The sequence below is a fragment of the Thamnophis elegans genome, chromosome 2, assembly GCF_009769535.1.
Source record: "Thamnophis elegans isolate rThaEle1 chromosome 2, rThaEle1.pri, whole genome shotgun sequence".
Lineage (NCBI taxonomy): Eukaryota > Metazoa > Chordata > Lepidosauria > Squamata > Colubridae > Thamnophis > Thamnophis elegans.
In genome coordinates this window covers 105,297,135-105,441,313 of record NC_045542.1, presented here as the reverse complement: position 1 = coordinate 105,441,313, position 144,179 = coordinate 105,297,135, and the positions used below count along the sequence as shown (strand labels likewise).

The 144,179-nt window shown below is 41.8% G+C and overlaps 3 protein-coding genes across 3 annotated transcripts in view; 2 read left to right on the top strand and 1 right to left on the bottom strand.

Moving 5' to 3' along the window:
- Nucleotides 1-27,215: 27,215 nt before the first annotated feature.
- On the top strand, nucleotides 27,216-35,486 carry LOC116523990 (hyaluronidase-4-like). The gene is made up of 4 exons (XM_032239084.1): nucleotides 27,216-27,325; nucleotides 28,194-29,208; nucleotides 33,801-33,890; nucleotides 35,112-35,486. Exons 1-4 carry the CDS (start codon nucleotides 27,216-27,218, stop codon nucleotides 35,484-35,486), a joined length of 1,590 nt encoding a protein of 529 aa, XP_032094975.1.
- Nucleotides 35,487-41,425: 5,939 nt separating this feature from the next.
- On the bottom strand, nucleotides 41,426-118,947 carry TWF2 (twinfilin actin binding protein 2). The gene is made up of 9 exons (XM_032209864.1): nucleotides 118,817-118,947; nucleotides 95,220-95,297; nucleotides 75,710-75,888; nucleotides 73,798-73,893; nucleotides 71,456-71,560; nucleotides 49,439-49,564; nucleotides 49,132-49,282; nucleotides 47,966-48,087; nucleotides 41,426-45,859 (listed from the first exon to the last, which is right to left on the bottom strand). Exons 1-9 carry the CDS (start codon nucleotides 118,839-118,841, stop codon nucleotides 45,692-45,694), a joined length of 1,050 nt encoding a protein of 349 aa, XP_032065755.1. The 5' UTR covers nucleotides 118,842-118,947; the 3' UTR covers nucleotides 41,426-45,691.
- A 19,313-nt stretch (nucleotides 118,948-138,260) lies between these two features.
- The window catches only part of PPM1M (protein phosphatase, Mg2+/Mn2+ dependent 1M), a 23,470-nt gene continuing 17,551 nt past the window's right edge, over nucleotides 138,261-144,179 (top strand). The window contains exon 1 of the mRNA XM_032211914.1: nucleotides 138,261-138,615. Coding sequence (XP_032067805.1) covers nucleotides 138,341-138,615 — 275 coding nt within the window. The 5' untranslated portion in view covers nucleotides 138,261-138,340. The remainder of the gene's footprint in view (nucleotides 138,616-144,179) is intronic.

Sequence of the window (144,179 nt, the reverse complement as noted above, 5' to 3'; positions counted from 1 at the left end):
TCTCTACCCTAAAGGTGGAATATTCATATCTCTTTGCTACATATTCAAGAAGATTCAAGAGAAACATTTAACCCCTTGCATGCCCTGCTTATAAAAGGATCTAAGTGTGATCTGCTCATCCTAATAGGTAGCATACTTTAAAAAAAATCAGTACTCTGAAATTAACTTGTGTTAACCCTTCAGAGTAGGTCAGGATGGAAACATGACACCAGAAGGATTACTGATATTATATGATAAAATATAGAATCGCGAAATTGGAATATTCATCTCTCTTGGCTACATACTCTCTTCTCTCTCTTAAAAGAGAAGTGGGGGGAAACTCTTGAGTTTTATTCGTTCTCCCTTTCAAAGCTAGGTTAGGCTGTTAAATAGCTTTTTCAGGACCTTCTTTCTGATCCTCTATGAATGGGATTTTCCTAAACTGGTGTTTTCCATTAGTGATATGGGTGAAGGATTGGGTTAGGAAACTGAAATCCAACACTTTCAGATTGAAGAAGACTGCCATAATTCACAGTTCTGTGTTTGGCCCAGTATGTGACACCTTCTTATATAGGTGATGAAAGAGATTCATATCCCACAATAGACCCAAATCCAACCCCCTCTTGAATTCCACTGACTCTTATCTATGGAGTAATAAAATAATATAAAGTGTTTATATTTTACTGAAATAGTCCCCTAGGGGGAGCTATACCATGTGGTAATGGCGGAGGGAAGGAATATGTAAATGCTTGAGAGGAGAACAATGAACTGTAAGAGGAGTGGCTATGAATTGAGCGGGAAAAATGTGATTGCTTGATTGGCCAGAAGGATGCCAAGGGCTAATTGGTTAAAAATTGTATTCCCAAATAAGGTAAAAGATAGGGCAATTATTGTCTCTGATTGGTCTGTAACCACCCTCGTCAGGCTAGCTGACCAGGAGTAGGAGGAGTTAGGGAGGGTATAACTATTGTTTCACTTTCGAATTTGGTGTGGCTCTCCTTTGTGACTCAGGTGAAGTCAGGGTGAGACCCACCAACGCTTTGCAAACCGTTTTCAAATTAACTCTGATTTTTGGATAATAAAAAGGAATTTTATTCTTCTACCCCGAACCTCGTCTCTAGAATTCTTTTAAAATTCTACAAACAAATTGGGGGCTCGTGTCCGGGATCCAATCTGCGCTGGAACTCTGAGGGATTCTCCTCAGGTGCACCCCTTTCCTTTTTGAAAGGAGAAGAATCACCCAGAGGACTGCGCAGCTCTTGGAAGCCCGTAAAAATTGTGCGATAGACGAGCAGTAGGGGGGGTTGAATAAAGGGAAAGAGGTTGAATAAAGAGGAAAAGCCGGCTTGGAGATCGACCGGGAAACATCTGTGCACAGAACCCTGGTGAGTACCTGGTAAAGACACCAGAACACAAGACCCAGGGCGGTCAGGGAGTGTGTGGATGTGAGAACTAGCAAAGGGGCCGGGTGGAAGTCCTTTTGAGGAATCTCAGGGGAGATTCGCAGGACGGAATGAGTGATGGGGATATTGTGAATATCCGGAGACGGTGACGTGTGGAATTGAAAGGAATTGCTGGGAGGGACACAGGAGCACATACTCAAGGGAAGGCTACCTACCCATAAGAGAGATGGGGGGTAATACAAAGTCGACTGAGTCAGGGAAAAAGTGTGTTAAAAGGATCCAGAAAAACCCCAAACTGAAAATCAACCCGAATGGCCCTTTGGGCAGAATATTGGCTGGATGGGGATCCCCGCCCTATAACCGGGAGATTTTGAGTTTGAGGTTGAACAAAGAAGATATGGTTAATTTATGTTGTTTTATATAGTGGAAAAATGATAATGTTGAGTGGCCACGAGATGGCGCTGTAAAATTACTTTCAATGCCGTAATCTGTATGATTACGTGAAACAAAAGGGAGGTTTGTAGGGGAAATGAGCTAGCAAACGTGAGGAAAGATTTAACAAGGCAGATGGAGGAAGAGGAACTAATTAGACAGCCTCCTTTGGATTCCACACAAGAAGGAGAACAAATTAAGCAATTCCCCTTAAGGGAAACCCCGAACAGAAATGATCCCAATGGGATTCCGATCATAACATATGTACATGAACCCTTGCGATCGTCCGAAGTACGGGCATTTAAGAAAGAAATGAAAAGTTTTGTTGAAGATCCCCTGACCGTAAGCGATCAGTTGGATGCCCTATTAGGACCTAACGTTTATACCTGGGATGAAATGCAAAATATAATGAGAACTTTGTTTAGCCCAGAGGAAAGAAATTTAATTAGGACAGCTGCAATGGCAATTTGGGAAAGGGAGAATCCGGGAGTACAAGGAAATCAAATCAGAGGGGACATTAAATACCCATTAGTAAGGCCAAATTGGAATAATAATGATGCAGAGGGAAGACAGAATATGATGGATTTGAGATCAATAATCATAAAAGGAATGAAAGAAGCTATTCCACAAGCACAAAACATGACCAAAGCAGTAAATATAAATCAAGGGAAAGATGAGGACCCGGTGATAGATTTGCAGCGTCTTAAAGACGGAATGCGGAAATACGCTGGGGTAGATCCGGACAATGCTCTAAATATCCAATTGGTGAAAATCCAGTTTGTTACCAAAGCCTGGCCGGATATTGCTAAGAAGTTACAAAAGAGAGAAAATTGGACCACAGAAGCTATGAAGGTTCTGTTAAGAGAAGCACAAAAGGTTTATGTAAACAGGGAGGAGGAGGTAGTGTTCTGAGAACACCCCTCCAGTGTATGTTGAAGAATTTTAAGAAGGCATATAATGGGGATCATGGGGACCCCCCATCAACCCAGGCTAATTTAAAAATATTTTGTGAGTCAGAATGGCCCACTTTTGGTGTAGGATGGCCCCCAGAGGGAACTCTGGATCCTAGGGTTATAAGCTTAGTCCATCAAGTTGTAACAAACTCAGGAACTGGCCACCATCAGGTGAACTGAAGAGAAGTTCTACCTGAGTTTCTTCCCCAAAGCGATTAAGAAGTCCACAGGGACATGTTAGAAAGCTGTTAATAGTTGTCTTTTAAAAGAAAAGTAGAGCTCGAGCCCCACCCAGATGCAAATGATGTGTTAATAAAATATCTATATATATCTTGCTCTTTAAAACTATGCCAGCGTTCTGCTGGGAGAGCTAAGAGTTTGGACCTTTAAAACTATGCCAGCGCTCAGCTGGGAGGTCCAATCTAGAACCCTGGCCAAGCAATGTGTGGACAAACATCCCTATACATTGTCTCTATAAATCTTGACCTTTAAAATTATGCCAGCGTTGCTGGGAGATCAAGATAGAAATGGAACACCCCAGGGCAGAGACAGGTATTAACAATTTAGTGCTTAAAGAGATAGAACAATGGGTGTAACTTCGAGCAAAAGTAAGAAAGTTAGCAGATAATAAGGTAAAGCCTGACTGAATGGGAAGACCTAGGTAATTGGACTTGATTAATTTGATATAATGTCTGTTTAAAAAAAAAAATAAAAAAATTATTAGGCGTGCATCTATACTAATAACATGTAGAATTGAATGGCGTTGAATTGATTGTGATATGTTTAACCAAGCTAGCAGAATAAATAAGCTTATCAGCTTGGGCTTGAAGCTATGGGGGAGGGGAGAGTAGTTAGGATTTAAACTGCTCTCTCTGAGTTTCTCAGCTGCTTGGAGAATGAGCCATAAGTTCTCCAAGGAAAGAAATTTGAAGATTTAAAGTGACAGGACCTCCCCCAGGCCTGAAAGTGTTGTTTCATGGTATGTGTGCATGTGTGTGTGTAATCATTTTCAGACCTGGAGGGAAGTTGAGATTTCTTAATAATAGAAAAAGGAGCTCATTGGCTTATGTACAGCTCCCTGAAATAATTATAATAATTGCTTTGTATGAAAGAAGAATGAAATGGGATATTTGTATGTGAAATTAATCTAAACAAGCAGTCTGATTGCAGTGCAAATGTATGTCATGGTAAAAGTTGATATGAATGCACTATAAAGAAACAGTAAGCTGCAAGATTGTTTAATGGTATGTGCATGTATGCTTGTGTGTTATCATTTCCAAACCTGAAAGGAGGGTGAGATCCTCTAATAAATAAAATGAAGCTTGGTGGCTTGTGAAAAAGCTTCCTGAAATAATTATAATGATTGGTTGGCTTGAGCAAGCATGATTGCAGTATGAATGTATATGTCCCCGAAAGTGATAACTGAAGAGATCCAAAGACCTGTGATCGCCTGCGTGAACCCCCCCCTCTTTTCCCCCTGAGTCATTCTTTGGAGGAAAATAGGAGAGGTGGGGAGAGAGTGTATGTATGTGTTTGAGTGAACGAAAGCTCTCCGGTGAGGGAATTGTGCCTATTTAGGGAAGTAGGTGAGTTATTGCAAACATGATTAATCAAAGATAAGTATGGGGACAGGTTGGACAGTAGAGAGTAACGAGAAAGTGATAAAAGAGTGGGAGAGAGGGAGAAAGAAAAAGAGTGAAAGAGACAGAAAGAGACAGAGGACAGAATTGTTGCCTATAGCTTTCTGCCCACCCCCAGCTAATGGGCCATTAAGATGGCCCGGCTAGCTCACTTTACATAATAAAGACTTCTCCTCACTGCAACTGTAGGGGGAAGGGATATTACTCAACTGACCACAAGGCATCTGAGAACTCATCACAGCCTAGATGAGAGAGAAGAATGGAAAAGAAAGAAAAAGAGTGAGAAAATCACAATGGGAGGGGCGCTAATTGTAAGCAGCCCACACCAAGTGAGAACACAGTTGAGACAGAAAGCTGGGAGGTGGTTGACTGATTCAAGGTTGTTGAAATATGAGGGTATGTTGCTGGATCATGCTGACCTAGTTCTAACAACGGACTCGACATTGAATCCAGCATAGTTCCTCAATAAAACTAATTCATCAGGAGGTGAAGAAATTGAACATTGGTGTAGTGAAATAGTGGATTTAGAAACAAAAATTAGGCCGGATTTACAGGATATCCCTTTGGAAAAGGGAGAAAGATGGTACATTGATGGTTCTTCACGAGTGGTGGAGGGGAAAAGGCAAAATGGGTACGCTATAATTCAGGAGGGCACGTGGGCTCTTTTGGAAGGGAGGAGGTTGCCAAACCATTGGTCTGCACAGGCAGCTGAATTATATGCCTTGAAAAGAGCTCTCATATTGGGGGGAAAATCAAATTTAACGATTTACACCGACTCTAAGTACGCCTTTGGAGTGGTGCAAACCTTTGGGAAAATCTGGAAGGAAAGGGGGAAGGAATAGAGTTGCAGTGGTGCATTTAAGGGCACATCAAAGAGGGGATGAAATAGAGAAACAGGGAAATAGGCTGGCAGACCAGGAGGCTAAAGAAGCAGGCATGAATGAAGTCATTGAACAGATCAAAGTTATGATTCCCCATGTGTATGAAGTGAAAGAAGTACCAATTTTTAATGAGAAGGAGGAGAATAAAATTAAACAAATGGGGGGAAAGAAGGATGAAGAGGGGAAATGGTGGTTACCAGATGGGAGACAAATCCTCAATTACTCCCTAATGAGACAAATCTTTGAGAGATTACATGAGGGGAGCCATTGGGGAACTCAGGCTTTGATTGATGAAGTACTAAAGAAATATGCAGGAATAAAAGTTTATACTGCCGCGCAACAAGTGACCCAAAAATGTATAATTTGTCAGAGGGTAAATCAAAACCAATTAAGGGAAAAACAAAGAGGATGGAGGCCTTTAGCGCTTTATCCTTTTCAAAATATACAAATAGACTTTACTGAAATGCCACAGGTGGGAAGATATAAATATTTGTTGGTTATTATAGATCATTTAACGGGGTGGGTGGAAGCCTACCCATGTTTTGATGAAACTGCTAGAACTGTTGTCAGATTAATCTTAGAGCATATTATACCAAGATATGGAGTGGTTCAGAGAATCGATAGTGATCAGGGAAGACATTTCACGGGGAAGATTACTCAAGGAATTGCTAATGTATTGGGAATTAAGTGGGACCTGCATAGCCCGTGGCATCCGCCCTCTAGTGGAAAGGTGGAGAATGGAATGCCACTAAGGAATGCTGGGATACGAATGGGGAATTTACCTAGTAAAGACCAAGGGTTGATACAATACTTGCAAATACTGTCCCAGACTTTTGATTCTTTCAGAAAAGCAGGCTATTTAATACAGACTCCTCCATTGAGCTTCAAAGTACATTCCATTGAAGTGGGAGACCAGGTGTGGATAAAGACTTGGAAGGACGATTCCCTAAAGCCAAAGTGGGATGGACCATTCCTGGTGTTGCTGACCACAGACACTGCCATCCGGACGAAAGAAGTCTGGACCCACTACACCAGAGCGAAGAGAGCCAACTTGGAGGAGTCGGAAACATGGAAAGCCCTTCAAAAAGAACCCTTGAAACTGGTGTTAAAAAAAAAAAAAAACAGTGACTTATATCCTTTTGAATATAACCCTAGTGGCGGTTGGGGGAAAGTTATGGATTGAACCGCCTAGAATCTTTGAACCTGATGGAACTTGGACACAAATTCGGTGTTATAATGACAAGGAGAGTGAGTGTTTTCCCATGAATTGGATCTTTGAACCCAAAATTTGGTGGTATGAATCTAAGTTACAACCAAACTGGCAACAAGTAGGTCAGGAGGAAAGTTGGATAGTGGTAACACAAAAGAGAGGGGGTAAGTGTCAAACCACTCTATATTTGCAAATAAACCTAGAGACTATAGGAAGATATACTTGTACAATGTGGGAGGAGAAAGACTATTTAAACACAAGCTCTTTAGTGGTCTCCCCAAGTTCTTTCGAATTTCCTCCTATCCCCTCGTGGATGCTGACTGCTTCGGCTATTAGGAGACTGCAGAGAAAGAATAGAGCCGTTGGTATGGTGATCTGTTTGAAAAGTGGGGGACATCGAAAGGGAGAGTTCCAATACTGGAAAACTGCCCAATATGGATGTAATCTGACTCTGGAGGTAACACCAAGGCAAACTCAGAGAGATCCAGCTTGGACTTGTAAAAATCAAAGTAGAGAGTGGATGAGTGGAATCACCCAGATGTGTGAAAATGCAACCAGGGGAGACTCAAGGTGCTATTGGATAGGGAAGGCCTTGTGGTTCAGTGGTTGTGGCACGGAAGGGGAAGGCACTGAGAATCTCCACTTTCTATGTGATAATACTAGGAGTCAGTATTTACAACCAGGAAGGGGTTGTGTAAAGTATTGTGAGAACCTGCTCGGAGTCATCAACCAGCCTATCCCTTAAACCCCCATGGAAAAAGAAAGAACAGAGCATTACTTACCATAACCCAGGCCTACTCACAAGGTATAATGTGACCCTGTGGGTTGGACTGGGAATTATTAGTGGACAACCTGGGGCAGCATTACTAAAATATCTTAATCATATGGTGGTCACCAAAGAAGAAAAATGGGAGCTTTCATTAGATGTATGTAGAGCAATGGATGTGATAGCCTTCCGAAAATGTGGTTCACAAACCTGGACTGGCCTGTTAGATGAAGGAGGGTTCCTAGGGGACATTTTCAGAAACTGGAAGCAAGCCTTATTTATGGTTAGTGTAATTTTTATTGGATTAAAGTTGTTGCCATGTCTAATCCCGGTAATAAGAAACTTAGTAATCACAACTGTGAAAAGTATTATGCAGGCCCAACAAACAGAGAAAACAATGATGGTACTAAAAGAAATTGGTAACCAAATACACCTGTTGGAAAGTATGGACACTCTACACCCTATGAAAAATACTGAAACTGAGAAAGAAAGATTGAAAGAAATAAAAGAAAATATTAAACAAATCACCAAATAAGAAATGGGGGAATTGGAGTAATAAAATAATATAAAGTGTTTATATTTTACTGAAATAGTCCCCTAGGGGGAGCTATACCATGTGGTAATGGCGGAGGGAAGGAATATGTAAATGCTTGAGAGGAGAACAATGAACTGTAAGAGGAGTGGCTATGAATTGAGCGGGAAAAATGTGATTGCTTGATTGGCCAGAAGGATGCCAAGGGCTAATTGGTTAAAAATTGTATTCCCAAATAAGGTAAAAGATAGGGCAATTATTGTCTCTGATTGGTCTGTAACCACCCTCGTCAGGCTAGCTGACCAGGAGTAGGAGGAGTTAGGGAGGGTATAACTATTGTTTCACTTTCGAATTTGGTGTGGCTCTCCTTTGTGACTCAGGTGAAGTCAGGGTGAGACCCACCAACGCTTTGCAAACCGTTTTCAAATTAACTCTGATTTTTGGATAATAAAAAGGAATTTTATTCTTCTACCCCGAACCTCGTCTCTAGAATTCTTTTAAAATTCTACAAACATCTAGTACCAATTTGCTTTGATTCTTGGGATAAACTTGTAATACTTTTGAACTCTATCCAGCTTCCTGATTTCTTGTGTCTCAACTTTATGATTGCAAATGGGGCTGGAACTTCCATTGCTAAGCAATGCAATTGTTAAGCGAGTTGTACCCATTTTTTTTTACCTTTTTGTTGGGTTTGCAGTTGTTAAGCAAATCACACAGTCATTCCTCCATTGACATCCAAGAGTGTTGGATGCCAACTGAGCAGCAAATGGAAACCATGCTGGCTGCCAAGCACCCAAATTGGACAATGGTCTAAGTGTGAGGACAAGTCATAAGTCTCTTTGTTTAGCCATGTCATAACTTCAAACGATCATTAAACAAATGGTGATAAGTTGAAGGCTCCCTATACTGCAGATGTTTTTACTATGAATTTGGTAAGCATGAGCAAATTTTCAATGGGTTTTGCTAGGGTCAATCTCTAATTTTTTTAAAAAGAGCAGGGATGGGGCTATTCAGCTCTGGAGTGTAAGCCATACCACCATCTGAACATTTTTATACATTACAACATTTTCATTAGACAGTAGTAAGAACCTCAAGCTCATCTTCATTATTCAAACGTTAGTAACACTCTCCAAAATGTATTAAACAGAATGACAGAGTGGGAAGGAACCTTAGAGGTCTTCTAGTCCAACCCTCAAGCAGGAAACTCTATAGCATTTCAGACAAATGGTTGTCCAATCTCTTCTTAAAAACCTCCAGTGTTATAGCACCCACAACGTCTGGAGACAAGTCCTTCCACTGATTAATTGTTCTAGCTATCAGAAAGTTCTCCTTAGTTCCAGGTTGCTTCTCTCCCTTATTAGTTTCCATCCATCACTTCTTGTTCTGCCTTTAGATGCTTTGGAGAATAGCTTGACTCCCTCTTCTTTGTGGCAACCCTGAGATATTGTTTAGAATTAAAAAATAAAGTGATTTTGAACATATATTTGGCCTACAAATTTGCTGTCAGGAGGCGGCAAAATGAGCTCACAATATTTTTAATTACTGGCCTCTTTCTTTACCCCACCAAGTAATGCTGAAAAGTAGCAGAAAGAGGGAACCTGTTTTGTTGTTCTTATGGCTGAGTCATTGAGATGCTACAGGTAGTCCTTGGCCTAAACAACAATTGGCACCAGGAAATTCATTGTTCATCGTTGCAGTCGTTAAAGTGGCTGTGATGTGACTGCGCCCTGGTTTTACAGACTTGTTTGCCAGAGTCATTAATTGAATCACTGCAATAGTTAAGCAAAATACCATGTGAGTGCCAGCTTCCCCATTGACTTTGCTTATGGGAGGCTGGTAGGGAAGGTCACAAATGGTGATCTCACGAGTGCTGGTTGCCAAGCACCCAAACCATAATCACACGAACAGCAGGGATGTTGGTGACTTTTTCAGCACCATTGAAACTTCAAACGATTGCTAAATGAATGGTCTTCAGTGAAGGATTATATGTATTAACTATCGGCTGTCAGCATTCTTCACTGCAATTTTTAAGGCATGTCTGGACCAGGGCTATTTTGTTCCTGCTACCATGTTGGCCCTTCTCTCCACCTTTAGTAGCAATAACAATAGCACTTAGACGTATATACTGCTTCACAGCGCTTTATAGCCCTCTCTAAGAGGTTTACAGAGTCAGCACATTGCTCCCAACAATCCGGGTCCTCATTTTACCCACCTCAGAAAGATGGAAGGCTGAGTCAACCTTGAGCCCGGTGAGATTCAAACTGCTGAACTGCTGGCAGCCAGTAGCCTGCAATACTGCATTCTAACCACTGCGCCACCACCAGCAAGCTGGTCCTTTAAAGGTTTTCAAGCATTGATGAGCAAAGGACATGAATTTGGCCAAGCCAGCATCAACTTCAGTTTTCTCTATCAGCCATACAAGGGACACCAATGGATGACCAGAGACGAGTGTAAGAGAAAGCAAGCATGTAAAGGACGTGGAATAATCTCAAATAGTTTGAACCACAAGGACCATGTGTAAAAGCAAACCTTTGGAACAGTCCAACTTGCTAGGGAATCTGGATGCTGTCTTTGAACAGGCAAGGGAGTCACCAAGTTGGCCAAGTTTGCTCTGAAGGTTTAAATGGCAGGTCCAATTTTCTGCTGCTTTCTGGAAAGAAGTTGCAGCTGTTCTCTGCTCCCCCCCCAAGTCATTTGAAGAAACCCATCCTCAGCCCTTGAAGCCCCTCGGGCTGCTGAGGACTGCTGCAGTTGTGCTTGTGTCTGCATTCCTTCCCCCAGCCCCACAAGTCCTTCCCTGGGGCCCCTTTTCTGTTGCTGAGAAAGGAGAGCAGTTGGGTACCCAGGGACAAGGGGGTAAGGGAATAAATAGCTACTGTTCCAGCGCTGCTGCTTTGTGAAATGAGTCACAGCCGGTCGGACTGGGCTGCATAGGCTTCAGGAAACCGCAAATCCCAACAGCTCAGGGAGATTCTCCTTTCACGCAACAGAAGTCAAGAGATGCCTTTGGAGGCAAAGCCTTTGTAATCAGCCAAATATCAGCCCAGCTGAATTATCTTTCATGACTCTGAACAGCTGAGAACCAGGGAAAACTGTCTGGTGAAATGAAGGGCTTTCCGGCTGGCGGTGATATTTGCCAGCCTCCAGATGTCGGCCTGCCACTTGCTGGGGCTGTGACAGACAAGCCATCTGCACTGGGAACTGAAAGGATAATCGGACCGGAAAGCATATATGCATATAGCGCTAAGCAGATGTCATAGGATACAGGGCTTCCAAGCCATTTTCAGGATTGCACAGAAGGGAAATGTTACCGTTGGCACCAATTAAGAATTTACTATGTACACACACACACCTCTTAAAAATAAAGCAAGTGTATCCTTCAAAAAAAAACTGGCAGTTTTAAAAGGGTGCGTTTACATACATACACTGCAGTTAGTTTTCTAACACTTTCTAATGTTTTGGGAGCAATACTCCCAGCAGTGATTCTCCCCCCCCCCCCACTTTAATGTTTCAGGAGGAAAAATCCTGCTGAAGTTTAGGCAGGCATTCTTGAGTCTTCCTCCTTCTTAACATATTCCCTTTGATTTCTCCACTGTTTGAAATGTTTGTGATTTTTCTTTGTAGAGCATTACTTCCAATTGTTTGATTACTCAATGTTTGGATTGCAATCTGTTCCACTTGTTTTTGCTAGCCTCAGAATTCGAGCAGCGCCTATCGGGCAAGTGTGCTTGAGCCCATATGTGTCCTGCTGAACTTGTTTTATTGCTTCTTATTTTGATAACAACTTAAGTCTTCTGTGCACTTTGCCTCCTGAAATCATAATTTAAATTATGGCTAACTGCAGAGCAGATGCCCTTTGAACGTACAAACATTCAACTCCTCATATCTTCTGTGATCCTCACAATATGCCATCTAGCAGTGTTAGCCTCTAACCAGCTTAGGAGAATGGGAATTGTACTCTAATATACCTAGAAAGCATCAAGTTGGGGAAATCACTGCTCGGTGCAGAAGCGTTACTGGAACGAACAGGTTCAAAGATCCACCTGCACAAATTTGCTGTGAACGGAATATGGGCATAAATTTATTTTCTAAGAAACCATAAATGTAATAAAGACCAAGCAAGCTCTTGCTAACAATGGCAAACTACAGTTGTGGTAGAAACTTCCACCAGCAGCACTATTACAACACTCACTCTGCATTTAGATGTTTAGGACCTTCATGCTTATTGCCTTTCGGCTATTTTTCTCCTTGTCAAGCTTGGTGATGTTTGCCGCCAGTGAAGCAAAGTAAACAATGCTGTTATGATGAACCAGAAGCCCTTTGAACCATTTTATGAAGAATTGGAGTTACCTTTTTTTCTGAGATAAAGGTGGGAAGGATGCTTTTCCTCTTGTTGCAGGGATGATTAGGGCATGTCACTAATGGAATGAGGTCACAAATGTGCCAGGAAGTTCTAGCAGAGCTTCAGGGCTTTCTGGCCTTCCCTCTTTTTATGGAGGTGCATTACTATTCTTTTGTTTCCCCTGTCTGACCATATGGTATTTAATTCCTCCAGAGACCAGCAATGAGGTTTTTTTTAAGCATTGCATCCCAAAGAGTCTTCTCGGGTCCATACAATCAGTTGTGCAATATTCAGTGTATACTATCCTCAATAGGCTCAGTTTCAAGAAAGCAAAGTGATTTCCCAGAAGCAAAGAGGAAGAGGAATAGAATAACAGAGCTGGTTAAATGGGCTGATAGCAAATGTCCAAGAAATTGTGTGTGTGTGTGTGTGTGTGTGTGTGTGTGTGTGTGTGTGTATCAGTGGTGGGTTTCAAAAATTTTTAGAACCTCTTCTGCATGTGGGGCCAGCTTTGTGGGAGTGGCTTGCCAGCCACGTGACTGGGTGGGAGTGGCTTGTCAGCCATATGACTGGGCGTGGCCAACTTGTAAAATGTGGTGAAACTCACTTAACAACACTCTTGCTTAGCAACCAAAATGTTGGCTCAGAAACTCTGGCATTTGAAGCACACAAGTCTTAAAGCTGTCAAGTTACAAAACCCTTGTACCCCTAACCCTTTAGAAAGAAAAATTCCAGGGGTGTTCAAACTTGACAGCTTTAAGACTTGTGGACTTCAGCTCCCAGAATTCCTCCTCCAGTCATGTTGGCTCAGGAACTCTGGCTATGAACCATGCAAGTCTTAAAGCTGTCAAGTTACAAGACCCTTCCACCCCTCTTTAGAAAAAAAACCCAGGGGTGTTCAAACTTGACAGCTTTAAGACTTGTGGACTTCAACTCCCAGAATTCCTCCTCTCGCTCTTCATCTTGATGATGTGTGAACGGACAGGGTGAGAGGGAGCTGGAACCGGTTCTAAATGGCACTATAGATTTGTGGAACCTCTTCTATAGAAGAGGTTAGAACTGGCAGGAACCCACCCTGTGTATCTATCTATTAGGGCTTCTCCATATACCTGGCCATTTTCTTCCTTGTGTGCTGCCGTTCACTGGCACATTCCTCTCTCTGCTGCCACTTGACCAGTCTCATGTTCACACCTGCTCCATTCCTGGCTGGGCTAACTCCTGCATGGCCTGGCTCCTTTCCTGAATGCAGGAGGCCAAGCAGGGACCAGGAGGAGAGAAGAGAGCAAGGCAAGGGAGTGAGCAAGCAAGCCAGAGATGACAAGGATGGTGGCTGTGGCACAGATGGAGAGACAAGCCCATTGCTTTGCTCAGTGGCACTCCCCAAGGAATGAGGAAGAGGTGTATTGTGATCCTAAAAGTGGTGGTGGTGGGGAGAGAATGACAAGGAATCATTTATGTGCCGTACGGCAAGTGAAAAGAAAGAGCAAGCATAATCTGAGAGTGCCGCAAGGCAGGTGGAGAAAGAGGTGATCCATCTGACTTTGGATATTTGGGGTTGGAAATTTCAGGGGAGGGAAACGGCAAAGTCTCTCCTGGTGATTCTTGAGTAAATTTTACCATAACCAGATTAAGAGGATACTGTAAAAGACAGGAATTGGGCATTAATGGACAATGAGACATTATTTCTAGAAAACTCTTTAAGGGATGTTTGTTTGCTGTTCTGTTTTCTTTGTACCAGTAGCCCAAAATTTATGTTGTTAAGTGAGAAATTTGTTAAGTGAGTTTTGCCCCATTTAATGACTTTTCTTGCCACATTTGTTAAGAGGATCACTGCAGTTGTTCAATTAGTAACATGGTTGTTAAGTGAATCTGGCTTCCCCATTAATTTTGATTGTCAGAAGGTGGCAAAAGGCGATCATATGACACCGGGACACTGCAATTGTCATACATATGAGTCAGTTGCCAAGTGTCCAAATGTAAATCACATGACCCTGGGGATGCTGCAACCCTTGTTAGTGTGAAAAATGGTCATGTCCCTTTTTTTCAGTGCCATTGTAACTTTGAACAGTCACTAAATGAGCTGTTGTAAGATGAGAACTACCTGTATAGTTAATACTGAGCAGGTTGCTACAGCAAGTTTGTAGAAGACAGGGCCAGACAAATAGCATTTCAAAAATAAAAGTGGGTCCCTCTCTTTTCTCACTCAAAAGAAGAAAATTGTGCCACGTTATAACTACCCTGTGCAGACAAATGTTAGAAGTTGTAAGATTATGATTATGTGTATCTAAATAATATTAGTAGTAGTAGTACTGTGTTTAAAATATATTGACCCAGACAATACACTGTTCACCAAGCATTTATGGATGTTAAAGAAAAAACTATAAATAAAACGAGGCACTTCTGAAAAGCCAAGGATTTTTTTAAAAATGCAGATTAATTACATTTTAAATACATAATGTTAGCATCCTAATTTGCAAGAAGCCATTTGTGGTGAAAATCTGGGGCCAAGTATATGGTGTTGCACTGTGTCCTCCAATCCCTTAAACTAGAGCTAAAGGAAGGTAGAAGCTTCTACCAAAATGTACTTCATTTCCAAAGGTTCAGAAGAAGAAAAGATCTAGAAAGTGAGACACTGGAGGAAGCGGGCTCCATTGCTCACCCTCACCAAGATTAGCACTTTAAAACAAACCTGTTTCTTGCCATATTATTTCTCTGTTCCTCCTATGGCAGCGCTTGGCACAAATCACTTCGCTCTGCTGAATGATAGGACCAGCCACATTGGTTAGTGTTGTTTTTGCAAAGTTCTCATCTTCAGATCTTCAGAATGGGTACCTATAAGTAGTCATTCTTCTCACAATCTACCTTGATGTAATCCCTCCCCACCCCCTCTATTCTTTCCATCCATCAACCTCTATGACTTGATAAAGGAGGACGTCCAGGAAAATCAAGTGTCTTTTAAGGTCATTTTAAAAAAATGATTTATTTGTCTGGGATCAAGAGAACTAGTCTGCTTATTTTAAGTATTGAACCATTTTAAGCGCCAAAAGCTATTTACAACCAACCCATGCTGCAAAGAAATACGCTCCATTTCTCTGTATTTTATTGGCTTTCTTTGCACTGAAATGGGCTACTGTGCACGTGACAATTGGGGGAGAGCCTGTAGCTGTTGGAGTTGATGTAACCCTTTCATCACTGCATTTGAACACTGTTTTGATTTAAGCAGGCTGTGTTTAATGTCACAAAACAGGTAACCTATCGTTTTGCTAGGAAATCCAAATTGGCCAGATCCAGTACCAAACACTGTTATGATGTATCTTGAAGACCCTGTATGTGGGAGGCATCCTGCGTAAGTCATGGACTGTAGCAGAGATAGACCAACCAGTCTTGTCACAAATCTTCCCATGGCAATGCCTCTGCCATGTATTATTACTGCAGTTTTTATGACTGCAGGACTGTAACTTTGTTGCTTGGTATCCTTACGATTTATATCGATATTGCTTCCTGATTGCTTATTTGTACCCCATGACTATCATTAAGTGTTGTATCTTATGATTCTTGATGAATGTATCTTGTCTTTTTATGTACACTGAGAGGATATGCACCAAAGACAAATTCCTTGTGTGTCCAATCACACTTGGCCAATAAAGAATTCTATTCCATTCTATTCTTAATCTATTCCATTCCATTCTGTTCCATTCTGTTCCATTCTGTTCTAGTCTAGTCTAGTCTAGTCTAGTCTAGTCTATTCAGCAGAGGAGTTCTGCCAGATGTAGACTAGACTAGACTAGAATTCTTTATTGGCCAAGTGTGATTGGACACACAAAGAATTTGCCTTTGGTGCATATGTACATAAAAAGACGATGTATTCGCTGAGAGTACATCCCTTAATGATAGTCATAGGGTACAAATAAGCAATCAGGAAGCTATTCTGCTCAGAAATCCAGGATCAGATTTCCCTGTCAGAAAATACCTTATTATTTTTCTTATTCCTCTCTTATTCTTTCCTTCTGACTGCCCGTGCTTCTTTTCCGTGTGTGTGTGTCTGTGTGTGTGTGTGTGTCTGTGTGTGTGTGTGTGTCTGTGTGTGTAGAATTGTCCCTGGCTCTTTCAAGTTTGCAAGTGAGAACTCTCCAGCCCGTGGTGGCTGCTGAGCTGAGTTTCTTCCGTTTGAAGTTTTGATGAAGTGTACACCGAGACCTCTCGGTTGAAGCAGCCGCGGGGATCACATTCCAGCTGCCCGCTTGATAAAAAGGCATAAGAGCAAAGCAAACGAAGAAAGCCCTCTGTACACAGAGCCGGCTGCGTGTCTGATGGGAGAGTCAATAAAAGACGGGAGGCTTGTGGCTCCTGCCTGTCACCGCAAACGGCGAAGAGTCCCTGAATGGGCCGGGCGTAGTAGTAAGAGTTTTTCGGTCCGACTGAATGAACACAAGGCGTGCACCGCAACGGAGCACGAGGTTAGCTTGGAGGAGGTGCACATAAACACAGCTGTTCACAAGAGCACCAGACATGGATCGTACCACTCCGGAGGCAGGGGGAGAGCAGCCACAGGTAGTTTCCCTCCTCTTCGCTTCTCCCCAGTGAAAGAAGACCTCCTTGGTGGCTCCTGGTATAAAACTGATGGGCAAAGCGTAGCTGATGGGAATCTAGGTGCCAGGCAAGGAGGCTCTTGGAGCGGCCGGAGGAAAAAGGGGATTGGTCCAAGCCAGAGGGACCCACGGAGGAAGCCGGCTTAGCAGGTGCCCTGATACTCCAGGCTCCCAGCCTGAATTGAAAGAGAGGCAGAATAGCAAAGTGGGCAGAGTGTTTCAAGGAAACCCGGGAGGCAGACGCTCAGTCCCATGGCTGCAAAACTCTTCAGGTGGGTTTCCCTCTCCTCTCTCTCTCTCTCTCGTTTTGTCTTCCTCCCGCCTTGCGTGCTGCTGGAAACCCTTCCTTGCATTGTCCTCCACTGGGGAAGGAGGAGGAAGCAGTCCGGGTTGGGCTGCTGTGGGGAAGAGCCGGGATTCACCTGACTTCGATCTGCAGCTGAGAGGCTGGAAAGGGAACTGGAAAAGGCTGTCGTTGGGGTTCCGTGCGAAGTGGGCTCAGCCTGGCCTTTGAGCTGGTTGAATGCCCATCGGTTCAACTCACGGCACGCTTCCCTGACTCGCGGTCCTTGAGAGAGTGGCAAGCTGGCTCGGGGTGAAGAATGGCTGAGGAAATTCTTGCCGTGGCTCAGGGCTGGGAAAAGAGCCCTGGGAAATAGGATGCTGCAAATAACTCGAACCTCTGTCTCTGCTCCTGGAGGGGATCCCTGCCCTTTTCTTTTGCTCCACCCGTATTTTTTCCCCCGTTTGCCTCTTTCTACAGGAATCCCAGGCAGAATACATGTCAGTTTTCCCCTATTATGGTCGCTGTTATTTCTATTTGGCTTTTGTTCTATCTTTCTGCCCAAAGAAACAAGGTTTTTTTTTTTCTCCCCCACTGTTACTTGTACTACTCCTAGTGTTAGTACATAGTGGTGATCTGCCTTTGGATTCTTATGTGATTTCCTTCTGGAATTTCATAGTTAAAAATCACTGCCTTAAAGAAGCCTGTCTTGTTAAATTTTCTACAACTTGTTTTAACACACAGAGACACACACACGGCTTCTTATTTTCATGAATTTCTTTTCATATACTAGTTCTGGTGCAGGCTTTTTTTTTTTTTTAAAAAGAAAAGCATTCAAATATAAAAAAAGGGAAACTCACTTTCGGTATTCTGAATTCTCTAGCATTTATTTCAAAACGAAGTCAGGTGTAAAATTGGATCAAATCCAACCCAAATTGCACAGTGCCTGCCATGTGCAGAAAATAGCAAGGGTAGACATGAGTAAATGATGCATTGTTGTGGGGAAAGGAATAAATAGGAAAAGGCAAGGGAAATGCTTGTTAGGCAGCCGCTGGGTGCTAGTTAATTTGTTTCAATTTGTGTAATTCTACCAACCACAGAACAAAGTGTCTGATTTGGAGAAGGCTGTGCAGGTTTCATTGCTTCACTTTAGCTGCATCCCCCCTGTTCTTTCAGAAGCCAGAATGTAGTCTAGAGCAGTGTTTCTCGACCTTAGCGCCTTTTAAGTCCTATGGACTTCAACTCCCAGAATCCCCCAGCCAGCAAAGCTGGCTGGGGGATTCTGGGAATTGAGGTCCACAGGACTTAAAGTTGCCAAGGTTGAGAAACACTGATCTAGAGTGTCTCAGGGCAGGTTAGTCATTTTCTTAGTAAAGTTTTTAACTTAATTGATTCTTCAATTTAGTTTTTGTCTTAGGCTGACCTAGATATCCAGTGTCGCTTTCTTCCAGTATACTGCTGTTAGTTTTCAGACATTAATGAAGTCTTGGTTGGAAAGGAGAGATGCTCAGTCAAAGGTCCACTAAATCGAAAAGCTGCATGACAAACAGTAGCATTTAAGTGGAAATAGGTTAGATCTAGAAAGGCCTAACCTGAACTTTCACCTGGCGTTTCAGTTTGAAAAAAATCCATAGTTGCTCATAATGCTGAGGCCACGGTTCCCTCAAAAGAAGTAGACCATAAATCTCCCATATGTATCAGAAGGGCACTTTCAAGCCATCAGTGCTAATTGCACGAACCTTCAGCCCCATGGGATGACTCTTCTCTCCCAGAAAAAGGGGTGGACTATAGTAGTCATGAAGACAAATCAGTTTTAATCACCCTGTCTCTACTTTAGAACTACAAATCTGCTCAAGAGGCTGAGTGGCTGGCTAGATAGAATTCCTGATTTGTTTCTGGAAATATATTTTTTTGTCCAAAGATTATCAGAGGAGAGTTAAGTCCTATTGCGGGCTAATTGTACAATCTCTTTCTCGGCCTTTGCTAATTGGCCACAATCTTTTCTCTGTAGAATGGTTACTTGGTCATTGAATATCTTGAAATGTTTCTTTAAAGCCAAACTTTATGTGGCACCAAATGTGCAGCTTGCAGGTGCATTTGATTTTTTGTTTGTTGTTAAAAGTGTATGTAGCAAGGGTGGGAGTGGGGAGCTGTAGGGAAACGTGCAGCCAAAATCTGTAGCACAGCAAAGTTTCTATTTTCCATAAGTCCCAACAATTACCTGGCCCTCCCCGGCACCTGGCCCCTAGCTTCTAGAGGAAAGTTCCCATGTACTCTCTAGGCCTACATGCAGCTAGAACAGAAAGAGCCATTCTGGGTGCCCTTGAAAGGAGAAATTGTTAGATGGCTTGGCTTATACGTTATAAAATGCTGAGGTGCTTCCAAGTACACAAATATAGAATTTGTGCTGGCAATTTATGCTACCAATTTGATTTTGACTCTATTGAATAATGCTGTACTCAAAAAAACTGATTTTCCCAACCCCATTTGCCTCCTTTTATTAATAAAACACAAAGTTTATTTCAAATTAATGAACTGTGCAGATGATCTCCTGCTTCCCTCTAGCAATATTTGTTTTGGTGAGGGGGTGCGTGAACAAATGCATGTGTGCGAAAGAATGAGAGACAGACTGCTGCAATTCCTGTCGTTTTCTACTTAGATTTTTTTTAAGTTTACAACTACTTTTTAATATTTTAAAGCACTATCACTTTGCCTTTCCATGTTAGCCACTAATGGTGGTGTAAACCATTCTTATTTGCAAAATCACAATAGATTCAGGCTGATACAGATTTCAAAGAACTTTATGATTAACAAATAGAAACATATTTTGAAATCCATAATGGCACAGTGGCTTTAAAAAAAACAAAATGCTCTAACTTAGTGTTTTATTTAGATACTGGTGCTTTTACAAAAGAGTGAAACGGGAATAAAAGTTTGAATTAATCAGATAGAAATGTCATTGCATGACTGACATTTCATGACTTGCCAATTCAGCAAGACCAGAAGAAGAAGAAAACGTTTTCTTCATTGTACCTAACAGCTGCTCAGCTGCACACCTAGAATTCTACAGGTAGGATTTACAGGTGGTGCCCCACCTGGTTTCTAACAATGGGTTAAATGGGGAAAGCCTCTTCTCCAAGAGGCACATTCTCTTAATTCCAGATCAAACAAGTTTGGGGACTTCTGCCTTAAAGGATAATTTATTTTTTGAATGTCATGTCACAAATTCCATCCATGAAAAGAAGAGATATCTCTGCCCCTTCTTGTTTCTCATCTGGCTGGCTAATTTCTCTGCCAAAGGATTCTGGGCCTAATGCCAGATTCTTCCAGCAAACTTCTACAACTTAAGTGAGCTGGCACATGCAATATTAAGAGCACAAGTCCAGAGCAGGAAATCTCCTGAGGACTTTGCTAAGCTCTGTGTTCACTGAATGGCCTGATCTGATGCTAAGCTGTTCTTTCCGATTTAGCCTCCCATTTGGAGAATGAAAACAGTCATCAAGCCAGCTGCTTACAAAGGTGCAACATAAGAAAAACTGCAAACATTGGCTAATTATATTGTTAGGAAAAATACAGCAGAGTACGGCGTTTTTGACATGAAGTGCATACAATTGGGGGGGGGCAGAATCAACTAGGAACTAGGTAATTGCTAGATACGTTAAGTTCAAGATGCTGCTAATGAATGTCAGGTCTGCCTGTAACAAAACTAACTTGTCCAATCATGGATGAGAGGACAGACCTTGCATGTATTTCTGATCTCATCTTGGAGGAATAAAAGGTTGGCCCCTCTCATGGAGATCTTCCCAGTTGGGTTTCATGTTTTGCTCTCCATTGGGGGAGGGGGGGTTAGGGGAGATGGTGTGGCAATTGCATATCAAGAGACCTTAGCAGTTGCAAGGATCATTGATTCACAGATAGCCAGATGTGGAATCTTGGCTAGTTATGCGCAACTAAGTACTTGCTGTTATCCCATCCTCCCAGCTGCACAGCAGCATTCCTCACCGAGCTCTTGATCTTGTTATGAAGGTGCTTGTAGATTTCTCCAGGTTCTTAGTACTGGGTGTTCAACCACCTTTCCCTGGGATCAAGGAACCTAAGAGGTCCTGTCTACTATGACAATCATGCATTTGTCCCAAGTAATCACTGACCTGGCTCACATAGCTGGCCATATTTTAAATCTGGTATTCACTTGGAGCAAATGTGTGATGATTGGTTCTGGAGAGTTTTTCTTTTGATCCATTGTCACGGACCAATTACTTCCTTGAGACAATGGAGACACTAAACTCTGTAAAATGTCACCTGGATATTTAATGCATCCAGCAAGTTTCTCATTTGATTGAGTTTGGGAAATTTCTTTTTTTTTAAAATATTTTTTATTACACAGTTTTTTAAAACAAAAAAGAAACTAATAGTTTCCTTCTATACAACATTTCCATATTGGTATACATCTATTATATGTGCATCCCCCCTACTCTATATGCCATTATTATATATGTAATTCCAGTGTTTTTATACATGCAAATATATTAATTTATTGAGTTACAGTCATTCATTGTATGTCGTTTCCATTTATACATATTTATCACTAATTTCTAATTCCTGTATCTTCTTCATGTAATCTTTCCTTAAGTTTTACCCCTGTCCTCTAACCATTTATACCATTCATCCCATAACTTATAATAATCTCTTTCTCCTTTATCTTTGATCTCTTTTGCGAGGCTATCCATCTCTGCACACTTTAGGACCTTCCTTATCACTTCTTCCTCTGATGGAGCAAAATTATTCTTCCATTTTTGTGCATACATAATTCTGGCTGCCATTATGATATTTAAAATTAGATACTGTGGGTTTTTTAAATCATATTTCTCTGTCAATATTTGAGTTTGGGAAATTTCTACGTAGACTGGAGGATGAATCTGTACAGTCCCTTGTTGGCCACTGGAACGGAGAAACCCTTAATAGGATCACCCCAGAACAGTCTTTCCTTGACCTCCAAATCATGTGGAGGTCTTTTGCATACCAAGGAACCTGGGGAAATAAAAAGTGAAGAGTTTCTGGTGAAAATGTATAGAATGTAAATGCAACCAGAATGAGTAAAGGGCAAGGGGTGAACAATAAAGGCAATAAGGGTGGCAAAGCTCAATTACTTCCCCACCTTTTATTGTATCTAAAGAATACTGGCTACTGGCCTTTAGGAAGAGATGAGTCAGTAGATTATAATATAATTTAACAGATTTAACAGAGTTGGAAGGGACCTTGTAGGTCATCTAATCCAAACCCCCGCTCAAGCAGGAGACAAATGGCAGTCCAATCTCTTGTTTCCCTAGCTGAGTTGGACTTCTAAGTTTGAGTTGGAATTCAGATAAACACATCTACTGTACAGGTAATAGATAAAGTCTGATGGTGCTATCTTGGAAGCTTTTGAATCTGTAGTAACCAAGGGAATGGATAATAACCTCTTTGATCTTATGTCTGCCCCTTAGAAATTGGACCCTTGCCTTAGATTGATAATTAAAATGGGCAGGAGAGGATTGAGAGTTGGATCTGAGCTGTAGTCAACAACAGTTTGAGGCAGGACAGATGCCAGGCCTCCTTAAAAAGGCACAGGTGTAGCAATTTCTTGGGTGCAACAAAACTACACACTTATCAACCTATCTCTAAGGCAGCAGATCTGTGGGTCACGACCTCTTTGAGGGTCGAACGACTTTTTCACAGGGGGCGCTAAGACCATCGGCACTCTAAACTTTAAACTCCACCTCGTGTTCCTCGAAACCCCCTGCGGATGGGCTCTGGAGTCATCACCAACCGTGCAGAGTGTCACCGCGGTTCCATGCCATAGAAAACATAGGTGCATGCACACACACCATACAATTACAGTCTCGGAGAGTTCGTAATGGCGGGAAAGTGTTCTCACTCTGACAAAGGGCTGCCTTGTCTTTCATAACCGCCTCGTTTCCAATTGGGGCAGGGGGGGAAGAAATCCTCTGCATGGATCCCCCCAATTGGAAATGAGGCAGCTGTGAAAGATGTGTGGGGTCCGGACAGGCACTAGACGGGATGCCAGCGGTGCTGGGAGCCGGGCTGCGCGCGGAGGAGCCGGTGGCCGGGGCGCCCTGAAGCAGTGCCAGCCAGCATGTCCTGCAAGAGCCCCAAAGGCAAGGGTGGCAGCGCCATGCCCTCCTCTGCCCTGCCCATTGCCCAGCAACACACTGCTGCCGCCGCTTCATCGAACGGGCCTGACAGGGGCGGGCAACCCTCGTTTCCAATTTGGGGGGGGAGGAGAAATCCTTTGCATGGATCCCCACAATTGGAAACGAGACGGCTGTGAAAGATGTGTGGGGTCTGGAGCCCATATGCAGGAAGAGGGGTCCCCCTTGCATTCCTGGATGGGCTCCGGAGTCATCGCCAGCCACGCAGAGTCTCGCCGTGGCTCCATGGTGTTGAAAACATAGGTGCATGGCGTGCGCACACCCCATAAATTACAGCCTCGGAGACTTTCCCCCAAGGGAAAACACCGCTGCCAGGTACTTTTAACCTGTGATTAAAGGTGACCACAGTATGTGTGTCTGTGTGTGTGTGTGTGAGAGAGAGAGAGAGAGACAGACAGACACACACATAGTGATAGAGATGGGGGAGGGAGGAGAGAGACAGATAGACAGAGGCATAGAGAGAGACAGATAGACAGACAGACAGACACACACACACACACACACACACACACACAGAGTGACAGAGATGGGAGAGGGAGGAGAGGGACAGAGAGATACAGAGAGAGAGACAGAGGGGGAGGAAGGGGGAAAGAGACAAAGAGCCACACACAGAGAGACAGACAGACAGAGAGACAGAAAGAGAGAAAGAGAAAGATATATTCTCTTAATATATAGATATATTAAGAAATATTTCACAATATATAATTACATATTGTTTTTGTGATTAATCACTATGCTTTAATTATGTTCAATTTATAACAGTAAAAATACATCCTGCATATCAGATATTTACCTCACGATTCCTCAGGAAAGAACAGTTTCACAGTATGAGTCCCTCTGAAATGTATGGTTTCCAACTTGAAGAACAGAAGAGAGAATGTCCAGTAGAGCTTTTGCAGAGCATTGGTTGGTGTGATTGTCATATCCTGGCCTGGAATAGGATGTACTGAAGATGTTCACTCATATCCTTGATGTAGCTGAATTAGATTACTGTAATCAATGTTATAGGGGGCTGTTTTTGTAAACTGCCCCAAAATTTCATCTGATCTATTATGCAGTGGCATGTGTACTGAGTGCTTTTAATAGCATTGCCATGTTACACCTCTGTAGGCTTCCAAGTGCAATTCAAGGTGCAATTATTACCTATAAAGTCCTATATGTTCAGGGTTAAGGTTCTATGTACCTCTATTCCTGAACAGTTTATGCCCATCTTGTCAAGACAATGAGGGATCAGTGGCCTGATGGTGGCCATTCTCAGTAGCAACTCTATTGCTCTAGAATGGCTTGTTGTCCAAAATGTAGATGGCCTTAATCTTCACAGCCTCCAGAAAGCAGGTGACTTTTTCAGTAGGAAAAGTCCAGTAGCACCATTTCCCACAATGTAGCTTGTTAGTTCAATTGCCATTTCAAATAATTTTATTCCAATGTTGTACTCTATTCTATCATGTCAGTTCTATAGGCCACCTGAAGTCTGGCTGATTTTGGGTGGTACACAAATTTCATAAACAAATGATAAGAAAATCAGAAGGCAAATCTAAAGTTATTTTTTCATAGCATCTCTTGAATGCATTGCTGTGTCTATGCCTAGAAGCACTCTAGAACTTGAGCTGCATCATCAGAGCCTCATTAAGAAATTACTATAATTTTGAAGAAATTATAGTAATAATTTCTTGATGATAGAAACCAACATTTTTGAATTACCATTTTCTTTCTAAATAGTTGAATGGAGAGGAGAATAATGGATGTCTTTCAGCAGTACACTTTTGTCCCTCTGACTTTCTTTCGTACTTGCCCTCCACTCAGTATCATTCCCCTAAAGTTACCTTTGAGCTTCATTTAATGCCTGGACTTGTCTGTGTAGCTTCCTAAGGTATTGAATTTAAACAGAGAGCTGCTGAAAAGATATTGGGCATTTTTTTTTCCAGTTGAGTGACATAATATCACTTCTGTAATCACTCAGTCATTGTTTATATCATCACAGCTCAAAGTGTCTAAACCTATCAGATGTAATGAGGTTTCATTAAGAAATGATCTCATGCTAAATTGTCTAGGCTCGGAAAGAAATGACCTGAGTATTAAGTCTAAGTACTTTTTTCTGTCAACCACCTGGTGTGCATCTCCATTGTTACCTCATGTAAATGATGAATGTACAGCTCAAAAAATTCCGTAGTTTTAATGTCTCACTTTGTTTAACTTCTCAGTCTCCTTAAAGAGATTGATTAGTATTAGATCCAGTATTCATAGTTTAGAGTCTAGATATTATAAAAGCAAGGGGAACAGGTCTTCCTACTTGTCCTTTCTATTATAAAACATGAGAAATTGGTTCTTTATATTATGCCTTCGTTTCCTTTCCTGTTGCTTTTTCTGATCTTCCTGTTAAATCGCATACCCTTAGTCATCTTCCAATTTCCCTCTTTCCTACCTGTTCTTTTTCTTCTACTGCAACATTTTCTCCCTTTCTCCTTTCAGTGCTTCCCCCACTTAACCCAACAGCATTCAAAACCCTTGGAAGAGAATGCAATTGGTGCCTCTGTTTTTCACTGGTTGAGGGCTGCATGAACGAGCATATCCAACAGTGAGGACAATGTAGTAAAATTGTCCAGATGGGATGACAAAAAACCTCCAGAGCCCTGAGCTCTGTCTTGTCCCAACCTCAACCCAGCTGTTTAATTATAAGGTGGCTAAGGGAACATTTGGATTCATAGCTTCAAACTACTTCCCCTGGCATGTAAGCAAAAGGGTGAATCCAGTAAGTAGAAGGGCCTCTCTGGTGAAGACACAACTTATTCCCCCAGAATTTGCAACCCAAGAAGGAGGCTGGGATATTTTTCAAAGTTTCAATCTAAAGTTTTGCATTTCTTTTTGTCTTGCCATAACCAGGATCCAGCTTGTGAGTTGTGAGACTTAATCTTGCCTTCAAGGAATGCTACAATTTCCCAGCTCCCTAATGTACCTTTGAAGATCAGGTTCTGATAAAATCTACTATTTTCTTTTCTTTTGCTATTATCTTAGTGGATGTATGCAATTGTTCCCCTTTGGGCTGATTGGTTTAAATAGTGTTTTTAAACAAAATCAGCATATCAGCTATGCCCTACTACTGTTGCATATGGTTTGGGTTGTTTTTACTTGTACAGTATATCCAGGCTATAGCAATAGCAATAGCAGTTAGACTTATATACCGCTTCATAGGGCTTTCAGTCTTCTCTAAGCGGTTTACAGAGTCAGCATATTGCCCCCAACAACAATCCAGGTCCTCATTTTACCCACCTCAGAAGGATGGAAGGCTGAGTCAACCCTGAGCCGGTGAGATTTGAACAGCCGAACTGCAGAACTGCAGTCAGCTGAAGTAGCCTGCAGTGCTGCATTTAACCACTGTGCCACCTCGGCTCTTGCAAGGCTGACTAGATAGCTAATTTATAAAGGATATATATCAGGTTAATACAACAAACACATACAGGGGGGAAAAGTTCATGGACCAGCTTCTAAACCCATCCTGTTTGTTGTTCTTTGCAAGAACCCTAGCCCCAAGTAATCCAATGGAAATGTATTTATGTACACACGAATATAAACTCTTGAGGATGCTGGCATTTTATATAATAAAAAGCTAGAATATAGGAATATGTGTGTGGGGGAGGGAACTGAGCACGGATTGCTGAATAGATCCATGGATGGCTTTCTGTTGTATGATGATATCTTTCTGACATGGCTGATTGATGGGGGGGTCGCTCTGAAACCTTAAAGGACTGAACCGTCAAATGGACAGATCCTTTTTTTTTTTTTAAGCCAAGCTGCTGCTAAGTTTAGGGGAGAATGCAAACAAACAGGTGGTTAGCATCTCTTGTCTAATTTATTAGGGATCCGAGCTGTCACTAAAGTTTGTGTGGACTTAATAGTTGGTGGAAACTCAGCCAAAGACTTTGGTACTGTTAACAACTACAGCATGCATTATGACGACTTTAAAAAAAAAATAGAGAGAGGTCTAGACATTAATGGATAATGCATTTGGCTGAGAAATCTTTTATCTCCAGGGGAACAGTGCGTTCAACAGAAGTCACCAATGATCGAGGACGGCAATCTCTGAATGTCTGCTCCGTGACCTATGTAGAGTGAGGTTAATGTGATTGCTCCATTCCTGGTGGAATTGGTCCAAACAAATAAGGAAAGAGGCGCTCGTGTTGTCAGGGAAGGAACGGAAAGCAGCATCCAGATTTCTTCACAGTTTTCTACCAGGGACCGTAGCCTCTGGGGTTTTGGATTCAGAACTTCGCCTCCATACTCTTTTCAGAGGCACTGAATACTAAATATAAACATATGGACTTTCTTTTTTTAAAAAAAATCCAAATGGATTGGAATCTCAACAGAGAAAGAGCAATGAGAAAATGACACAACCACAGCAGCAAAGTGAAACACACACACACACACACACACACACACAGAGCTTTCATAAATAGCATAGGAAGCAGTTCTGAATATTTTCTAATTTAGCTTCCCCCCACCTCCTCTTTCTCCAGTCACTGATTAAATTAGCTTGGAGAGAATCTCCGCAATTAGCAAACAGGCAGACTCCTTCTTGTGCTGCTTTACATGGAAAGAAAAAGAAGGCTTTCAGTGCACTCTCATTTATTGTCATGCCCTTGTCTCCAAGCCCCAGGGGGTTCCTGACCCCCCCCCCCCCGCCCCTGACCCAGGGAGAGAGCTTTATGGTACTTTTTATAGCAAACTGCTGGAGGATTGAGGGGCTCTGGGCTGCTCTCAAATCCAATAAAAGGATGGCTTGCTGTAAAGGTCTATAGTCAAAAGGTTGAGTGCTTCTGATGACCCTGGAGTCTTCAGCGTCTGTCGGGGAAAACCAGTTTGTAATGGGCGAAGTGCCATTCAAGAGCAGGGCGGTTTATTTTAGAAGGAGGGAGTGGCTGATAATCGATCAGTGCAGTGCTGATGCCATGTTGACAGTGTGTTCTGTCCTTCTTGCAGGATTGCACACCATTCAAGAACGTCACGCTCAGCCGGGGTGCTAAAATGGGCTTCGGCACAATTGAGACTCTACCATTCTCTGGGTCAGCAAACCTTCTTGTTGCTGCTGCTACTCTTCCCAGATGCTGCCTTTCCCCTTGCTGCTCATAACTTGAAACCAGCCCTGCCTCCCATTGTAAAAGACAAACCTTTCCTAGTGACTTGGAATGCGCCAACGGCTCGCTGTGCAGCTGCCTACGACGTCCCTCTCCACTTGGACTCCTACGGCATCCTGGTGAATTCCCAGGAAGCCTTTGTGGGTGGGAACATCACCATCTTCTACTATGACCAACTAGGCTTATATCCGTATTATGTGAACACAACAGTGGCATCCAGTGCGGTTCACGGTGGCTGTCCTCAGAATGTCAGCTTGAAAGACCACCTGGAGAAGATGACAAAAGACATCGCTGTGGCCATGCCCTCACACTCTTTTGCAGGTCTCGCTGTGATTGACTGGGAGAACTGGAGGCCTCAGTGGATTCGGAACTGGGACAAAAAAAATATCTACCGGGACATGTCCCTCCTCTTGGTCAAGCAAAGAAACCACCATTTATCTGATTATGAAGCTGAGCTGGAGGCCAAATGGGAGTTTGAGACAGCTGCCCAGAATTTTATGACAGACACTCTCCGCTTAGCCCAATCTCTGCGCCCCAATGGCTGGTGGGGCTACTACCTCTTTCCCGACTGTTACAACTATGATTACTTGGATGACTTTGAGGGCTTCACGGGTCACTGTCCCCCGGTGGAAGTGCAACGCAATAATGACCTCTCTTGGCTTTGGGAGCACAGCAGGGCCCTCTACCCGTCCATCTACATGGAAGAGATGCTGAGAACTTCTCCTCAAGGGAAGAAGTTTGTGAGGGCCAAAGTGGGCGAGGCCTTGAGAGTGGCTGAGTTGCCCTCTGCCCAACATTCCCTACCTGTTTTTGTGTATGCCAGGCCATTCTACACCTACACTCTGAAGGAGCTGAGCCAGGTGAGATTCTTTCACTGTTTTACCTTTGCCTCCCCATGAACTTTAGCTCTGAGCTCAGCAGAGTTCTTTGGCATCAAGAACTCTGTGCCTGTTTTGGAACTGTGTGATAATTAAACCTGACCTGTGAATGGAATCTTGTAGGACTGAAAGAAATGAATTTGATCCCCAAGTTTCAGGCTTCATTTGGGAAGGTGAGAAGAGCTGTCCCACTAGGTTTCTCAGCTAGAGATGCCAAACGGCATCCAAACGAGAATCACTGAGAGATGAAAAGGATGACGTGAGTGAGCCATTTCCCTTGGATTGAAGCATACTCTGTACTTAAAAATGGATGTATTTAAAAAATTATTGTGTAACACCCTTCCTCTTGAATGGGCAGGATACACATAATTGCTTCCAGCCCTCCTTTAAAAAAATACTTTCCCCCTCCTTTAGTTGTAAGATCACTACTTAACCTAGGCTGCAAAACCTCAGCAACCCGGAGCTAATGCAGAGCCTATAATACCTGCACTCACTTTTTACATCATGGTGTCTGCCATGCTCATCATTTTAAAAACCCTCATCTGCTGATATGGAAAATTTCCAGTTATCTTGGGAACAGTTCTCTTGGGAACAGTTCTCTATTTGTTCGTTGTGCAGCATTATGTATCATGTTGCCTTTCGTGTGCAGTTCATTCAGCCCTTGGAAGGGGGTTGCATTTGTGTAGGGCTGAAGGACGACTGTTGGTAGTTCTAGTAAATGAGGCCTTTACTCCCAGGTGGTGGCGTTGCGGTCCCCTTCCCAAAGAGCAGCAAAACCCCTTCCTGGCTGGTGGAGCTTTTCCTTCCCTTCAAGCTGAACTGGGGCAAGGTGCTATTTCTAAGTGAAAGCAGCTTTGCTCTTCTCATCTGGCTTCTTTGATGCCTCTCCGTCTCTTTGGTAGTTTTTGAGTCAAGGCACCACATTGTATCAAATTGCTCCTTTGATCTAACTTAAGGGAGCTCTTGTGAAGCCAAGAAGGGCTTTGTTGCCTGGCTCTACTTTAAAAAAAAAAATTAACAGAAGAGGAACCTTTTAAAAAGTGGATGTATATTTTAACTCAAGTGGGATGGCAGTCCGATTATGGAGGCTATAACGCAGATGATAGGTAGATGGGCAGATAGATAGACCAAGAAGCACTTAAAGAATGTCACACATCTCCATGTGTGCCCAGGATTGAAGCAGGAAACTTGTGTAAACAGGGAGAGATCAGCACGCTGGAAATGATCCACAGGGGCCTTTTGTTGAAAGTAGACTAGGAAGAGCTGGCAGAGAAGGTGAACCTCCAGTTATTGGAAAGGAATGGAGCAAAATAAAGGGATCTTTGTGGTCCACCCCCACCCTCCCAAGAGGGATTGACAGAAGAGGAAATGCCTTGGTTAGGATTATTGTCATAGATTCATGTGGAAAAAAAACTAGAGGCTGATGATCTCACTGGGCTAGGAATAACACTTCCTCCCAACCCTTGCTTCAACATGGCAAACCCACAGTAGCTTTGTTTTCATCATTCTCTTCTTTGAGAGAATGGTGTAGAGCAGGGGTGTCAAACTCGCGTCATCACGGGGATCACAACATTTTTCCCCCTTGGCTAAACCAGGTGTGGGCATGGCCAGAGTGTGATGCATCCAGCCCATGGGCTGTGGGTTTGACAGTCCTGGTGTAAAGAATTATGCAATTAGGAGGGACTATTTAGGCCAAGTTCAATGCAGAAGTCAAAATTAAAGAATCTTTGACACATAAACACCCAGTCTCTGATTGAATATATCCCATGAAGTGATAACTGACTTTATTGCTTGTAGTGTTAGGAAGTTAGGCCCCCAAGCATCTATTGAAGCGGAACAAGCTTTCTGACAATTTGCATCCAACTTTTTTGTGTCCACACTGGAACAAGAATTTTAACTCAAGAGATTTTATTCCTCATGGAAGAGCTTACTATAAGTATCTTAAAAATTCAGAAATACAGTGTTTCCCGGAAAATACGACATGTCCTCATAATAAAGCCATGCCACATTTTTTGGGTGGGCAAAAATATAACCCCCCCCCCGCATATAAGCCCCCTGGACAACCCCCCACCTCCGGCCAGGCAGAGGACTGCTCACCAACCTAGCAGTATCCTGAAGGTGCCAAGCCACGGGAACCTGGGGGGAGGCAAAGGTGCTCGTGTTGCTTGGCGCCTTCGGGATGCCGGTAGGTTGGTGAGCAGCGCTGTGCCCAGCTGAAGAGGGGGGTTGCCGGGTAGCTGCTCTCTTGTGAGCGGGCTCCCAAAGAGCCGGGCACAACCTCGTGGGCACTGTCGCAGCAGCGCAACACAACAGCCATAAAGCGACCATGCTCACGAGCAGCCACCGGCAAACCCCCTTTGCAGCCGGGCACAGCGCCATTCACTGACCTAGGGGTGTTGCCAAGCCGCGTGAGTGCCTGTTCACTGCCACCTGGTTCCCACAGCTTGGCACCTTCCAAATGCCAGTGAATGGCGCTTTGCACAGCTGGAAATGGGGGTTGCGCGAGCAGCTGTTCCGCTCTCGCTCACCTACCTCCCAGCCTCACGATGCATGTCCTAACTCTCATTACAGAGCCAGGGCACCTCTGTCGCCGCCATCCCAGCCTGGCTTTTTCCGCGGCTTCCAACCCAAGTCTTGCATCAGTGGCCGCTCTGGGTGCATGCTCTAAGGTTGTACGCTCTGCAGGCAGCTGGCCCACAACCATAGAGCATGCGCCCAGAGTGGCCGTTGCCGAAAGACTCGGGTTGGAAGCTGCAGAAAAAGCCAGGCTGGTATGGTGGCGGCAGTGGAGGTGCCCTGGCTCCGTAAGGAGAGCTGGGCCATGCATTGTGAGGCTGGGAGGTGGGTGAATGAGAGCAGAACAACCACTGTGCAACCCCCCTGTCCAGCCATGCAGAGTGCCATTCACTGGCATTTGGAAGGTGCCAAGCCGCGGGAACCAGGTGGCGGTGAACAGGCGCTCACGCGGCTTGGCAATATCCCTAGGTCAGTGAATGGTGCGGTGCCCGGCTGCAAAGGGGGTTTGCCGGGTGGCTACTCATGAGCGTGGTCACTTCATGGCTGTTGTGTTGCGCTGCTGCAACAGCGCAACACAGCCATTTGCCCATGAGGCTGTGTCTGGCTCTTTGGGAGCCCGCTCGCAAAGAGCAGTTGTCCGGCAACCCCAAAACAATAAACCCTCCCCCCCCCCCCCCATTAAAGCCCAAGCCATATTTTGTAGGTAAAAAGAAAATAAGAGCCTGTTGTATTTTCAGGGAAACATGGTAAGATCAGTTTTTTTAAAATCACACAGAAAAATAGAAGTTTTTAAAACTTGCAGTATCATGAAATCATCAGCATTAGATATCGTGATTTGTAAATAGTTACATTCAGGGTTCAGCAGGTTCTGACAGTTTCTGGAGAACTGGTAGCAGAAATTTTGAGTAGTCCAAAGAACTGGAAAATACCACCTCTGGCTGGCCCCAGAGTGGGAAGGGAATGGGGATTTTGCAGTATCCTTCCCCTGCCACGCCCATCAAACCTCGCCCACAAAACCAGTAGTAAAAAAAAATTGAATTTCACAGCTGGCTACATTTTAAAAAAAGAATCTAATCACATGACCAGGGAACAATTCTAGAAGCAGGTTTTCACAAAGTAAATGGCAAGAGGTTGTAGGAAGCTCCCCCACACACACAAAGAATTAAATATTTTGGGAAATATTAAAGAGGCAGGATAAAATATTCCCCCTAAAGGAGAAATAAAAAAAAATATTGAAGCAGAAACCAGCCCCAGTTTCCTTGCCCCAAGCAGAAACTGAGGAATCCAACTTTTAGAAATGCAGATTTGGTAATCCATTCAGAAAGATGGAGTCCAGACAGAAACTCAGATAAGCAACAAACAAAAGGTTGACAGAATTAGCTCAGACAAACAAATAGGATTTGCGTTTCCTCTTTTGTCCAGAAGCTATAAAAACTCACTCACTCTCACCTCCATTTTGTCAGCTGTCCCTCAATTACAGAGCCGAGGTGGCGCAGTGGTTAGGGTGCAGTACTGCAGGCCACTTCAGCTGACTGTTATCTGTTATCTATCCGGTTCTAATCTCACCGGCTCAAGGTTGACTCAGCCTTCCATCCTTCCGAAGTGGGTGAAATGAGGACCCAGACTGTGGGGGCGATATGCTGACTCTGTAAACCGCTTAGAGAGGGCTGAAAGCCCTATGAAGCGGTTTATAAGTCTAACTGCTATTGCTATTGCTTTGTGGTTGGTGGTTCTGCTTCATCAATCAAGGGAACCTTTCTTTCCAATCAGCCTACAGCCTCCATTTTATTTCCAGTGCCTTTCTCCCAGCATGGACCTGGACCTGGATATTTCTTCCAACAAGGTTCACCGGAAATGTCTCGACCTCTTCCTTGTTTATTATTTATTATTTCACACTTTTGAACCGTCCCTCTTCCTTAGGGAGGGACTCTGGACAGTAGACAATAAACGTTAAAATATAGAAACAGCATATGAAAATCTAAAATTTAGAAGGGGGCAAGGAGGATGAAATCCTGTTGCTGCTAATTTCTTTGTGATGGTTTCTCTTGCTGTTCTAGACAGACCTGGTGTACACCATAGGGCAGGCTGCAGCCATGGGTGCTCATGGCCTTGTACTCTGGGGAGACGCAGAATATTCTCGGAACCGGGTAATGTAGTTCCATAACTCTCCATCCTCTTTTCTTAATTCTTTTTCCAATTCATTTTGCTCATTACTTGCCACAGAGTTGAGGATAGACCTCAGGCTGCCTGTATCTCTTATTTATCTAGTGGTTTTTAGATCAACTTGCATACAATGCAATTTATTTCTGCAATAAATAAAAGAGATTTAAAATCCAGTGTTAATGAGAAATTGGGAGAGGGGGGGAAATCAATATTTTTGACCTGATCTAGAGAGAGGCAAGGTGTCACATTTCAGATGTGGCTGAATTACATCTTCCAGCAGCCCCTATCAGGCTGGCTAATGGTGAAGGAATCTGATAATTGTGGTTCAGCAACATTTGGTTATGCACCTTTGGACTAATCCTTCTCTTTGAAGTGACATCCTGCATCTGGGTTATACTATTTCAAGTGTTTGTGGCAAGTCCTGCATCATTAGTAGCTGTTCTGTAACTAATTAAACATCCATCATAGATAGAAAGATACTGCGAGGAATAGTTATGTTCTGTTGTTCGGGTTTATTGACAAAGAAATATGGAAGATCTGTTTTACTTAGAGAGGTATTCCATTATATGAGTTCCGCCAACTGTTTCAAATGATACAGCCAAGACCCATTGTTCCCTTTGGTGAGAATGCCGCACGGGGCAGGCTTGCCTTGAATTTGGCCTTTAAAGGAAGATTGAAGGATTAGGCTGACCATCTCTTATTACAGGTTCCGTACAGTCTTAGTGCAGTTTAGTGCATTAATGCATGAATAAAACACACAAGAGAAACAATATCCTTTCTGAGATTTCTCATTGGTATAACAAGGGAAATGTTCTAAGGCTGGCAATTTCTCTAAACAGCTCAGAGTTATTTCTGGGCAGTGCAGAAATGTAATAAACAAAACAAAAATGTTTCCCAATAGTCAGTCCTGATCTCAATTTGGACTTTCTAGAACTGTTATCCTATGGATTTTCTCAAATCTGTAGCCCCCAAGACATTCCAGGGATCACATGATTTTTTTGGATTCCTTATCTCAAGATTAGAGAGAACTAGCTCTACCTCAGAGAGAAGAAAATCAGATACTGAAAACACTTTCTCCTCAGGCCCTTGGTAGAATGCTGTACTTCTACAATGGATTCAGCCTTAGCCAGGCAATTTTTCTCTGGATTTATATCAATTATGTTAATTGCTATGTTTCTTAATGTATATCTTCCCCTCTCTTACAGACCAATTGCTTAAAGGTCCAGAAATATCTGACAAGCACTTTAGGCCCATATATTGTCAACGTGACCAGGGCAACTGAGCTCTGCAGCCGTCATATCTGCAATAATCATGGCCGCTGCGTTCGCCGGAGAATGGACTCTGACGCTTATTTACACCTTGGTCTTAATCCTACGGAGGGCATATCCACCCTTGAGTTGGCCAACAGGACTTTAAGCCAACAACAGAAGGTCAAGATGGAGCAGGAGTTTGCTTGTCATTGCTACAAGGGATGGAGTGGCAAAAGGTGCCTTTTCAAGGGGCACAGCGTGCGATTGTGGGCAGACAGTTGGTGCATTTACGGCACAGTTTTGTCTGTACTTTGGATAAGGTATTTATGAGCCATTTGGACTAGTTGCTATAAATATGAATATTGTGACGCCAATGCTGTAAAGTGAATCCTGTATCTTTCCGTGTGACAGAGAAGAAAGGTACAGGCATGGTGTTGGGTGATAAAAGAGGCATTGTCGAGTTGCTGTAACTCTCCCTGATGTCCCAGGATGTCCTTCTCTTGTGGTGTTGCACTGGGGAAAGCTGGCACGTGTGGATTAGTCCTAGTACTGTTCACTATCTATGCAGGACTTCCCATACACCAGGGATGGGCTGTTTGGGCTCTCCGGAGGTTGCTCACGTATATCTCTCAGCCATCGATGAAGGATTGTTGGAGCTGAAGCTTAGCCCTTGGGGAAGAACACAGATTTTCTACCCCAGATGGTTTTTGGGGAGACTTCAAAAAAAGTCAAGAAGGTGGTTGCAACTGCATGATCACAACAACCATATGGATTTGTTTTTTTTTTTAAACTTCTCCAGCAGAACTTCATTCCTACCCCAGCAATACACAACAAATAACTTTCTTTTTAGTTTCTAAACTTCTCACCAGCATACAAGCATCCTTAATATTCGAGGTGCACGTTTTCCTAAACTGTGACAAAGACCGTAATTTCCTATTTCCTTTTGTTGAATCAAAACTGATCTAAGCACATTATTTATATACAGAGCAAACCTTTCCTACTTGAACCAACTAGGTGTCCTCCAAAATGTGATTGGTGCTGTTTTAATTGAAATATGTACGTAGGTGAAATATGTGTACTTGTCAGGCTACCTCTCTTATCAAGGAATGGGGGAGAGAAAACTTAATTTTTTTAAATTAAATATTTTTCATGTGACCCTCAGTGCCTCGGTGCCTCATTCTTTTATAATGCTATGTACTGGAAGCCAGAAATATCTTTCATCTTGATCAGCCATGAACATTTTATTTATTTATATGAATTGACTCTCATGGCTGTTTGTTTCCTGAAAACTCTCAAATCTTTATTGTCTTCCTCTTCTCTTTGTACTGTATACTGATGCCGTTGCTCTAAAAACATTGGAATACTTTAGACCAGGGATGTCAAACTTGTGGCCTGTGGGCCGGATGTGTCATGCACTGGCCACGCCCGGTTTAGCAAAAAGGGAAAAAGTCACGATACATCAAGTGACGCGGCTGTGATGACGCGAGTTTGACACCCCTGCTTTAGATTCTCATTCAGCTCAACCTACAGCACAGGCTAGTTTAAAATTTAAAATTGGAGGGAGTGGGTTGACTACTATACATCTAGAAGAAAAGTGGGCTAGAAAACTCTAGTTCCGTGATGGCAAACCTATGGCACGCATGCCAGAGGTGGCACGCAGAGCCTTCTCTGTGGGCTTGTGCGCCGTCACCAGCTGATCTCTCCCGGGTTATGGCATGCCAGATGGTCTTTGTGTGAAGACAAGCTGGCCAATTTGCATGCACAGTGGCCAGCTGCTTTCTTTCTTCCGAGTTCTAGCACTCCAGCATGCACACGGTCCAGTTTCAGAACTTGGTGCCGAAAAGGTTAACCATCACTACTCTAGGTTGACAAGCAGAAGTCCAGCAAGTGCAGCCTTCATCTTTAACAGCATCCCTGTTCAAGGGGAAAATGGGCCTTGTTTCCAATCAGCTTGACACATGTGTGGGTCCTCAAGGAAAAGGTTGCAGCTTTAAAAGCAACCCAGTGTTGCTCTAAGGAGCCACATTCAGACAATACAGACAAATGCAGATATGGTGGTTTTGCAGGGTGATGAGAAGTTCAATGCACATTCGGACTGCAGAGTTTGGATCATGCTGGAGCCCTGCAATGTGCAATGCATTATGCAGTTACCCTGTACCAATGGATGAGTCATAGGATGATTTCACCAATGTCCTAGCACCACTTACAAAGGAGAGGGCTGCTCACTCTCCACTGCCGCTCCATATGATCAGGGCAGTATTTGTTTGCAAGGCCCTTATGCAAAGGAGGCTTTTGCAGGTAGCCAAGTTCCTCCGCTGCATGCCAGCCAATTTCTGCACCCCGGTAGAACCCAACCATACACCGCATTGTCTCCTGTAAAGATGATGGGATTAATGCTCATGGTGTTGATTCAGATTTCATATATCCTATGTCAGGGGTGTCAAACTCATAGCATCACAGCAATGTCATGTGACATGTTGGGACTTTTCCCCTCTTTGCTAAACCGGGTGTGGCTAGTGCCTGACTAACTCCTGGGCTAGGAGTTTGACAGCCCATCCTATATCAACGACCCCTAATTTTTTAGGCACAAGGGGTCTGTTCCGTGGAGAGACATTTTTCCTCAGACCAGAGGGGGTGTGATTTTGTGTGCTGCCTTCATCCTGTATATGGTGCTTCGCTTGTTTGCGCGGCCCGGTTTCTGGCATGCGAGGGAACTGTGCTGCTCCATGGAGTGGGGGTTGGGGGACTGCTGTCATACATATCAGCATTTGCGATCTAAACATAATAAAGTGTATTGTTGGTGGTTTGTTCTGCAAGCTTGCTGCTTGGCTTCCGAACGTTTTGTCACCAGGCTAGATAACATTATCGGCGGAATTTCGGTTGAAGCGTCCTGATTTAACAGCAACAAACCACCAACCACATCTGCCTCCTGAGCTACAAATCTTTTCCATCATCTCTAAATGTATTGGATTTCTAGCCTACATATTATACCCATGGCTTGGGACAATTGTAACCCTCCTACTATACGGCCATTCTGTGCTGTAAGAGGCCTGGGGGCAGATGCCATGACAAATATTACTAAAGTATAAAATATAAGTTGAAATAACGAGGAAATGAAAAAGGGTGCATTTGTTTACGTATGGTGGAGAACAGTAACGCTGTTTTTATAAAAGAGACAGATTGGGGTGGGGTGGGGTATTGTTATGTATCCATAGAAGAAAACAAGCCACTGGCTGTAAATTCTTTTTTATCAGATGCGCACGTGCTCATGTGCTGGGATGACTATTACAGCCTGAACAGCCTTGTGTGCAATGCGGCAGAAATGGAGATTAGCTTGTTTTATTTATTTTATTTGTATTAACTTTCCAAATGAGCTTAATGCTAATCTGGAGTCCACAGAACATGAACTGAACTGCACTATTAGCAAAGAAGTAGAGTTGCAGTTGTGTCATGGGAGCACAAGGCTACTTATTGCACACTCCCCGGGGGCCGTAAAATTAATCCAGGTTCATTTAGGTTCATTTAGTGTCCGTTCAAAGTTACGTCACTGAAAAAAAGTGATTTATGACCATTTTTTCAGTTATCACCTTTGTAGCATCCCCATGATCACGTGATAAAAATTCAGATGCTTGGCAACTGGTTCGTACTTATGACCATTGCTGTGCCCCAAGGTCACGTGATCCCCGTTTGCAACCTTTTGACAAAGTCAACAGGGAAGCCCTATTCACTTAACAACCATGTCACTAACTTAACAACTGGAGTGAGTCATTTAACACCTAAACTGTGGCAAGAAAGGTTGTAAAATAGGGCAACACTCACTGAACAAATGTCTCATTTAACAGCGGACATTTTGGGCTCCATTGTGATCATACGTTGAGGACAACCTGTACCACCTTTCCCTATGAATTCGTATTGGATTTTTGGTGAAGACAGCTGTGGTCCACATAGATTTAGGCCTAAAATAAGAGAGCCCTACCTAATTAATTGGCTGTTTTTGCCCAGAGCAGGAATTTTGAAATGAACAGCTTGTACATGAATTAGAATTGATTCCAGCCTCTTCTTTTATTAGAGAATGACAGCTCTTGGCTTACTATTAAACCTGGATGTTAAATAAAGATGGATTGTTTATAGCAGATCATGTTAAATCTAGGCTCATCATCTGATGGCAGAGATGCCTACTGAGTAAGCTGCTTACTTGCACCTCTTTGTGTGAGGATCTATCCGATGTATTAAGTACTTAACTTCAATCCTGGGCAAGGGAATTATGCCACGTGGCTTACTAATTTGGAGGCATAATACTCAGTTTTAACTATGGCACAATAACATTCCTTTGTTTTTAAATTACAAATTGACCAGCTTATTATGAAATGCATGGTGCCTACCCACCACACAGCAGTTCTAGATTTAATATATCCCTGACAGAAAATTCAGGCTATGTCCACCAAGTACATTCTCTAGAATATTCTTCCTGTCCATTATTAAACTATTTTAATAACCTATTAAATCAAATCTAACTCTTCTCCCTCAAATGTCTCTCACCTAATAATGCCCCCAAATGCATTGAGCATCTGTGCCAAAAGCCAGCTAATGAATACAGGTCTCACAGGGGTATTTTTGTGATTCTTTTGGGGAGTTATAGCTTGAGGTTCATTTACCTTCTTGCACCCAAATGTATGAGAACCAGCTATGAACACTGAATTGAATCCATAATTGAGTTGTGATGACATTTGATACACAGAAAGAAGCAACAAATGGATCTCAATGCTTCTTTGGTATTTAGGATCAGGTAGTGCCATGCTTTAAAAGGGCAACATACAAAGCTTTGGAATTCAGCATAAATATACCTATGTATATTTATATATTGCTATGTTTCAGCTGCATATTAGGCATCTTTCTTGGCACACAAGACATTTTTAAACCTGTACTTGAAATATATTTGTCAGTAAGTCGTAAGCAAATGATGTTAACTGAACATGTTATTAACACCTCAAAGGGGAAGTTCATGAGAAGTGTTACTATCGCTTTGTACTGCTTTAGTAAGACATTTGGAATATTGTCTCCAGCTTTGGTCACGATACAAAAATATATTTGCGATCTAGAAAGAGTGCAGAGAAGAACGACGACAATAATTAGAGGAGTGGAGGCTAAAACATGATGAACAATTGCAGGAACTAGCAATACCGAAGAGAAGGACTAGGGTGTCAAGATAGCAGTCTTCCAATATTTGAGAGGCTGTCACCGAGAATTTGGCATCTATTCTCCAAGCTTCGGAGGGGAACCACAAGAAGCAAACTATCAAGGAGAGATCCAACAAAAAACTAAGAAGAAAATTCCTGATAATGACAACAATTAACTCAGTGAAACTGTTTCCCTCCAAAAGTTGTGGGTGCTCCTTCACTGGAAGTTTTCAAGAAGAAAAGCCATTTATCCAGAATGGTATAGGACAGGGGCTGCTCCTTGAGCAGGGGGTGGGACTAACAAACCTCACAAGGTCCCTTTCACATCTGTTATTCTGCATAAATTTTGCCTTTAAACTGTGTACACTAAGAATGCCAGCAATAAAGCTCCCCCTGCTGGATATTTACCCTGTTTCCCCAAAAATAAGACCTCCCCTGATAATAAGCCCAATTGGGCTTTTGAGCACATGCTCTAAAACAAGCCCTCCCCTGAAAATAAGCCCTCCCAGAAAATACTGCAACACAGCAGCAGTGGTGAGGTGACCACATTCACCACCACCTGCACCTCAAAAATAATAAGACCTCCCTGAAAATAAGGCCAAGTGATTATTTCGGGGGGGGGGGTGGTCAAAAGAAAATAAGACCCTGTCTTATTTTGGGGAAAACACGGTAAGAAACATTATGTTTACAGATTTGATTTCAGTATTTTGGCAAAAAAAAGGAACAATATTGGAGAGGCTCCTCTATCAACACCTGGAGAGTAAAACTGATCTTGTTATCCTTGATAACCCAGCCAAGATAGGGCCTTGAATAGATGTGGACACACCAATGCAGGCTATATATATGTAGTATACAAAATGGTGGTGGCATGGGGAGGATCCATGGTTTATTGCAGATCTGCAAACATGATCTCTTCTGCAGTTACATGATGAACATGCAAACCATCTGGCCTCACAAGGTAAATTCAACCACTTTGTTGCAATAGCTTCCACGAATTCCGGAGACATCTAATTTGCCATAGCTGTTTATGAAGGGAATGGCCAATTGTATCAACAGATATCTTGAGTCTACTAAAGAAATACTCAAAACAGGTTGCTTTAAAAATACTTTAATTTTTAGAAAATACAGCATTCAAAACAGTATGCCCTGCCTCCCCCATAATTTCCAAATTTACATCATCGTATAGCCCAGTCAGGAATGTGCATCTCCCAAACTCCAAACCTTGATTCTTATGGAAGATTTGATAAGTTACTAGCATGGATACAGAAGCAATCACTCCTAGCTTGCTTTTCATCTGCAGCGAGTTAACTGTAATGGCCAATGAAAACTACTTAAGTGTTAACCATGTAGTCAATTAGACATTCTTTTAGTGTGCTAGAGATGTCAGTGTAAAACTACTGTCATTTCAGTTGTGTGCACACAGGAAGGAATATAGTTGTTAGAGTATTAGCAAGGTCTTACTGTAAACATATAATTCTTGAAAAATTATTTTGGGACTCCTACAAAACTTTATTTCTATAACGAGATGTATGCTCTTGCAATCGCTCAACGTTTTGTAGTATTAGTCAGATCTAATAAATGTTTTGATTAAGTGTTCATCCTGGATATAAATAGCAAGATACATTCTGATCCAAGCTAACTGGTTCAGAGACTATTCCAGGATGGGGAGTCGTTTCTACTTTTTTTTTGTGGAACTTTTTTGCTACTTGCCAAGTGTGTTGATGGTAAAGTTTGTAAGATCACATAACTGCAAGGAAAACAAAGTTCTGGAGTCTAGCTGAGTATTGAGTCTCCCTATCCTGGAATTAGTCTCTATTTGTTAGCTTGGATCATAAAATAGGACAAGGGTGGGGGAAGAGTCGGTTTTGATAGAGTAGACCAGGGTTCCCAAACTTGGCAACTTTAAGGCGTATGGACTTCAACTCCCAGAATTCTCCAGTCAGCATAGCTGGCTGGAGAATTCTGGGAGTTGAAGTCCACAAGTCTTAAAGTTGCCAAGTTTGAAGACCTCTAGAGTAGACAGAGCACTATGATTCACACACTGCATAACTGATTTTATTGGTCTGCCAGTCAACAAATAAGAAAAGGGATTCACACACAATATGAATACGCATATGGCAGCAGCTACTAAGATCAGACAGACAGCTGAGAAGCAGCTCTTCACAAGGCTGAGTGACTCCCTTGTTTCATTGTGAAGGGAAAAAGGCAGGTTGTGGAGGGTCAGCTTGAGAAGCAGGCTGTTTGCTTTCTTTCCTTCACAGACGTTCTGACTGGTCCTCATTTACCACTGATCATGCCTTTGAGAGTACTGACTGATCCACCATCATTGCACAGTGATATTTGGCAATAATACCACAAAGGAATCGTTTCAGACTAATTTGATGGGAGTAAAAGATGTAAAACAAAGGCAGGGCTTGCGTGCTTACTTTTCTGCCTCATTTGTTGGAATCACATGGATTAATTAATGCAATTAGTGAAAAACGAGGAAAATGCCAACAGTAGTCATCCAAGTATGCTTAATATCTCATCAAGAACCCACGGAAATATGAGTTCCGGATCAGAGTAATAGCTGTTATCAGTATTGGAATGGCAAATATTTGTTCTTCTGCATCAAAATATAATAGGGAACAAAAATGATAATAATCTGCCTCTTATTGGTGAGGAGAATGGAACAAAACACGCAGGACAAATCTAACCTAAAATATAACATTTGCCTGGGAAAATAAATCATATTATTACAAGAGTGTAGCACTCTCAACAAAAACTTAAAATGAAAGTAGTAAAGCTATGTTTGCATATATGATGCAGAAACTGCAGAGGTCCAAATCCAAATATTACAGAATATCATATCTCTAGATTTAGCTGAACTGATTGAGATTTGGTCACAGTAAAAATAAAGAATTTAAAGATATTATTGTGCCAAAGATCAGCAATGTAGATAGAGCCTTCAAAATGTCCAAAGAACCACCCATCTTTTTTTTTTTTAAAAAAAAATTGAAATGTTGTGCACTGACCAGTGTTATGCTTAGATTTTGTATTTTAGTTGCTGATCACTGCATATGCCTGTTAAAAACAGAATCTTGCTGTTTGAACATGTTTTAGGACAAAATTTAAATTTAATTATTACCTTAGAATTATATACTGGATGCAAGATCTGTTTATTTCTAAGCACTACATTATTATAAAGACATCTGTCCCAAGGGATGCCAATAAACCTAAGATGCAAAAGATGAACAGTTAAAAAAAATCAGGAAAAATTAAGATTTAGACTTTCCCACATCCATGAAATGATGGTGCATACCACCACTTCCATCATAGACATTTTCATCTGGATTCCTGTAGTGAGTAGGGGATTGGAAATGAAGGCCTAAATTTTGTCCTATTTTTGAGAATCTATGATTTTTTCCAATTTTTTATTTTTTGAATCTGTGATTCTATTTCCCCCCCCATACAGAATATTTGGAATTTGGCAAAACCTACTCTTTCTTTCTTAAATTGCAGATCAGTCCCACTGGGGAAAGAATGACCCAGAGCACATCCAGGCTTGTTCTTACACAAATACTACTCCACTCAGGCCCACCATACTAATACCATACGATTGGCTATGTAAAAAATAAAAAAGCTTGTAATTTCAGAGTTTGTTTGCATGAGATATAAAAGCAAACCAATAAATTGCTCCTTGGGGTCATAGGAACTTTCATTATGTATATCGAATTCACCTGCCCTAATGGTTTTTCATAACCTCCCAGTCCACAATTGTGTTTTGAGTTTTTTGTGAGTAGATCACAGTCTGCTTCTCCTTTAGACGTTCAAAGCTGATCATCAAGACTCTTCCCAGACTCCTTGGCAGTTAAAATGCCCGTCCATCATGTACACGGCTAACAATTTCATGCTATGGGCTATCCTTTCCTTCCACCTGGTTTTCATGGATCTAAAACAATTAGTCTTGGCAGACAGTATCCAAAACATGGAATGAACATCCTCTGGGCAAAGTACATTCTGTGAAAGACAGAGCCCATCCGCATTCAGTGACCAATGAAAGGGCTAATGCTCCTTTGGCCTGGCAAAGCTCTATCACATAACTAAAGAGCTATGACAAGGGGATGCATTCGTTGCATGTCATGATCTAGGATGAGGACAAACAATTGAGTAAATATGAGAAGACCAAGGACCAAGCGACTTTACTTTAGATGCCAAGCATGGATGGGTGAAAAAGCCCCCCAACAAAACAGATCAGGAAGGAATCTACTTTCTCAGTTAAGTCAGAAGATGATCTCAGTTAAATCAATGCTGTGTTAGGCTGCAAGCTAGCACACGTGGAAAATGTGACCCGGGGAAGCATTCGAGAGTTACCCGTGAGGTGATTCTTGCCATCTTGATGTAGTTAAGTGAAAACGATGCCAATAAGGGCAGGATAACAATTATGCTCCCAGTTCCTAACCGTCCACATGTCTATCCTAGGCTGTGACATCACACAACGAGCCATCATGACATAAGGCAGGGAAGAAAGAAAGGCAGTATAATTAGCTTTCTGCAGATCAGAAAGGAAGCAGAGCATCTTTTAAGAGAAATCCAACCCATCACTGGATTTGTGATGGAGATTTCCCCTCACAAACAGTAAGGCCTAGATTGGGATTATCAGGACTCTTGAACAAAATGAGTGTTTTACTTCTTCAGTAGCTTGGGAAACAAAGAGTTTCTTAAAACCCAAACTACGCACCTCTATTTTGGAGGAGATCTTGTTTCTTTTAGCACTACCCCCATCCCCTCAACTCCACCCTACCTCAAAAACAATCCATGGAACATACTGCTATTTGCCTTAACCAATAGGCAACTGACCACTGCATCAAATATTAGGGAAACAGACTCCCTTGGTAAGGGAATGGCTTTGACAGGATAGAGTGCCACTAAGTTATTGTTACCATACAAATGGTGCCTCTCTTTGATGGGGGGTCACAGCACCCAAGGTAGAAGTTTATAACTCTCTTAGATGAGAGGAAAACAAAACTCTTTTGAGTGGTGCAGATTCCAAGTAAAACAGGCCACAAGATGAAACAATAACAGCATCTATTGTAAGAAATATTTAAAAAAAAACAAAGAACAAAAAGCCCTAGGGTACCCCTTCCCCCTAGATTTAAATCACCATAGAGCAAAAGGTAAGAAAAAAGAGCATGCCATCGTCTTCCTCTTCCTCTCTGTCCCCCGATTCCAACCCTCCCATCCTGTTAATGAAACCGATGGACATGACTTTGAGAAAAGAAGTAGGGAAAAGGCTCTGGAGTTCAGTGGACAGGCTCAAATGCAGAGAAGTGGATTTCCTTGGAGCTGCGATGCTGGAGGCTGACCCATCCTCTGGGTTTAACTGTCTTCTCCGTTCTCGCCTGGTCCTTTGATAAGTCGCTTCTGTCCCCTTTTGCCCACAGGACCTTTTGGCTTGGCAAAAGCCTGCTTGAAGGCATGCTGCTTGGGATGGACCTCATCATACAGGAACTCAGCAGTCAGCTCAGCTCCATCACCAATTTCAATCTGATACAAAAGAGAAAGGAAAAGTTTTAGATCTGACCACTGAGAACCTGAAACCCAACTGAGATTGGGAATTTCTTCCCAGGAATGGTATTCCATTATATTTCTCTTGCCCCATAGCTTTCCAGCTTCCACTCTGGTTCGCTCCACTCCTACTTCACAGGACCATTTCTAAATTTGTTTTGTTTTTATTTTCAGGACTTGAACGTTTCTTCTTCTCATTAGAGATGGGTTCACTAAAGTCTTATCTTACTTTTCATGTTGTCCATGGTATTAGGACACCTGTTTCTAGCATGTCCTTCCAACAACCTCTGGTTGCTTCAATCTTCAGATCCCCGCATCACCCTCTTTCATACTGGTTAAAACACTAGATGCCTAGTTAGAATGGAAGAGAAATCATTTTCCTTCAAGATGCTTATGAATCCAGAGGACAAAGACTTACCTGTCAGGCTTGGAAGTCATCGGGGGATAAGGCCTCAAGCCTGCCACATATTCAAACATACACTATATTGCCAAAAGTATTCTTTCACCCATCCAAATAATCAGAATCAGGTGTTCCAATCACTTCCATGGCCACAGGTGTATAAAATCAAGTACCTAGGCATGCAGACTGTTTTTACAAACATTTGTGAAAGAATGGGTCGCTCTCAGGAGCTCAGCGAATTCCAGCGTGGAACTGTGATAGGATGCCACCTGTGCAACAAATCCAGTCGTGAAATTTCTTCGCTCTTAAATATTCCACAGTCAACTGTCAGCTGTATTATAAGAACGTGGAAGTGTTTGGGAACGATAGCAACTCAGCCACAAAGTGGTAGGCCACCTAAACTGACGGAGCGGGGTCAGCGGATGCTGAGGCGCATAGAGCAAAGAGGTCGCCAACTTTCTACAGAGTCAATCGCTACAGACCTCCAAACTTCATGTGGCCTTCAGATTAGCTCAAGAACAGTGCGCAGAGAGCTTCATGGAATGGGTTTCCATGGCCGAGTACCGTAGTTGCATCCAAGACATACATCACGAAGTACAATGCAAAGCGTCAGATGCAGTGGTGTAAAGCACGCCACCACTGGACTCTAGAGCAGTGGAGACACGTTCTCTGGAGTGAAAAATCATGCTTCTCCATCTGGCAATCTGATGGACGAGCCTGGGTTTGGGGGGGTGCCAGGAGAACGGTACTTGTCTGACTGCCTTGTGCCAAGTGTAAAGTTTGGTGGAGGGGGGATTATGGTGTGGGGTTGTTTTTCAGGAGCTGGGCTTGGCCCCTTAGTTCCAGTGAAAGGAACTCTGAATGCTTCAGCATACCAAGAGATTTTGGTCAATTCCATGCTCCCAACTTTGTGGGAACAGTTTGGAGCTGGCCCCTTCCTCTTCCAACATGACTGTGCACCAGTGCACAAAGCAAGGTCCATAAAGACATGGATGACAGAGTCTGGTGTGGATGAACTTGATTGGTCTGCACAGAGTCCTGACCTCAACCCGATAGAACACCTTTGGGATGAATGAGAGCGGAGACTGAGAGCCAGGCCTCCTCGTCCAACATCAGTATGTGACCTCACAAATGCGCTTCTGGAAGAATGGGCACAAATTCCCATAAACACACTCCTAAACCTTGTGGACAGCCTTCCCAGAAGAGTTGAAGCTGTTATAGCTGCAAAGGGTGGACCAACGTCATATTGAACTCTATGGATTAGGAATGGGATGTCACGTACAGTAAGTTCATATGCGAGTAAAGGCAGGTGAGCAAATATTTTTGGCAATATAGTGTAGTTACTATGGGAAACTGGGAGGGAGGATGGTATGGAGCTTGGGAGATGTGTAGCCATAACAACATTACTTCACAGAAAGTCAAAGTCGCCTTATCCCTGCACCTGGATGGATGTAGATGGGACGAATCTTCATCCACGGCAGTAACTGATTGGACCATTTGATGGACTTGTGAGTGTTGGGGAAGGGTCTTGAACTTTCAACTGGGTGGGGAAAAACCTGGAAGCTGTCATATTTGGGTTTTTCCCAGCTGTGCCAAATGGCTCTTCTAATAAATGTGTGTTTTGAGGAACTTCTTGCCTCGAGCTATTATTTCATAGAGGATGCTATTTGGAACTCTGACATTACCTTCTTTGCAATTTCTAGGCAGAAATCTTGCTCTATGGAGTCAAGCAATCGGCTCTTGCAGCTAGAATACAACATGCGCTCTTTGATGCTACATTTATAACCAGGCATGGAGTAGATAAACACTAGGAGAAAGAAAAAAAAGCAGATCAGGCATTCTTAGCCCCCGGTAAAATTAATTCCACTAATCTATGTTGAAATAATGACCATTGCATGCCATAATAGCATATGACAAAACAAATAAATACAGTTGCATTTGTATACTGTTTATATATTGCACGGATGGAATGATACCAATTCCTATAGCTAAAATCTATTGCACATGAATTGGGTAACTGATTTTAGAAACAAATTAAAACTTTCCTCATGTGCTGGGCTGTGAACTCTTTTGTTTTAGGACTGGCATAAAATTATTTAAATGTCTATGGAGATTCTCAGTCATCCAGGTCATGGTTGACTCAAAGGTGCTTTCCCCCCACCCCCCAAAGGCAACTGGACTATGCTTTTTTCCTTGAGGAGGAAGACATTTCGAAACCTCTTCTTCCTCAAGGGGAAAAAAAAACCCTGTCTTTTGAAAAGAGTACCTTTGAGATGAAGCTGTTTAGTTTTGCACTGCATTTCTGGACTGTGTGTAGGAAATATTTTTACTCCTGCTTTTGAGTTTTTCCAGAGCAGGGCAGAAGAGATCAGTCTTAGGTAGAGAAGTGAAAGAACTTCCCAGCCGGCTAGACTGGGGATAGCAATAGCACTTAGACTTATATACCGCTTCATAGTGCTTTTTTTACAGCCCTCTCTAAGTGGTTTACAGAGTCAGCATATTGTCCCCAGCAATCTGGGTCCTCATTTTATCCACCTCAGAAGGATGGAAGGCTGAGTCAACCTTGAGCCTGGTGGGATTTCAACTGAGTGAGATTTGAACTGCCGAATTGCAGTTAACAATCAGCTGAAGTAGCCTGCAGTGCTGCACTCTAACCACTGTGCCACCTCAGATGCCAGGAGATTCACCTATTGTAATTACAGAGGTGCTTGGATAAGGAATCCACCAGAGAAGTTTTAAACTCCCTCCCCAGATGGCAACACCATTCTAGGAGGTAAGGAAAATACCCCCACTCCGTGTCCAAAGGGAGGAGGTAAAGCTTTCCTCAGCTGTAGATTTGGTTACAGCTTACCTACTGACTCCAGATAATCTCCCTCATGAGAGTGTTTGAACAGAAAGAAGTGGTAGCGGGCAGAATCCTGAGGAATTCTTCTAGGCAGATCAGCAATTTCTGTAGCCTTTGTGTGGACCAATTCTATGGTCTCCTGCTCCAGGTTCAGCTTCTGTTGAAACAAAGGCAAGAGAAAAACAAAAATAACAATGAGGTGGAAACTCCAACAGTACAACTTGTGCAAGCAGAGCATGCACAGAAACTAGCAAAACCTGGGACAATTAAACTGAAAGCGCTCCCCCCCCAACCCTACCCAAGAATCCCTTACCAGCTGGATGTAATTGATTTTCCTCTGCTTTAGTAGCTGAATGGCTTGTTGTGCATCTGGCTGCAAAGGGAAGGCCAGGCCTTGGAGAGTCTGGTGTTTGCTTTCTACGCTGATTTCAGTTTTCACCTGGCAACAGAGGCGCAAAAAACAACAACACCAAGCCTGAAGTGAAACCCTGCATGCATTTCCTTTTATATCCTTGCATTTATTTTACACTTTTGCCCATCCAAAAAAGTTAATCCCCCCAAAAGTAGAGAGGTACAAGAAAGATGGAGAGGTAACAGACAAACCATGCTACTAGCATCCAGAAGTGTAAGGATCCTTTCAGGAAAGAGCCATTGTAATGTTCTTCCTTTCCTTTCCCTTCCCTCTAAGACTAGAGAGTTTAAAGGATGTCTCTCTTTCTCCCTCTTTCTCTCTCTGTGTTTATGTGCGGATTACAAAACTCTGTAAAAGAGAGAGGTGAGATGGACTGAGGTAGATATTGAGAACAAGGGGCCAGCAGATCCGACAGCAGTCAGACAATGAGGAGGTTGGAGAGGAACATGGGACAGTCCTGGAGTCTGGGGAAGGCTCTGATGAGGGCTCTGGGTTGGAGGCAGGGATGGGGCCAGGGCCGTCTGACCGTTGTCAGCTGCCTTTGGTGTTCCCAGTGTGCGCATGTGCAGAGCTGCTAGAAGAAGGGAAAGGCTAAGGAACAAGGGTTGACTCGGGAGTAAAGCCACAAGTGGACGGTCAATGGCCCTTCCCATAGGGAATAAAGAGGAGCAAAAGGGGAGGGGAGTTTGCAGGAGACAATTAGTTCAATTCATTAAAGTGAAGATCTTTTCCAGACTTCTTGCCAAGTATTGTCTGCTACAGAGTGGCATTTGGAAATCTCTTGGTTGGGACTTTGCTGGAGAGGAATTCACTTGAAACTAAATAAAAGGGGTTTTATCGAGATGAGGAGTCGGCTCCTCACGCTTTTGAGAAGCCTAGGTCAAAACAGAACTCTCCACTCAAGTCCAAATAGAACTAAGTTCATTGGTTTGAATGGGGCTGTTTCCCAGGGAAGTGCATTTATGATTCCAGTCTTAGGAAGAAGGGAGAATACCCGAAAGCAGGAAATGGCCAGAACAAATGAGTCTTGTGGCTGGATGAGAAGAGGAAGGTCTCTTATGCTTTATTAGTTGTGAAGAAAAAAGAAATCCATCAAGTGTAGTTTGCATGACGTGCTGAAATTCCATTCTCTACTCAACTGTTAAAGCCACCCTGCCCCTTTTTTGTCTTTGCCCAAGCAGGAATGAACAGAAAAGCTGGCTAGGAGATGCAGTACACATCAGCAGGCATTTACACGGATGTAAATCCCAGAGTGAAATGGGGTTACATCAACATTTACATGCCTTTGATTGGATTGTGTACAGAATTTCTTGGGCAAGCGACTTATCCTTTGACCATTCACGCCGTCCATGAAAGTTTCTCAGCTTTCTAAAAAACGCTGTCTAACTTATATGTTAGACAGCACTTTCTAGTGAATGCCTAATACAGAAAAAGAAGGCTTCGTATTTTGGAAGTGAGCAGAAGAGGAGATCTCAGATATGACTGGCTTTATAAATATTCTGGAGATGATACTGAGAAAAACAAAGTCTGATGGACACTAAAAAGGAAAAACAATATTTTCCTTTTGAGTGGCAGCTTTTCATCATAAGCTGCAGTAATGATTAACCAATCTTATAAAGCTAAAGAAATTAATACTAAATAAGATACATACTTTTAAAAAATCTACCTCTTTGGGTCGCTTCTGGCAAGAATCAATTTATTAGGTGAGGAAGAATGACATTTTAAAAGCAACTTCAGCATAATTTTTTCTTCTTAAAATAATTAACAGTACAAAAGCAGCTTTATAGGCTCCACACAGAATCAGCAGAGGGAAAATCATTAGAGTTCAGTTTCATGCTTCATAGAGGAGAAAAACTAGGTCACATGCTTCATTGAGTAACAAACAAAATATCATTTGTAAAATAGAACTGCTAGGTCTACTTTTCATCAAGTGCTGGAAGTGACATTTTCAGATATACAAAACATTTGCATTTTTTTACTTCTAGTCTCTAGAATAGTCTAGTCCAGCAATGGCTTTTTTGGCTCTTGTGCCATAAGGGGGGGAGCGCGGGGGGGGGGGTGTCGTGTGTGAGCGTGCTGCACCCATAATGCAACGCACGCCCCCTCCCAGTGCACATGCGCACATGAGAGGCGCTCCCCCCATTTTTTGCATGCTTTTTTTGCCCTCCCCAGGCTCCAGAGGCTTTATAGGAGCCTGGGGAGGGTAAAAACAGCCCCCCCCCAGAGGCTTCAGGGACCTTCAGGAGGCCCTGACAAATAGCTCCGTGTGCCATCTGTGGCATGCGTGCCATAGGTTCGCCATCCTGGGTCTAATCTCTTATTTCTAATCTCAGTTATTCCAAGTAATTTTTATTTTATTTACAGATTTTTACCCTCAAAAGTTCTGAAGCAGTTTTGGGTTTTTGGCCTCCTAAATAAAATTACAGATTTCCATCCAGATATAGTCTGGATTAATTTATATGGAAGAACATATGATTGGCACAACTATATCAAAATGATATATACATTAAATGGTATTATTTATTGTAGATGATGCTAAAGAAAAAGTGTAGATAAATTTGTACCCAATTATAAACTTCTTTATTTTTTAAAGATGAGGCCATATTCATATGGGAGAGCTTTGGTTGTGCAGTGGTTAGAATGCAGTACTGCAGGCTACTTCTGCTGACTGCCATCTGACTTCAATTTGGCAGTTCAAATCTCACCAGGCTCAAGATTGACTCATCCTTCCGAGGTGGGTAAAATGAGGACCCAGATTGTTGGGGGCAATAGGCTGACTCTGTAAACAGCTTAGAGAGGGCTGTAAAGCTCTGTGAAGCGGTATATATGTCTAAGACCTATTGCTATATATTACTGAGGAGCCCTTGATGCTCCCTGAGCTTGTTTGTTTTCTTGCAGATGTTTCATTAGGTAATTTCAACCCTAAATTACAAATATTCTCCTTTATTGGTATCATATATTATCAAATATATAATTTGCATCTCTATAGAGTAACAAGTATTGCTCCCATGACATAGGTTCTACAAGTGAAAGCCCTGGGCATCAAATTTTGGGTGTCTGTGCTTTCAACAACCATGATAGTGAGGTGACCTGGTAGATACCAATTATCCTGACTGAGTTTGTGAATCTTTGAAAAAAACAACAGCCGAAAACAAGAGGTAGGAGCTGTCACAATGAAAGAAATGAAATTAAAGCAACATATTACCAAAGTTTCTATGTTGATATAATGCTTTTTGACCATTTCAAGCACTATTTATAGTTCGGAAAGAACGGTGCGTGATTAAACTGAAAGTTGTCACTGAATAATTTCAGTTGTTACCTTTGACCAAAGGACAGGGAAGACTTTTATGGGCATGGTATGGTGAATTATTATCTCAGGTAGTAACGCTCAAATGAGTCACAATAGTTCTAGGATGTTTCTAACCAAAATGACTAAGTACCAGGGTGATGTAATTTAATGCAAATGAGTATACAGATTAGAACTCTCACCTTTTGATAGCCAGAACACAGTGCGAGTTGAACTTTTTGGAGGCATTATACATTTTATGTTTAAAGGTCAATGGGTGGTTTGCCTTCTTTCCTTCTAAATTCCCTGGGCTGAATTCCTGTCCATGCTGAGTCTTCCTTATAACAAATTGGGGGATGAGCTAGTTTAGCACTTGGAGCTCTGGAGCAGAGTTTGATTGACATGGCCTAATCAATGTAATTTTCTTTAGTGAACGTGGGTTGAAAATGCATTTTTCCAGGGTGTTTTTTTTAAAAAACTTCACAGCCTAACCTTCAGACAGGGTCTGCCCTGGATCTCTCCCATTTAAGTACTAGTTAGGCATGGCCTTGGTTAGCTTTGTTTGAAACTGTATTCCCACCTAAACCTTATGGTATAGAGCTATTTCTCTTGCCACTCTAAAAAAACTTGAAACCTTGGATTGATCATAAAAGAGTGCAATTAAATGTAGGAGAATTCTACAGACTATAATGCGGGAGGCATAGGAAGCGACCGAAATCTGATCTTCATTTTTGTGTTTGATGTACCTTTACTTTTCTTCATTTTCTTTAACAACAGTAACAGGATCACAATGATAGGGTTAAGGGTTGTATCTAAGGCTTTGCCCATGCTGCAATCATAATCAAAAATTCCTAGCACTCTGCTCTTCATGTCAGAGCAAAGACCCCTTTGTCTGCCAATCCAAACCTCTCTTATAAAAACAGTATCTTCCTTGGGAGGGAAGAATGTAACGTCAACCCTTTCTCTTTATATTTTGTGGTCTGAATCCTAATATTAAAGGAACAAATGAGATGTAATCTGCCATTCTAATCTAGTGATGGCTCTAATTTCTAATCAGTGCAAACCTTTGACAGGTTTTGTATCAAGCAGCCATAATCAGATGGGGGTTGTAATAATATAAGTGGAAGCTAAAAGAGATGCCAATCCAGACTCACCCACTTTAACCAAAATTTAGAGAACTAGAGTCCTTCCTAGCATCACGTACTGACATACCGTATATACTCGAGTATAGGCCGACCCGAATATAAGCCGAGGCACCTAATTTTACCACAAAAAACTGGAAAAGTTATTGACTCGAGTATAAGCCTAGGGTGGGAAATGCAGCAGCTACCGGTAAATTTCAAAAATAAAAATAGATACCAATAATGTTTTTGAATATTTATTTCAAAGAAAAACAGTAAACTAGCGGTGTATTCAATGAAATACTTCACTCACCTCATGATGCTGATGTCCCGCTATGATGATGATGTCCCGTGCAGCCGCGGGAGCGATGTCCCGCCTCCTATGACACACGGCACAGTGATTCCTATCATTGGATCACTGTACCAGAGGAGGTGGGACATCGCTATGTGGCTGCTTGCCATAACAAGGAGGAGGTGGGACATCGTTGCAGAGCGGCAGGAGGGGGAGGAAGGGGAATCGTAAGACAGCCCTGCATTACATTAGAACGTGAGGAGGGGGGATGGTGCGGTGCGCGCTGCGCGGCAAACTGACACAGAGGGAGGGGAAACTCACAGGGGCACTGGGCCATTCACGAGTGTCACCCAGCGGCATGGCCCCGCCCCTTTTTCTCCTCCATTTCGGGCAAATTTTTCACTGACTCGAGTATAAGCCGAGGCGGCTTTTTTCAGCCCAAAAAGTGGGCTGAAAAACTAGGCTTATACTCGAGTATATACAGTAGTTATTACACGGTGTAATTAACCAGGAGCTCCCAAGAGGCTTATTAAACTTATCAGTGTGAGATAGAAATTAATATATGTTTTGATTCTTTGAATTTTGACAAATTCTCTAAGATTCTTTAAATTTAAAAAAATGCTTTCTTGAGATAAACTGAATTTTTTAATTCATGTAACAATCAAAAAAATTTAAAAAATGATAGTAAATTAACTAGTAATATATGTTTGCCAAATTTATCAGCACAATAAAAACAATGGAATTGTTTGGAAGAAATTCAAGACAACCCCCCCCCCCCCCCAAATCTCAGTAATAGCACATTGCCAATCTTGCCTGAGTTTAAAAGCTAAGCTGGACCAGGCAAGAATAGCACTTAAATGAGAGATCACAAAGGAATTCCAGGTCTGTAGGCAACTCCAGAAAGTTAGAAAATATTAAATGAAGGTAAAGGCAAACCACTTGTATATTATTGCCAGGAAAATTTCATGGGTGTATCCACGAACTCACTTGACCACTTAAGACTTAACCTTCTCAAGGCTTTGTTTAGTTTTTACATAAACAAGCTATGAAAATGGGGAGGAAAAAAAAACCCTATCACTGAAGATTTTTAAAAACCAATATGTATGTGCAGTTTATTCTAAAAGAAATGCAGGCAATCCAATTTTTTCCCCATTAGAAATTCATAATGTCCTTTAAGTAATTTATCTTTTTACCACATTTCTCTTAAAGCAGTTTAGAGAAAAAAAAGTTTGCAGACATAAAACCAGTGGTGGGTTACGACCGGTATGCCCCGGTACGGGCATACTGGTGCCTGCCGGGAGCACCGGGTACCGTTCCGGTACTCCGGAGGGCCCACCCGCCCGTGCTCCTTATTGGTATTTGAGCTCTTTGGCGCTTCCACGCACAGAGCGTACGGCTCCTGCGCAACGCTCCGCCGAGCAGCTGGAGTATCGCGGAGGCATCCTGGAGCATCACAGGTGGTAAGTACGCATGTGTGCGCTGCGAGCGTTCATGTGGTGGACGCCCAGCCCCGTTGCACCATACCTGTTGCAATGGGATCCAGAACCCACCACTGCATAAAATCATACAATAAAGTAATGATGGATTAGGTTTAAGAATCCAGTGTAGTAGTTAGGCTAGAAACTGAGAGACTGCCAGTTCTGTTTCTGCACAGAAGCAGCTGTGTGACTTTGGACCAGGTACTTTCTCTCAGTCCTAGGGAGGAGGCAGTGGCAAAATACTTCTGAAATCTTGTCAAGAAAGTTGCAGGGATTTGTACAGGCAGATACCAGCAGTCCAGAAGGACTTGAGGGCACCCCGCCCTTCAAAATAATACTAATATTAATAATAATAGGCACATGGGGACATGAAGCCACATCAATTCTTTCAATAGCAGAATACTGAAGGAACAAGAGTAAAATAAAGTTTCTCAGTACTTTATGGCTCTTATATATTAGTATATTTTAAGGAGTGCTAGAACCACCTATAGCAGGAGTGTCAAACTCAATTTCACTGAGGGCCGAATCAGGATTTGTGTTTGACCTCAGGGGGGCTGGGGTGGGCGTGGCCATCTCAACAGCACTCATGTCAGGGCGTATGTGGTGGCCCAAGCTCTCTACTCATGCATGGCCCTTGCAAGTTCCATTTTCGCTGGCAGATGGTTGCAGGAGGCTGTCGCCGCTGAAAACGGAGCTCAGGAGGGCCGCATGCTGGCAGAGCACTCGAGCCACCAAAGGTGCTCCCGACATGAGTGAGGTCCAGATGGCCAACAACCACCCTAGTGCCAGAGGTCAAACAAAACTCTGAGCTACGTTTTCACTGGTAGAGGCACTGTGGGCCAGTCCTCTGTTTCCAAGTTGGCCCTGCCGGCCAGATCTAAGCACCCTGTGGGCCGGATGTAATGCGCAGGCCATGCCTGACTTATAGTAATTTCTTGGGATAAAGGATTCAAATCCATTCATAATATTTAATAGCCGTTAGATATACCATAACAGCTCAACAAATTCTAGACTTAATTTACTTATACTTTTATTTTGAATCCAGTCACCTGAGAAGCATGTCTAAGTAGGCTCCTCAGATAATCTTTAGATACACTGAGTCAGATGAGTCTAGATTTAAAATGGGAAAGTTTGTGAACTTGGTTAACAGAAAGCAGACCTGGAATACTGTGGAGGAAATATATAAAGGAGAATATGATGAAATGAGTAAGCGAAGGGAAAGAACTCTGCAAAACGTAACAGAAGACAGAATGCAGGCAACATGGCCTACCTCCTCAGGATGAGGGTATTCTACCACAGTTGGGCAGCAGCAGCAGCCCAAAACCATCTGCCAAGTAGGAAATAAGAAAATGATATCATATTATAAGAGGGGAAAAAAAACGCTGCCCAACTTCCATCTATCCTGGCATGTACTAATACTCAACAACAATCTATGGAGTCATCCAGGTCATGGTTGTCTCAAAGGTCCTTTTTGAGAGCTGAAGAAGCTTCTTGGATGAGAAGCTAAATGTCTTCAAAAAAAACAACAAGAAGAAAGTCCAGTTGCCTTTTGAAAAAGCACCTTTGGGACACTCAACAACAATCCTTAAGAGAAGACAACTGATCTGAAACCTTGGTTGTAGATTATTATCATTCAATAAACCACACAGCTTGTTTAGCAGGGCTTCCATCTCTCTGCGATGACTTCCAAACATGTAGCTTTACCTGGAGTTAAATATGATGGCTTTTAAAGTCTATGCTGCAACATGTACAACTACAATTGGAGTAAGCAACTGCTGAAAAAAATGTTTTTTTATCTTGAAGCAGTTTTTCTTTATATAGACCAGCCTACTAGCCCAATGCTAGAAAAACAGTGCCATAAACACTTTTTATTTGGAAAAGTACCTTGAGATAGTGTGGCATGCCACTTTGATTGCTGTAGATGACTATAGTACATAAATCTATATTTACAGGTTCTACAGAACCTGAAATCTTTTCTGCAAATCCACCTCCATATTCTTATAGTGCTTCTTCTCAGGGGAAGGCAGAAACAGATATTACAGGGCTGATATCTGGTTGATTGGCACTAAATCAGCAAAAACACATGATTCCTAATTGTCCAATAATGAGGGCACTGGAAGTCCTTTGTTATAGTTGCATTCCTCCATCATCACAGGATTCAACATCAACAGCTAAAATGCTTTCCTCCTTTAAATAATATTGTTTAAAGTGCAAGGAGGAAAACCAATAGATTTTTTACTGATTGACTGAAAATATTTCTAGGCTGTTTTTATGGCCAAAGAGCCACTCAAGAAAACGTACGATATTAAAGTTCCACATGATAAAGCAGAACAATAGAAGCAGAATAAAAGTACATAGATACAAGGAATTTCATTCCAGCATTTATAATATCCTACATAGTAATAAAACCAGATATAGCTAAATTAATAGCCCACGGCTGAGTAATAATATTGATTCAGGAGATACATGAGAAATAAATAAACCAGGTTTTAGAACTTTCATAAATATTAACAGTGATGGAATCTGAAGCAAGAAATTTCTTGCTTTAAATGATGTTCTGTTAGTGAGGTGGGTAGCCTCCAAGTCTGATAAATAAACTAACAAACTTTCACTGGTACAAGTCAAAATGGTCCTTTACACTGTTACATTTTTCTTTCTTTTTTAGATATATTTTTTATTTTATTCTCATGAAAGCAGCCTTTGCAAGATAGGTTGGGCTAAGAGGGAGTGGCTGACACAAACTCTCAGCTTCTAGGGCTAAAAGTGGAGTTGGACCACATTATCCCTAGTACAAGTCCATTACCTTCACCATTACACTATACTGGTATTAGGAAAGAGACTTGGAAATGAACTGGTAACCAGTATTGCTGTGAAAAAAAAGATGACTCAGGATAGGCTCAACACATCCAATTATCTATCAATATAGGTAGTCCTCGACAATTGAGCCAAACTTTCTCATTGCTAAGTAAGACAGATGTTAAGTGAATTTTGACCCATCTTATGACTTTTCTTGCCACATTTAAGTGAATCACTGCAGTTATTAAGTTAGTAACACGGTTGTCAAGAGACTCTGGCTTCCTCATTGACTATGCTTGTCAGAAGGTTGTAAAAGGTGATCACCCCCGGGGACACCATCAATCATCACAAATAAAGCCAGTTGTCAAGTGTCCAAATGTTTATCATGTGATCGTGGTCCCCCCCCCCCCAGTGCCATTGTAATTTCCAATGATCAGCCAATGAATGGTTGTAAGTTGAGGACTACCTGGGGTGAAATGCCCACTTTCTATACCAGCTGAAGTTTTTCAAAGCCTCAGACAGAATGTTTTATATTATGCCAGTCTAGATGTCTCTGAGGCATGAAAAATTGAGCAAACATCCAGCTAATATGTCCGTATAATAGTGATAAAAGCCACTCTTGACCTACGTATCACTTGAACGTCTCCAATTAGCCTTGAATCTAGTAGGATTCCCAAACTATGGTATATCCTTATAAGTTTTTTTAAAAAACAAGGCACTTACAGTTAAAACCATTTGTAATTTTTTATCAAGAATGCTTGGATTCCCCACATATTCTGCCTCAATCTTATTTTGCTTATGACTTAGTTTGTTCAATCTCACATACACCTTCCAAACATTGTTTCAGGAGCTCCCAAACGCTCTTCTAGATGAGATGAGCTAGACCAGCAGTATACAAATCAAGGGGTAATTAATCTCATTCTTTTAGATAAAACTCTTGCTCTATATATACTGCTTACAAACTCATTCATCATCTTTTCTTGCAGAGGCATCTATAAATTGTTAGGGTTACAGGTTCACTGGTAGAGAAAGGAAGGAACATTTTTTTTTAAAAAAGCAAATGCTTCAAGGCTGGAGGGTAGAAGGTTTAGGATTAAAACATGCAAGAGAAAAGAAGCTCCAAGGAAGAGCCGTAATTCTGAGAAGAAATGTTTAACATCAAGCCTACCATCTCAGTGTAGGACTCCTGGGAATCTGAATCCTGAGGGCAGGTGAAGAGAAGACACAAGAGTTCAAAACCCATGAAGAATTATTTAATAGAATAATTTGTCCTGAATCAAGTGGCAGGCAATAGATCAAGTTATGCATGAAAAAGCTGGCTACTGGGATTTAATACTTACTGTTTATTATATATAATATGCCACTTATTTTCCCCAAAATACATCCAAGTAACTTTGGAGGAAGCCCCCTTCATCACTGTTGGAGTGCTGCGACTGAAAATCCTTGGAGCACACGCAAAACAAATATAACCACAAATTTCCTCCAGAAGTATCCACAATATAGAGAAAGCCAAAATCCTCTGATATACAAAGGGGAGGGGGCGCAATCTGTGTGCTGTAGTTATATGCAGCTCTTGAATTTTGTTTTTGTATTCCCAGAACCTTTCAGTTCTTTTCATTGAAACAAAACAGCAAAACAGAGGGATAGTTTTCTACTACCGTGTTTCCCCGAAAATAAGACAGGGTCTTATTTTCTTTTCACCCCTGAAATAAACCCTTGGCCTTATTTTTGGGGAGGTGTTATTATTTTTGAGGTGCAAGAGGCCCCTTAAAACCTCGGCATGTGGCTCAGCTGATCCAAAGAGGGCCAGAAGTTCTGTCTCTGTTTCTGGCACACTCTTGCCAGCCCTAGCGTCTCTGGGCCTGCTGCTCTTTTTGTGGCTGCCACTAAGAGAAAGTGTGCAGTAGCTAGGATTTGCGGTAGCAGCCTCTGTGAGGCCCTTCCGCATGGATGGCAGATGCATGTAGAGCACATGGGACATGTTACCTCCCCCCCCTTTCCCCAGGAAATGGCGGGGACCGGCTGCGCATGCGGTTAAATATTTTAGGGGAGGGCTTATTTTAGCACATGCGCTCAAAAGCCCAATTGGGCTTATTATCCGGGGAAGTCCGGGAAACAGGGTACTTTTACATTAACAAACAGGTTAATGGAGTTATGTCAAGCCTATTATGACTTAGTGCATCTATTTCATTAAAAAAAAAAGCTCAAACAGAAACCAATGGCCAAATAGAAGCCCCCCCACCATTATGGAAAGCCTCTCACAATTCTTGACTACTTAAACAGACAAGCAATGTAATGGAGCCATACAAAGGTTAACCAATGCAGTGATAATAAAGACCTGGGATTTTGAGCTTATCTAAGTGGTTCAGAAAACTGTATTTCTGCCATAATTCTAACATAGTTTCTTGCTTTAATTATGGCCTTCTTTCATTTAATAACATGAAAATTAGGTGACATTTGCATAAGTATTCAAGTGATTGCAATACATTTATTTTCCTTTCAAAGACAACTAGCCAGCAAACAGGGTTCAAGATGGGATGTTCTAAACTCGGATTAGCAAACTTCCAGAGGAGTAAATTCCTCTTTATTCCTTCTTTCCCATGACTCAGAAATAAACTATGACATCTTCAACTTTCAAACACGGTACAACCCTATATGAATTTTTGACACTGGTTTAAGAGGCTGACTTTTCCTAAGACGACAACTATAGATTCCAGATCAGAGGAAATGAAAAACCATCGATCTAAGGCTTCTGTGCTATATCCAGGTGTGCTGGGGAAGGAGAAATAAGACATATAAAAGGAAATAACAGCTATGTTTCAATGTATAACGAAGGACTGATTGCCCACCAGGGTTACTATAGCTGATTAAAGAGCAAAGATGATATAGGGCCAAAGGCATAAAATATTATTTCAATCAACACTCTACTGCCAAGCTGCTTATAAAACTAATAGCACTTTACCAAACCACAAATCGAGATAGTAAGAAATGAAGATCCTTAGACATTTATATATCTAGTGCAGCAATTCATTTTAATGTAATTCATCATGCTCCTCTTCAGCAATGCTGTCAGAGCAGTTTTAAGAAAAAGATGCAATGCAACAATCAAGCAAGTTGTCAGGCCTGCAGCCATCTTTTCTGTTAGATCTTTGTCCTGCCGCACTTTCTATTATTCTATTATGCCTTTTCTATTGTGGGAAAATGGGAGGGGGGATTGTACGGAGTTAGATGCTATGTAGCCATAACAAAATTCTTTCTAGAAAGCCAAGGTCATCCTTTGTCTTTACACCTCTGCACCTGACCGGAGCTGGATGGGTGGAACTGCCAGCACAGCAGTGGAAGATAGGACCATGTGATGGACTTGTGGGTGTGTGGGCAAGATTTTGAACTTTCAACTGGGTGGGGAAAACTGGGAAGCTTTCAGATTTGCGTTTTCCTAGATGTGCCAACATGACTCTCTTAATAAATTGGAACTTTGAGCAATACTTTGCCTTGGACTCTGATTTACTTTTGGATGCTATTTGGAACCCTGACACAAATGTGCATACAAGCATGTGGACCTCCCCCTCCCCCACAGATACATAAATAACACAATTACAATATCGGATAATCTAAATGGAAAATGTCTCCTGCCCTTTTTGGAGTTGACTTAATGACGACTCTCAGTGAGCAGCTCTGCTTCTAGAGCAGGAGTGGGCAACTTCTCCAGGATCTGTGTATTGGAGCAGGGGCCACACTCCTAAAGCAGACAGGATCAGATCCCAATGATATTTCTTTTGTGGTCTGGAAATGCACTGCCAGATTTTAAAATTTTCAGATACAGCAGTAACTGATCATAGGCATATATGCTCAAATACGTTGTTATTTGAAAACATTTATTCTGAGATGCATTTTATCAAATACAAGGTGAATGTGAAGAGGAGGCCTATTGTGCACTTTTAATCCCTATTTCTACATGCTAGAAAGATCATTCATTTAAAAAAAAATAGTCTGAGGAAGTGACAAAAACTATTGAAGGGCCTTCAGGTATTTCATACAGGCTGCACACAATAACCACGTGCAACTCAATCTTACACCAACTGATAATTTTTGGCAGTGGAGCCAATGGTACTTAGGTTGCAATCCTATACATGTTTATCTGAGAATAAGGGCCACTGAACCAGGTAGGATCAGTTCTAAATGGACATATGTGAGTAGTTCTAAATGGACATATGTGAGTTTGCACTTGTGGTCGTCCTATGTTTTCACTACTTTTTGTAGTCCTCTTTATACATTGACCTACGCAACAAAAACACCGCAAAATTATGAACAGAGGTTTAGCTGCTCCACATTCAAAATATTCAATGAAAGCTACAGAAATATTGATTTTAAAGGCTACACTGTGCAGGAAGTTAGCACCTAGCCTTCTCCTAGAAAAATGAAATATCCTGGGAAATATTGAAAAGGCAGAATGTATTTCCCTGGATCAGAAATAGAGAAACATGTTTTTAGGCAGGAAATAGACTCACTCTCAATAGCCCCTACTTTTTTTAATGGGCCATTAAGATGCCCAAGGTAGTCTTTCTACATAATAAAGAGTTCTCCCCTTCAGCTCCAGAGTGATGTGATGATAGTATTAGCCTTTTACCCCACTCACCACATGGCATCTGGAAACTCAAACTTGAACTCAAAACAAAGCCTAGAGAGTTGCCCCTGCATGGTCCCATAGGAGTCTGACAACGAATCAGAATACATTTCTTACACAAGAACAGGAAACAGAGAGGTGGGGCCAAACAGAGAGTATAAAGCCAGAACTTCCAGCCTCCCCCCTTCTTCTCCACCCAACACTGAAACATGTGATCACTTTTTCTGTTCAGGACTCAAGCTATGTGGTCCTGTCCACCATTAAACCATTTTTCCAAGCAACCTCCATGTCTCCAATGTCTTTTCCCCCACTTGGAGCTGAACCCAGAAGGACATTTCTTCCAACAACTGCTTGGAAAGAAAAGTAGGGTTTTTCATTCTTAACTTTGTCCTGGAAAGTCTGCAGATGTGAACAAACAACATTGCAAAAAAACAAACATAAAAACCAACTCTCTCAGTTCTCTTTGGGTTGAAAGATGCCCTTTATAAAAGACATACTCAAACAATCCTCCAATGTAATGCAGTTATCCTGAATTCTGATTTCTCATTGACTTGCATGTATTTGAAACAAGCCCTCTTATTTTCTACAGAAATTCACAGCTTGATAAATAGATTTGGGGTTACGCTTGAGATTTTGTCCACAACGCCCCAATTCTTCCCAACAGGTCAGGCTTCCAGGAAAGGTATGGTTCGAGGCTAGGAGATTATCATTTGCATCTGCTAAAGTTCCTTATTTATTTAAGTTTAAAAGTCAGGACATTCTACTTGATCAATCCAGTTGGCATTCCTAACAAGCCAATGGAGTACATCAAGGGCCTGAACAATTTATGTAAAGAACCCTTTAGATCAGCTCCTTGAATTTTCGAGGCAATTGTAAACATTCAATGGCCTGGCAATTCAATTTCAAGGACTTCCTGGAATCCTCTGGGCACTTATTTTGCATACCCAGAAAAAAATAATCTCCATCAGGGCTTCTAGCAAAGCAAATTCTATTGCATAGATGCAATCTACAATTTAAGTAGAGGAAAGGAAGAGGAAAAAATACATTAAATTGTGAAGCAGTGATATCCATTCTCTGGTTACCAATGATAGTCCATAAGGGTATTGCAAGTGATCTGCGGGGAATGGGAAGAAATAATGTAGTCCTATCTGAATCATTTTTCACATTAGGTAAATGTTCTCTCTTTCCCAAGGGCAAGTTACTGCAGATAAATGAACTGTAATGAGTGCAATATGCTTACTGTTGAGAGTAATAAATCACTAGGATTTTATAAGGTTTATTCCCAATTTATGTGATTGTCTTCAAAAAGTTTTAAGTCGATGGAATAGTCTCTATTTTTTTTTTTAAAAAAAAGTTAGAAATGGCTCCTTACACTGTTCTGTGAGATCAGAAAACCTGGCAAATCTTTTAAATGCAATTGCTACTGTGTCTGGACTCAATCCGGCTCAACTAAGCCTGAGTTTAATACTAGTATTTGAGGCTATAATAAACATTTGACTAAAAGATAACTAGAGGGTCTCTAGTGATTGAGATGTAGAGGATAGATAGATAGATAGATAGATAGATAGATGGATGGATGGATGGATGGATGGATGGATGGATGGATGGATGGATGGATGGATGGATAGGAAGGAAGGAAGAAAATCTTTAAGGCCTGTAGGAAGTTAGCACCCACTCCTCTCCTAGAAGAATGAAATATCCTAGGAAATATTGAAAAGGCAGAATATTATATTTCTCAGGATAAGAAATGGAGAGACATGTTTTTAGGCAGGAAACAGACTCACTCTTAACATCCCCCACCTTTGTCAATGGGCCATTAAAATGCCTGAGAGTCTATTCTGCAGAACAAAGGTAGGATTAGCCTGCAACAGAAACTCACCACATGGCATCTGGGAACTCAACCAAGCTTGGGACTCAAAGGACACACAGCCTACAAAGTTAGCTAAGGCACCCCACCCCTGAGAGTGTGACAACCAATCAGAATACATTTCTTGCACAGGAACAGGAAACAGAGAGGTGGGGCCGAACAGAGAATTAAAAACTCAGGAACTCTCAGCAAGCCCTTCTTTTTTCTTTTTCTTCTTCACTCAACATCTGGAAGCATGTGATCACCTTTTTCCCCAGGACCTCAAACCATGTTGTCCTGTCCACCATTACAATCATCTTTTCAAGCAGTCTCCATGTTTCCAGTGTCTTTTTCCCCACTTGGACATTAGATGGACCCAGATGGACATTTCTTCCAACAGGCCCCTAGAGCAGTCTGGAAGTCTGATGAAGCTAGCACCTATTAAATCAGTGGCAAAGGTAACACATTCCACAAGCATAACATAATTTACTCACTGTATTTCCCTCAAGGAAATAAAAGAATAAGAAGTGTCAGAAAGCATACCATAGAAACACCAGCCTGTTTTATCCCACAAGGCAGAGGCAGAAAGCCATTTCAATCAAACCAAAATTAAAACAAATTTCAGATGGTGGTGAGTTTACCAGCAGAGTGGTCTCAAGTGAGTTTGGTCCTTGCTTTTTGTCATACTGGAGGAGCGGCAGAAAGTTTCAAGAGGACCTGCCAGTTGAGATGGACCCACCACTCCATCCTGCATACTCATTTTCCAGAAGAAGCAACATCTTCCTTGTCCTTTGGCTGGCTGACCGGCTGCTCTCTAAGCAACAGTCCAAGGGGATTCTCAGAGCAAAGCATTGTGGTTGGGAAAGCAAACAGCACAGCCATCTTACAGTTTTGCCCCTTGAAAAAAATGCACCTAGAGTAACCAGCACCACGTGGTTGTGGCTCTGGCTGTAATCCTAACTGGCCATCTGATCCGGAGTGAGTTCTGTGAGAAATGGCTGCTTTGACCTGGTTAACAGGAGGATTAGTCCAGAAAATGGATGGAGCAAGGGAAGACTTTCTAATGCAAACTCTAGAGCAGGGGTCTCCAACCTTGACGACTTTAAGCCTGGAGGACTTCAACTCCCAGAATTCCTCAGCCAGCTGACTGGGGAATTCTGGAAGTTGAAGTCCTCCAGGCTTAAAGTTGCCAAGGTTAGAGACCCCTGCTCTAGAAGACTGGGCCTAGCTCTCAGGTCAGCAAAAAAACTTTCCTGATGGCTTAAGAAAGTTGTGGGCAGCACTAAGCTAAACTGCCAGAGCCTGCCTTAGCCAACCCTTAATTACAGTACTTCAGAGTAGTACCCTAACAAGGAGAAATGGAAGTTGGCTATCCCAAACTGGCCTTAACTTTGACTTCTTCACATCCATAAGTATACAACGGAACTACACTAAAGTCCATGGTTTACACCCAACCATGCCTAGCTCCATAGGCAGAAAGCAGACAATCACTTTAATGTGGTGTGTGAATTCACACTGATCCAACTGAGGGCAATTCTTACACATCAAAAATCAGGGCGGAATGCAAAAATCTGGGCTGTCTAGTCAGGCTTCGTGTGAGATAATCAATTTTCTGAGCATCCTCTAAAATAAAACGGATACCTCATCTGCCGCCAGTGACACAGGGTCACAAGCAGGGTGACCCAGAAATGGAGCCATAAACTGAAAGGGATTCTCTTCGCAACCTGTCAGAATCGCTCAGCCACGCAGAAGTGGCGGTGGGAAGCTAAGCTCCAGGCCTGTCATATTTAAAGAAAGCTGTGGAATGGGAGGGAGGGGAGGAGGGGGCTGGAGTGCTGCACACTCGGTTGGGGGCCCAAATAGGCTATTTGGCTGCACCTGATGTGTGCAGGTCTGATGGAAGGCTGATCTCTCTATAAAGACGCTTTGTTCTCCCTCGCTAGTAATATTTAGGTTGACAGTTGGTACGGGCTAGTTCAACAGATTCAGATTACAGAAACACGTGAAAGAGATATTGCTTTTAGGCCCAGTGCCCAAAAAGGATTTGCACCCCCCTCCCCAAAGAGAAGCAGGCACACTGCTCTCTAAGCTAGTATCTTTCTGAATGAATAACTCCAGCTTTCCACCTGATCTCCAATGTGAACTTGTGCCAATATTCCAAGTTCAGGGTTTGGCAAGCAACCCACAAGGACGAGGCAGGAGTGAATTATTTGGAGAATTCGGAAATAAAGGTAAAGGTTCCCCTCGCACATATGTTCTAGTCATTCCCAACTCTAGGGGGCAGTGCTCAACTCCTTTTCAAAGCCTAAGAGCCAGCGCTGTCCGAACACGTCTCTGTGGTCATGTGGCTGGCATGACTAAATGCCAAAGGCGCATGGAACATATTACCTTCCCACCAAAGGTGGTTCCTATTTTTTTACTTGCATTTTTATGTGCTTTCAAACTGTTAGGTTGGCAGAAGCTGGGACAAGTAACAGGAGTTTACTCCATTACGTGGCACTAGGGATTCGAACCACTGAACTGCCAACCTTTCTGATCGAAAAGCTCAGCGTCTTAGCCACTGAGCTGCTGCATCCCTATAAGAATTCAGAAATAATAATTTCCTGGCCTATTCCAGCCCCAATCAAAATAGCAGCCCCAAAACTTTTAAGTCCTTTCCAGTCTTGTTACGGGTAAGACTATGTTACTTTCACTGCTATATGTCAATTTAAGAGATTTTGCTTTGGGAAATTTGGTCAAAATGCAGGTTTTTAACTTGAAAGAAAAGTATTTTTGTCCAACTGGACAGCTTTCCCTTATATTACTATTTTACCTCAGCCATTTCCAGTCTCTATATTTAAACAGGCAGATGCCTTTTGTACTTCAGTCTCAAAGCCCTTCTTCCATTTCCACACCCTTCACTTTCTCTCAAAGACAGCATAGCCAGTGTTGGTGGAAGGTAAAGGGAATAAACCTACTCAAGAATATATGTTATAAAGAGCCAAGGTGGCGCAGTGGTTAGGGTGCAGTATTGCAGCCACTTCAGCTGACTGCTAGTTCTGCAGCTCGGCGGTTCAAATCTCACCGGCTCAGGGTTGACTCAGTCTTCCATCCTTCCGAGGTAGGTAAAATGAGGACCCAGATTGTGGGGGCAATATGCCGACTCTGTAAACCGCTTAGAGAGGGCTGAAAGTCCTATGAAGCGGTATATAAGTCTAACTGCTATTGCTATTGCTATGTTGCTTTGGAGGGGATAAGGGCCCAATTCAAATATATTGTATATCTTTTAGCTATATGGAATATTAAGTCCCCCCCCCCCTTTTCTCTTTCTTTTTTTGTATTTAGATGTATATGTACTCTGTTAGTATTATTTGCATTTAAAAATAAATAAATAATTAAAAAAAAAAGACAGCTTAGCCATGGTGACTTTAAAATCTTATTCCTATGGTTTACATCTGTGGGGACTCTCATACATAACACCAACCAATTGTTACCAGAGTTATAAATTTACCACACAAACAACTGAGAGAAATTTCTTTCTGCTTGCTTTCAGAGTCCTTCATCATCCACTTCGGTAGGAGACGAAAACTGCACAGAGCGCTTGGGCCAATAAATGCAAATGGAAACCTACAAGCAGCAATCTCGCCCTGGCTGCTAAATCATCTTCTGACTTGATAATCATGTGCCAGAGGGAGATGAAAGTCCTACAGTCAAGACCCGGCAGGTTAAACATTATTCAACTCAATGTACACATCACATTAAGGAAGCAAATAAAACGCAATACTTCAAAAACTAATTCAGGAAATGACGGGAAAGAACACTATATGAGGCCTATGTTATTGTGCAATCTTGGGAAAGTGCTATCAGGTGTGCCTTGTATATACAGAATCTTGAAATCCGTACAAACTCTGGGTAGTCCCTGGTTATCAATGGTAATTGGACCTGGACTTCCATCACTAAGTATGTGGCGGTAAAGCACAACATCACGTAACTGCAACAGTAAGCAATGGTAATCCTGGCACTTGACGTTGTTGTCGCTAAGCGAGGATTGCAGGCAGCTTGCAAGCAAACTGGCAGGCCAGGTATAGAGTGAGTTGAGATACAAGTGCAGTGGGACTGGGGATGGCTGCTGCAGGAATAGCCCCTGCAGGAACATTGCATCGTCCATCATCCCACAGTCACATGATTCCCATTTGCAACCTTCCCTGCCAGCTTTCCAAAAGCAAAGTCAATGGGGAAGCCAGTAGGAAAGGTTGCAAGTTGCTCCAGTTAAGTTTCTCTCTCCCACAGGGCACAAATGCAGCGGATCAGGGGGATGGGTTGCAAATGGCAATCATGTAACAGCAGAACAATGCTAGAATTGTAAGTGTGAATCAGGTACCCAGATTATGATCGTGTGACCATAGGGATGCTGCAATGGCTGGATCTTTGAGGACTGGCCGTAGGTTCCACTCATTTGTTAACTCCAAACAGTCACTGAATGAGTGGTCATTAAATAAGGGTTACTTGTAATACTGTGCTATCCTTTTACCATGAATGTTTTGATTCGGATTTCTTACAGTTGCATTAGTTCAACACTCTACTCTTAATGTGGGATTACAACCTCCAAAACCAATGCGTAACTACACTGGACACAGTTTCGTCTGGGTGTTTCTTTACAGTGGTAGAATCTGGGTGTTGTTTTAAGTTTAACACTTGTCCATCCCAGCCATTACTCTCATAGCTATGCATGCTGGGATCAATAACCCAACATCAAATTGGGGCAAAAAGATGAGTTTATTGTCCAAACCAAATGATGTTTCATCACACTTATGGATGATGTCGTTATGCACCTTGTGCAATTTGAAAATTGTTTTCATTCTTTTTCCTTTGCTTTAGGGAGCAGCTGTCCTATACATGAGGAAGGATAGTAGTATGTCTATAAGAAAAAGACTATTGATGGTCATGGCATAATGGCACAGATATTGGACTAGGGCCAGATTAATGTTCCTCCTTAGCCATAGAAACTCTCTCTCTCTCTCAGCAAACTTTGTCTCATTGGGTTACTCTTCTGAGGGATAAAATGAAGGCAGACTCCCATAGAAGTTAACTTGTGTTCTTGGAAGAAAGAGGGGATGTACATCTAACAAATGAATAACCACGTAAACAGCTGAATATTCAATAGCATGCAACCTATGCTGCCAGAGTAAACACAGGAAATCAGTACCTGTGCATCCTTCATGGTAACCCGATCAAATGTTACTAAAGAATGGTAGCCAGACATTATTTCTGGAGGAAACCTGGGTTTCTTCAAGATTCAAGATAGTGCTACTTTGTAACTGGAAAGACAGGCTTTACCTATTCCTAACCACCAGTCATTTGAGTTGGGTGATGTACTCGAAATCAATCAATCACTGAAAACCTGACTATTAAGAACAATATGGCTGCTCAAGTATTGCATGTCACCTTCGGGATAGCAACTGCCTTGGGAATGATAGCTGCAAATTTTGGCATTTCCCCCCATACAACTGTGCTCGGAATTATCCTCTGAAGTCTGTGTCTGTCTTGTTGGGTTGGTTCTGCAACCCAACAAGACAGACGCAGACTTCAGAGGATAATCAGAACTGCAGAAAAAACAATTACTGCCAACCTGCCTTCCATTGAGGACCTGTATACTACACAAGTCAAAAAGAGGGCTGTGAAAATATTTACAGACCCCTCGCTTCCTGGACATAAATTGTTTCGACTCCTACCCTCAAAATGACACTATAGAGCACTACACACGACAACTAGACACAAGAACAGTTTTTCCCCAAACACCATCACTCTGCTAAACAAATAATTCCCTCACCACTGTCAAATCATTTACTAAGGCTGCATTACTATTAGTCTTCTCATCCTTCCTATCACCCATCTCCTCCCATTTATGACTGCAGGACTGTAACTTTGTTGCTTGTATCCTTATGATTTATATTGATATTGATTGTTTCCTGATTGCTTCTTTGTACCCTATGACTATCATTAAGTGTTGTACCTTATGATTCTTGACGAATGTATCTTGTCTTTTATGTACACATATGCACCAAAGACAAATTCCTTGTGTGTCCAATCACACTTGGCCAATAAAGAATTCTCTTTCTATTGATCAAGGGTGGAAAAGTGAAGAACCCCCCCCTCCAGGAATCAATGAAACACAAAAGGAAAAGAGGTGAGAAAAGAGATGGGGTGCATCAAACCAGCATATTCCTCTATGTTAGAAGCCTTTCTGTTCTTTTTAAGCACCTTGAACTTCCCATTTTCCTAGCTGGACTGCTCAGCTCTTCCTTCCAAATGGAAAATGCAGACACTATTATGACTATCAGCAGCCTCCAGAAGCAAACTTTTTATTCTTAATTGCACCTGAATGGATTTTTAAATGACATTGTGACACTTTTAAACACAAAATCCAAGGGAAAATTGTAAAATTGAAAAGAAAGAACTATAGCATAATCAACAGCTCAGTTAACTTCCTTCTTACCTCATTGATGCGGATCTGCTGAAGCTCTTGTTCGGCTGCAGTCAGAGGAGCTGGAGCAGAGGAAGAAGACACATGCTTCTGGTAGCCACTGAGCGAGATGTCTTCCTGTGGCCCAACAGAAAAGCAACCGCAGGAAAAGCATGAAACTGGTTCAAGGTAGAACACACCGTGCATTCATAAAGTGGCTGCCTTAATTGGTTGGGTTAGCCACAAAAGTGCCAACCAATGCAGACTGGCAAAGTTGTTCTTTACAACCTCCTCTAGCCTTGCAAAACGTTGTCTATTAAAGGGGCATCAAACTTGCATCGTCATGGTGGCACCACGTGACATATTGCGACTCCCCCCACCCTTTTGCTAAACCAGGCGTGGGTGCGGCTAGTCCGTGATGCATCCGGCCTGCAGGCTGCGAGTTTGACAACCCTGGTCTATTATCCCAGCTTTTTGTTTGTTTGTTTAAAAGGTGCAGGGAAGAGCTCCAAAAAAAAAAGGACTGACTAAAACTCTATAATTTTCACTTTGTAAGAAGGCATATGGGAGGTCTATGAGGGCCAAGAGACCTTATCTGAAGTACAAATTATGCTTGTGTTGGCGTTCTGTAACACACTAGTTTTCCTATTCATTTTTAAAAATCAAAATATTTTTTAAAAATCAGATGGAAGTAGGGAGGCTGGGGAACACTGAAGGAAAGTCGTTGTAAATCACGGGTACCACTTAGGCTTGCATTATATAACTATCAATGAGCCATGACATGTTTCTCAACGGATCTTCTTAAATGAATCTCCACTTCCTGAGGTCATCTGAGGTGATTTGCCTTCAGCTGCCTCAAGATTGCCTTTATCCATTCAGGGTTGGGCCTTGACTCTGCCCAGACTGGAAGCTTTGGCTGACCCAAAACTGAGAAGCCAAGTTGATTATGAGAGGAACGTGAAGAAATCATATGATAGTTGTGTTTATTGCACTACACTGGTGCTAACCCATTTCTGGATTAAATACCAATTGCTGGTCATTACTTTAAAATTCTCTATGGCAATAGAGATCTGTAAGAATATCACTATCAAGCTATTCCCCCATACGTCCTGAGACCACCTGAGAAAGTTCACCTTAAGGGTCCAGCGACTGGACTGGTGGTGACCCAAATATTATAAAGATGAATTTTAAGTCCCTTCTCTATTGCTGCTTTACATTGTTAAAATGCATTCCCTTTAGAGTTGAGCAGTCCAACACATTTATTAGCTTTTTAAAAAGTCCTCAAAAGACATCTTTATGTCTTTTCACTGTTGATTGAATGTTCACTTTATTAATTTTAAGTGTTTTAGTTCTTTTCATGGGTTTTAATGTTTTGATTTTACATTTGTTTTACAGTACTGTAAGCCACAGAGACTTCAGTGATCCAGAGGTCTATTAACTTCAGTAAATAAGCAATAACAAAAGAACTCTACCAGCTGGTGGATCTAGGATAGCTGCTCACAAATCATATTGAATGACAAAGCTTTGCAGAGAGTCATCTAGAAGATTTCACTTATAGTACTGTATAATCTAATGTACTATCATTTGATGTGCAACACTGCCCCCTTCTGGCACTTTTAAAAACGTTCCAGGTCTGTAAGCATTTTTGCTGGGTTTTCAGGACATGTAAAATGAGTTTAGCTAGTCAAATTTTATATTGGACAGAATACAAAGCATTTAGATAATCAATAACTACTAGTCAACAGCCGGACCTATGCCAATCCACAATATGAAACTCTCACTTTCTTTTTATCTTGTTATTTGCATTTGTAGGAAAGATAATAGAGCAGGGAGGGGCTTAATGCAATGCATGCATTCCAATTTCTATGTTTCCAATTTAGTGAATTAGTATAGTCAGCAAAGCAGTCTAAAGATTTTGGGACCAAGCTTCCTCTGGACTGAATGTTATAAACAAACAAAATAACAGAAAGGACAAAAGAAAAGCAGGCTAGAGACAAGCAATCTTCCAGAGGATATAAGTGCTCACCTCTGCTCTTATGGCACAAACAGATCACCTTGTGCATATCTTTATCTTATGTCAATGTCTCAAATCATGTACTCAAGTCCCTGCACTCATTTTATCAGCATATGCTCAAACTGAGCATAAGCTGCAAGGGTGAATCAGATAGGACTTCTTATGTACGTTCATATGGCAAAGCAGAAGACACAGCTCAAGTTCTTTTTTCTACGCAGCCAGAATCCTTGCAATCTTACAGCAAGCACTTCAAAATGAGTAGATGATAAATTCTAGTCTGGCTTTTAGAAGCAGGACTCCAAACCTCAACAGTTATGACTCTGATTGTTCTGATCTCAGTGGATACGACCAGCTGCCATACCTTTGCTGTCCCAAAGAGTTCATCTTTAATGTGTCCTCCTCCAAACTCTTTCTTTACTGTCGCTCGGGTTGCTGCATAGAGCATCTTGAGTCTAACCTACAGAGAGAAAGAGAAGAGAATATTAACTATAGGAAGACATTCATGGCTGCTAACGATCAAAAGTCCAATTCACAGTGGCTAAAAAGAAAAGAGTTGCAGGAATATTTATGGTTCTGAAACCCATCTGAAAGGATCTTTCCATATTTGGAAATACAGGGTCTTTTAAAGCCAACATTTATATCAAAATGAATCCATCTTTCCCAGAAGCACTTTCTGAATGTGTTGTTGCAATTCCCAGAATTCAGCCCGGCCATGCTGAAAATTCTGAGAGCTGAAATTCATACAACTGGAGTTCTTTCCTCCAAGACTGACAAAAGCTATGTTAGCTTTTGAATAATCACAGATTGCTTAATCCATTATAACAAAACTAAACATTAACGACTCTTCGTGACAAGGTTTGTAGTGCTCAATGTTGCCGTGTACATCTTTAGGACTGAATACTAATATAAATGGAAGGGAAGTATTTTTCTTTCCCTCGGGACTTCATTAAATAAATAGGCCTTTGAGTCAGCTCCTGATGACTCCATGGAAGGTCCATGTAGTTTTCTTGGCAGTTTAGCCGGCAACCTTGAGATTTCTCTGGTGCTCTTTCTCCAAGTACTAATGAGGCCTGATGTTTCCTTGATTCAGAGATTAGAGAAACCTGATTACATGCTGCAACATACTTGGGCAAACTTCATTACTTCTCATAAAGAAGTAATCCAGTATCTTGGATGGACGGCACCATATTGTAGGCTTGTGAAACATGAGGCTGCATGTAAACACCATTCCGAAGCTACTGCTTATGTAGCATGACAATAATGGGAAAAGAGGTCCCCTGCTATGCGTAAGCTGCACTGGTTACCAGCTGCCTTCAGATGCAATTGAAGCATAAAGCTTAGCTATTTGAGAAATTAACAGTGTCCTGCAAAATCTGCTTTCCGGTGCCCTCCAATGGACTTGGCTTGCTTCAGGTCCCATCAAGGTCACCTAGTGGGCATTTTCTGTCACTGCACTTTCCTTTTGGAAAAATCATCTCCCAAAGATTTGCATGGCCTTCCCACTTAACTCCTCCTCAACTCTTCTCTAAAAACTGGTTCTTCTCCCAAGCCTCCAGTTCAGATGACTGCAATTCCCCCTTTACCCCAGATCTAGAAGGGTTGTTTGAAAAGTTATTGTTTTATGGATATTGTTTTTGTGGAGTTGTTGCTCTTTTAATTTTGTGAAGCCATCCATAGTTATTAGAAGTTGGGTGGCCTTGAAATTTAATAAACAAATAATGTAGTTTTTACTAATTTAGTGACTTCTAATGTTGGACTTTTAATTTTCATAATCAACTAGTAAGATTGGTTAAAACAGCTCACATTTGAATTGTTTCGAATTCAGAATGCCCTATTTCAAAGTTGAAATCACACCAGAAACAATCTGCTTCAATTAATCTTCCCAATGATCTGTTGCGCTCCCATTTTGAAGGAGCCTGCATTGAATGAGAAATAACTTTCCCACATTTGTAACAACTGCTTCTAAACTAAGCAGCTTTCATACTTGGTTACCATGGTCAAACTCTATGCTGACTAGAGATTATGGGAATCATGAACACCTGGAAAATTCCTGGCTGGCAGTGAAGGAGCTAGAGATTAAACCGATATAAGGCACCTGTAACCACCAACCATTAGCGGTTTTGGACTGGAGAAAGGAAGTAGAGCAACCTCAATGATGCTTCTGAAGAACACTTTGCATACCTTTTATCGTTCAGCTTACCATCTAAACTAACTAGCAATAACCGGATGTTCTTGACCTGTATTCTGTCAATAGGAATAAATTGAAAGCTTACCGGAGAGTTGTCAGGTGACCAGGAGATGAAAAGCCACTCATAGCCCTGGGCGTTTTGGGTATCCAGGCGGTAAAGGATGTAGCATGGCTGCAGTTCATCTAGCAGAGGAAGCACAAAGGAATCGTAGTCCTTATCCCAGCGCCGAGATGGTTCTTTGGAGGCTCCAAGCACTAACTGCTCTGGAAGTCAAGGTAGGATGAGAGAAGAAAGAATTAATGAGTAAGCAAAGGAGACATTGCATTTGACACATCACTATACATCTGATCTTTATTTAGAATTAGGATGGAGAACCTGAAGCCATCCTCCCATCTGCCATAGACAATTTATTTAGTGGTGAAGGATGATGGGAGTCAACAATATTTATAGGGCAATAGATCTATCTTTATTCTGAGTAAAGGCTGGGGCACGACAGATCCCAAGACAATGGGGGAATAGTTTTCGTTTCTTGTTAGGACTGTGAAAATCTGGGGTTTCCTTCCTTGTGGTAGCCCCCCCAAATTTTGAAACACGTTTCCCGTGGAGAAATGTTAAACCCACTTTCCCTGCATTTCACAAGATAATCAGACCGAGGGTTTATCTTGTGTGCATACACATGGATCAAAACAATCACATCTTTATTACGATCATAGGCAGCATGGTGTGCGTGTCTGTATCTTATTTTTTTACTGTTAGTGTTCTGATTTAGTTTTGATTCTTGCTTTGATGTTATCGCTCAAAGGCTTGACTGGTTGGGAACAGAGCAGGGTTTGTTAGTCAAACTTACTGCCAGTTTTCTTGGCATAAAACTTTAATGTGCATGATAATGAGAAAAGAATGAGGTCGGCCAAGAGTACACCAGTTCAATGTACTTAACAAGATAGACGTTAAGGGAATGAATATAAAACAATCTGTCACTGCTCTGCCAACAGCTTCACAGTTCTGAGACTTCAATGTTCAGGTTGTGAGCTCATGAAAATATGGACTTTCCCCTAAAGTTGCTAAGTCAACATGATGACACCATGGTTGGCTTTTCCTTAGAACAGATATTGCCTCTGCTCGTGATAGAACCCAGCGGCTCTTCTCCTTAGTTGGTTCTTATATGTGTGAAGAAGAACAGTCTAAAGGACAAGAATGTGTATGGAGATTCTCAGTCCTCCAGGTCATGGTTGTCCCAAAGGTGCTTTTATTCCCCAAGAGGCAACTGGACTTTCTGGTTTTTCTTTGAAGACGTTTCGCTTCTCATCCAAGAAGCTTCTTCAGCTCAGAGCTGTTTATAGTATTACACAGTTTTCTAGGATGACAAGATTGAGCAGCATGCTTTAGGAAGCACCGGATTTTATGATAACTCATTTTCCTATTTCTTCCTAATATACAGAAAATGAGAGTCCAGAAGGTCAAAGAGCTTGCCAGAATAACTCCTACATCTAACACCACAGTTAGATGAAGGCAAGGAAAAGTTCTCAGAGTAATGCCCAATTTTTCCATTTTGTGAAACTCTGGGAAGCAGAACAATGCTTAGAAAAGGAACAAGAGGTTTTACTATAAAATAAAGGAGTGTTTCTCCAACTTGGCAACCTTAAGTTGCACAGACCATTCATTTTAAAAGTTGCCAAGTTGAAAAAACACATTTAAAGCATCCTTAGCGTTAATATAGAGCAGGGGTGTCAAATTCAAGGCCTGGGCCCAGATCCGGCCGCAGGGTGCTTAGATTTGGCCCGCGGGGCTGCCCTGGAAATAGCGAAGGACCGGCCCACAGTGCTTCTGCTAGTGAAAAGAGAGCTCGGGAGGGTTACACCTGGCCCTCCCGAACTGTGTTTTCACTGGCAGAGGGTTGCAGGATGCCGTCCCAGATGAAAACGGAGCTCGGGAGTCTGTTTTCGCTGGCAAAGTGCTTCAACCACCACAGGAGCCCACTTCTGACACGAGTGACATCATGCCCACCCTGGCCACCAAGATAAACACAACTTGATGCAGCCCTCAATGAAATCAAGTTTGACACCCCTGATAGCAATAGCAGTTAGACTTATATACCGCTTCATAGGGCTTTCAGCCCTCTCTAAGCGGCTTACAGAGTCAGCATATTGCCCCCACAGTCTGGGTCCTCATTTCACCCACCTTGGAAGGATGGAAGAGTCAACCTTGAGCCGGTGAGATTAGAACCGCTGAACTGCAGATAACAGTCAGCTGAAGTGGCCTGCAGTACTGCACCCTAACCACTCCGCCACACGGCTGGCTCTTAATATAGAGCTGATATAGAGCTTTCCTTGCTTATTCCATTTCTCCCTCGTGGATACAGTCTGACATGCTCCACTGACCATTTTGCTGGGATGCTGACAGGTGATCCCTGGCAGCCCAGGATCTTCATAGGGACTAGTGGGGTGCTAGTGACAGCATGCCTCCTTCGTGTTCCTGGGCACCTTTTTCCAGGGCCATTCTATATAGGCACTGGGGGAGATGCATTAGCTCAAGCCAGGCTCTCTCTCTCTCTCTACCTGCTAGGCCGGGCTGAACAGCAGCTGACCAGTGGTGGCAACAACGTTTGCTCAACTCCACAAAGCTGTTCATTGCATCAGAGCGATCAAACATATATCCCTACAGTATGAAAAGGATAAACCCAGGAAAGTTGCATCATATATTCAGAATAGAAAGGCTTGGTTTCAAGGCTCATCTGACAGTCACGTTAGGAGCAACTTCATTGCACGGTAGGGCAGGAATTCAAAAAACAAATTCCGCCCTTGTAACTAAACAACCCAAAGGACGTAATGACCTGGGACAAACAAAAACAAACCCAAGATAATTCTACCTGCATACTCCCCCCCCCCCCCCCGAAGGCTATAAAGAATTCAACCGGCAGTAAAAATGCTTTAATCAAAATAGGGGGGGAAAACATGTTACACTTACAATGCTTCTAAAAACTCAAGCTTTTCTCAAGGCTGTGATAAGAGATTCCCACCACCCCTCTTTCAATTTAAACATGTCCGATTGTTGGAGAGGGCCTGGACAAAACTCTGCAGTTTTCTTGGCAAGGTTTTTCAGAAGTGGGTTGCTGTTGCCACCTGTCTAGGCTGAGAGAAAGGGACTAGCCCGAGGCGACCCAGCTGGTTTTGTGCTTAAAGCAGAATAATAGAATAACAGAGTTGGAAGAGACCTTGTAGGTCATCTAGTCCAGTGGTTTCCAATCTTGGCAACTTTAAGACTTGTGGACTTCAACTCCCAGAGTTCCTCAGCCAGCAAAGCTGGTTTTGTGCTTAAAGCAGAATAATAGAATAACAGAGTTGGAAGAGACCTTGTAGGTCATAGTCCAGTGGTCTCCAACCTTGGCAACTTTAAGACTTGTGGACTTCAACTCTGGGAGTTGAAGTCCACAGGTCTTAAAGTTGCCAAGGTTGGAGACCACTGATCTAGTCCAACCGCCTGCTCAAGCAAGAGACCTTATACCATTTCTGACAGGTGGCACTGACCAAGCACCCACAACTTCAGAAGGCAAGCTGTTCCATGAGTTGATTGTTCTCACTGTTAGAAAAATTCTCCTTATTTCTAGTTTGAATTTCTCCTTGATCAGTTTCCATCCATTATTCCTTGTCTGGCCTTCAAGTGCTTTGGAAAATCAATTGACCCCCTCTTCTCTGTGACAGCCCCTCAAATATTGGAACACTGCTATCATATTGCCCCTGGTCCTTCTCTTCATTAGACTATCCATGCCCAGTTCCTGCAACCGTTCTTCATATGCTTTAGCTTTTAGTCCCCTAATCCAGTGATCCCCAACCCCCGGTCCGCGGACCGGTGCCGGGCCATGGAGTACCTGGCACCGGGCCGCGCAGCGGCCGGGGGCCATGATCGCTGCAGCGGCCGGGGGCCATGATCCCTGCTGCCTCTTCACCCACACGCGCAGCCTGAGATCAACCCCGGGACTCGAACCTGAGAGCCGCCTCTCCGGTCCAAACCCCACTCCCACCCCGGCCGCCCGGCCGCCCGCCTTGGTAGCCCGTGGAGACGGAGCGCGTTCGGTTCGCCGCTACCTGGGGGTGCCGTCCCCATGACATCACCGCGGAGTCCTTGCCTCCTTCCCTGGTGAGGCTTTCTCCCCGCCAGCCAATCAGAGGCCAGTCCCTGGGCAAGCGGGGACAAGTTGCTGGCCGGCCGAAGCAGAAGCGGGAGATTGGAGGGGGGGGGAGAGAGAGAGAGAGCGAGAGAGCGAGCGCTGGGCGGGTGGCAGTGCGTTCCACAGCGGACTAGGCGCGCCGCGGGCTGCCAACCCCCCCCCCACACACGTACACAAACTGCCTCTCTGGCAATTGGCTGCCCAGGAAGGGAGCGGGGAGCTTTCACAGATAGGAACGTGATGGGGTTTGTTTTCTTCCCCCACTCCTGAGCCCCCCCTTTTTTTTTGCTTGCCTTCTGGGGTCTCCGCCGTGGAGCAGCCGAGGTCAGATGGGGAGGCGGAGAGAGAGAGAGAGAGAGAGAGATGGGCGGGTGGCAGCTGTCTGTGAAACATCTTCCCCTCCCCACCTCCTGGGCAGCCAATTGCCAGAGAGGCACGGTGGGGGTGGTGGGGGTGGAAGGAAATAAAAAGAGAAGTTGCCCTTTCATTTTGCAATCTCTCTCTACGACCTTGTTTCATTCTCTTCCCTTTTGTTTCGTCCTCATTTCTCAATCTCAGCAACTTTAACACTTTTGGACTTCAACTCCCCAAATTGCCCAGCCAGCTAGAATAGATAGATAGATGGTGGATAGGTGATTGATAGATAGAGAGGGATGGATGGATGGATGGATGGATAAATAGATAAATAGATAGATAGATGATAGATAGATAGAAGATATATACACATACATGCATACACACATACATACACAGAGAGAGACAGAGACAGAGACAGACATGGATGGATAGATATCACAGAAGTGAGTACACCCCCTCACATTTTATCAATATTTAAGTATATCTTGCAGCAGTTTAGACATTAATGGCTGGGGGCCATGATCGCTGCAGAACAACGCCCCCCCACCCCTGCACGCGCTCAGCGGGCCACAGTAAAATTATCAAAGGCTGACTGGTCCGCGGCGATAAAAAGGTTGGGGACCACTGCCCTAATCAACTTCGTTGCTCTTCTCTGTACCCTTTCTAGAGTCTCAACATCTTTTTTTAAATAGTTTTAAAACTCCTTGTACACATTCTATATTCCATTTCCCCCAAAGTATATTTCAAAATGTACAGACCTGGATGGGCCTCAAACATTCAGAGAAATGCGAAAAATAATTCAGCAAAAAGTAATTTCAAATATACAGTTTTCAAGTGATGATTCTTCACCTAGGTTGACACATCATGTAACATCATCATTACTTTTGCCCATGTTTAATGCAAGCCATAAAAATGCTAACTCCTAAATCATGATTTATAAAGTACAACATCTCACTAAATCACCTAAGATATTATTGATGGCTTGAAATCCTCTCATCCTGAAAAGTAGCATTTATTCTATAAAGTTTGTTTATTATTACTCCCTTATTAGCCAATCCAATCGATGTCATATATATTTAAAAAAACATAAACCATCTCTCTCTCTCACTCACTCACTCACACACACACAAACACACACACACTTCTCTAACAACCTCTTTTGAAGGGGCTCTTTGCCATCTTTCTCTTGATAGCATCTTGGTAGTGGACATAACTCTTTCCTTGATCTCTGCTGTTTTGAATCCCAGCTAATGGAAAAACTGCTGTTTGATTGACACCCAAGGGCAGTCAAGGGTTTGTCATCTTCCCCGAGTCTCCAGGTCGACATTCAGGGCTCAGAACCCCGGACAGCACCCCGGAGTTCGGGGGAGCTCGGTGAATTTTTTTAAAGAGGATTCGGGTTAATGTCATGATTACAAGTAATACTTCCAATGAAAGAAGACTCAGAGGCTTGAGTTTCTTCAAAGTTCCATTTTTATTAGAGATGCCGTATTGGCACATCTGGGAAAACCCAAACCTGAAAGCTTCCAGATTTCCCTAACCAAATAAAAGTCCAAGTCCCTGCCCCAGCACCCACATGTCCATCACATGGTCTAATCAGGCACCGTCCTAACTGGAGATGCCTCCCAGTCACACCACTCCAGGTGCAGGGCAAGATGTTCTTGACTCTCTGAGAAAGGAATGTTATTTTATTATTTATTATTAATGCTTATAGGCCGCCCTTTTCCCTGAGGGGACTCAGGGCGGCTTACATAAAATAAGGGGGGGGGGGGTAATACAGACAATAGACACAACAATACATAGAAGTAAAATAGTAAGCAACATTCATTCATCATTCGGGTGGGGACAGTTATCTTTGTCCCCAGGCCTGACGGGCTAGCCAGGTCTTAAGGGCTGTGCGGAAGGTCTGGACGGTGGTGAGGGTACGAATCTCCACGGGGAGATCGTTCCAAAGGGTCGGAGCTACTACTGAAAAGGCTCTCCTCCGTGTAGTTGCCAGTCGGCACTGACTGGCAGATGGAACTTGGAGGAGGCCTAATCTATGTGATCTAATTGGTCGCAGGGAGGTAATTGGCAGGAGGCGGTCTCTCAAGTACGCAGACCCACTACCATGAAGGGCTTTATGAGTGATAAGTAGCACCTTGAAGCGCACCCGGAGATCAACAGGTAGCCAGCGCAGCTCGCGGAGGATAGGTGTTATGTGGGTGGACCGAGGTGCACCCACAATCACTCGCGCGGCTGCGTTCTGGACTAGCTGAAGTCGCCGGATGCTCTTCAAGGGCAGCCCCATGTAGACTATATATCTCCCATACTCCGTGTAATCCCCCCGCCTCACATTTTCCCACAGTATTAAATGTGGCAGGCCTGAAGACCCAATGCAAAAGACGGCTTCCCGGCCTGACAGGGTTATTTTTACAATCTTTGCTTTTCCTATCTTATTTACTCTTTTTGTTTGCTTGTTCTCTTTTGTCCTTTTTCTTCTTTTCCTTTGTTCTTTTTTTTACCCAGCCATCCTTTCAATCTCAAGTGCTGACAAGTTCCTTCTTCAAGGTAGCCTCAGGTGCCTGCTTTAAAAGGTCCTGTCCCTCCTCTTCCCACGCCTATATGCAAATCATGTCAAGTAATTTTGCTGTCTGAGGCCAGCTGGCTTCCTTTCTAGGAGTGGCAAGGGGACGGAAGGAAGGAATAAATATGGAAAACACTAGGTGTACTGAACTACCAATGATATGAATATGGAGCAGGTGCCCTCTGAAGAGCCAGGCATAGAACTCTAGGGGCATCTAGACTGCTTTACAATTGGGACGTCTTGTTTTTCTGTTTTGCTAGCGCACCTTTGGGACAAATCCATAGATGTTATTATCCTGCCCTTGATGTGCAACTCTTAATTATTTCGATGTGAAGGACACTGAATAATCACAGAAAGGCATCCAGGTAAGCTGCATTTGGTAGGTCTGAGCCCAGCTACGTTAGTTCTCTGGAAGCCAGATTCCCACACTCAGATTTTCTTATAATCGCTCTCCTTCATATCTCTCCAGCAATGAGTTAGTTATGTGGTCTCTCTCTCTCACACACAGAAAGAGCACAATCTAAGGTGATCACAGAAATGTTTGCAACTATTATTCACTAGAGTGCATTATTTACTGAAGATATTTTAGCTGTCACTTTAGGATTGGAAATCAGCAAGTAACATGAATTCCCAAACAAATAAAAGAATTACACTGTAACACTGACAATGAAGTATAAACTTTTTATGTAAGCTATTATGACTTCTTCCACCTAAAGCAGCTGAGTCTTAACTTTCTGACCTATTTCCATTAGCATTAACATAATAGCAGAGTAAGTCAACAAAAGAAAAAAAACACATTTGTTTATTCAATTTCTACACCGCCTGTCTTATTAAGTGACTCTGGGCAGTTTACAAATATGGCCAAATCTCAGAACGACCAGTAAAAGAACAACTGTGTTCCAACACTAAAGCTCTACAAACATAAGATTTGTGCTTCAAAGTCCAAATAGTTGTTTTCCAATCCTGCTGCTCAATGCAGCAAGATTTCAGAATATACCAGCATAGCAAATGTGCAGGGAAGACAGTGTGTCAAGATGAGACATTATGTTATATTGGAGTCTTTGTGGTCCTTATCTTTTTAGAAAAACCTGTTTTAAGAAATTGCAAAAATAAGTTTTTCTCTTATTTACATTTTTATTTGCACATGTTTATTCTACTCCAAATTTATCAACTGTGCCTTTTTTAAATAAGTACTGCATTTGAACAGAGTTGTATGTATGTATGTATGTATGTATGTATGTATGTATGTATACATATACATACATACATACATACATACATACTGACGTGAGAAAATGAATACAGCTAAGAGGCAAAGCCTTAAAACAACAATGCTCAACGTACTGCAGTGCAGCTACTCTGTAAAAACTTTAAAGCAGGGGAAATGGCACATTCTTTGATAATCCATTGCCAATGTCAACATATGAAAAGAATTTGTCGGGAGAGTAGCAGTTCAAATTTCTTCTTAGTGAGTCAAGATTTTGCAAATTTTTGGGCAACAATTCAATCAAACAGTCATTTTGTCTCCATTTAGTCTTCTTTCTACTGGGATATTCTAGCCACAGAAACAAAATAAACATCTGGGGTCCAGGCAGTAATACTGTTCCTAATATAAGCTATGATTTATTAGCTTCTCTTTATTGACCACTAATTACTACTTGGTACCACTGTAAGTGCAGTTGGGTCTGTCCCAAGTCCTCCTCCTGATTTTATAGAACGGTCCATAAAGTTTCTTTGGCAGCTACATGGAAGTGGTTTGCCAGTGTCTTCCTTTCCTTTAAAAGGTTTTCTTAGCCTATCCTGTAGGCCTGCAACCCCAAAGAGCTTCCCAGCCAATCGGGCTCAAACCTTTCTTAGCTTTCAATTTCAAAACCCAAATTGCTCTGATCATTATCAGTTGAGAGAGGTGGTTGAGACCTGTGAAAAGCAGAAGCACAGTCAGAAAAGCACTATAATTTAACGTAGGCTTGTTGCTTGTCCTTTTGATTTTAGTGTTATAATACAGTTTGGGTGGTGGGAAGTATGCTGCATTTATAACTTGTAAATCAGTTCTATATACAAGTGGTCCTTGTTTAGTGACTGCCTTGCAAAGCGACTGTTTGCAATTAGGCATGGAAGAAATGCTTTTGCAGCCAGTACTCACATTTGTCATTTCACAGGTTCCTAACACAAAGGAAGTTGAAGTAAGAGAATAAAACCAGGAAGTTTCATTTAGTGACTGCTTAGCTTAATAACCAATTGTCAGTCTGAATTGGGTTTGCCAAACGAGGACTACCTGTAACTTATTCTTGATTTAGCTCTACAAATGTTACCTTTTGGCATATGAATTCAGTAAACCCCCTGAAGAGGCATTGCCTGTGTTTCTTTATAGCTCCTCTCCAACTGACGATGAGGTATGTTCAGCCCTTGCATCATCATATAAAAATTAGAGGTGCCCATTCCATCCAGGTAAATGTGACCCATCAGGGAAGGGCCTTAATCAGCAGAATGGTCCTATTTCCTATACATCAGAGAGACTTCTCAAGTCACAGCACAGATACTAGAAAAAATCTCTAGTTTGTACACAGACTATCCTGGCCTTTGATGTACAGTTCAGCCACTGATGATGTATATGGAACCTGTTTGTTCTTCCTATGGCTGGGATGTATCTTTGATTTCTTCAACTAGTTTATAGCCCAGCCTTTTCCCTAAAGGTCTATAAGCCATTTATTAACCAGGAACAACCATGCTTAGCTTCTTTGTTGGTACCAAGTAAAAGCAATTTATAAAGGCAAGAAAATCCTTCCCCTAAGGAATTTACAGAGTTTCCTTCCTTACCCTCTGGAAGTCCAGGTCTAACTTGGGATTGTTCCAGCTCCAGAGTGATGTGCTAAACTAAAGTTTATGGTTAAAAGTAAACAGAGTAAAGGGAGCCTGTAGGGCAGATTTCAGAATCTCACAGGGCATGAATAGAACTACACAACTGAATGCATTTCTCTGACATATAAACAAACCAAAGCATTTATTCCCATTTTTAGATTTATCTGACTTCACGTTTCTGCTTTGGCCATAAAACACAAGCTGTCATGGGCTCTTTTGCATATACCCAGGTTAGTGGGCTCCAAAACCGCACAAAGAAAAACACAACCCCACCTGGCCCCTAGGCAACACATCCACAAGTACTCAAAGCTAGTACTCACTATTTACTATACCATTCTTCCCCAATTCTATTACAACTCCTGTTCCTCCATTCATGTTCTCTACTAGAGAACAATCATTTTTCTATTTGCTGTAGGCTGTTCTAGTTTTCTACACAAACCACTTTCCCACCCACACCAACTTTTTCAGCCACCCGTTGTTGGGTTGGCTGGGGAGAAGTCTTAAATGGAGATGGCACTGTAGTCCAGGTGCTGCTCATTTTGCAGGCGTCCTGTCCTTTCACAAAAGCCAAAAAATCAGCTGAAGCCATGTGTGCAGTAGTCAAGCATATGCAGTAGAATGCTGTCTTACGTGGATGCTATTCAGCTGTTGTTTTCCCAAGAGGAAAAGTACTGAGGTTTTGAATGTAAATGAACTCTTCCTTCCTGCACAGAAGAGAGTTTTCAATCCCTCTTCAAAATGAGAAAAGAGAACTGTGCAGAAAGCTTCATGGGCTGAACTTACAGGCCATTAAGAGGTTAGGCAAATGAAGGCTAGATCCAAACTTGCTCCCTTCATCCAGACCAAATGAACTACAATCGTTGAATTAAAAAGAATTGTGAAACAGGACTATTCAGCTAGGGAATTTCTTTCCAGAGAATTTGAAGCCTCTCTTTTATAATCACTTTAGATAACTTCTAGGGTGCTTATCTGCAGGATAGCCCTATATAGCCCTAAGTACTGCCATTTCCCACTCCTTTCTCCTTTAAAAAGAAACACCCGTTCTCACCGTTCAAGCATTCTGAAGAATGGAGAGCAGCCAACTCCATCTAAGTCCTGAGCCAAGTCCTTGAAATCAGTGATGACTCTGGTGACTCATTTCAGGCTACAGATTACAGTTACTTCTTGCTTAATTTGGTACAAGTCTTTGCAATCTTTGAGCCATAGATAAAATTTGTTTCTGTACCAGTGGACACACCTTAACCTTGAGGCTTAGAGAAGAGGAAATAATTTGTTTTCAAAACAGAGGTGTAAAACTAATATTATTGAAATCATGGAGGGGGAAAAAGAAACTTTAAACCATCCTATTATGTATTGCAATGATGAAGGGACTCTGATAGAACTTCCAATATCAGTTTTTCTAACTATATCACAGATATTCTATACCGAGATGCAAAATTAAGTCCAATTTCAGTAATGTAGTTCTTCTTCATTCCAGCCAGCTCCATATACTCCCTCTTCCCAAAAAAGCTAAATGTTTTTCCAACACCTACACTACAATATACTAGCTAAAAAGTGAACCAACAGAGCGGGATTAAATGTAGAATGAAATGTCCAGCGATATCAGTTTATTTTACATTTTCTATCTTTGATGATGGTCAAGCTTTAAGTAACTACACATGAAATGTCCATATTTAGGCCTCTTATGGATTATTCTTCGTTTTTTCTTTTTTATATTTTTTTATTAAAATTTAAAAAGCTTTTATCAATATTTACCTCCCCTCCCCCACCCGAACCTACCTTCCCCCCAACCTCCCCCCCCAACCTCCCAGAGCAAATACAGGGTATAAATCTTTAACAATCATATTCTAAAGTAAACTAACAGACTTTAGCATCATCCCTCACTTGTACTTTAACTCCCCTTTTGTTAAGCTAACTCTAAACAAGTTATATCATTCCTTGCTCCTTCAATTATAGTTTCTTAGTCCCATATTTATTTTGAATATAATCAATCCATCTTCTCCACTCCAGCTTATATTTCTGGTCTGAATGATCCTTGAGATATGCTGATATTTTAGCCATTTCTGCTAAATTTGTTACTTTTAGTGTCGGATTATTCTTAAGAGATGTTCCAGGCATTCATTACAGGTATTTAATTTCTCTTTAACAACAAATGGGGTTCTATTAAGAACCAGCAGACCCTAACCAGCAGACCACCCACTTTCCACATCTCTTAGATCTGGGACAACTATTCCTATAAAACCATTTAGCTTCTATGATTGTGGGAAAATGTTAGAGGCTGTGTAAAGCTTTGGAAGAGAGTGCACTGCCCTACCATCTCCCTGCCGAATTCCAGATAACATTTTTCAACATTTAAAGAAAGCTTGTTTTATTGCTTGACTGACCATGTCTGGAAACCCTGAAAACTTGCAAGCTTCCCCTTTTTCAACTAAGGCACCTATAGATGGTGATCCTTGCAGGCAATATTATTTTAACCCCATTTCTTCAGATGCATCTGATATTTGACCTTTTCCAATTTCTATGTTTTTAAAAAAAAATCAATTTTACTGTACTTTCTTTTTAAAAATCTAAAAAATTTCTTCATAAGCAAGTAATCATTACTTGAGGACAAGAATCTCTCTGAAACAAAAGAAAATACTTTGGACAAATGACAACTTTAATTAAACTTTTAAAAAAATGAAAAAGGAAACCGTTTATGTAACAGCTTTGTCTTGCCAATTTTTGCTCTTGTTTAGAAGAGATGCTTCTGAGGGCACGTGTACCCAATGAACAATCTGTTCTCAGAAGAAGATACATACAACCAGTTTCTTTATTCAGAATCTATCTATCTATCTATCTATCTATCTATCTATCTATCTATCTATCTATCTATCTATCTATCTATCTATCTATCTATCATCTCTCTGCTATATATGTCTTGTCTTATGGAATTCAGGGCAGAATAGAAGAGGCTAGAATATGCATAGGCAGTTGAATGGGATACTCTGTTTTAGCAGAAGTCAGTATGTTAACAAAAGTGAAGAAAGATAGGGCTAAAGAAGAAAATTTTAATACTTTTCTAAATGTCTTAGAGGACACTCCTGTGACAGCAAATTGACATCCCATTGAATTTTGGGGAACTTACCTTATGAAACCAGTTATAGCACTGAATCTAAGTTTGTTGGAGATTCTCACCTAATTTGACATTGGTGTCACAACATAGAAAGATACCATTGTAATTGTTCACTGTAACTTTTGTCACCTGTTATTTCCTTGTCTTGTTTCTTCTAAATAATTGTAATTTCCCGAATTCCTAGTCCATCTATCAAGGCTGTGACATATGTATCATCATCTAGTTCAGGGGTGTCAAATTGGATTTCTTCAAGGGCCGGATCAGCATTGTAGTTCTCCGCAGGCTGGCCGACTTTGGGGTGGGGAGGGGAGAGATGGAATGGCTGACTCCTGCAACACCTTGCTGGCCAAAACAGGGTGTGGAGGAACCTCATGTGGTTTCGGCCGACAAAATACTGCAGGAGGCAGTCCAGGTCGAAAACGGGGCATGGGGGGCCACAAACGTGCTGCTCCCCCGTTTTGGCTACCAGATGCACCATGGGTTGATCCTTTGCTATTTTCAGGCCAGTCCCACGGGCCAGATTTAAGCACCCCACGGGCCAGATCTGGCCCATGGGCCTTGAGTTTGACACCCCTGATCTAGTGGATAAAAAGTATACAAATGCTGTTAACCAAGGCACTTCAGCTCTTTACTTAGGATTTGGCACTTGGTGCTCACTGTATTTCTGTGGTGAAAGACAGCAATGAACTATACCCCTACATCTCTGGAGGACTGTCAGAAAAAGATACTAACAGGAGAACCACTGCATTCTCGCGGAATACAATCTAGCATTCTTACTGAACTGTGATTGCATTTAATTTTTTTCTGCCAATTTCCCTTGCTGAAAGTATTGTTTTGAAGATTTCCCTCACAATTGGTATTTCCTTGAGGAAATGGTATGTTATACATCAATGAAAGAAAATGAACAAAGTTAAAAAACAGTGGGATGGACAGACTTTGAAGACAATACTCAAATATCTACCTCTATTATCAAGACAAGTCATTTAAGGCAAGGGTTTTCTCTCTCTCTCTCTCCCTTCCTCTCCTTCAACACTGTTTTAAAAACCCAATTTAGCCAACTGAAAGCTTGGAAAATATTATACCCCCTTCCCCTCTTAATAGCTACTAAAAGTACATTCCACAGAAATAATTTTCCTGGAGCAGCTCTCCTTACTGATACAATTGCCAGGAACTGCTGAAATGATTCTGAATTCCTTGAACACTCTCTGTGAGCCAAGGATAGGAAATCACTTTGAACCTGTTGCTGTGCTTACAGGAGTCAGCTGTCATATTTTTAATGCCCGTCAGATGGATTTTTGATGTTTCTCAGAGCCAGGAGTTGTTCTTTTCTGTAGAATTCTTTCCATCCATTTAAACAAACAACCAAAGCAGAGACCGAGAAACATTTAAGTTCTTAGGTGGCTTAATGGTGATTTGGAAATGGGTAGTAAACGGATGATGGCAAAGAGAAAGCTTCTGGTGTAGATATGTCATGGTTTTGATTAAAACAAAAGCAAAATTGAAAACTTTTCTATCCTTGTAAATATACTATAAAAATAAATGCCCATTGAATGGGGTGTAGTTGCACTAAAAGATGTCAGTTTTCATCAATAGCAAAGGATTAAAGAATATCTCTCAAACATCAAAATAATATCTAGGGAAGTGAAGGGGTGCTCTGGGTGATCCCTGCCTCTGCTACCAGGTTCTCCCCATAAATAAGAGACACTAATGCTTTCATTCAGTACATGCACCAACCCTCCTCTCACAGCAGCCACACACACAAAAGACATAATAGGCACAAGTCCCACTGATAGATCATCACCCAATTAACTTGGAATACCCCATAAGCATCTTCATACATTTATTCCACATGGGGAAAGTTGTTTGAAACTCCTCTACTCCTTTGAAAGTTAGCATGATGCAAAAATCAGCTCCAAACAACATGATAATTGCTGCATATACTTTCAAGGCAACTAAAAAATTAAGAGATATACTTTTCTTAAAGCCATTAAAACAATTTATGTTAAAATAGCATTTGTCTTATAATAGCAACAGCAGATTCCTATTCTATTCCCAGTCTGTTCAATTATAACAACCAGGCAACTTTCTTAAACAACGTTTTTGGTCACCTTCCTTCCATATTATTAAGAATCTCTAAAACAGAGTTCCTGATTTATGTTTCTGTCCTCCTTTAAAAATGGTAAAGATCCCCTCAAGTCAAAATTGACTTTTGGTGATGTGCCATATTTTTCAGAGTCTTGCACCTTCCCCCCCCCCCCCCAAAAAAAGAGGGTGAAAAATTGGGTGCGTCTTATACACTGAATGTAGTCCCACCCACCCACTGGGCCCCACGCTTTGGCCTCTGCCTCCCAGCAATTTACCTTCTTGCAGGAAATGGGGATAATGGGGCTTGCCCAGGCAGCAATAAGCTATGGCAATCCCCCCAGCCTAAAACAGCTGATGATCGGGAGGCCCCTGCTGAAATTGAAAGTGAAACATGCTGTTTGCTGTAGGAGGCAAATTGCTGGGAGGCAGAGGCAGATTTTTTTTCTTGTGCTAATCAGGCTGTTTGCTGAAAGGAAGTCAGTCAATAACCATAAATGCCTATAGAATGTTCAAATTATTAGAGTTATTTTTTAAAGACTGCTTTATTATTGTTCTAGACAATTTAACAAAATGAAGAAGCATTTTGATCTAGAAAATTGATCTGAAGAGGCCCAGTGCTATTGTATCTTCTTTTAAATAGCAGAGAATAACTATACTTCCAGAAAGCCACATCAATTTTAACAGCATCTGTACAAGTATAGTCTGAAATGTAACACCACAAACAGTGTATGTCGTCTGTACTGTTTGCTGTTCGTTGCAAGGAGGGAAATTGCTGGGAGGCAGAAGCAGATTTTTTCTCCTTGTTTTCCTCCCCAAAAGCTAAGTGCATCTTATACTTCAGAGCATCTTACCCTCTGAAAAATACAGTAAGTTTTCTTGGTATTGCTGTTTGACATTGCTGCCTTCTGGATTTTTTTCAATATCCTAATCTCACTTAAGAATTTCCAGGCAATTGCTATACAAGTTCTAACCCAGGGTTAGCTTCTGAGCTCAACCTAAGTTGGTTATGGCTAGCACTTCCTGAGATCTGTCTTCTCCTACATTATCTCAGTATTTGTCCTCTATCTCCGTTGACCCTAGTACTATCTGTTAGCCAAATATAGATATTAGAAAGGGTCATATTTTAAATTCCTCTTACGTCAGTACCCCATAAGCCCTCAAGTTTTAGAGTGGCATATCACAGAGATATAAATACCTCATCCACTGATGATTATTAAGAAAGCTTCCTAGGTTGCATTCATAGAATGCATCTACTCATTCTAAATACGTAACAACCACATCAGTGATATAAAACGGAAGGGAAGGTCATGTACCATCTGAACTTTAGATAAGATCTAAACCAAAGAGTATGCAGCTGAAGCACTGCCTAGATTGTCCCTATTTAGTAGTGGATGAAAGTTCTCCTGTACTCTTTGGAAAATCGTGTTCCATGAAGGAATATGAGACTTTGCCTATTTTTTAGAGGGCTGGTAAGCTAAGTGCAGAAGATCTAAAACACTTCCACTTTGAATAAACTGTCAAATTGCCATCATTCCTAAGCCAATGGGGAAACTCAAAGAGGTTTAGAGTTAAGGGTGGAAATGAAACTGTGGACTGCTTTAATCCGTCTTTCTTGTATACATGGGTAAACTGACACATAATCCCCTTTTGATATCATGCTTTAAAATATAGTGTTAGCGAAGGGAATACAAACACTAAGGACATTAATTAAAGCAACTTACAAAAATACATATTAAAATAACTTACAAAAGTATATTGCAGTTATATAGGTAGAACTGCATGCAATAACATGTATATTGGAAATAATCTAAAAATATGAGAATTTGTCTCCCAATAAACTGCCAAATAGTGTGTAAATGTAAAATAATTTAAAATTTAAAAATGGGGGGGGGAGCATGAATCCAATGGATGTGTCTGTGTATATAGAGGCAAATCAAAAGGATAGAGTACAGATAATATTTGACTTACAACCATTTGTTCAGCCACCATTTGAAATTACAACGATGCTGTATGAAGGGACTTACAACCTTTATCTTAGGTTAGAGCTGCTGCACTGCTCCTTGGTTACATACATAACATTTGGGTGTTTGGTGTGGGACCAGTGAAACAGGTACCTCAGGGGGTGGAGGCGGCCCTGGGAGACCCAGGCAGCTCATGTGTAAGCTAGGGAAGCCTGCATCAGGCCTCCCAACTCCAAGGCATCCTGTGCTCCGCTTAATGACCACCATGGGGAAAACTGCAATGGTGATCATTAAATGAGGCAATCATCTGGGCACCTTGCTTAATGATTGTTGTTGTGATGAAGAAAGACGCAGACAGACAGGAAGAAGCTTAATGGGAAGGCACCCCGAACAGCTCGTGAGAGCTCCCTTTTTATTGTCATATACAGCTATCGTGGCAGAAACGGATTCATTGATCAAAGTACACTTTGTACTGATTGGATTAGCTAGATAGAGTCTAAACTATGGTTGAGAAGGTTAATGGATAGCTCATGGTTTATTATTGCAAGCGATGGAATGTGCCTACATGCCCACACTTATTAAGGAAGGATCAGGTTAATGATCATTGTGCTGAGTTGCATTCCTCAGGCTTCATACTTATTAAGGAAGGATCATTGTGCTGACGTTGCATCCTCAGCGTGGTTTGCCAGCCACTGAGAAAAGCAATTATCCCCACAAATGATCTTACAACCATAACTCTGGGCTTAATTGTTGTCATAAGTCAAGGACCACCTGTAGTGAAATTTACATAGGAATCTAACAAGAGTGACATAATGTCCAAGCAATTTAAATAATAAGAGTTCAAGCGTACACAGATCTACGCTTCTACTTGAAAAATATTAGGGTAGCCTATAGTCATGAATAAATGTTATCTTCCTGATTCATTATCCAATGCAACAGAATAAACACATTAGGGCAGAGTGGAAGATGAACATTTGAAAGATGATACGGGGATGGCATTCCGCCAGGATGTAACTGATCTCCAGTAAACAAGAATATAAACAATTTGGAAAAACAAGAGTCTAGTTCTCATGGAGAAAATTTTATGTTTGGGTTTTTCAAATTGGGAGGAGCTTCTAACATGAAGAGAGGCTCCTTCAGGTACAACATTTTTCCTAAACATAAAAAGAACCAGTGTTTTTCAGCCTTAGCAACTTGCTTGGCTCCCTAGCATGCTGGCTAGAGAAAACTGGGAACTGTAGTCAATCCCCCTTAAAGTTGCCAAGGTTGAGAAACATTGCCCTTCCTTTTCTCCCCCATATAATTACATTTGGTTTAGTAACCCAATATTAAAAGAACCAACATTCAAAGCATAATAGCTATTACTGGATAATCATTTTAAACAGATCAGTGGTTTTTTCACACTATATAGGTTCTCTTTGTTCAGTGGGGCCCAGCTCAGATCTTTAGATGGGCCATTTTCTTTCCATTTTAACAGGAGATACGAGTGGCATGACCAGTAACCTCAGAAGATCACCAGATCACCAGTAGGCGGGGCCTAGTTCTGGGGTTATGAGGAACTGAAGTGAGTTTTAAGGAGTGAAAGGTGTGTTATCAACTTTGCATGAATTATGATCTCAATTAGGGGAAACCCTAAGGATTCAGAACTTGAAGATTTTTAAAGTGTGAAATGAATTGTCTTGATGCCTACAAGGCTTCACATAGCAATTCTGCCCCTTAAAACATGGTGCCATTCCACCCCAAACATCAATCTCCAAATGTAGGCTGTGCCCACTCCTCTACTAAAGGGATACTGAGGGCTGAGTGTAATCTATGGCTTTTTGCTAAAAGGAGTTAACAGGGAAAAAATGTCTAAACAGATAAAAACAAACAAAATCATTTCATAAGCCTGAACATTCCTATATCTGCTAATCTGGTTTAAGCATAACTGAACTCAACGGGATCTACTCTTGGACAATATTACAACTAACGCAATGCTGACACACCCATGCTGGAGTTCTTATTGAACTTTGCACCAAAAGACACACACTTTGATGGCAATTTAAAAACTGGGACAAAACTGCTTTATTGAAAAACCATCACATTAGAAAACAGGTCTTCATGTCTTGGCCAGACAACAATCCCTTTATTCTAGCGACTGTGTTTCTGTTTATTTTTCCCAGGATACTCATGGGAATAATTATTGAAAACATGAATGCACTATGCACATCAAAGAGAACTGTCTGAAAAGAAGCCAAGGGGAGGAAGAACTAATAACATTATTTGCTTCTTTAAATGTACAGCTGTGCTGATTCCACACTTGTCACCTGAAGTCACAGTTGCTGGTCCTGACTCCTGAGTAATTATTTTATAGCAGCTTCCACCAGAATTGCTCACTGATAGGTTGAATGCGCAACACCCACCACTGTACTCCATTAAAATTGATGCTGGGAAGATGCAGAGCAGGTTTTAACAAGCGGGTTGAAAATGTCAAGGAAATGAAAACTTACCATCCTCAATTACGATTTTGATCAGGCGGATCGAACCATTCCGAGCCTTTGCAAAAAAGTCCTTTAATTCCGTAGTGGCTAAAAGAATCAGAAACATGCTGATCAGAATTTGATTCCCAAAGTTATTCCACTCTCTGACACAATAAAGGAAATGGCAAAAAAAAGGGGAAAACCTGAGAGAAACCTGAAAGTAAAAGACTAGAACAATGAAAAAAAGGAGATGATTTCCCTAGTTCTGATCGAGGCTGTCTGGGGAAGTATGCATTTCACTTTCACAGAGGTTCCAGAGTTAAATACCAGCTGGAAGCACATGTGATCCAGAGAACTTGATACTTGGCTGGGGCAAACATAATATCCCAAATTTAGCAGTCTGTTGGCTTCCAAAAGCAAGGTGGGCTCAAGTGACAGTTTATTAAATGTACAGCATTTCCTGCTGTGCAGACCAGGCAGGCTGAGAGGACGGCTGGGGATGAAGATGGGCAGGAAAAACACTTCTGATTTTACTCCCGTGACAGATATGTTTTGCCTTTGACAGCCCCACACCCCCACCCCAGGCTGGCCAGCTTGCTGAGGAAAAACATCTACAAAGGAATCAGAACTGGAGCTGCTTTGGCATTTGTCTTCTGCCTTTCTGATGTGGATTCTTCAAGGATAATTTTTATGACCTTGAAAGTATGGTAGGTGGTAAGGTTTCCATTGCTACCAAATTTAAACATCAACAAAGCATCCATTCCCACAAAACCAATAACTAGTGGTACAATTACTGAAGACAGCAGATAGCGTTACTCTTCACACAATAAATAAATACTTTTTATTTATTTTTCGGAATATAAGATGCACCAGAGTATAAGACGCACCAAGATTTTGAAGATGCAAATTAAAAAAAAAGTTTTTGCACTCTGCAGACCATTTGTAAGAAAGTCATGGTTAACGTACAAAGTTTAACAATAATTATATGAATCTGTAAACTTTCCAAAATGAATCTCTTGTCAATATTAAATGTACAATCTGGAGTGTTTAATCAGTTTTAATAACAGAGACCTCTTGCAGGAAAGACCTAAGGCCCACATTGACATTTGCAAAATGGAAAAAAAATATGTCCCAGTAAACGCCCAGTTTCTCTACTTTAGAAAAGAAAGCGATTACAGTGTCGCCTGTTAGCGAACAGCTGCTCTGAAGGGTTGCTGGGGCAATCACTGAGCGCATCTCAGGATCAATCAACACCAAAGCAGTATCTGTTCCACTGCATTCCCTCCCATTAACATCAAAGAGGACATCAAATGCATGAGCCACATCACAGATGTGCTACAAGGAAAGTTATTTCATATCAAGACTCGTGTTGACGATGCTTCCATATAACCAGGAAACTGCAAACACAGCCATCCAAAACTGTCGTCAAGCTTCAGTCCGGCTTTCAGCAGGCACCCAAACACACATTTATACTGGTTAAAACATGAGGAGAAGTGGGTTCTGGACCAGAGAGACCTCAGAACCATTGCATTCACCTAGCTTCATGAAGCCCAAAAGTACAGGTAGTCCTCAACGTATGACCACCATCGAACCCAAAATTTATGTTGTGAAATGAGAAATTTGTTAAGTGAGTTTTGCCCCATTTTACAACTTTTCTTGCCACAGCTATTAAGTGAATCCCTGAAATTGTTAAATTAGCAACGTGGTTGTTGAGTAACTCTGGCTTCCCCGTTGACTTTGCTCCTCAGAAGATCTCGAAAGGTGATCACATGACTCTGGGACCCTGCGACCGTCCTAAATATGAACCACTTGCCAAGCATCCAAATGTAAATCATGTGACCATGGGGATGCTGCAATGGTCGTTAAGTGTGAGAAATGGTCACAAGTCACTCTTTCACTGCTGGTGTAACTTCTAATGGTCACTAGATGAACTGTTGTTAAGTCGAAGACTACCTGTACTTCATATATTTGCTCTTTGAATGTACCAGTAGCTTTTCAAGTCCCAATCCATCACCGCTGAGGTATGCTATTTAATAAATAAGTCAATCCATTTGTACTGTTAATGAAAGCCAATATTCCCAAGATGCCAATCTCTGGATCTGTGCATTTCTGTATAAATCCTAGAGCAGCGATGGCTAAACTTTTTGTCCTCGTGTGCCAAAATCGTACGCATGTTGACAGTGCACACGCGTATGCCCACACCCACAATGCAATGCACCCAGCCCTGTACGTGTGTGCATAACCCCGCCGCATGCACATGAACTCTGTGCTTCCCCCCCTGCGCACGTGAACACATCTCCCTCCCGTGCCACATTTTGGGCCTAGCAGGCCTCCCTGAAGCCTCGTAGGATCAAAAATGGGCTGCGGGGTAGATGCACATGGGTGCGGGTCTCCTGTATGCACGACAGAGACCCCAAAATCAGCTGGCCCACGGGAGTAGGCGCATGTGCATGTGCAGTGGAGCTGAGCTGGGCGACGGCTTGCGTGCCCACAAAGAGGGCTCCACGTGCCACCAGAGTCCTGGAGGAAGGTGCAGCTCTCTGAAGAAGGCTCTAAGGTTGGGAAAGGTGGAAGGAAAGAGGACGATCCGCGGCAAGGTAGGTGAACTAAGTTTCGGTGGTGATGAATGCACTGTTGTAAGACCTGGAAGTCCAGGTGAGGGACAGAGTGTCATGGAGAAAATCTATCCTAGGAGTAAAAAATATGACTTGATGGCACGAAATCAATCAAAGGAAATTAAAGGCAAAAGAGGAATGCAAAAGACAGGTGCTAAAAAGAAACGGATACCACGGTGTTGATCTTAGGGCCAATTGCAGGTTTAGCAGAACAGTTTCTTCCCACTTCAAGCCCTCTTTTGCGCTCCTTCCCCCTATGTCCCAGAAGAGATGCTTCCAAAGTCCCAGCCTCCTCTTCCCCTCCGCTGCTCTTAAAGCGGTAGGCACTCTGATATTTGGAAGGCTGAAACAGGCTGCTTACTAAACACTGATAATCACTCTGATCTGAGAATCCAAAGTAAACACAAAACTTCAAGTCCTCAACTTACAACAGTTCATTTAGTGAGCATTCAAAGTTACGACAGTATTTAAAAAAGTGACTTAGGACTGTTTTTCACAATTACAACCTTTGCAGCAACCCCATGGTCATGCAATCAAAATTCAGTTGCTCCGAAACAGCTTCATACTTATGACCATTGCTGGGCCCCAAAGTTCTGTGATCACCTTTTGCAACCTTCTGACAAGCAAAGTTGACGGGGCAGCCAGATCCACTTAATAATCCAGTTACTAACTGATCAACTGCAGTGATTCACTTAACACCTGTGGCAAGAAAGGTCATAAAACTCACTTAAATGTCTGAAATGTCTCAGTTAACAACATGTCTTAAATGTCTCAGTTAACAACAGAAATGTTGGCCTCAATTGTGGTCGTAAGTCGAGAACTACCTATACTTTTTCCACTTTGTTGTCCTAATCCCTCTTTGCATAAAGGAAGTTTTTATTTATTTATTACTTACACAACTTCAGGACACCATCAACAACATTAAGACAACAAAACATATAAATAAGTCAATCTCCTTCCATTGATAGGCACTAGGACAGTGTTGGTGGACCTTTTCGGCACCGAGTGATCTTCCGGTTTCCAGCATGTGCACCGGCCATCTGGTTTCTGGCGTGCATGCGTGTGCGAAGACAAGCTAGCTAGTGCACATGCATTGGCGAAAAGTGGAAGATCAACTTCCCAGCGCGCACATGTGCACCGGGCAGCTGCTCTTCTGGTACGTGAAGACCAGCTGACCAGCTCTCCGGAACCCAGAAAAGCAATGGGTAACAGCCCGGGCGCCTGGAGAGATGTCTCTACGTATCACTTCCAGTATGTATGCCATAGGTTCACCATCACAGCACTATGATAAGGACAATCAAGAACACTTCCTCACTGCTTCTGGTCTCAAATGAAAGAAAACACAGACCCAAGGCCAGCTGTGCATGACAGGAGACTTTGGGGAAGGTAGAAAATTTTGGACAGGCTCTAAAGAAGCAGCTACACAATTGCATTAAAGGCCCTTTTAGTAGATCTCTGTCAAATAGAAACTACCAAAGTTAAACTGATGGCTTGCTCAGCCTAGAATCCTTCCAGCAAAACAACCCAAATAAGGAGAGAGAGAACATATGTATCCCCTCCTCTTTCACATCCTGCAATTGCTAGAGCAATCTGTTTTCTTCTTGTTTCAAAATTCAGTATACAAAGACCACAGGTTCTTTTAACTTTTTTTGTTGTTGACACCGAACAAACAGCAGTGACTAAAGGGGTGCCATGGTGGTCCACATTCTTCCAAAATGAGAAAGAAAATCCAGGAGTTGTGCATGTGTGCGGAATGAAGGCTATGAGATTCTTTTCATCCTAGCGCTCAGGACAAACTTGTAGCTCAGAAATCTTTCAGCATGACTGAGTTTTTGGGTAAAAAGGCTAAGCAGAATCACTGTTTGCTTGATTAAATAAACCACAAATGTTGGGTTCACAAAGAATGCTATGCTAAAACCAAGCTTAGGATAAAGGCAGGCAAACTCAGGCACCCCTTTAGTCATTGCTGTTGGTACTGTGTTAAATGTTTAAATTATTCTCTCACAGGATCTCTCACTAGGGATGCTTCCTAGGGATGCTGAGTTTTCTAGCTCAGGAATATCAGAGTTACCATAGATACCCTTGCTTTTGCACAATACTTAGACGAGTCTTCAGTTAGTAAATTCTAGTGTTTTAGTAAAATTTGCCAGCCATGATATTTCTATCAGATATAGAGTGCAGCATGGAACTAGCTGTTCCTCACTGGTCAGGAAACCAGTTTATCTGCAGAGCTGCAAGCTATGAATCCTTCCTTCCTCTCTAAAAGCAGCAGCAATGTTCTAAGTATTACAAGGCTGTTTTCACTTTTTAATCAAATGAGGCTTCAGAGAAATATTTAAAGGTTTGTTGTTGCTATATGGCTGCATTGCGTTCTGAAAGAAATTCTGAAGAAATATCTATTTATACTACCAATGATACATTGAGAACTGGCACTCCTGGCACCAAGACAAATGACTATGAAGCGATTATTTTGCAGCACTATGTAGAACATAGCATTTCCTCTCTGAAATGAGAGACCGAAAGTTTTTTGCTTTGTTGCTTAGTAAAAGCCAAGGAAATCAATATTATTTATATAATTATGCACCACACTCCACAAACCTCATAGTGGTTTACAGCTAAAGAAGATTACCAAGACAATACTGTAAGCATGGCAAAGTCTATATAGGTAGCCGTTAACCTATAACCACAATTGTAACTAGAACTTCTATTGTTAAACAAGGTGATTGCAAGTAAGCCATGTCCAATTTTATGACCTTTTTTTTGTTGTAGTTGTGTAGCAAATCCAGTTTCCCCATTGAGTTTGTTGGAGGCCTCCAGCAACCATCATAAATGCATACCAGTTGCCAAGTGCCTGAATGCAGAATGATCCATGATTGATGGGGGAAGCTGCAATGGCCATAATTACAAGGGGTGGTTGTAAGTCACTGTTTTCAGTACTGGCATAACTTTCAGCAGTTGTTAAATGAATGGTCATAAATTGAAGGCTACTTGCATACCATAACAAATGCATTAATAACAAAAACAAAATCATCAAAATTTAAACTCATATTCCAAACATCATTATCATTGCCTTCATTATCTGATTTTAAGTCCTGAACCTGTCTGAACGGCTCCTTTTTAACTATCTTTCTAAAAAATCAGGTGTGAAGGCACTATTCAAGTTCCCATGCCAGGCTATTCCAAAAGATGGTTGTTACAATGAAAAAAATCACACGTTTTTTCATCTTTCCTGAAACTTGCACAGGGAGAGGAACCTTACACATTCCAACCCAGGACTTAAATACTGGACAAGAAGAACAGTTTTGAAAGAGATAGTCCTGCATCTGTAAACAAAAAAGCTGAAAGCATGAATTCATAAATGGAATGAAAAGTGAATGCGTGAATGGAAAGAGACAAAAAAACAACTATCATCGTTTGTTATTAGTACAAAGTCCCACCCACTCTTTTTTGTTTATTTAATGACTGGATCTCAGCAATGTGAAAATACAGATGAAGGCATGCAGATAATTATACTTGGTGAAATCTTTGATGACAGACAGATATAAGTAATATATCTAAACGAAGAGGCTGAAAATCCCTTGCTTATAGAAGAAAAGAGTAAGTGACAAGCAAATGTCTTCAATGAATAAAATAGAATTCTTTATTGGCCAAGTGTGATTGGACACCCATGGAATTTGTCTTTGGTGCATATGGTCTCAGTGTACATAAAAAGACAAGATACATTTGTCAAGAATCATAAGATACAGCACTTAATGATAGTCATACGGTACAAATAATCAATCAGGAAACAATCAATAACAATATAAATCCTAAGGATACAAGCAACAAAATTACAGTCCTGCAGTCATAAGTGGGAGGAGATGGATTAAAGGAACGATGAGAGGATTAATAGTAATACAGCCTTAGTGAATGGTTTGACAGTGGTGAGGGAATTATTTGTTTAGCAGAGTGATGGCGTTCAGGGAAAAAACTGTTCTTGTGTCTAGTTATCTTGGTGTGCAGTGCTCTATAGCTTCGCTTTGAGGGTAGGAGTCGAAACAATTTATGTCCAGGATTTGAGTTATCTGTAACCTTTTTTCACGCCCCTCTTTTTGACTCATGCAGTATACAGGTCCTCAATGGAAGACAGGTTGGCAATAATTGTTTTTTCTGCAGTTCTGATTATTCTCTGAAGTATGTATCTGTCTTGTTGGGTTGAAGAACCAAACCAGACAGTTATAGAGGTGCAGATGACAGACTCAACAATTCCTCTGTAGAACTGTATCAGCAGCTCTTTGGGCAGTTTGAGCTTCCTGAGTTGGTACAGAAAGAACGTTCTTTGCTATGCTTTTTTGATGACGTTTTTGATGTTAGGTGTCCATTTTAGGTCTTGAGGTATGATAGAACCTAGAAATTTGAAGGCCTCTACTGCTGATACTGTGTTGTCTAGTATTGTAAGAGGTGGTAGTATGGGAGGGATGCTCCTAAAGTCTACCACCATTTCTACGGTTTTGAGTGTGTTCAGTTCCAGATTGTTCCGGTCGCACCATGAGGCCTGTTGTTCAACCTCCTGTCTGTATGCAGTTTCATCATTGTCTCGAATGAGACCAATCACTGTTGTATCATCTGCAAACTTCAGTAGTTTAACAGATGGATCGTTTGAGATGCAGTTAATGGTATACAGAGAGAAGTAGAGAGAGCACACAACCCTGGGGAGCTCCTGTGCAAATTGTACAGATATCTGATGTGATTTTGCCTAGCTTCACCTGCTGCTTCACGTCTATTAAGAAGCTTGTGATCCACTTACAAGTGTGTTCAGGTACTGCTAGCTGATTTAGTTTAGTTAGAAGAATGTCTGGTATGATGGTATTGAATGCTGAATTAAAGTTTACAAAGAGGACCCTTTCATAGGTTTTTGGAGATTCAAGATATTGTAGGATGTAGTGCAGAGCCATATTAACAGCATCATCTGTCAATCTATTTGCTCAGTATGCAAATTGTAGGGAGCCTAACAGCAGATCTGTGATGGTTTTTAAGTGGGACATCACTAGCCTTTCAAAGGTTTTCATAACTACAGATGTTAGAGCAACTGATCTGTAGTCTGAATGACTTGATGGAGGGCTTCTTTGGCACTGGGATGATAGTGGAGTGTTTGAAGCAAGAAGGAACGTGGCACATCTCTAGTGATTGGTTGAAGATTCGGATGAAGATGGGGGCCATTAGGTCAGCACAGACTTTTAAGCAAGGAGTTATCTTCTCTGGGCCTGATGCTTTTCCTGGCTTCTGTCTGTGAAATAGATCTTATACTTCCTTTTCAGTGATCACCAGGGATTGTGAACCCATGGGATGGGGTCAGTTATAAGAGGTTTGGCTGTTGTTGTTGTTGTGTCTGAGATGGGGGTTGTGGAGATAAGTAGGCTGTAGTTTCCTTTCAAACCTGCAGTAAAACACGTTCAGGTCATCTGCCAGTTGTTGATATCCTTCAGCCTGGGAAGGAGGTTTGCTGTAACCAGTGATATTTTTAAGAGTTTTCCACATGTTTGCTGGTTCATTTGTTGAGAACTGATTCCTTAGCTTTTCAGAGTAGCTTCTTTTTGCTGCTCTGATCTCCCTTGTTAGTATATTTTTGGCCTGATTGTACATCATTCTATCATCTTTTCTGTTGGCTTCCTCTTTGGAACTACATAGCTGTTTAAGTTTAGCTGTGAACCAAGGTTTATAATTACTGTATATTCGCAAGTTCCTGGTCGGTACACATAGGTCTTCACAAAAGCTGACATATGATGTTACAGTATCTGTGAGTTCATCTAGGTCTGCAGAAGTTTCTTCAAAAATATTCCAGTCAATACAGTCAAAGCAAGCCTGTAGCTTTAACTTTGCCTCCTCAATCCAAGTCCTCTCTGATTTAATTGTTGGTTTCGTGTCTTTAAGTCTTTGTCTGTAAAGGTGAATCGTGCAATGATCAGAGTGGCCCACAGCTGCTCATGGTAAGGACCGATAAGCATCTTTTAGTGTTGTGTAGCAATAGTCTAAAGTATTATTGCCTCTGGTGGGACAATTGACATGCTGAAAATATTTTGGAAGCTCTTTCCTTAAATTACCTTTGTTGAAATTATCTAAAACAATGGCCAGTGAATCTGGCTTCATCCTCCATAATCTGATCAGCTAGAGTTCATAATGCCTTGTTTACTTACACAAGCTTGTGGAGGCACATTCACAGCAATTAGGAGAAATGAGGAAAACTCTGGTGGAGAATAAAAAGGTTTACAGTTGATAAGTAAAGACTCTAAATTTTCATCACACAATTTATGTATTGTGGTTATATCCTCAGAACAATTGTTGATACATATATACACATATACACATACATACATACATATATACATAAACCTCCGCTCTTCTTTTTACCTGATGATTCTGCAATCCTGTCTGCACTAGGTATTTGAAACTCTGGTATATGCATGCTGTTGTCATGAATTCCTTCGTTTAGCCAGGATTCAATGGCTTTGCTTAATATCTTTGCAGAAATTCAGAAGGTACCAACAAAAATCTATGCCTCATTTCTAAGGAGATGGTTTAAATGATTTAAGGATTTGGATTAATGCCACTGTTTGTATAAAGTGTCAGGTAATGAGGATTTAATAGCTGCCAGCTGATGTAAGGTTCTAAGATGTAAACTGTAAGCTGATGCAATGAGGATGATTCAGCAATACATTTATAGCCTATTTAAGACACTGGTGAGGTCCACACAAGTCATTTACTGTTTTAAGAGGTGTTTATATATAGGTGGCCATTAGAGGGCATTTCTCCCCCTCATTGTATGTCTTATTTCTCCCCTTGTAGCCATAGCTGGTAAGGGATTTATCTACCATGTGTCTGTCTGTATATATGTATATATAAACCTATTATTGCGCATGTGTGAGGAACATGTCTGCCGAGCTCACCGCTCCGGCTCCGTACAGGAGAAACAACCAGTAGAGAGGAGAAATCGAGCTCTGGAACTGAGCCGAGAGAGGCTAAGGTAGAGTGAACTTTTTGCGGTCCTGGAGCTGGCAGCGGACTGGCGAGTTTTTACTCCCCAAGGCTGCCGCTTCTGAAAGACGCCGACACCGCTGACGCCGCTCAGCGCCGCGGCCCAGCTGGCTTGAGAAACCCGACCCCCCCGTGTCTGCTGCCTGACCGCCGCGGCCGCAACCGACACTGTGCCGCTGGCTTGCCGATGCCGGCTCGAGAACGCCGCGGCTTGAGAACGCCGCGGCTCAGCTGTTATAAGACTCTGCGGCTGAGCTGCTAGGGGAGTCCTGATCTTCCCCCGATCATTGCTGGCTGCCACTTGAGAACGCCGCGGCTCAGCTGTTACAAGACTCTGCGGCCGAGCTGCTAGGGGAGTCCTGATCTTCCCCCGATTATTGCTGGCTGCCGCGACCACTGTTGTCTGTTGGCTCGCTGGCCCGCTGGCTGTGAGACCGCCGCGGCTTAGCGGCTTGGAAGACCGTACGGCCCAGCTGCTTTTGGGGGGAGCCTGACTTAACTACGATTACCGCCCCGACTACCATAACCATCATTATGTCACTGTTGGCCCGATAACTCTCTGGTTTGCTGAGGCCCCTTTGAGAACGCCAGGGCCCAGCTGCTGAATGGGGCACCCCCCCCTCCTTCCACCTTGGATGAAGCTTTTTTTTTTCAACCTTGGGCTTAGACTACTAAGGGGGCTGGTACGATTGGTACGACTCTTGGTGTGAACTGACTTCTGCATATTGGGCCTTTGACCATCATGATTGGCCTTCCGGCTCTCGCTGCTGCTGCTGATATTTAGACCTACTCTGCCTTCACACTGTAACCAAAAGAAGAGAACTGGTGAGGGAGGAAACTGCTCGAGGGGACGGAATTGAAGGAGAGTGTGATTGGTGATTAGAACATCTCCCCCCTGTCTTTTTCCATCAGAGACAGATATTCTTTCCCCACCCTAGGACTTAACCTGGAAATAACATCAAGGGGATGGCTGGAATTGAACTTAACCATCAGACTTTCTCCACTATGGTTAGCCCCTTGACTCCCCCTGTTACAGCTGCTGCCCAGATCCACCTTGTCCCCCATCCTCTCCTCCCTTGGACGATATTGGTCTCCTTAGCGGAGCTCCCATTAAGGTGCTACCCTCCTCAGGAGAGGTGGAAGGCACCTTTGGACTATTACGAACTGCGCAACTTTTTCCTATATTTCTTTTAATCGGTATGTTGAGTGCATGGGATTGTTTGAGATGATATGAATGATCTCACTTTTTATTATTATATAGTTGTATTGGTGTTTTTAACTTTTTTAGTGAGGACTGTTTGTGTGAGAGCCTGGGTATGAGTGATTCGGAGGACCTGGCGGGGTATGCGGGGGCCACCGGGGTGGTTGGGGGGGCTATATCCACGGGAGAGGGTCGGAGCATTGCAGTCATAACAGGGAGAGGCAGATATGGCGGGGACTTTAGGGCAGGCCATCATCGGGGAAGGAGGGCTCGCTGTGTTATAGAGATCCCTCCTTCTGGCCCTAGGAGTCCCACTCCAAGGTCAGATGGCGCGAGTACTCAGGACCCTGGTCTCAGGCTGCTGTCGCTAAATGCCAGGTCTGTCATTCATAAGGCCCCCCTCATCCGGGACTTGATAACTGATGAGGGCGCAGACCTGGCATGTATTACTGAGACATGGCTGGGCACGGAGGGAGGAGTCCCCCTCGTTGAGATGTGCCCAGCCGGATTTCAGGTGCTACACCAGCCGAGAGCCCAGGGAAGGGGTGGCGGTGTGGCTATTGTAGTCCGGGAGTCTTTAGTACCTCGTAGGATCCCTGCTCCGGAGCTTGTCGGGTGTGAGTCCCTGCTGGTGAAGCTGGACCTCAAGGGTCAAGTGGGTCTGCTGCTTACGTACCTGCCTCCCAACTGCGTTGCAGCAGCCCTCCCCTCGCTCCTCGAGTCAGTAGCCGAGCTAGCAGTTGAGTTCCCTAGACTTATAGTTCTGGGGGACTTCAACTTGCCTTCGCTCGGTGAACACTCTGATGGAGCGCAGGAGTTCATGGCTTCCATGACAGCCATGGGCTTGACTCAAGTAATCCGAGGCCCAACTCACTCAGCGGGTCACACGCTCAACCTCGTATTCCTCTCAGAGCAGTGGAGTTACGATCTTGGTCTGAGGGGTAATGAGATCATACCCCTGTCATGGTCAGACCACTACCTACTGAGGCTAGACTTCCGGAGGCCAAACCCCCACCGTAGGGAGGAGGAACCGATCAGCTGGTTCCGCCCCAAGCGACTGATGGATCCTGTTAGGTTCCAGACGGAGCTTGGGGTTATTCCTGATACCCTCGCCCACAGTTCGGCGGAGACCCTCGTCGCTGCCTGGCACTCGGCAGCTTCGGAGTCTCTAGACCGGATTGCGCCGCTACGGCCCCTCCGGGTCAGCGGCCCCCGGAGGCCTCCTTGGTTTACTGAGGAGCTCTGGGAGGTAAAGCGCCGGAGGAGACGCCTAGAACACTCGTGGAGGTCCGATAGGTCCGAGTCGAAACGGGCACTTTTAACAGCATGCACCAAGGAGTATATTCGGACTTTAAGAACAGCAAAAAGAACATATATTGCCTCCTTGGTAGCGTCCGCCGAGTCCCGCCCAGCCACCCTGTTTAGGATAACCCGCTCCCTCCTAAATAGGAGGGATACGGGGGACTCCCTACAGGGTAAGGCTGAGGAGTATGTCCAGTTCTTGGTGGACAAAGTTGCCCGGTTTCGAGCGGACCTGGACTCCACCCCAGTAGATCCAGCCGAGACACGAGGAGAAGACTTGGCAAACCATCTCTGGGTTGAGTTTCAGGAAGTTGCCTCTGGGGATGTGGACAAGGCTATGCAAGCTGTGAGTGCCTCCACCTGCATACTGGACCCGTGTCCCTCCTGGCTGGTTGCCAACAGCAGTGAGGTGACACGAGGCTGGATCCAGGCGGTTGTTACCGCCTCTCTTCGGGAGGGGTACTTTCCCACCGCGCTCAAGACAGTGGTGGTAAGACCCCTCCTGAAGAAACCGTCCTTGGATCCAGCTGTTCTTAATAACTATCGTCCAGTCTCCAACCTCCCCTTTGTAGGGAAGGTTGTTGAGAAGGTGGTGGCTCTCCAGCTTCAGCGCACCTTGGAGGAAGCTAACTATCTTGACCCCTTCCAGTCTGGCTTCAGACCCGGTTACAGCACAGAAACCGCTTTGGTCGCATTGACCGATGATCTCTGGAGAGCTAGGGATGGAGGCCATGCTTCCATCCTAGTTCTCCTGGACCTCTCAGCGGCTTTCGATACCATCGACCATGGTATCCTTCTGCGACGACTGCGGGAGATAGGGGTGGGCGGCACTGTTTTGCAGTGGTTCTCCTCCTATCTCTCGGACAGGTCGCAGTTGGTGTTGGTGGGGGGGCAGAGATCGTCCCTGAGGCCCCTAACTTATGGGGTGCCGCAGGGGTCGGTCCTATCCCCCCTACTATTTAACATTTACATGAAACCGCTGGGCAAGATCATCCGAAGGCACGGGATAAAATACCACCAATATGCGGATGATACACAGTTGTATCTGTCCGCCCCGTGCCAACTCAATGAAGCGGTGGACGTGATGAACCGGGGTCTAGAAGCCGTTAAAGACTGGATGAGAGCAAACAAGCTGATACTCAACCCAGACAAGACCGAGTGGCTGTTGTGTTTCCCTCCCAAAAATTTGACCAACATACCATCACTCAGGCTGGGGGGACAAAACTTACAACCCTCAGAAAGGGCCCGCAACTTGGGAGTCCTCCTGGACCCACAGCTGACTTTTGACCACCATCTCTCAGCTGTGACCAGGGGGGCATTTGCCCAGGTTCGCCTGGTGCGCCAGTTGCGGCCCTACCTGAATCGGGAGGCCCTCACAACAGTCACTCGAGCCCTTGTGATCTCCAGGCTGGAATACTGTAATGTGCTCTACATGGGGCTGCCCTTGAAGAGCATCCGGAGACTTCAGCTAGTCCAGAATGCGGCCACGCGAGTGATTGTGGGCGCACCATGGTTCGCCCACATAACACCGATCCTCCGTGAGCTGCACTGGCTACCTGTTGATCTCCGGGTGCACTTCAAGGTTCTACTCACCACCTATAAAGCGCTCCATGGTAGTGGATCTGGCTATTTGAGAGACCGCCTTCTGCCAATTACCTCCCTGCGTCCCATCAGATCGCATAGAGTTGGCCTCCTCCGTATTCCATCCGCCAGTCAGTGCCGACTGGCGACTACTCGGTGGAGAGCCTTCTCTGTTGCGGCTCCGACACTATGGAACAATCTCCCCGTGGAGATTCGTACCCTCACCTCTGTCCAGGCCTTCCGCACACCCCTCAAGAACTGGCTAGCCCGTCAGGCCTGGGGATAAGTTTACTTTTGCTCCTCCCGAATGTTGAGTGAATGTTGAGTTTTACCATTTAATTTACTTTTGTGCACATTTCTTTTTGTATTGTCCTACACTCCCTTTCCTTTTTGACTGTAAGCCGCCCTGAGTCCCCTCAGGGAAAAGGGCGGCCTATAAATGTCTAATAAATACACAAAAAAAATACACAAAATATAAACCACTATTAATTGTCTAAAGGCTCTGTGTGCTGTGTTTTGCTCCTGGGTTTATCTCATAATAATAGTCACGCTGCCAAAACTCAAGGCTCTATTTAACAGCAAAACATTAGGTCTCTATTGTTAGAACTTTAGCTAAAGCAAAGGCCCATCATTTTTCTTAAAGCTTATTAAGGAAATTTCCCAATATCAAAATGTTGGGAAGTTTAAATTGGACTTTAAATTAACTGGATTTTAAATAAGAATTTAAAGTAAGTTTTGTCCTCCACAAGTGTACTTATCCAAAGAGCAAGTTTGGTGCGGTGTTTAAGGCATCAAGCTAGAAACTGGGAGACCGTGAGTTCCATTCCTGCCTTGGACATGAAGCCAACTGGGTGACTTTGGGCCAGTCACTTTCTCTCTGGTCAAGGAAAGAGGCAATGGCAAGCCACTTCTGAAAAACCTTGTCAAGAAAACTATAGGGACTTATTCAGACAGTCTCCCGAGAATCTGATACGATTGAACTGACAAAAAAACCCATCTATAGCACTTTGATTTAGTTTGAGCTGAAAATGAAAATATCTCCCCATAGTTTGCTTACCTAGCTTCTTTAAAACCTGTGCCAATGATATTGATTCATTAATCACAAGTGTAAGCACATGCTCTCTTCACAGATATACAGTATCATACTGGGAGAGAATAGGCCTAGTTTTTCACTGAGCATCTCTTGCTCTGTCCATCAGCGGTAACCAACCACTTCTGATTCAATAATACATGAACTCTGAAATGGATGCCTTCCTGATTCAAATCATTCTGTCCTCCTGATAGGATACTTGAGCCTCTGTCTATCAATCTTTAATCCACTGGATGTGGTGACTGTTAAAAAGGCTTCAAATAGCTGCGTTCATTTCCAATTCATGGTTTGAAAAAATAGGTAGTACATTTCATGCTATTATTCCCAGGTCCTACTTGTGATGGATTTCTGAAACACTGAATTTCTAGTTCCCTATGACAGCTTTGCTTCATGGACTCCCATTTTGAACTTACTTCAATTGGCTCTTCTTCTTTCCCGATTTCCTCCAGTTGTTACAGCTTCTTTTACAGGCATCTCTGCTGTTAGCAGGACTGTCCAAAAGCTACCATGGAAGTCACAGAAGATTTGTGCCTTTGCTTCATAATGGAAAATATAAATGCCTATCAAAACTTTGGTGTTTTTTTTCCCCACCAAGGCATATCTGAAGACTGGACAACATGCTATACTCACCATTCTAGAGCTATACCATGTCAGATACTCCATGAGGATTTGGAGAGAACTGAATATTTGGAATAGAGCAATATTGTGAGAACTTTTGCTTGATACAACCAATTTGGAGAAAAAATAGCTAACAATGGTATCAATAATTTCTGTCACCCTATGCCTGACAGCTGTCAGGTACCTCCATTTTAGAAAAGTTTAATACTGAAACCAACTGACTATACAAGGCAATATTTGTCTGCTGGTACCTTGTGTTTATTACATCTAAGGGTAAAATTAGTCAGCATCTTTATTGTAATGGTCACAAGGGACAAAATTGTCAGTATCCAACTGAGACAAACAACCGACTTGGATATTTACTTGCTTCTGAATCACTAGTATTTCTGAAGAATTATAAGCCCAAGTGAAGGCTTATAAAACAATGAATTTTAGATGCAGTTAAATCCAAAGGAGTAACTAAGGATTTTGAATCACACTTACAGAACACTATGTTCTAATTTCCCTTTTATATATAACTCTAGGATATCTCGGGTTCATCTGATTTGCTTTTTTTTTCCCCTCAGTAAATATGTTTTTATTTTTCCATTTTCATTTCATACAGTCACATATATACTGTGCATAACCGGGGCCATATAACATTAAACAATAAACACAGCCATTCCTCTTGTCAACAATACCCCCCAAAATACAAACCCAATGTACCTCTTCGACCCTCCATACACCCTTTCTTTCGCCCCCTGCAACTTTCCTTCTTCCCTCCAACATTCTCTCTACCCTACTTCCCCTCCCCCTCTACCACTCCTCTCTCCCAGTACACTCCCTCCCTTCCTTCTCACCCTCCCACCCGTCCTCTCTCCCACCCTCTCTACCCCTCTTTCTTCTATCCCTCTACTCCTCCCTTCGGTGTATTTCTACTATCTATTAATATATTCAGCTTGTCCTATTTTTACAGTGAAATTAAAGAGCAACAGTATACAAGTGCAATCGCATTACTATAAAATCTAACACATACTATATATCCCCCCTCCCCCCTAACACTCCACCTCCCTTCCCCCCCCCGACTTCCCAGAGCCCGTACACGGTATAGGTTTTTAACAAATACAGTCTAAAATATATTAAGACAAAGGAAATTTAAAAAAAGAAGTTAATAACATCTCTGCATTAAACTCAGCTTCTTCCTGTTACACTAACTTTAAGCAGTTTAGATTATTCCTAATCTTAAGCATAGGCTATCTGTAATTTCTTAGTCCCGTATTTGTTTTGTATATAGTCAATCCATTTTTTCCAGTCTCATTTATATCTCTCATTTGAATGGTCTTTAAGACATCTGATTTGCTTTTAATGCTACTTTGAAATAGCTTACATTTCAGTGCCAATGTATCATTGAGAAAGTCAATATTTCAAGGTCAATTTATCACTGCTACCAGAGAAATTAAGAAGAGGAAGGAAGAGAATTGCCATAAAATGGAGCCCAATCCTGGAAGATGGCCGAGAGGGATATCATCGTCAATGGTACTGAAAATTGCTAAGAGATCAAGCAGCACAAAAATAGATGCACCATTCTATCATTGGCCATGTAAAGCAGGGCTCCCCAATCCCTCGGGCCAGTTAGTGGCCTGTTAAGAACCAGGTCACACAGCTGGAGGTGAGCAGAGGACAAGCAAGAGAAACTGAAACCATCCCTTAGGATACTAATGTATGTGGGCAGAAATAGGTCATGGCACAGTCTTTGTGGCATATGCTACTTTAAAATACAGTAAGACACCACTTGTCTAAAAAGGATTTTCTGCATATAGAAAGCTAATACATTTAAAGATAACTACAGTGGAGTAACAGTCAACAGTTAATAACACAAAGGCAAAAGCCATGGGAGAAGTCCTGATGCTTTAAAAATGGAAGGCAACAAAAAAAGAGGCATAAGCTTATAAGAACTCAAAGAAGTAATTACTGTCAAGAAAAAATATTTAAGTCCAGCTTTCTTTATTGTCTTGATGATACCAAAAACTGTACCTGGAAGAAGTATCAAAATGTAATTCCATCATGCAGAATATATGAGTTGGGCCTTCGGTAGGTTTCCAAATCATATAGGACTCATCATAGCACAATATACCCCTCTCTGCATATTTAAATGGATGCTAGGCAGAAGAGATCTAACTTCTTTTTCTCTTTTTCATGTTAGAATTTTATAAAACCCTCCACAATGGATCATTAGTCATCACCCTGACTTTGCATTTTCAGTTCCAAGTATCACAGGCTGGGCAACCAGCCTAAACCAGGGGTTGGCAACCTTAAACACTCAAAGAGCCACAAAGGTCCCAACTGGAAGCCCCCCCACCCCCATTCAATTCTGGAGCCAACTGGAAGTCCGGTTCCCCCACCATAGTCTCCTCCTAGTATGGCGTCCTTTTTCCTCTGCTGACCAGAAGTTCAGTTTCCCCACCATAGAGTCTTTTCCTAGTGCGGTGTCCTTTTTCCTGTCCTAACTGAAAGCTCTGTCAATTGTGGAGCTGACCGGCAACAGGAAGCCACAGCAGAGGGGTAAAAGAGGCACATGCAGCTCCAGAGCCGCAGGTTGCTGACCCCTGGCCTAAAGTAAGCCAGTGAGAAGGCAAAGTTATTAAAACATATTTTGAACTATTACTCTGGAAGACATTCAGCCTGTTGGATTACTTTAGCTCAATCAACAGCTTAAAAAACAGGCTTCTTTAAAACATCACACAGTGCTGTGTTCAGATAATTCACTACTTCAAATATGCAAATATACAGATATCCTAGAAAATTTACTTTCTGAGCATTTCACAGCTATAGAAAAAGAAGTAAAAAGGGAACGAATCGGTATGCTTCACTTCTGTTTTCCTTCAGACTTGTTTGCATAATAATATTTGAACAGGATTTGACTCATGGCTTTTACCCAAAAGGCTTCACTAGGGCAATTTGCCAGCATAAGCACAAAACTATCACAAAGGATATGAACAGCAGAAACACTTTAGCCTGGGATCAAAACTAATTATTTCCTACATGAAACAGCAGGATAGGTTAACGTATTTGAATAAGAAACACATTCACACAAATGTTCTGGTTTACCCATAATTTTGCCCAGATTAGAACAAGGCGCACAAGCAGCAACTTGATTTGAGCTAGTATGTTCTCCATGCCTGCTCTGTCAGAGAGATTCCACTGTGTTTAATTTCATTTTTCACAAACGTGGTTAGTGGAAAAAAAACCAAGGAAACCTGTTCCAACAAATTGATCTGCTTCTAATTAAGCCAACTGCAAATCACAAGTTATGAAACAGGCATAAAGCAAACTGTAATTTCTGGTCCATAAGTAAGAACTAAGGAGGATTAGTAGAAAGAAAAATAAAATGTTAGCAGCATAATCTTTCTCCTGGCTGTAGAGGAGGAAGAGATAGAAAATGAGTTAATTCTTTGGATTAATTCAGATTCATTCCAGTTTTCACATCAGCATTACTCCATTTGATTCTTGCTGATTTACCTTCTCTATTTAGTCATGCAACTCTATCTTTAGTCACAACCTAATCCAACTTCTATTTGCCGCACTAATGTCATTTCATTTGGGACCGCTATTTATTCAACACCATGGTTTTGATGGATAACCATTGCAGGCATTTTTGGGAAATAAAAAGTGGGATGATTTGGTATAGCTGTGTAACTAACTACAACAAATATACTTTAAATCACGGTTCTCAATGTGGAGCAGATGCCATCCAGATAGCCATGCCGTATTTCTAGGGGATTGCCCAAACATAACTGCCAGGCATGTGATCAATTTGTCATAACCTTCACATATCTATGCTAACTTAAGCAGCTGAATATTACTGTAGCTTATAGTAGTAAATATCTTTATAGTAACTATGGGTAGGTTATGGTCACAAAAGTAAATGGGGTTCAGAAATTGTGCCATAGAACAATGGTCTCAAAAGAAATCTCCTCTCAGGAGAGGAGAAGAAAATACAAGTAGCTGTTGTCTTACGACTACTATTGAGCGCAACATTTCCCTTGCTGGTCAAGGCTGTTGTTAAGTGAGTTGTGTTTCATTTTATGACCTTTTGCTATTATTAAGTGAAACATTTGAGTTGTTAAGCGTATCATGCAATCATTAAACGAATCTTGCTTCTCCCATTGACTTTGCTTGTCGAAGCCAGCTGAGAAATGATGATAACAACATGTCTCCAGGACACTGCAACTATTGCCAAGTGCCCAAATTTTGATCCCACGATCGTGGGGATGCTGCAATGGTGATAAGTGAAAACTGGTCATATGACACTTTTTTCAGGGCTGATATACCGTATTTTTCAGAATATAAGACGAACCTTTTTCCCTCAAAAGAGGGTGAAAATCTGGGTGCATCTTATACACTGAATGCAGCATTTTCTGCCTCTTGAAACCCCACCCTCTTTGCAAAAATGGCCGTGCATAGCCTTTAGGAGGCCTCCAGAGTGCTCCTGGGGGTTGCGAAGGGCATAAATGAGGGAAAAACGGGCCATTTTTTGCTTGTTTTTCCTCCCCCCCCCAGCCCGCAGGAGCACTCTGGAGGCCTCCTAAAGGCTATGCACGTCCTCTTTTTTTGACAAAAAACGGGCCCATTTTCGCAAAAAAACAGGCCATTTTTGGGAGGTTTGCTGAGTGCAAAAACTTTTTTTTGTAATTTGCCTCTTCAAAACCTTGGTGCAGCTCATACTCCGAAAAATACAGTAACTTCAGTTACAAAAGAAATGGTTGTAAATTGAGGACTATCTGTATCTAGATTTAATCCAAGGCAGCGACCATGATGAACTAAAAGAAAAGAATGAGTACTAAAGAAAGCTATTACATTTTGCATGCATGCAAGTGGGAAACTCTCTCCCAACACTTAAATCTTAACAGAGGCACAACTGACTGCAGAAAGATTTGTGAAAAAGGTGAAAAGAGATTCCCTTTTTCTAATGAGAACATAGTATAAAAACTGACAGAAAATAGTATAAGATGATATGTTGTGTGTGCATACTTTCAAGTCATAGTTGACTTCAGGAGACTGTCTGGGCAAGTCCCTGCAATTTGCTTCGTAAGATTTTGGAAGTGTTTGCTCATAGCTAGGGGTGAGAGACAGTGACTAACCTAAAGTCAACTAGCTGGCTTTGTGTTTAAGGCAGGAAGGACTACAATTCAGTCTCCGGGCTACTAGCCTGGTGCTTACCAGCTTCCCATTACACCAAACTGGCTCTAGAGATAATAAGGAATTTTTTTAAAAAATGGCAAAAACTTTTAAGAGAAATAGCAAGAACTTATTTCCGTTTTAGGGGGAAATCAGTCAGAAAAGCGGCTACCACTTTTGATTGCTTGATTACATGACAGCAAGTTGATATTAAGTCTTCGTCCCTATTATATCAGGAGGCTGTTTGAGGCTTGTGGCAAAGGAAAGGACTTGTAATTTAGCTGCTCCCAGGGCTGAAAGGCAACACCAGATGATTAGAAGGTCCATAGGTATCATTTCATGCTTTGCTATTATTATTATTCTGTGTTATGTTATTGATTACAGTATGATGCTATTGTTTACCATTTTAGTTTCCATCCTAGTTATTAGAACTGAACACTGATCTGATTAAAATATTGAAATGACATAAAAACCCAAGTAAATAATTAATGAATGGCAGATCAGGGATGAGCAAGCCCACAGGACAAAAACCACATACTAACATGCCATGGTTTTTCCTAACATACATACCAACACTTATACTTCCCTTGTGATACAATACTGTAAAATCAGCTGCAAAGTTACTATATACATAAACTTTAATACTAATAGAGGTAGTCCTCAACTTTTAACCATTCATTTAGTGACCATTCAAAGTTACAACAGCACTGAAAAAAGTGACTTGGTCATGTAATCAAATTTCGGATGCTTGGCAACTGGCTCATATTTATGATAGCTGCAATGTCCTGGAGTCATGTGGTTACCTTTTGTAGCTTTCTGTCAAGCAAACTCAATGGGGAAGAGATTCACTTAACAATCTGGTTACTAATTAACACCTGTGATGATTTACTTAACAACTGTGGCAAGAAAGGCCTAAAATGGGGCAAAATTCACTTAACAAGTATCTCGCTTAACAACAGAAATTTCGGGTTCAACTGTGGTTGTAAATCAAGGACTGCCTGTACACATTTAGTAACCATAATGAAATGGCACAATGAATGGTTCTGAACTAGAAATAGGGTTGTGGGTTCAAATTCATATCTCAATTTAGCCACAAAACGTACCAGGTGAGTATAGATCACCCACTGCTTTTTAGTCAAACTTACCCTAGAGGGTCGATATGTGGATAACACAATAGGAGACAAAAATATGACTAGATGAGATCATTGGAAGAAAGTTGGAATAAAATCATTATTTAAACGTGTATATTCCATTGTGATTAAAGCAGTTACATATCTCTGCATTTGTCTGCTAGTTTATGAATTGACCTTAAATTGTTATTACTGTAATCTTGCCAAATCTACCCTGAGAGTGTTTAAAATAGCTGAATTTTATCAAATCCAAGAAGCCTAGAAAATTGTAACAAAGATAATTATTGCTGAAGCTTAAACCATCAATATCCATGAGATTGTTCTTTCTTTCAGAGAAAAGCAGATGTGCAATTCACCCAGCCATTCAGTCAATCCAGCATGTAACTTAGTTTAAGTACTGCCCAGCAATACTGCTACTTTTACAAGTTCTGAGCACTACTGGTCACTCACTAGATATTTTCCTGGTTTTCAAACACAGTTCTTGCAAGTCAGCTTCATCCTTTTACATCAGATTGCACCTTTGCTGCTCTACTATCAGTCTCTCACTTTTTTGGATTATAGCCATTTATGCAGATTGCACTGTTTGAATGTAATGCACTTAAAATTAGCAGCATGCAACACTTCCAACTACTGAAAAAGTGCTGTCTAAGTCTAGAGACGGAATTTTGAAAACAGCTAGAGTAGGCCTCATAAGTATTCCCATAGCCTGACACTGTAAACTGAAAATCCACAGTCAGTTGTTAAAGCAAGATAAAGATGGGGGGCGGGGGGGGGGAGGCTGGAGAAGGGTTCAGGACAGGCCAGTTATAATCACTCCTATTTGATTTGTGCAGCTGATACATGTATAATTTACTGTAGTGATACAATCCCATTCTGACAGCTTTCCAAGTCAAATCTTTAATTATAGTTACTTCTTGTAGCACAGTAATTCTGTGGTGCATTTCAACAAAATCCATGCATGCAGAAAGACATTACGATTTAGCCTCTGGATGCTAAAGATACAAGGAAGCAGGGACATACTGTAAAACCATAGAGCCGCTTCCATGTGGTGAGGGAAATGGCTCCGGCAATTATGATTCACACTGCAGAGCCAACATGTTAGGCGATTTATACAGCAGCAACCAGAACAGGCTGCCACATCTCAGATCCATTGCAGAGTAGAGAAATGCCATGAGTACCTACAATATCCCATCAGCAACTGCACCCAAAGACATGAAATAAAAGAAGGAATCTTCTGTTTAATTTGAAATGTACACGTAAAACAGAAAACAAGTATGTATGTATGTATGTATATATGTATGAATGTATAATTACAGGCTAGCAAGGATCACTGTGCTCAAGCTTTCTAGAACATCCGGATAAGCACGGGCTAAGGAGATGATGCCTTTTACCTCCAAATAAATGGTGTAGACAACCCCTTTACTAAACGGATGCTTGCTGGTGACTATCATGTAAGAAAAAATCATGGGGCGCTGTGGGGTATCCTTGGCAATCACGACCACCCACACAGCATCGAGAGAGATTTCTAGGAATTACTTTTCATTGTAAAGGTGCCCCCCCTTGCTTCAAACAACCTCCCCTCTCCACCGCGCACAGGCAGATGGGTCACTCATAATCCCAGGCGTGAAAGACCAAGGGAATCAACCGGGAGGAAGAGTCGTCTGAACGATGGAGGCCGAGCTCGCGTGTCGGAACCCCTTTTCTTCGACCCCTAAACCGGGAACGGAGCAGGAGGGGGAGAAGAATTGAGGTTTGGGCGAGAAGGACGGCCACCCACCAAGGCAAAGCCGGGGGAACCGGTATGAATGGGCAGCAGCGGCTTGGGCGGGCCGCTTGGCGACAGGCTCCGGGGCGGCACAAAAGGTAGTGGCAACAGCCCCCCCCCCCCACCCATCCCCTCCCAGGGCTCCCCGTTTTCCTACCGTGGATGCCGGTCTGGTGAGTCATGGCTCCGCAGCTGCTCCGCTTCACCAGATCGCAGCTCAGCCCCGTCTCCGACTCTGGCGCAGGAAACGGTTTGATTGCAGCACCGCCTGCTTCCGGGTTCCTGCTGACTGGGGCTGGCGGGGCTGGGCGAGAGCCGCCCGAGGCAAGGCCGAGCGTGTCGCCAAGCGAGCGGCGCTCCGAGATGAGGGGCGGCGCTGCAGCGAGGCCTCCATTCATTGCTGTCGCCCACGGATCTGGAACGAGAGCTCCGCCGTGTGGGAGCCGGGGAGGGCGACGCGCTTCATTCAGCGTAGGGCGCAGCCCCAAGCCCACGGACCTCAGGTTTCTTAGGGAAGAGGAAGAGCACCATCCGCACAAGAAGTCCGGCGCCTGAAATAATGTGGCATGGAGTGGCTTGGCCCTTCTGAGCTATTCCGAGAAGAACCGTTTGCTGGACCGTTTAATACAAAGAAAGGGGAAGGGAGAGTTTAGAGACAAGATCAGTTTTTCCTCGAACCCATCACTCTGCTAAACAACTAATTCCCTCACCACTGTCAACTTATTCACTAAGGCTGCATTACTATTACTATTAGTCTTCCCATCGTTCCTAACACCCATCTCCTCCCACTTATGACTGTATGACTGTAAGTTTGTTGCTTGCATCCTTACCATTTATATTGTTTCCTGTTTACTTATTTGTACCCTATGACTATCATTAAGTGTTGTATCTTATGATTCTTGGTGAATGTACCTTGTCTTTTATGTACACTAAGAGCATATGCACCAAAGACAAATTCCTTGTGTGTCCAATCACACTTGGCCAATGAAGAATTTGTTTATTCTATTCTATTCTATTCTATTCTATTCTAATTTCCACATGAGTAACAGTGGTGAGAAGACCCCTTTGGGTTATCTATAAAGGCAAGCTTGGCTAGCCCTTGTGAGGAAACTGGATTAGCACATCAAGTGAATCCAAACACTTCCCTCATGGTTGCAACGAGCAACAAAAAAAGGACGTCAAGACCGAGCCCCCACTGCCACCCGTCCATGCCCACCCAGAACTGATACCTATTCTATTCTATTCTATTCTATTCTATTCTATTCTATTCTAAAGAGGAACAGTTTGGAAAAGCCAGGCAGGAAAAAATCTAGCTTGGGGTGGTTCTACATCTCAAAGTGGGTTCCTATTAGTGTCCTGTGTTGAGAATTTCATAACATTATTTTTTAAAAAAATATATCTTTGTATTCTGCTTGATGAAAAGAGTCAAGTTTGGCGTAGTAGCAGGTTACAAACTGGAAGACCCGGAATCTTATGCACAAAGCCAGCTGGATAACCTTGGGCTTTCTCTTAGCCCTAGCCCTAGGAAGGAGGAAATAGCAAACCACTTCTGAAATCTGTCCAAGAAAGCTGCAGGGACTTGTCCAGGCAGTCACCAGGAGCCAGACTTGAAGGTATATATACCCACCCCCCCACCGTCTGCCTGCCTTTGAAAAGAATCACATTTCATTGAATTTCTCATGTATGACTGTGGAGATGCAGACTTGGGAGGGAGGGAGAGTTCATACAGTGAGTAACAAATTAACCAATCATATCTTAGTGTAGATGGTTGTGGGAATGAAGGTTAGTTTAAGACAGGGGTCCCCAAACTTGGCAACTTTAAGACTTGTGGACTTCAATTCCCAGAATTCTCCAGCATAATTTTCCAGCATAATTCTGGGAGTTGAAGTCCACAAGTCTTAAAGTTGCCAAGTTTGAAAACCTTTGGCTTTCCTTTGAACCTAGACATGGAATTGAAGAAGTGGTGGTTCAATTAACAATGGCCTATTGTGCAAACAGCCTGTATGTAAGGTTGCAGGAAACAGCCCAAAGCATTCAGAAAGAATTTCCAGAGCCAGTTAGATCTAATGGTTAAGACACCAGGCTAAAAACTGGGAGAGCACAGTTCTGCCCAGCTGTAAAAGCCAGCTGGGTGACTTTATAAGTCTGTAGCCTAACCCACTTCACAGGATGGTGGTTGTGGGGAAAATAGGAGTAGAAGAGTGTACTTGATAGGTTTGCCATATTGATTTGTAAAAATAAAGGTGGGATGAAGAAGTTTCCTCGGTTCTGACTGAATGGTGGTGAATATCTTCCACCATTCAGTCAGAATTGAAGAAGCTTCTTAGATAAGAAGCAAAACATCTTCAAGGAAAACAAAGTCCAGTTGCCTTTTGAAAAAGCATCTTTGAGACAATAAAAGTGGGATGTGAAAAATAAAATAAATCTAAGATGAAAAACAGAAGCCTCGTTTTCAGATTTAACGGTTTGGTTGAAATTGGAAGATCAGTTGGGATATGCTCTTCCATTAAAAGTTTAGTAGATCATGTGTTTGAAAAACAGCTGCTTTGCTTATAGTGCTGCAATATTGCCCTGCAATAAATACATGTAGGCTGTGGGATATAAAACATAGTTTAAGATGCCCAATTTGGAAAATAAGGTAATAAGGCACCACCATAGCAATATGTGTTGGCAAAAAATGTCCTACTGTCTCTGTATTTCCCCTACCCCCACCCCACCCCCACTGTTCTCCATCTTCCAAAGACTCTCAATGTCTGCTTCTCACTGGCTTTGCTCTTTTTCTCCTGATTATTTTCTTCCAAAGCATCACAGTAACAACTAGCAAGGCAGCCAGCCCATGTTACCTTCTCAGATAAACTCAATGTTAATCGCAGCTCTGTTACAAAAGGAGAGCAACAAACATTAGGAAGGGTGGGCTGTGTAAGGTGACCAGACGTCCCGATTTCAGCAGGACAATCACGCTTTATAACAATTTGTCCCGTGTCCTGGGCCGTTTTAAAAAAGTCCCGATTTTCTGGCTTCATGTTGAAAGCCCAGTGGATTTGCTTAAGAAATCCTAATCGGGGCAAGACAAAAGACACTCTGTCTAATCCCTCTCTCTGTCTCAGTACTTTCATTGAAGATATTAAAATGTTAAAGCAACAAAACGGACCCCCCCGCCCCTTTTACCTCATTTTATAAGAAAAAATGACCAAGTACCATAGAGCTGCAGGAAACACTTGGCTAGAGAGGTCGTGAGTGTTACTTCCTGGATTTTCCGGAGGGGAGGGGCACGGAGGTTGGAGGTCTGCTTGTGTAGAAAAAATGGTGGCTTTGAAAAATATTTCCCTGACTAATTTCACCATTTCAATTTGCTCAGTTCTTTGTATTAACATCTACATCATTCTGGGTTGACTTGGAGTGCAAGCCTGCTGGTAAGTGAACTGGGTTTTTTTCTTTTATATTTTTAATGTATTTTAAAATAATATTTTATTTATTGTGCATAGGATTTTTTAAAATTCTGTGTGGATTCTTTTTTTAAATTGTCTTAGACTATTTAAAAAAAGATTATATCCAAAATAAATTGAAGTGAAACCATGTTTAAAAATTCTATGCCCAATACTTTTGAAATATATTGTGCATAGAAAGAATAGTTTGAAATGTTTTACTTCAATTTATTCTGTGTGGATTCCTTTTTTAAATTGTCTTAAGCTATTTAAAAAAATTCTATCCAAAATACAAAATACCAGCTGCAGTTATTCACTTAAGAACTGTGGCCAGAAAGGTGGTATAATGGGCTTAGTGACCAAAGTTACAATGGCATTGAAAAAAGTGACTGATGACCATTTTTCACACTTAGCGACCATTTTCACACTTAGCGACCGTTGCAGCATCCTCATGGTCACGCGATCAAAATTTTGATGTTTGGCAACAGATTCGTATTTATGATGGTTTCAGTGTTCTGGGGTCATATAATCACCTTTTGACAAAGTCAAATGGGGAAACCAGATTCACTTATGTTACTAACTTATCAGCTGCAGTTATTCACTTAAGAACTGTGGCAAGAAAGGTGGTATAGTGACCAAAGTTACAATGGCATTGAAAAAAGTGACTGATGACCATTTTTCACACTTAGCGACCATTTTCACACTTAGTGACCATTGCAGCATCCTCATGGTCACATGATCAAAATTTTGATGTTTGGCAACAGTTACAATTTATATTTGTAAATTGTAGTTATGTTGAAATAAAAAAAATACTACAATACTATTTTTGCGTTGTATGAAATTTTTTGTTGCTCCGTATACATTTTTTAATCACCCCCCCCCCACCCCCCGGTCAAAGGTGTCCCTCTTTACCAATCTGAAAATCTGGTCACCTTACTGTAAAGACAGCATAATATTTGCAATGCCTGCCACTTTTTTGTTTTCAGATTCTCTGTTGTAGTCACTGAAAAATAGTGGTACATAATGTATATTCATAATTTACGTGAATTGGGTAGTTTTTGGAAGAAAGATATCTAAAACAGTGAGGTAAAGATTTATTTAAAAAATGTTTTCCAAGAGACACTTAAAAACTCTCACTCTGCTAGCCTTATTTTCTCACCCTCCCCACAGTATACAGTAACAACTATTATTGGAATGATATTGCTGTAATAATAAATGAGTGGATAGCCATGCTTCAGATATATGTGTCTATCTGCATTTATAGTTTGAGAGTCTGGGTAACTCAAAAGGAAACATACATTGGGATTACAGGTTGAAGATTACAGAACAGTGGAATAAAATTACATGGAATAAAAATAGAATGTACTTTGGGTGGATTGTAAGTTTCCAGACAGCCCAATTATATATGGTTTTTCTTTTCAGCAATAGTGCTTTAGAACTATGCTTTCTATCTCTCAGTAGTTTAATATCTCATGTTTTTTTTCCAGAAAAGGTATTTACTCAACAGAAAAAAGGCATATAAAGAGTTATTCTAAAGTTAAGAATATAACTTTTGTAAGGAAGTATTCCAGAGTTGGTGAAAGAAAATAAAAACAAACCTCGTGTAAGAAATACACAGGGATAAGTGATAAGAGGGCTATTTAAATCTCTATAGCTAAGAGCCTGTCAGGTGCTCTTTAGCAGGGGAAAGAGTTCCCCTCAAGTGACTGCTGAAACTGCAAAGTCCATCCAAAGGGAAAAAAGATGAGCTGAAAGAAGAGACAAGTGATAAAAGCCCCAGAGTCTAATCAATAGAAGCCATGTTTACAAGGATCTGCAATTTAAGTCCTTTAGATAAAGAGGATACAGAAGCCCATTCCTTTTACTAATGCTTTGGGTGTTTATTGCCTCTAACTGGCAGGAGATTATAGATGCAGAAAGCCAGGGCACACAAGGCTGAATTAAAAATAATGGCTCCATCTTGCAAAAGGGTTTCCACTGAGAGTTCAATAGTTTTTCCATGGGAATCCTTTAGCTGACAGTTTCTTCTGTATGAATAATCTCCTAGAGCAGTGATTCCCAACCTTCCTAATGCCGTGACCCTTTAATACAGTTCCTCATGTTGTGGTGACCCCCAACCATAAAATTATTTTTGTTGTTACTCTATAACTGTAATTTTGCTACTGTTATGAATCGTAATGTAAATATCTGATCTGCAGGATGTATTTTATTGTTATAAATTGAACATAATTAAAGCATAGTGATTAATTGCAAAAACAATATGTAATTATATATTGTGAAATATTTCTTGATATATCTATATATTAAGAGAATATATTTTTCTCTTTCTCTCTCTTTCTGTCTCTCTGTCTGTCTCTGTCTGTGGCTTTTTGTCTCTCTCCCCCTCCCTTCTCCTCTGTCATTCTCTTTCTATCTCTCTGTCCCTCTCCTCCCTCCCCATCTCTGTCACTCTGTGTGTGTGTGTCTCTCTCTCTCACACGCACACAGACACACATACTGTGATCACCTTTAATCACAGGTTAAAAGTACCTGGCAGCTGCGTTTTCCCCTCGGAGAAAGTCCCCGAGGCTGTAATTTATGGGGTGTGCGCATGCTATGCGCCTATGTTTTCAATGCCGTGGAGCCATGACGAGGCCCTGCGCGGCTGGCAATGACTCCGGAGCCCGTTTGGGAAGACGAGGAACGCAAGGGGGACCCTTTTCCTGCATATGGGCTCCGGACCCCACACATCTTTCACAGTTGTCTCGTTTCCAATTGAGGGGATCCATGCAGAGGATTTCTCCCCCCAATTGGAAACGAGGCCACGCCTGCCCCCTGCCCGGCCCGCTTGATGAAGTGGTGGCAGCAGCACATTGCTGGGCGATGGGCAGCGTGGAGGAGGGCGCGGCCTCTGGGCCTCTTCTTGCGGGACATGCTGGCTGGCACTGCTTCAGAGCGCCCCGGCCGCTGGCTCCTCCGCATGCAGCCTGGCTCCCAGCACCGCCGGCATCCCGTCCGGTGCCCGTCCTTGGCAGCAAGGAAGGGGTCCGGACCCAACACATCTTTCACAGCCACCTCATTTCCAATTGGGGGGATCCATGGAGAGGATTTCTTCCTTCCCCCAATTGGAAACAAGGCAGCTGTGAAAGACAAGGCAGCACTTTGTCAGAGTGAGAACACTTTCCCACCTTTATGAAGTCTCCGAGGCTGTAATTGTACAGGGAGCTGCGGCGACGCTCTACGTGGCTGGCAATGACTGCGGAACCCATCCGCGGGAGGTTTCGAGGAACGCGAGGTGGAGTTTAAAGTTTAGAGTTCCGATGGTCTTAGCGCCCCCTGTGAAAATGTTGTTCAACCCTCAAAGGGGTCGCGACCCACAGGTTGAGAACCGCTGTCCTAGAGGAAGAATCTGTTTTGTTCTGGTAACAGATTGTAGAAAGTTAGCACCCACCCCTCTCCTAGAAAATGAAATATTCTAGGAAATATTAAAAAGGCAGAATATATTTCCCTCGTTGAGAAATTGAGAAACAGGTTTTTTAGGCGGGAAGCAGACTCACTCTTAATAGCCCACGCCCTCCTCCAATAGCCCACAGCAGATGTCAGCACTTAAGAGAGAAAGAGATAGTTAGGTCTATTCATAAGCAAATGCCCTCACCCAAGATCCAACAAAGGTAGGATTAGCCCTCTATCTATCTAGCTATAGAACTCACCACATGGCACCTGGGGAGATTACATCACCCAGCAAGATTCAACCAGAGTGAAAGACAGACTCAAGACACTACAAAGTTACCCTGCATGGCGCCATGGAAGTCTGATAACCAATCAGAATACATTTCTTACACAGGAACAGGAAGCTGCAAGGCGGGGCCCAAGAGAGGGTTTAAATCTCCCTCACTCACTCATGTGCTCTTTTTTGCCCAGGACCTCAAACCATGTGGTCCTATCCACCATTAAACCATCTTTCCAAGCATCTTCCATGTTTCCAGTGTCTTTCTTCCAACTTGGAACTGAACCCAGATGTACATTTCTTCCAACAATGTAACTGGATTGCTTTTTCTTAGCTTGAAAAATGCTTTAATAGTTCTTCTGTTTCTTTAGTTAGGAAATTTTGCAAAAATGATGGCATGATCAGTGTTTATTCAGAGTTATTTTCCTGTTCTCCAGTCTCCGAAGGTCTAGTTCAGTATCTTGCTGATTGTCTTATTTTCATTCTATTATAGCATCAGTGTAATTTGATCCTCAACACACTTTTTTTTATTTTCTAAATCCTGGTTTAAGTCATAATATGATTTAGGTGAGTTTTCATGGAATCAGAATTGGAAATGATTATAGCGGTCATCTTCTCCAATCCCCTGCTCAGTGTGGGATCCATTAGCGCACCAGTTCACAAAAGGTTTGGTCTCGTGACCCCTTTACAATCTTAAATATGATTGAGGATCCTAAAGAGCTTTATTTTATGTGAGATCTATCCAGACGTCCATCCACCCTGTTGAATCAGAGTTTACTCCTGACAAGATCATTTCAAGATTTCCAAAGCAGTTTGCAACTGCCTGCTTCTTAGAGATAGTGACTAGCCCAAGATCAGCCAGTTGTCTTTGTGCCTAAGGCAGAGAAATAGAACTCATGTTCTTCAAGTTTCCAACCTGATGTCTTAAAACCACTACACCAAATGAGCTCTCCTATCTATATTTATTGTACTGGAAGTTAAAATCAAGAAATACTTGAGAACTGCTGCACTAAAACATCTCTGATAATGATCTATCCAGCCTCTCTGAAAAGACCAGCTTCTGTCTAAAGACCACTAGAACATTGTATGAATTCAGTAATAGCAGTTAGTTCACTAAATCAAGCTTAAAACCTTTATGTATTAGAGAAACCAAACTGAATATATTGGAAAGTATACTGAAAATAAATGCTAAGTGTAAATAATAGGAATGATATTTGTTACAGTTTATTAAAAAACAGGCTCTTATTAATTATCCAGATTTCTGACACTTTTAAATAGACAATATGATGATACCAAATCTGGTCAAAGGCATTTCCTGATTTTTTTTTTTTTTTTTTTGCACACTATCTAGTTTTCCTTCAGTGTTCTATTGCCATCTAGTGGATTTTCAGATTTGGCTTTTTTAAAAATTGCAACAGATATAAGCTACCTCCTTTTTGCAGAAGGGTGCAAATGAAGTAAGTTCTGATGAAATTCGAAAATTCAAAGGTGGCAAGATTCCATCTGACTTCAAAATTTCAGATTTATAAAAGCAACAGGTCTTGCTTATGTCTTGGTAATAGGCTAGAGAGAAAGGTGTAGAAGGACCATACATCAATATTGTATACAGAAATGGCACAACTACCATCATCAATCTGCAAAGATCAACGAAGTGATCCAATTTCACTGAAACTATTCTCAGCAAAATCTAGAAGTAATTGTCTCAATTGTCTGAAGTGATCCAAAGAAATAGAATTAACAATAAATAACCTTGACCATCTATATTTTGTCATCTTTAGTATGATCTTAAAAGACAAATAATAGAATTAACATCAGTGAATTATTAGGCTATTATTAGGAAACAAGTCATGTATAAGAATTATTCCAAATCTTGGTCTATAAAAAATTGAACATCATGAATTGTGAAGGTCAACAGCTGGATCCACTGATTATATTCCATTTAAAGTCAGTTTTTATTAGATGGATGGCCATGTAAATTTGATTAATGAAAAATTCCACCTCAAACAAAATATATCATGAAAGGTGTTCTGAAAGAAATTCTGAACTGAAACTGAATTAGAGAATGTTTGGACAACTTAATGTTGCATTACAAAAGCATCATACTAACCTACTTAAAGACAAAATTATTTACTCGGTGTATATTATCTGGGCTGATGTGATTGCAAAACATGGGTGTTAAATGCAAATGTGATATGCAAATTGAAAACTACCCCAAAAACCCAGGAAATGGTAAATGCTTAACATATTACAAGAAAAAAAATACATGGATTTTTCAACAGATAATATGCCATAATTTACCATGGTATTGTTTAGTATGTTTTAATGAGTTATTTTGTATTAATCATGGCTTTATTTTTCTTTGTGTACACTGCCCTCTCACATGGTTTGTGACTGGGCAGCCATATATATGCAAGTTGGGCAGCCAAATATATGCATAAATGAAATAAAGCATGTAATGATGTAGCAATAGCACTTAGAGTCTTAGACTTATATACCGCTTCACAGTGCTTTACAGCCCTCTCAGAGCAGTTTAGAGTCAGCATAATAATGCCCCCAACAGCCCGGGTCCTCATTTTACCCACCTCGGAAGGATTGAAGACTGAGTCAACCTGGAGCTGCTCAGGATCAAACTCCTGGAGTGAGCAGTGAGTTAGCCCTACAATACTGTATTCTAACCTCTACGCCACCATGGCTCTGATAGTTTCACTGAAATGACAATGGACTGGCTATACGATACAATGAACAGATCAACCTTAGACTATAGCAATCCTCACATCTATAGAAATGCTGGGCAAATGATGTAACTCAATTCCAAAGGTGTATAACTGGAAAGGTTAAAGCAACTGAAGAGATCATGAATTGTAATCAATAGATTTGGCATGATAATGTCGATGCATGTAGGTCTACTTTGGAATAAGCCTCATCGAAGTATGTGAAATAAACAAATTGGAATAAACCACTTTATGCTTAGATTGATATGTGAATCCAATCAATACCTGGTAGAACTGCATGCATCAGGACACTGGCTCTGAGAAAGTAGAAGGTCCTTTTCCCTTGGGTCTGTTCAAACAGACCTTTTCAATCCTCTTTTTACAAGTAGACATTGGGACTGTGTATCTGGATGATTTGGCATTAGAAAACTACAAGAGAACATTTCAGCATTGTAGGACACATTGCTAACCTCCAATTCGCATCCTGCAGGAAAAGCACAACTTCAGAAGAGTCTAGAGTGCATAAAGGTTTAAGTTCACTTTGCCTCATCTATTATAGTTCAAAACAGTGTTCCAAAATAGGATTAAAATAATAGAAAATAGTATTGCAAAAATTGAAAACTTTTATGCAAATGTGAGTCATTTTTCATCTTCCTGTTACCCGGGAACAATTCCAGAATGCTGCAGAAGGACGGATCCCCCACTTATGAACCTTGTATGAGGTTGGGATGGGAATTCAGTCTAGATTATTTGCATCTTCCCTTGCAGAAAAATAAAGTAAGCAAACCCACCTTCCAATCCATCTTGATTCCAGATACTTCCATGCTCATAGATACTGTATTCTTGATAGTAGTGTAGCATTGTTTGCCATCACCATCTTTTAGAATTTTATTTAATCAGGAACCATGACAGTAATGGTTTCCTCTTATCTTCACTACTGGTTTGGAACTGGGAGCGCACACAGCGCTTCTGCTCATGGGCAGAGCATCCGTGATGAAGTCTGAGTGGGTGGGCAGAGCCTCCTGTCACCGCTGCCACTACTGGTTTGCCTGAACCGGCAGAATACCACCTCTGAACTAGGACCATATTAAGCAAATAGCTGTTGCTAAGGCATTCTTGAAGGGACACAATGGCTCAGTGGCTAAGAAGGTCAGCAGTTTGGTGGTTCAAATCACTAGCATTGCATAGCGGAGTGAGCTCCCGTTACTTGTCCCAGCTTCTGCCAACCTAGCAGTTCAAAAGCATGTAAAAATTCAAGTAGAAAAAACAGAAACCACCTCTGGTTGGAAGGTAACAGCGTTCCATGCGCCTTCGGTGTTTAGTCATGCCAGCCACATGACCACGGAGATGTGTTCAGACAGCACTGGCTCTTCGGCTTTGAAACAGAGATGAGCACCGCCCCCTAGAGTCAGGAACGTATGTGCGAGGGTAACCTTTACCTTTATCTTAAGGCATTCTTCTCATTGTGTATTCCCCATTATGTGCTTGCTTAATCATTTGTAATCTCTTCGATACAGGTAAAAGTAAACATTAATTTTCTCACACTAATTATCCCAAAAGCTGTATGAAGTTTACAAAGAGCACAGGAGTGAGGGGAAAAAGGGGCTTATAAAGTTTACCTCTTTTTTCTCCACCTTTCTTGAGACAAGTTTCAGAACATGAACCTTCCTTGCCATTAGGGCTCACCAGATTGTTTGCATTCATATCCTCTTGACCTTTAATTATTTAGGGCCAATTTCTTAAACTCTTTCCAAGATTTATGACCATAGAGGCATCTCTCTTGGTGTTTTCCTCCTTTGGAATCTCTCCTACAAATTTTAAACTGTCAATATATGGATTAACAAAAACAATGCCATATTTTATAAGATGCAAAAAGGTTTCAAGCTTAAAACAAGTTGCAACTTTCCGAGAAATATTTTTAAACATTCTGTACATCTTTAGTCTAATTATTAGTAATTTTATACCTTGTTTTTTTCCCCATCAAAGTTTCAGGTAATGCACAAGTAGTCCTCACTTACCTTAACAATAGAGATTGGGATCATAATTTCCACCACTAAACAATGCAGTCAGAAAACATAATATCACTTTAGCTTAGTGATGGAAATTCTATCACTTCCGTCTGGAACTATTACGCAGAAAATCAGGAGATTACCATTTGTAGCCGCCTGCTGGTTTCTTCATTCCTTGCTTGTAGGAGGCTGGAAAAGGCTACATGGCAGTGGATCTGGATACTTGAGAGACCGCCTTCTGCCAATTACATCCCTGCGACCAATAAGATCACATAGATTAGGCCTCCTCCGCATCCCATCGGCCAGCCAGTGTCGGCTGGCAACTACAAGGAGGAGGGCCTTCTCAGTAGTAGCCCCAACCCTTTGGAACGAGCTCCCCGTAGAGATTCGCACCCTCTCCACCGTCCAGGCCTTCCGCATAGCCCTTAAGAACTGGCTCGCCCGTCAGGCCTGGGGACAAGGATAGTTACCCCTCCCGAATGATGAATGTATGTTGTTGACTATTTTATTATATGTCTCTATCTTAACGTCTGTATTCCCCCTCCCCGATTTTATGTGAGCCGCCCTGAGTCCCCTCAGGGAAAAGGGCGGCCTACAAATATTAATAAAATCTACAAATCTACAAAATCATGTGACTGCAGGGACTCTGTGATGGTTGTAAGAATGAGGACTGTTCCACCTGTTCAGTGCCATCATAAGTTTCAACAGTTACTGAACAAGTGGTCTTTAAGTGAGGAACACCTGTACACGAAGGTCGTCTCTCATTTTATTCTCAGTCATGAAAACCTGTGAAATTACCATTCATATCCCATATGTATGATTTGATTTTTTCTTTATACGTACTGGGAAGGCAGGTTTTGTTGTTTGTAAACCATGCATTCTGGCTAGGATGAACAAATGCTGGTGGCTCATGTATCCATATAATCCATGTAATCTCCTTATTTGCCTCCTTTGCTTCCTCTCTGACTAGGATTGCGGGAAACTGAATTTCCTGCAATTTCAGGATGGAAAACAGATAAAGACAATCCTGAAAATATGCATATTACAATTATAAAATAAAGGACAGCTACACAACTTTTCCTCTTAAGCTATATCTTACCCCAATAAAATGTTGCCTCAGACTACGCAAAATATTAAATGCAGACTTTACCAACTTAAAATAATATTGATTCTGATCTGAGGGTAGGATCCTTGTTCTGACTCCCCTCTGTCCGGTGAGTACCGCCGACACAAGCTGTTAGCCACGCTTTATTCACAGTAATTACTCACAGACAAGACGGTGGCAGCAACCCAAACTCCCACAGATAAGAGATACACACAAGAGCTTCTCCAGCTTAGTATAAATGGTTGTGTCCTGCAAAAAGTCTCCTCCCAAAGTCTCTTCTTATATACTCTCTTGGGAGGAGCCAAATCACAACCACTTGGACCTGATTATCTCCTATGAGTCTGTCTCGTAATTACTGCCTTCACTTCTCCGCCCTTCTCTGCCTGGCGTCAGGGACAGACTCCCTTCGATCTTCACCACTGCTCCATGCCTCAGGAATCTCCTGGTGGCCAACCAGCCTCTCTGACTTTCTGCTCGGAGTCTGAACCCTGCCCAGGGTCCTCCACATCTTCCAGAGCAGAATCATAGGGTCCCTCGCTATTGGAGTCTGTCAGCAGCTCCAACGGCTCCTGCTGGGCCACAACAAATCCTAAACTCAAGTGATTGAAGTTACAGATAGCCTTGAATCAGGGGTGGGCCCTGTACCGGTCGGTACTGCTTCACTTCGCACGTGCTTCACTTTATCTTGAATTTCTTTTTCATCCCTTTTTCTGTCCTAGGTCTATGTTGACACCCTTTATATGAAGAGGTGACAGATGAATAATCCAGAGAGTTAAGTGAATGGCAGTTTATCTCATAAAGAGCAATTTAGCTTAGGTGAAGAGCTATCTGAAAAAAAGCATTTCAAAGCCCTGAGACAAGCTCTGCCTTAATTAACTCACTATAAACAAAGGTGGGAAATCCCTATAACAATTTTCAAGATTTTGTCTTTATTCCAGGCTAGTATTACAGATCATGTGTGGGTCGTGACATTGAATGAGCTCTATGATTTAGCAGAACCTTGGCTGTTTCTCATTACTTTAAACAAACCGTGATATCATGAAACCTTTGGTAAGTGCTGTACAAGGCTAAGCACCAGAAAGAAATTGGACAGGAAATATAGAGGCTTCAAAAAGTTGCTAATGTTGAAATCTATCCCGATGATGCTCAATTATGAAATTAGTGGCAGCATTAGCACTGACGTTATCTGAAATGAGTCAGCATGTACAACGCAGAAGATTGAATTCTATTGTGTCTGTTTCTAGCAACTCTCTATGGCGAACATTATTTAAAATGAAAAAGAACTGTAGGTACAATATAGAAACCCTCTCATCCAGTGGCAACCATGACAAAGCCATGAAGAGCTATGGAGGCCAGTAATAATGAGCAACCAAGTGGCAGAACATATTATCTGTCCTTCTTGGTTTTCCATGTGCCCACCCTGCAAGACATATGAGTGCAGTGATGAAGATATTCTTGAGCTACAACTGTTGGAATTTTGCATTCTTGGCTGGTGACCGTAATTCCCCAAAGGTGTACCATAATTCTGATGGGAAGCACCCAGCCTTGCAGGAGAAGGGATCAAACATGGAACTAGCTTAGAGTCACTGTGCGACTGCAAAAGGGCTAGGGTTGACCCCCTCCTCCCCAAGTTTCTTGCAGCCTTATCTAGTTGTTCCCAAGTGTAGGTCGCCAGACTGGTGAGATTCCTATGTTATAGGCAGAACACAATAAAGGAGTTAGCTTGAACTCTGTAAGTGTGGGTCTAGTTGCTTGCACCTGATAAATTCAGCAATATATGGTAGATGTTCTGCTCTCCATTCACTATGGACCAAGTAATGGGACTGAATTCTGCATGAACAAGCATAGCCTGTACTATTCTTGGTTGTGGCATGGTATCCCTTTCATTTCTTATTTTATTTGAGAGATAGCTTATTTGCAGATAATTGAAATATATGTAAACATTAGATATGGATCAAAAATGAAGTTTTATCAGTGGAGAAATTCTGGAGGAGGGGTTTGCATTTAGAAAATCCTAGTAGTTTTCTACTGCTGTATCACTTATTTGCTATTTTGATTTTTTTACTGTATTGTTTGTTTAGAAACTAAGCTACATAATCCTTGTTTTGATTAGAATCCTGCTCTCTTTTCACTTCTTCATTTATTACTAACTGTATTTTTGTTATATCCGTCAAGGAAATCCTGGCTACTTCATTTATTTTGTGGGTGGTGTGGCACCAATGTATTGTTTTTGTTAGAACATTAGACTTCTGTTTGCCAACCACAAGATTTCGCTTCTTAATTTATTAGTAATGTAATAAATATATATATTGTTTTCTAAGAAATTCTGTTTACTTCATTTTCACTGTGAGTTATTGTTTTAGTATAAGCTTATTACTGAATATGAATGTGCCTTTGAAGTCAGTTATTCTAACAAATTAAAGAGGTTTGGGTAAACTTGAGGTTGAAGAACTACAAATCATAGTGCAGCCAAGGCCATCATGACCTGAAGACTTCCCAAAGGTTTCATATACATACATTTCCCAGCAGTTACCTTATCTATGTAATCAGATGAGTAATCAACCTGCTCATGAGGGAAATCGCCTTCTGCTTTTCCTGCAGGTCAAAGAGCTGATAATGATCAGGTTGCTTGATTCTGGTAGTTAATGGGGAACTCAGTGATTTGTTGGGCTCACACGTGATGTATGTTTATTTGTGAGTTGTTACTTCTAGATAAGGCAATCATTGCAGTCCTGGGGGATAAAAAGTTTGTCTTTCTCCTCTGATAACATTCTCAGCCTATGAAAGATGAACACACGACATATAAAAGAAGGCTACCAATTAGTGGTGGGATTCAAATAATTTAACAACTGGTTCTCTGCCCTAATGACTGGCTGGGTAGGCATGGCTGGGTGGTCATGCGACTGGGTGGTCGTGGCCAACTCAACATCCTTCATGTCGAGGGGCGCCTCGCCTTGCCCATATCAAGGGCACTAAATGGTCTCAAAAACATGGACATTTAAACTTTTTGTCTGAACTATCATCCAGAGCCAAATTTAGATATAAGCTAAGCAAATACTGTATAATTTACAGCCTCACAAAAGGGGCCTTTCAAACTTCCAGTGGTTTTTGAGTTACAGTTTTATTGTAATTTCTTATATGAATTACATTTCCATCAATTAAACCCTCCTATATGGCTCACATGAGCCACATTAATTAAGATATGCTTTATTTTGCCTGCCTTCACATCCTCTGTTCAGAGCAGGCCCTTTCTTACCCCATCACAGGATTGTTGAGCATTTTGGTGGCATTCTACTCCAATTCAATGGGTTACCCTGTCTTCTTTGTTAGCATTTATCAATTAGAGCCTCTCTATATCTAAATCCAGCCCTTCTGCCAGCAAGGAAGTGGTGCTAATTGTCAAATTGACCAGCAAATAGTTTATAATTAGACTCCATAATGCACTGCAGAACTACTTATAGCCTTCAAATGGTGAAGAGGCATGACTATGACTAAGCAAAGATATTATTTCCTATAAATATCTTCTTTCTACATTATTGTTGTTAAAAATAAAAACCAGTACTTTAAACTAGATATAGAAATCAAAACAAGGAACTAAATTTCTACGTATTCACATATTAGTAATCAGGCCAAAGTCAATTTAGAATGGTATCCTGTCTCTAAAGGAAAATCAGGTTTGAATAATAATAATTTACTAAGCTTGTATGCCATCTGATTCTCAGCAGCAATGGGTGGCTACATACAACAGCATTCCATTTGGTCATCAGAAGTATAGGGATTATTGATCTGATAGGAAATATGGAGTATGTGGGCACACATGGATATGTACGTATGTACGTACGTACATACATACATACATACATACATACATACATAGATTCATGCATATTTTCTAAGAGGGTCAATTTTAGAATTCTAGACTCTCTTGAAGCTATTTAAGAAAACAATCAAAGCTTATCTGGAATGTCTATTGCCGTGATGGTGCACTTATAGCATGCTTGCCACAAGTGGTACGCAGAGCCCTCTCTGTGGGCACAAGCCGTTGCCCCAGCTCTGCTCCACCATGCGTGCATGCATGCCTCCCACCGGCCAGCTGATTTTCACATACGGGAGGCAGGATACATGCAAAAGACATGCATGCATGTGTGGAGACATGCATGCATGTGTGGGGGTGTCACATGTGCAGGGGCGGAGCACGGGGGTGCATCCCTTCCCCACTGCGGCCCATTTTTGGAGGCTGCAAGGAGGCCTACTAGGCCCAAAATGGGAGTGGGGGGCGGGTGTCACGCATTCATGCACGGGGGCCTGGGGTGGTGTTGCGCACACGTTGCATTATGCGTGTGGGTGCACGGGCAGGCTGTCGCACACGGACGCATGTGCCTTCACCACACAACAACAAAAAGATTAGCCATCACTGGCCTATTGCAACTCAGGATTGGTATGAACTCACCCAAGCAGAAAAATAATATAAATAAGAAACTGAGTCATAGAAGATGTAAGAGGAAGGGAAAGTTTCTTCAGAAAAGAGAAGTACTACTTACTCATGAGACTATAAAAAGAAACATGTACTTGGGCAAAATAAATGCAAAGCAGATTATAAAGGATGCAGACATGAATCTGAAAAGTAACAAACCATTAAAACCATTTTAAAAAGTTATGTACAGCAGAAACAGCAGAACAAGAAATAGCAAGGGAGCCAAAGAGTTGGACTGCTTAAAATATCAAAAGATGTTTCCCCCCAGTATTTCATGTCTTCATGTTTTCATGCTCATTTGTTTATTATATATATATAATAAGCATATATATATATATATATATATATATATATATGCTTTTCTATTATGTAGTTTATGAAATTTGATGTAGACCAGTCTGAATTGTGTTGAGTCAACAGTTTTATAAATTGATTAAATAAATAAAATCTTTAAAGTAATTTCCCACCAGTGTGCACATTTACAACTATAAAAGCTTAAGTGTGAAACTGATTATGGTCTGGTCAGTTTCAGGCAGTTCAGGGAGGGTTCATATCAACTAATTAAGGCTGCAGGTGAATTTGTTAACTTGTGATTAGTACTTTTTAGAGATGCTTGGTGCTGCTAAGAAAAATAGCTCAGAAATACCTTATTTATGCAAATGTCTCCATCCTGAAAAGGAACAAAAATGGGGAAGGAATGAGTCAGATACAGGACACTGTATAAGGATGTGATGATAGCAATCATCAATCTTCACAGCCTCTCTTTCAGTTAGATATTTGCACAGCAATCATTTCACTTAACAATTGTCATGAGAGTGCCAAAATCTAAGTTTGGGACAATTAGCAACTGTATACAGGAACAAAAATATGCAGTGACTGATGCATTGCATTTTATCTGAATGCTTGACCCAACAATAACAAAGTTGGGTGTACTTTTTCATTTTTTCTCATAAATATAATCCAATAGGTAATATGCCAATGTAAAAAAGAAATGGCAATATAATGTAAATAATTACATTCAAATCTTAACTTACTATATGAATGTCCCAAAGATGCTTTTTTTCAGGAGGCAACTGGACTTTCTGATTTTCCTTTGAAGACGTTTTGCTTCTCATCTAAGAATTGTTATGTTAGGTCACAATTACTACAAGTTCAATAGTGGAATATCTGATTTAGCGCTGTAGGAATTTATCACCCAGCCCTCTCCCAGAAAAATGAAATATCCTAGGAAATATTGAAAAGGCAGAATATTTCCCTGGATGTGAAAAGAAAGAAACATGTTTTAAAAGACAGAATAGCTGCCTATAGCTTCCTGCCCATCCCCACTTTGTTAATGGGCCATTAAGAAGGCCAAGCTAGTCCACTTTACATAATAAAGGCTTCTCCACTTCAGCTACAGGGGGATGGGATTAAAGCATGATAATATTGGCCCCAACTGACCACATGGCATCTGAAAACTCAACCAAACCTAGATTCAAAACACAGCCTAGAGAGTTGCCCCTGCATAGCCCCATGGGAGTCTGACAACCAATCAGAATACATTTCTTACACAGGAACAGGAAAAGGAAACAGAGAGGTGGGACTAAACAGGTTATAAAAAGACTAGCAAGCCCCTTCCTCAGCCCTTCTCTTCTTCTCCACCAACATTGAAGCATGTGATCACCTTTTCTGTTCAGGGCTCAAGCCATGTGGCCCTGTCCCCAATAAATCATCTTTCCAAGCAGCCTCCATGTCTCCAGTGTCTTTTTCCCCACTTGCAGCCGAACCCAGAAGGACATTTCTTTCATCAGCGCGAACTATAAATACCAGGCCATGTTTAATGCAAGCCAAAATTCAGTTAAGGCAAGGTCGTTGTGTGCAACTAAAGCTAGCACAGGTGGAGTTGCCATTGGGGTTTTGGGCACTTAACCACTGGTGTTCAAAATGGAGGAAAGTTAAGATAAATTCATAGAAGAGGAAAGTATCTCAAAATTCCAGTTACTGATGTGGATCAATAGGGGGAAAGTTAATGCACCGATACCCCATTTATTTTAAAAGGGACCTCTGGTCGGTCCACGCCCACCCAGGACCGACAGACGTTCAGCCCTTTTGAACTCTTTAGCCCGCCGCTGAAGTCATTGGTTCCAAGAACGCCTCTTCTCCGCCCCTGCCGTTGTTGGTCACTCGCGGTTGGGCGCTGCCTCAGTTAGCAATCCGCTCAGTTCGTAGGAAGAAGTGGAAGAAGACGACGACGACGACGACAGGGGATCGGATGGGGCTTCGCTCACCTCATTTAATGTCTTCAAGCTGGTTTAAGAAGTGCTTCTTGAACGGCGAGACGAAGCGCGGAAAAGGCGCTGCGGATCAGCAGCAGCAACCAGCAGAGGAGGGAGGCTCGCAGCAGCCGAAGCCGCCGCCAGCTCCTTTGCAATACAGGCGGCCCAAATTCCTGCGTGGAACTGTTTGCGCGGAGAAGTTGCCTGGGAAGCGACCCATCTGCCTCCCCTCCCGGGACAGGCCTCTCCAGTGGAACACGGGCTATGCCGAGTGAGTATCCCGGGCACCCTAAGGTAGAAGGCTGCTTGACAGAAACAGTTAAGGCGGGGGATGAGGAGGTGACCCCGTGAGAAGGCTGCCTCTGGGCTTGGTGGCCTGTCTCGGGTGCTACGTTTTCTTTGAGAAGGCTGCAAACTAAATGATGTGCGTGTAGGACTGTGCAAAAACAGTCATGCATCTTATGGCCCTTTGAAACGTTCCCTTGCTGCTGTTCTGCTGAAAAACAAGCTTATTAAAGTGGTAGAAAGTCCTATAAAATATTTCAGTTTAATAAGTCTGTTAGTACAACGTTCCAGTCTATACCCGGGATGTTTTTAGTAACTTTTTGTAGCTTTCAGCAACTGTGTTGAAAATAAGAACAAATAAAAGTAAGACAAGAATAAGACAAAAACAAACAAATTTTGTTTGGCTGGGGTATGAACATAGAGCTAAAAAACATCCATATGTGAATAGTGCCACGGTGGGAAAGGAAAATGTCTCATTGTTTTTCAGCAATTTTCCTAATCACGAGTCTGGAAAATTATCAAAGTTAGTTATATTAGAATGGGCTAACAAGCTTTGGTTAACATAGACTTTTTCAGCCTTAGTTTTTCACAACTTTAGAACTTAGATATTACCTTGAAATTCTAAAATATATTAATGTTAAAACTAGGGACAGAAAGCACCACAGTACCTGGGATGGTATTAATATCTATCAGTAACTGTTGCCAAGGAGTATTTGTATTTAGGAGCAATTCAAAACCAAAACTGCATTATGATAGCATCTTTTATACAGTAATCAGGTAGACATTGGCAAAACATTGTAATAGTTATTGGCAATGATATTGTACCATAGTGTCCATAGAATATCTAGGGTCTTATGTGCAGAAAATTAGCATGAGGAGAATTTCCAGTTGTATGAGAGTTTTGCAATAACTTTTTATGAAATTAAGTTGTAACTTCACCAGTTGTATTTATACTAGTGAAACTTCCTATCATTGCATTTGCCTAAAGAAAATGTGTGTTACTGCTTCCCTGGAACTACATTTGCTTTATCACACAGTTGTCAGTTGTTAAATTAATGGCATTAGTCTAGGTTTGTTGTCAGTTCCTTTTCTGCAAGGATACTTTATGACCACTGGTAGGGGAGACAAGAAACAAAAGAGGAGTTTTGACTTCCCCATTTGTATTGTCAATAACGTCATTATTTGCATTTGAAATCTGATTCTTAAACCATAATTTTAACCTCTTTCTGGGGTTTTCGAGACAGTATTATGTTCAGCTTTACCTGGTGTGCCATCTGCTACCTTCTTTGAACCACTATGACCTCAGTATCTCGACCTTTGAAACTTCTCAGCAGGATGATTCTACCATATTTGATTCCAGCTAAATTTATATTCTGTTTTCCTGTCCCTGCAACACTTACAGCATCATTACAAATAGACCCCTATTCTCCATGGAGTTACTCTTGAAGATGGGTTGGATATTGCAAATGGCTAATTGCTGCTATTCAATAGTTAGATGATGTGGGAAGTCATACTGCTATATTCATTGCCAGTAAAACCGCTGGACCCAATATGTAAATCTGCCAATCACTTAGCATAAGGGACTGAAAATATTACTCTTTCCCAGGGCAAAAGATGAGGAAGGGTTTTCAAAGAGTAAGGACATTTTTTGTTGCTTCAGCTATTTCATCATTGCAGAGGACAACAAACAATTCTTACAAAGGAATGAGATTTAAAAAGAATAAAGTGGTGAAGAAGTGGATAAGTGCCTTTAGATTGTTCATGCCTTTAAAACATGAATTGCCAAGTATAATGCAATAAATGGAATGCTTACCTTGAAAACTACATTTTAAAGGGGAAAAATAATACATTGCTTCCACGAAACAGATTTTCTCTGTTCCAACAAGCGAGTAACTTTGATCTAAAGTTCAGCAATCCATAGTGACACAAATATGCTGCATTTCTGTATCATTAAATAGATCTTCATTACCATTTAAAATAAGGTATACAATTATCTTGAATATCTTCATCTAAGTATTTATCCAAGCAGGGTTTCTGTGGCTCATTGCCATGATGTCATCTCTTTATTGTATTTTATATTTTAATTATTAATGTCTCAAGCATTTAAGTGAATAGAAGGGTAAAATACAAAAAGCCATACATAATAAGCAAGGAAACTGTTGATAACCATGTTGATAGGAGAATGCATCGCTTTGATAGGATGATAGATTGAAATATTATCACATTTTATATTCTTATAAAACCATTCTTATTTCCAGCAGAGGGTATGATATTTTACAACTGGAAAAGCTAAACTAAATTTCTGCCTAACATGGAAAATCTGGGACCCTTTTTCTCTCCTTTTTGGGACTGAAAATTTTGCACTAAAATCTTAACCTTTTCTTGAGATAATGGCTTTAGATAAACTGTATTCAGTGGGGTTAACTAAACCTGAAAACAAGTCCAGAGGATCATTTCAATGTGAGAAAAATGACATGCATGTATGATAGTAAAAAGCCGAATTTTCAGTAATTTGAGTTGAGCCTTGTGTGTTTGTAGAAATGGGTTTTTTGTCCGAGTCTTTCCCTCCTGAACTGGATCTGAATATTAATTGAAGGTTCATTTCTGTTGTGAGATGTGTGCAATGCGTAGGAAAAATCTAAAATAATGAAGGATTGAGAAAGGCTCTCCTACAGCACTCAGAAGCCAGGAAAATTGTCTCTAAAAGAAGAATATGAGTGTACCAAGATTCATTTCATAAGGCAGCAAAACAAGATATAAACATTTAAGATTCCTTAGAACAATCTTCCCACTAGATGAGTTCAAACTGTAATTCCCAGAAGCCCCATTCAATGTGGCCAATGATTGGTTATGATTTCTGTTAAGCATTTCGGCTGATTCCTGTGAGAATGAGAAAACTTGTAGAAGATTGCAGATTCTGGATACACACACGTCTGTGTATGTAATTTAACACACACACACACAAACACATACACAGTAGAAAGGAATATGCATCCAGGTTGCAATTGCTGTAATGACAAACAAGTTCAATATTACTTTCAGTGTTGTGCCTCATCTAGTCCATATTATCTCACATTATTCAGGATCTAATAGACCTACTAAAATTAAATAAAAATTATAGTTTTGCCGCCAAATCCAGCATGGTAGCTTCCATAGGATTTTACTGAGATATTATCAAGATTGAGCACACTCCAACCCATTCCAGAAAGTGATAAAAACACTGTGTTGTGCTCTTCGAAATCCCATTTAGGGAGGATAATAAAAAATATCATACTTGACAGTATTGAAAGCTTTTAAACCCAACGGTGACATAATTTGCCCAGAGTAGCTCTGTGGAGAAGATGAGCGGTTTCTAAAGGTGATAAATAAATCACTCTGTTCACTTTCCACTGTTCACTTTCCACTGTAGGTCATTGAGCAACAAGAATGGAAAATTTAAGATCAGTCAGAAATTATGTAGTACAATAGAACTAAGGTAGAGTTCCTCCTAAAAATGATGTAAGTCTTGCCTCTTAAAATTATCTGGAACCATCCTGTTAGAAGATGCTGCTATTTATATTATGTCCAAATTTAATTGCCATCTAAATTATTAAAGGTAAAGTTTGAGTAGATACATGATTGACCTCAACTCTAGTTTAACAACTAAACATGACAATTCAAAGTTTATGGCAAGTAAATGAAAATGAAAGATTGAGCCCAAGAAAATAGAAGTATATTGAGTAGTATGCTTGAAAAGTCAGGGGAATAATCCAAGGGAGATGCAATATTTCATTATAAATCAAGATGTGATAATAAAGGATATTGACAACAACAATTAAAGTAAATATTTCCTTTTGGTATTTTAGTTCTGTGAAATTATTTCCCCCTTTTAAGGTTTTCTGAACTTTTGCATTTCTTTGCCACTGAACATTTATCTCACTTTGCCCATGGTTGTTATCGGAATTTCATGTGAATTCTACTAATATACAAAGGATGCTTCACCCAGCATCAATAACAAAGTTGGTTACTTTTTTTTTACTTTTCTCATAAATATAATCCAGTAGGTGATATGCCAATGTAAAAAAGAAATGAAATTATAATGCAAATAATTACATTAAATTCTTAACTTACTGTATGAATGTCCCAAAGGTGCTTTTTTTCAAGAGGCAACTGGACTTTCTGATTTTTCTTTGAAGACTTTTTTCTTCTCATCTAAGCTCTGCTGAAGAAAAAAAAAACAAGACATAAAAATGAAATATGAAACTTAGAAATCTCTATGTGAGTGTTTTCTATTGTCTCTATCCTGTATTCTATTAGTATTATTTCTATATTACTATGCTAATTATTATTACTATAACAAAATACTCTATTGTACTATTCAATTACTATTATATTTCCTCTATACCAGTGGTAGTGAACCTGGTCCCTACCGCCCACTAGTGGGCGTTCTAGCTTTCATGGTGGACGGTAGGAGTTTACTATAACTCTGCTTTATAAAATTTATAAAGTAAAGTTACTTCCCTACTTTATAAATCACCATTACTGTGGAACCGGTGGGCGGTTGGAAAATTTTACTACTAACAGAGATACAAAAGTGGGCGGTACGTATAAAAAGTTTCACTACCCCTGCTCTATACTGTACCTTAGAGTATAACTGTTCTATTGTTATTACAACATTTTCTCTTACTATTACTAAACTACACTCTATAATAGTACTATAGATGTTTTCTTCTTGCAAATCTTGTTCTCCGGTTTTAATTCCTCTCTTTGGAATTTCTTCCGTTTTGTCTTTCTTTTCCTATTAATGGGCCAGCATAATAGAGCACTTGCACCTTTCTACATGATGTTTTGCTTTGCCTTTCCTCCCCCTCTGGACCATCCATTCCCTTTGAAGGAAAATGCTTCTTTTATTCAACTGCTTTTTTTTTTTTAGTTTGGTTAGCTTCCAAAACACACATCTCCTCTGACACCTGTTTCAAGATTGCTACTTTATTGGCAACTCTGCTGTGCTGGGGTGGGGGTGGGGATCATCCAAGTCATGGTTGTCCCAAAGGTGCTTTTACCAAAAGGCAACTAAACTTTCTTGATCTTTTCTTTGAAAACGTTTTACTTTTCATCCAAGAAGCTGAAGAACTGAAGAAGCTTCTTGGATGAGAAGCAAAATGTTTTCAAATTCCAGAAAAAAAACCCAAGAAAGGTCAGTTGCCTTTGGAAAAAAGCATCTTGGGGATCCCAAGAGCAGCTGTAGATTGTTGCTGCAGTCAAGTGAAATGGGAGACCATTTGGCCATATAGTTACTTAGTTGAACCATATCAAGTAGAACCTATCTAACTAAAATGTTGAAGACAGTGGTGGGTTCCTACCGATTCAGACCGGTTCGGCTGAACTGGTTCTCCAGACGGTGCCATAGGCGCTGCCATCTTGTTTTTCGGTTCTGCGCATGTGCAAAACAATTTTTATTACACTGCACATGTGCACGCAGCGCACAACAAGCACGTGCACAAAGCATGCGCGCAGCGCCCCCGTGAGCAAACCGGCAGTAGTGCCTGCCGGAACCCACTCCTGGTTGAA

Coding starts and splice junctions, on each gene's coding strand:
- LOC116523990 (XM_032239084.1), top strand. CDS start 27,216: ATGCATTTGGCTGAGAAATCTTTTATCTCCAGGGGAACAGTGCGTTCA. Junction 29,209..33,800: donor CTCTGAAGGAGCTGAGCCAG/GTGAGATTCTTT, acceptor TTGCTGTTCTAG/ACAGACCTGGTGTACACCAT. Junction 33,891..35,111: donor CAGAATATTCTCGGAACCGG/GTAATGTAGTTC, acceptor CCTCTCTTACAG/ACCAATTGCTTAAAGGTCCA.
- TWF2 (XM_032209864.1), bottom strand. CDS start 118,841: ATGACTCACCAGACCGGCATCCACG. Junction 71,561..73,797: donor AACTCTTTGGGACAGCAAAG/GTATGGCAGCTG, acceptor GTTGGGCCACAG/GAAGACATCTCGCTCAGTGG. Junction 49,283..49,438: donor AAATCAATTACATCCAGCTG/GTAAGGGATTCT, acceptor TTGTTTCAACAG/AAGCTGAACCTGGAGCAGGA.